This window comes from Squalius cephalus (assembly GCF_949319135.1).
Source record: "Squalius cephalus genome assembly, chromosome: 24".
Taxonomy (NCBI): Eukaryota; Metazoa; Chordata; class Actinopteri; order Cypriniformes; family Leuciscidae; genus Squalius; species Squalius cephalus.
The window spans coordinates 5,521,680-5,665,858 of NC_137145.1; the positions used below are offsets into that span (position 1 = coordinate 5,521,680).

The 144,179-nt window shown below is 36.9% G+C and overlaps 4 protein-coding genes and 1 long non-coding RNA gene across 7 annotated transcripts in view; 4 read left to right on the forward strand and 1 right to left on the reverse strand.

Moving 5' to 3' along the window:
* The first annotated feature begins 7,351 nt into the window (after window positions 1-7,351).
* On the forward strand, window positions 7,352-10,825 carry cetn3 (centrin 3). The gene is made up of 5 exons (XM_079861720.1): window positions 7,352-7,512; window positions 7,930-8,065; window positions 9,467-9,581; window positions 9,731-9,922; window positions 10,249-10,825. Exons 1-5 carry the CDS (start codon window positions 7,496-7,498, stop codon window positions 10,290-10,292), a joined length of 504 nt encoding a protein of 167 aa, XP_079717846.1. The 5' UTR covers window positions 7,352-7,495; the 3' UTR covers window positions 10,293-10,825.
* Window positions 10,826-40,526: 29,701 nt separating this feature from the next.
* On the forward strand, window positions 40,527-84,723 carry mef2ca (myocyte enhancer factor 2ca). Of its 2 annotated transcripts, XM_079860485.1 has the most exons (11): window positions 40,527-40,766; window positions 45,731-45,847; window positions 60,172-60,367; window positions 64,893-65,096; window positions 74,454-74,594; window positions 74,755-74,938; window positions 77,032-77,079; window positions 79,469-79,641; window positions 80,224-80,353; window positions 82,331-82,454; window positions 83,463-84,723. In XM_079860485.1, the coding sequence occupies exons 3-11, from the start codon at window positions 60,314-60,316 to the stop codon at window positions 83,827-83,829; spliced, it is 1,425 nt and encodes a 474-aa protein (XP_079716611.1). In that variant the 5' UTR covers window positions 40,527-40,766; window positions 45,731-45,847; window positions 60,172-60,313; the 3' UTR covers window positions 83,830-84,723. The 2 variants fall into 2 exon arrangements, with proteins under 2 accessions (XP_079716611.1, XP_079716612.1); XM_079860486.1 differs by lacking the exons at window positions 40,527-40,766; window positions 45,731-45,847 and adding an exon at window positions 46,201-46,604.
* A 3,863-nt stretch (window positions 84,724-88,586) lies between these two features.
* Window positions 88,587-105,875, forward strand: LOC307152917. The gene is made up of 3 exons (XR_013820089.1): window positions 88,587-88,830; window positions 95,518-95,575; window positions 105,844-105,875. It is a non-coding gene; the product is annotated as an uncharacterized lncRNA (long non-coding RNA).
* A 19,107-nt stretch (window positions 105,876-124,982) lies between these two features.
* On the reverse strand, window positions 124,983-137,863 carry rasa1b (RAS p21 protein activator (GTPase activating protein) 1b). The gene is made up of 26 exons (XM_079861930.1): window positions 137,766-137,863; window positions 136,691-137,356; window positions 136,424-136,576; window positions 136,101-136,236; window positions 135,933-136,003; window positions 135,203-135,320; window positions 135,068-135,099; window positions 134,911-134,963; window positions 134,682-134,832; window positions 134,508-134,586; window positions 134,297-134,420; window positions 134,056-134,212; window positions 133,886-133,973; window positions 132,321-132,401; window positions 132,077-132,234; window positions 131,920-131,996; window positions 131,661-131,833; window positions 130,533-130,692; window positions 130,317-130,459; window positions 127,579-127,694; window positions 127,384-127,470; window positions 127,125-127,192; window positions 126,903-126,991; window positions 126,726-126,803; window positions 125,884-126,018; window positions 124,983-125,812 (listed from the first exon to the last, which is right to left on the reverse strand). Exons 2-26 carry the CDS (start codon window positions 137,173-137,175, stop codon window positions 125,729-125,731), a joined length of 3,096 nt encoding a protein of 1,031 aa, XP_079718056.1. The 5' UTR covers window positions 137,176-137,356; window positions 137,766-137,863; the 3' UTR covers window positions 124,983-125,728.
* Window positions 137,864-138,753: 890 nt separating this feature from the next.
* The window catches only part of edil3b (EGF-like repeats and discoidin I-like domains 3b), a 30,465-nt gene continuing 25,039 nt past the window's right edge, over window positions 138,754-144,179 (forward strand). The window contains exons 1-4 of one of the 2 annotated variants that reach the window (XM_079860488.1): window positions 138,754-138,996; window positions 141,218-141,292; window positions 142,326-142,355; window positions 142,793-142,921. In XM_079860488.1, coding sequence (XP_079716614.1) covers window positions 138,930-138,996; window positions 141,218-141,292; window positions 142,326-142,355; window positions 142,793-142,921 — 301 coding nt within the window. In that variant the 5' untranslated portion in view covers window positions 138,754-138,929. The remainder of the gene's footprint in view (window positions 138,997-141,217; window positions 141,293-142,325; window positions 142,356-142,792; window positions 142,922-144,179) is intronic. The other variant, XM_079860489.1, reaches the window with a different exon arrangement.

Genomic DNA, 144,179 nt, shown 5'->3' on the forward strand with positions numbered 1-144,179 from the left:
CAAAAGAATAGCAGTAAATGGAGAAATGTGGAAAGAAAAAAAATGGAAAATGGATGATATGGATAACAAACTCAATTGAATTGAGTTGAAAAACAGCAATGTATTGTGACTAAATAAAAATTGCAAACAACATATACAGTGTTGTGATTCAACTGGTTGGTTTGGTTAGACTATTTTGAAATGTGATACATGTTGCCTTTTGTCTGAGATCATCACAAAATCATGTAATGTAAGTTCCCATTAAACACAGGTCACACAATTACTTTACTGTCGATTGAGGGCTGCTATACTGCAGATTTATTAAAGGTCTGATTTGTCTCAATCAAGAGTGTGAATCATGAGGCCGTGAGGGCAGCTTGTGGTTGTGGATTTGATGCCAGAGCGGGCGATAATCTTCAAATGCCAATCTCTGATTTGATGCTGCAATAATCTCCTGGAGATGTTAATGTTTTCTCAAAAACAGCTCTGCATGAAGTACAGAAGGTGTTAAAGATGCCGTAAGAGATGTAAGCCATACAAACGCAACCACACAGACGTCAGCAAAACCAACTTGGTTTTTTTGCTGTTTACAGAGTCTAGTGCAGTGTTATTTTAGTATCATTGAGATACTATTATAGTTTTTCTTAATATTTTTTTAATTGTTTTAGTTAAAGACATCAATTTTCATGCACAATTTGGATTTTCTTTCATTTTTCATGCAAGATCCCAGTATTTTGAGGCTAATAAATTGTCTAACCACTGGCTGACTGTATATTATCCCATACACAACTTGCTCCTTTTTAACAACAATAAATCTAGACATGCATTTTTCTATCGTATACCTTCATATGAACCAGATGCCTTGAACCGGCTACCCGCACTGCTGATCTCAGCGCTTACAGACATTACAAACAAACAAGCAGCAACAGAAAGTGAAAGCTGTTGTTCCTCTTTTGCAGCAGGAGTAATCAAGAGAACATCTTGTACACTTGTCGAGTGGCGGGCAGGTGTTACGTGCTCAGAGCAATGCGGGATGGGGGGAGGAGGGTATGACTTCACACCTGTGTGAACGACACAAGGCAGAAGAGGTTCATTTCAGGGCGAAAAACAAACTGGCTTTAACCAGATATCCTATCGGCGAGCATCAGCTCCTTTCTCACATCACAAAGAATCTGTGTATGCTCCTCTCACAGGATAGCATCTTCTTCAATCAGATTACATCAGAGATTTTTGAAAGTCATTTTTTATACAGAACATGTTGGTATTGATGGTATAATTTGTAACCTTTAAGCAAATCTTTTGCAATCACATGCATCATGCGTAAAACCCCTGATTGTCACTCTTTTGAGGTCAAGTTAGTCCGTCCTTTTATGGGATGACCTTTTTGTACCAGTTACTGAGCGCCTCTGAACTGTTTGTCTAAACCCTTCCGTTCTCATCCAAATCAGCTTTACTTCTTCCTTAATCACTCATTAATAACCCTCTGATAAGCATCCAGATGAATCCAAAACATTTTGACCTAATTGGCAGATTTTACTAAACTATTCAGAGCAAAGTTGCTATTCATTGTGATAAAGTGAACATGAATTCGTATTCACAAACCCATTTTTGAATAAGTGAAAATGTAGGACTTTATGTATATCTGCTATTGCCTGGATATTTAAAAATGGGTGTCACAAACCATAGCAAAAACATATTGGGCATTTAATATGAAGAAGGTCATGTAAACATGTGGAAGGTACAGAATCAAAATTTAAAGTCATACTTCACCTCATCATCATTTACCCATCCTCAGGTCACTTGAAAATTTTGTGCCGCCGTTCTTCATGTGGAACACAAAAGAAAAATGTTGCGAAATGTCCAGCTTTTCTGTGGTTCAGCCGCAATTCTTGGTTTATTAAAACTGCATATTTAGCCTGGATTTGAACCCCGGAACAGTGTTGGGGTAATACATTACAAGTAATGTGTATTACGTAATCAGATTACTTATTTGATGTAACGAGTAAAGTGTACATTACAAGTAATGTGCATTACATAATCAGGTTACTTTTTAAAGTAACGCATTACAAGTAATGTGTATTGCGTAATCAGATTACTTTTTTGATGTAAAAAGTAATGCATTACAAGTAATGTGTATTACATAATCAGATTACTTTTTGTATGTAACGAGTAACGCATCACAAGTAATGTGTATTACATAATCAGGTTACTTTTTAAAGTAACGCATTACAAGTAATGTGTATTGTGTAATCAGATTACTTTTTTGATGTAAAAAGTAATGCATTACAAGTAATGTGCATTACGTAATCTGATTACTTTTTCTATGTAACGAGTAACGCATTACAAGTTATGTGCATTATGTAATCAGATTACTTTTTTGATGTAACAAGTAAAGTGTACATTACAAGTAATGTGCATTACATAATCAGGTTACTTTTTAAAGTAACGCATTACAAGTAATGCGTATTACATAATCAGATTACTTTTTGTATGTAACGAGTAAAGCATCACAAGTAATGTGTATTACATAATCAGATTACTTTTTAGATGTAACAAGTAATGTGTATTATGTAATCAGATTACTTTTTGATGTAACGAGTAAAGTAACGCATTACTTCATAAATTATTTTATTTACACATTAATATTTGAGTTACTTTTTTGAAAGGATACTTTTCATTTGAATTAATTTGCTTAAACATTTTTTTTAACTCCTGAATTAAAATGAAATCTCTCTTCTCAATAACGTCGTCGCTTAGACATTTTGTGTTCACAGCGCTGAATTTTTCACTCAATTTCTCCTTCTCTGTCCAGGGCCCTTAGAATCGACCTAATCTCCTCACTGTGGACCTGAATGCAATTTTAACTTTACATCATGCATCATATCATCGCAGACAGAAGATTGGTCAGCCGGCCCCAGAATAACTGGTCTGTTTTTCTTGGCTTTGGGAGAGATTGGCTGGATCCCAGGATCTCCTGTGGCGGCATGATTTGGAATTGTGTACACACAACATCTGCCTTTCCTTCTTTCTCAGCGAGAAAGCAAGCGAGAAACCACATGAGCGCATGTGGTCTTTAACCTTCTGCCACAAGAAAAAACATCTCCACATGATTACCACTGCAACAGCCCTGCAGAGTCACGCGTCCCTCTGATGTCTAGATAAATATGGCTACTGAAGGAGCTTTTATGTGGCCTCACATAAAGTCTTAGCTTATTAAAAATGGTTTATCTGCTAAAATGTTTGTTTAAATTAGCTATGAGACAGAAAATATCTCATGAGCTGCACAGACCATCACCTGTTGCATCACAAATTGTCTACTTCATCCAGTGAGAATGCAGAAACAATGAGGGGGCGTGTCTATAACATCACGCCACCACTGAGCTGAAAGAACAGGTATTTGGGGAGGAGCTCAAGGAGTGGTAAGGACTATAAGATGTACTGTACTTATTGTAACTCATTGTTTTCCCTCAATGAAATTTCCCATAATGAGTCAGTAAGCTATTCTAATGATGCTAATAATTGATGTGACTTTTTTCACAATGTTCATGGCATCTGCATCTGTTTATCGCTTATGTCATAACAGTCAATAGAACAAATGCAAAAATTAACAAAACATTGCCTGGAGGGAAAATGATGTTCAACTTAAGTATACTTGACACCTATAAATTACCCTACCTTACATTTATCAACAAATATTAAATATTATAACAATATCATACATGTTGGAATTAAAAAAACAAGCATGACCTAATTTACAGTGAATTTATCATAAAAGTAAACATGTTGTAACAAATTATAGGCTGTACATATACATATATATGATAAAGTATCTTTGGATTAAAGCATCTTCCGAATTACAAATGATTACATTTTAATGTAATCATCAATCATACAATTCAGTAACAACAGTTTAATATAAGAACAAGTGTGTGTGTGTGTGTGTGTGTGTGTGTGTGTGTCTCTCTATCTATCTATCTATCTATCTATCTATCTATCTATCTATCTATCTATCTATCTATCTATCTATCTATCTATCTATCTATCTATCTATCTATTTATAATAAATATAAATATTCATATTGTATATATGATTCCTTTGGTTAAAAGCTTCTTCCAAATGATTATATTTTTACATTAATATAATTATTATTGTTTTATTCTGTTTAAATCTAATAACAAACATGATCTTTAATCTGTATCTACACACTTTCATAACCTTTAAAAAGCAGTCAGAGTTTTGACTTCCTCCATCTCAGGGCTTTACATACTATAATTACCTCTTACAATAGTAAGTATGAAACCTCTGAAGACTGCCTTGTCTTCCCTAAATTAATCACACAGATGACAATAAAAAAAAAAAAAAACCCACAGCAAAGAACCCTTCAGTGTGTAAGCCGGCAGCACCCAGCTACCGGTCTGAACTAGATCTCTCCAGCCTCGACAGCATCACAGTAGTTCCTCATCTGCTTTTGTTCAGCAGGAGCCAGTCATAGCTAGTCAAACCTCCCCCACGGATGCATTACTAACTGGCACACAACAACATCACTCTATAAAACAGGGTTAAGCTGCGTAAACCATAATAGTGAGCTTAAAATGACAGGTAATTGTGTGTTAAATTAATTTATATTCAGAAGATACTTTAAAATGATTATATAGTTATTTTATTTAACACCACAACAGTCTAGCGAAACACAAACAAGTCCAGATGGTCCAGGCATTTGAGGGTCTTTATGACCAAGACTGCGCCGTGACTGTCACAAGTAGGCTAATGAAATGAATGGACAGTCACGTGACCAGCTCCGTCCAATAGACACAGACTTGCTTCATGGGATCCACAAACTCTGTTCTTCAAAACTCATAGCCAGTGATCTGTACTATCAGAACCACGCTTGCTCTTCCGAGATTGTCATCATGGACTTTATGAAACCCTGTCACTGTAAGATCAGCTTACGTGGAAATTGTACAAAAGCAGAATGGCCAGGAACCGTTCACACCTCATATGAGTAATGATTAGCGAGTGTGTGAACAGTCCTGTTGTTTCTCAATATGACACCTAAGAAATGTCAGCGTTTGCCAAGAGGTAATCTTTGTTGTCACGGTAACAGACTTTTCTGGTTCCAAGTGCTCTAAATCAAGTTCAGTCAAAACATGAAAACATGCAGACTGTGCACTTAAAAAGAACAGCCATTCCATGTTAAAGGCCCACTGAAGTGCCTTGAAACTCACAGCATTACTCAATGTGTTGACGTGATTTCCACTGAAACAGGAAGACAGGGCGGGACATATCGATCAGCTCCTCCCTCTTTTTAAAATAGCCAATAGCGGTTAGTTTATGTCACGGCTCGGCCAGAGCCGTTGAGCTCGGTAGAGCCGCAGTTTCTTCCTAATATATAAAACCGTTTCTCCTCCTAATCTCCTCCATATCGCTTTAAAATATAGCATTCTGTGTAGAATTAAAATGGGTCCAATACGTTTTGTGGTCTGCGCCGACTCGCGCATATGATCCGCTCTGTGCTATCGTGTCTGTGAACCGACCGTGTGCGCGTTGTGACACTGATGTGAAACCAGACATCATTCACCTATTTACATTGTCGGAATCGTTCCCTATCCCCTATTTAGTGCACTATATGCCATTTACCATGTAGCAAATAGTAGTTGTATGAACAAGTGACCAATTTTAGCTGCAGCTTCAGTGTCTATTTATAGTGCAGGGGGCGGGACGCTTTAGATTCTAGGGAGCACTTGATTGGACAGATAAGCTGAATTGCTGAGTGATGTCATCAAAATCATTGATCCATTTTGGCGGAAGTGAGAGGCTGTAAATTTTGAATGCTTGTATCTTCTTAATCCAAATTTAGTCATTGTTTTAGAGCACACTAGCTTATAGATAGCCTAACAGCAATGCTAACATATTCACACTAAAAGCCAAAAAAAAAAAAAAAAAAAAAATTCAATTTTGATTTCATGGGGACTTTAATGATATTTTTTTTTTTTTTTTGCACAGGCACTAATACAAGTAAACCTGGCTAAATTGGTGCATTTGTTTGTGCTGGTTTACACTTTACCCTTATTCTTTAACATTGATCAGAACAGCCAATGCACCTCACAGGGTCAATCTGTTTACTTTTCTCCAGGCCTGAGCCTAGGGTGTGGTTTTGTGACCTTAAGACCTTTCATGCTTGAACCCACAACAGCCTCGCGAGACCAAAGGCACATTTTGTGCTCATCAGAGGAAGTGGTTTGGGAGCCACCCATTTAACTCCCCTAAATGTGCTGTAAAGATATTGCCACCATCTTAATTTTACAACAAGAGAATACTATTATACTATGATATTAAATTAATTTACACAAACATTTTTTTTGTCCAAAGTCTTAAAAGAGTTTCTTGTATTTCCTGTTGCAGTTTAAGCTGAATTTAGAAAGAATACATGTCAGTGTTGTCATGGTGTAGGGCGTCCTCTATTGGTGGTTAACTGCAATTACTAAATTGAGGAGTAAAAACTTATTTTAATGTGTTAAATAAATTGTTGTTAAATATTATCAATAATAATTATGTTTATGAACAGCAACAGAAATAAAAAATGAAACAAAAGGCACCATTTAGTATCTAATTATTTAAAGGGATAGTCACCCAAAAATGATTTACTCATCCTCAAGTTCTTCCAAACCTGTATGAATTTCTTTCTTCTGCTGAACACAAAAGAAGATATTTTGAAGAATGTCAGAAACAAACAATCTCCCCCGAACTATGGAATCAACTGTTTGGTTAACAATATTCTTCTAAATATCTTCTTTTGTGTTTATCAAAATAAAGAAATTCATACAGGTTTGGAACAACTTTGAGGGCGAGTAAATTATGATAGAATTTTCATTTTTGGGTGAACTATCCTTTTAAATATTTAAACAATTCCTATTTTATTGACATTTATACATTAAATATTATCATAAAACATAAAATAATAATATTACAGCAACAATTATATATAATATTTCATTAAATATACTCGTGTATAATCACTTAATTTGAATCAGTATTGCTTATATTATAACAATTTATGTTTGGTAACAACAGTACACTTCAGTATCTAAACTATTACTATTACCCTGTATGATATTACATCATGTCAGATATAGAAATACGTGTTAATTAGTTACCGATTCATTATAAACACAATCTAATAATCTAAATGTGTCCAATATTACCACACATTTAAATTTTCATGAATGCGCCGCCGTCTTGACCGCCATCATTAAGACCGCCCATGCCAGTCCCAGTCCGCCAATCAAACAGGCTCAAAGGCAAATCTGTTCCCAAACAACCAATCACAAGTATCGTCATCCTGACGCTCAGACAGCAGCAGCCAATCGGAAACGTTTCCTTGACAATCAACTAGCAACGCGCTGTGCTTGCCTTGGCGTCTGTGTTGGGGATTAGCAGGACTGTTGAAGCCGAACTCTAATCTTGTTGGACGGATTTGGGTTTCAATATCAGCGAATTTATTGCTAAACTGCAAAAATGAGTCTGTCTCTAAGGTAATTATGAGGTGTTTAGTCGCTAGCTGTTGGTTTAGAGACCAGCTACTGGTGTGTTGAGCATTGCTAGCCGGTGCATGCGAATCGCTGACACATTTTTATGTATTATTAATAGTAATAATAGTGATGAATAATAATAATAAAATGCCTATACGTATTAAACATGAGCAACAGCACACATGTTCTTCATTTTATTGCAATATGAATCACATATTCATACAGACAATCAAATCCTGATTACCTGCCTGTCAAGTCAGCAGTTTTGTACATTATTATATAATTTACATGTTCTATGAGACCTCAAAATACTGTCTAGTGAGTGAGGCAGGTAGCAAGTGTGTATTTGATTGAATGGTATCTAAAATAATGGAAGATCAGAGTAAATCACATGATTGATTTCCATATTTGTGCCCTTAGGACTGAACTAACTGCTGATAAGAGCAAAAAGAAGAAAAGGAGAGAACTTACAGAGGAGCAGAAGGATGAGATCAAGGAGGCGTTCGAGCTCTTTGACACAGACAAGGATAAAGAAATAGATTATCATGAGTTAAAGGTAAAGATCTCATTTCAAAAACGGCTATTCATTATATTCAGAATGGTCATCTATTTAAAAGTTAAAATCTTAATGTTGAGAAATACTAACTAGTCTTAACCAATTACCCTTGACAAATGGAGTGTTCTTTTTTTAATGTTAACAGTAATACAACACAATTTGCAAATAAAAAAGATATACCAATCAAAAAAGAATGTTATGTGAAATAACAAAAATAGTTCATATCAATATTTTGATTAACTCACACATATGTAAATTCTTATTTTTTTATGAAAAGTTTCTGATACAGTCACTAAATCCCACTTTTTATAGCAATTTTACAATTATTTATACATAACCATAAGACCAATTAAAGAGGATGATACATTTTGAATAACAGTTTCATTAATATATTAATTTGCGCACATAGCACAGGGCTGTAGTGGCCTTGGTATTCTGACTTGTTATAAGGTTGACTGTAAACTGTAAGATCTTATATTATTTTTGTTCAGCAAACACTTATACAAATACTCTTTGTATTAACCTGTGGTTAAAAAACAAAACTGCATGTATTTTGCAGAAGAACATTGTTTTGGTTGTGCTTTGACTGTGCGGATGAATATGGTTATGCTACTGCTCATAAAACATTCACTACTAGGCTTAAGAGATATAACCAGTTTAGATGGAAAGGGACCCAAGCCAACTAGCTGAAGACGTTACTGTAGCTTTACCCGTTAATAGACATGTAATTCCTTAAAAATAAATTCCCACACATCACTACAACAACCAAAATGAAATGTCCCTTCACAATACATACATATGGCGATATCTCTGTTCAATAAAGTACCTTACTCGCCTGTTGAGTAATACAAACTCAATCTCCACGTCACTTTTACAACATTTCAAATCCCTCAGTTCTCACTATCTCTGAAAAGCCAAGCCAGTGTTGATTCTTGTTTTATTACGAGCTCTGTCGCGCTCTGTTTTTTCCAGCAGACTCTCGTCTGTTCGGCATAAAAAAAAAAAAAAAAAAAACGGTGATTCACTGGAGGTTTGAGATTTAGTTGCTCCATGTCAAACTTTCTTCCTCAATGTGAAAACTAACTTATGCCACTCTCACGCCATACACGCGTCAATGTAGCTGGAAACACTTTTCTCTATTTACTGATATTTCGAGACACGCACGGATGGGACGAGTGACGTAAGGACGCAATTTCATGCGGAAAAACATCCCGCTCGATCTCAAATAGATTGTGATTGTGAATCAGGGTAAGACAAAAACACGTTTTGGAAGAAGGATTGATGGTGTATTTGACTCATTATGTAAATTTAGTTCATTTTGAACAAAAAATTACATAGTGCACCTTTAAACATCAACAATAGTAGCTCAAAAATTGCTGATATTTAAAACTTGTGTTCCAGGTAGCGATGAGAGCTCTGGGTTTTGAGGTGAAGAAAGTAGATGTGTTAAAGATCTTAAAAGACTATGACAGAGAAGGAACTGGGAAAATAACTTTCGAGGATTTCAAAGAAGTGGGTAAGTTGGCCTAGACTGCAAAATGATATTGCTGAAATCTGGAGCAGATAAATGTAACATTTATATATGTAACATAATCAATCTTCTGCTTGCTTTGTGTGAATACTTCACTAGCATTTATACTTCAAAGTAATGTCATTTTCTTAAAGTGACGGACATGATATTGGAGCGAGACCCAAAAGAAGAAATAATGAAGGCGTTTAAGCTGTTCGATGATGATGAAACCGGAAAGATAAGCCTGAGAAACCTGCGGCGAGTCGCTCGTGAACTGGGCGAAGACATGAGTGACGAAGACTTGCGAGCCATGATTGATGAATTTGACACCGATGGGGACGGAGAGAGTAAGTTGCTGGATTTTTATCTAGGGAGAGGGAAAAAGTGCTATTTTTATTGCCTCTGATGAATGGAAGTAATTACTGTGCTTTTCCCAGTGGGCCCAAAGTGCTTTTCTCAATTAAGACCCAGCAAATGAATGTGTTGCAGCCAACAAAAATGGGAACAGTGGAAGTGAAGGCTGCGTTGAAAGCTGTTTGTGTGTCCTTTGGCGTTGTGAAGAGTTATGATATGTAATTTAATCAGCAAAATATTAATTGTCCGTGCTGTTAATAAGTAGGTTAAAAGCAAAGTGAATTTAAGTGATCACATTTGTTCTTGTACTGTCTTTCAGTTAATCAAGAGGAGTTCATCTCCATCATGACCGGAGACTCGTGAGCAGCTGTGACTCAATGAAACCGTTTGGTGAAGATTTGCCTGCACATGTTCTGCAAAGATCCAATCCATCAGACAAACTGATCTTATGAACAGTAAACCACTTTTCAAATGTATGGAACGGTAGGTCCGATTGGTGCTAACATTTTGGACAGAAGCTTGAACTGAACTGGCCGTGAAGGACGAACAACATTTCGGGTCATGAATAGGTTGGTTTGATTTTTATAGGGATACTTTGTATTTTATCATTGCAGATGTGTCTTTAATATTAATAGTTTGTATTGTAGTTGTTCATTTTGCATTTGAAATAACATTCCAAAGTACTATTTATTGTAAATACACAGTAAAAACATCATTTTTCGCTCGTCTGTTTGACTAAAGGGCAGAATGGTCTTCACAGTCACATTGATAATCATATTATCCTATGATAGCATATTTATTTTGCAATCCTGTCTTTACATTGTTGATCCAATTTTAAACTGATTCCAGGCGATGCAGCTCAATTTTTCTGAAACTGCATAGGTTTGCTATTCTTTTCCACCTTTTTAAGGTAATTTGTTGCAAGATTATATTAAATATATATAATATTAAATATAAATAACATAATGTAATAATAGCATTAAATAGAAATAATTCCTCATAAAAGCCGAATTGTATAATGCTCATCCTGATCTTTTGTATAGTCATTTTAAAATTATGATTATGAATGTATTGAATCCATAATTTAATTATTGTGATGTATAATTGATTTTCTTTTTGTCCTTTGGTCCCTATTGTTTAGTTTAGTGGCGTGTTGATTTATAAGGTTTAAAAGGGGATTATTCAGTCTTGGCCAATAGAGGGAGACATTATTCATAGAAAAGCTGTTTTGCTGGGTTTTCAAAAAGAGAAATTTTTTTTTTTTCTTTTTTTTTTTTTTTTTCAAAAAGACCATAACTTTTAATGATATTCCATCAGAATCCATGCAAAGTCAAGGAAACCTATGAATACAACAAAATCGAATCTCAAATTGCATACTAGTTCACATCTGTGGCAGAATTTGTGTGTGAAGGAAACTTTTAGCTTCTCCGGTTCATTGGAAAAAGTTTGACATCTACAAAAGTTTTGTTCCTTGGCCAGATGTCTGCCTATGTGGGATCGATTCAGCTGTCAAAACGGCGTGACGGTGAGATGACAGGAAAGCTTTAAATGGCTGAATGTGTTGAGCATCACCTCTTACAACACTATCCAAAATTAAACATGTGACCGCAGCTCTACAGAGGCTGACAGCGATGACTCCATGCGTATCTGTGCCGCTGTGAGGATAATTTGGTCAGTGTGTCTCTGTCTGGAAGCGTGAGGTAAGGACAGTCCTACACAGAACATCAGCACGGAAACCGTTGTCATGGATACGGGCCAGCAGACCAAAGATGGATATAAGCCGTGTGTGTGTGTGTGTGTGTTTTTTTTTTTTTTTGTCTGCTACATCTAAACAACAAATCAGGCCAAAAAGAATTTAGCAAGATGATTTGATTAATGCCTGTCAAAATGGATCAAATAAGCAAGCCCCCCCCCCACATGACAGTATTATCTATATTAAAGAATACATTTTTACTTTTTATTTTTTTTTACATTTACAGAACATTTTAATGAGATTAAAATTAATAAAGTGAATCCTTATTTTAATTAAGAGACAATGGAGACATTTTAGAAATTAAAGGAGTAGTTCACCCTGAAAAATGTACAGTATGACTTTCTTCTATGTAACTAGGAGCATTATAATTCTTAAAATATTTAAGAGCATTATAATTCTTAAAATATTTAAGATTTAAGTCCTGTATTTGTGCATATTACATTTTTCAACTACACAATTATTTATGAGAAGCAAGAACCAATGCAAGTCTGAAAACCTGGAATATTACCCACAATTTGTTTGGACAATTTTGAGATGAAATATTTTATTATAATTATATGGAATTATAATAAAATAATTAATAGTGTGTGTGTGTGTGTGTGTGTGTGTGTGTGTGTGTGTGTATAGCTTTCAAATTGATCAATCACATCTAACATATATTTGTGTTTATATAATGTGTGTGTGTGTGTGTATATATATATATATATATATATGTATATAATGTGTGTATATGTGTGTGTGTGTGTACACATAAATAAATGTGTATACGTACACACACACACACACATATATATACACACACACTGTATATCTACATCTACATATAAATGTATAGATGTAGATATACAGTGTGTATATATGTGTGTGTGTATTATATATATATATATATATATATATATATATATATATATATATATATATATATATATATATACATATATGTGCATGTATGTGCTAGGTGCAATTATATATATATATATATATATATATATATATATATATATATATATATATATATATATATATATATATATATATATATATATATATATATATATATATATGTATATATATATAGTATATAGCAATTATATGTATAGTATTGTATATGTATTTTTTTCTGTTTTCACATTAGTGACTGGTTCCTGAAATCATACATAGGAAAAACACTGAGAAAATTCTGAGCTTTTGAGATATTTTTAGACAAGGGTTTATTAATAGAACTGAAAACAGCAACAATTTAATCTGCTGAAATCATCTGATGGCGAAATGTGGTTAAATGTCGTAATACGATATTCTGAAAATCACTGGCGTGCCTTAGATGAGGGAAACCTGAGGTTAAAGGTCATCCTGTCATTACCATCAGGCCACAGTGGCAGTAATGGCTTCCTTCTCAGCTGTCAGAAGAGTCTCCAGGGACAGCATCCTCCGTCAGATCAATGTTTCGCCTTAGAAACCAACCAAAAACCTTGAATGGACCGCAGACGGACATCAAAGCTCTGTTGTGACGAGACTCCTGGTTGATTCTAGAGTAGGTGCCATCACGAAACATCATCTGAATCACAGCACAATGCGCTCAGATGGTTTAGATCAGATGGATTAGTTTGCTTTGCTAATTATACAGAGCAGCCATTCAATAAAGAAGTCAATAGTACCGCCTGGGCGTTCGCCCTTTAATTTTGGCTTTGAGGGTCTCGTAACGACTGTAATTTGGAGCATATTTAACTTTGGTGTATCTTAAGTCGTAGCCACACGATCATGGCCTACTCGTACAAATTTCAAAACCTTCTAAGACATTTCCCTCACACACGGTAATTTAAACTTGGAGGGAAACATTTGTTAAAAAGACTGGCGTATCCATCCATTTTAAGTTTATTTTTAGAGTGTATACGATCCAATTACTATCGCTCAAACACAAGCTCATCCGTTTTAGAAACGCATATGAACTGTTCCGAGCCACAAATTTCCCCAGGAGAAAAAAAAATGCATTTTTGAGGGTGACATGTTGGCCTGGAGATGTCCGTCTTCCTCGTTACACGTTGTCCAAGAACAGTTTTATGTGTTCTGCTGAGTAAGTAAATCTGGACCTCTCAGGGAGAGGTTTTCCATGACCTCCAGCATGGGATTTCTTTTGCTCGGATTGGTCCACAAAGGGTCAGCTGACTGCTGGAAGCAGCTCATCATGTCTAACTGACTGTAGGTCAGGATAAGTGATGTCTTCTGTCCCTGAGCTCTATGGGAAGAGATGCCGGGATCTGTCACCTCAGCGGTTCCCACGAACCAGGGCTTGCCCACGGGGGTTTTTTTTGGGAATTTGTGAGACTGTCAAAGCTGCGTCTTCATTTTTGTTGGTTGGTTTGGTTGTTGAGTGAATGCAGTCTTGCAAGAGTTGAAACCCAAGGTGCGCTGCTCATTAGCACCTATGATAGGCTACTGAAAAGTAGATGAGATAATAAACAACCAGGTTGACCATATTAAATAATGACCATAGACTCGTTTGCAGGTCTCTGAGTCTAGTGTAAGCTGATGATTTGAATCCGATATCCAAAATGGTTATGTAGAATTTTATTATTTTATAATGACTTGTTTTTATTTTAACTTAATTCAGATGTTCAAAATAGCATAATCTCATGTTTGAATATTTAAGATCATGTGCATGCTACTATTTTAAGTCATCTAATGTTAGCCTACCACAGAGTTCCTTTTTTTGGTCCTTTTTTTTAGCACTTGGTTCAATGAAAACTACTAGGGGTTAATCAGAGTGTGTGTGTGAAATTAGCTCTTTTTTTAAATAATAAAAATGGTACACAATAATGTTTTTAATATAAAATGTAATTTATTTCTGTGATCAAAGCTGAATTTTCAGCGTTAACATTAACACTCAAGTCTTCAGTGTCACATGATCCTTCAGAAATCATTCTAATATGCAGATTTGCTGCTCAAGAACAATTTCTGATTGTTATCAATGTTGAAAACAGTTGTGCTGCTTCATATTTTTGATTAATTCTTTGATGAATAGAAAGTTAAAAAGTTTTAAGAATTTATTTGTAACATTAAATGTCTTAATTGTCACTTTTTATCAATTTAATGCATCCTCGCTGAAAAAAAGAAAATAAATAAAAAATATATATATAATTTTTTTTTATATATATATATATATATATATATATATATATATATATATATATATATATATATATATATATACAATTATTTTTTATTTTTTTAAATCTTACTGACCCCAAACTTTCGAAAGGTAGTGTACATGATACATTTCAATATATCTACTTGAAAGTGCATCTCCATATGATCCTAGATTGACTGCCCACATGGCTGTGTTTTATGGGAAAATGTTTGTCTATATTCCCACTCAGATAAATCATTTCTTTATTTGTAGTTGAGTCACCAAGTATGCTGATTGGAAATATTTCAACTTTTTCCTCCTTAATTGTTGTCCATGTCACATTTGCAATCCAGATGATGCTTCAGATCTCAGTGAATAACATATTCCATATACATGGTGTGTTGCTTTCTACGTAGAGGGTCAAGTCTAAAATAATGATGGATTTGGAGGGCCTGACATGTTGCATTTGTGAGATTAAATGTGAATAACACACACTATCATTCTAGTAGTTGCATCTTAATTGATCGTATTTGCAAGTTTATTTCTAGTATGATACAGAAAACAACGTACACGACTAGTACTTTCACTAATGTTTGTCTTTAGCTAGCTTTCAAATCTTACTGACCCCAAACGTTCAAAAGGTAGTGTACATAAGAAAGATCTTAAAAGTGCATCTCCGTCAAGTCCTAGATTGACTGCCCTCGTGTCAATTTGGTACGAATGTTTTGTAAATGTATACTCCCACTTAGACCAATCATTACTTCGTTTGTAGTTTAGTCGACAAGCATGCAAAAAATAAAAAATTTCAGTTTAGATGTTTTTAATACTTTGAAATAGTCCTCATACTATAAGTACTTTATACATCCTTAATGATACTACTATTAATGTAGATTTGTTTCGCTTTGCAGTGCTTGTTTGTATTTGGCCCACTGTCTTCTATAATAGGGACATCGAATGTGTGTTTCAACTCCAGTGAAGCAGAGAGCCGCCTACTTATACTTAATCTCTCTCTCTCTTCCATGCCCGGCCTCGTACCCATCCACTAATGTGTCTGGCCGTTTCTAAACCTGCTCAAGGTCAGATCCAATGTTGATTGTAAAACGCTGCATCTGATGATTACAGGGGGATTAAACGCAGGAGAAAATAGGCAGATGACGAGCGTTGCGATTGAGACGGGGGTAAAGCGGAGCGGGTGGGCAGCGCACAAGTTATATGCCTTTGGAGCTGGCACATGCTCAGCTGTTGGAGACTGAACTGGTTTTGCAGCCAACTTGTGAGTCATTCGGTAGAGATGCACCAGAAATAAACAGCCGCCCTGTTCTTCCTGGTTACAGGCCGGTCCCGCTCCCTCAAGTGGTTTCTCTTCGGGGTGCTGGTGGTCTGAAGGGGGAAGTCTTGATGTGAAAAACAGGAGCACTGCGACATTTTGGGGTTTGAAAGATGTCATATTTAGGCAGGGCAGCTGACCCATTTTAATATCATGCGTTTGGCCTGGTGAATTGAAAGTGTTTGCCGCCATTTTGAGGCCAAGAAATGTGTATTAAAGCCAGAAATAGTGCACACCAGAGTATGCTAAAAGTCAGCATGAAACTGAAATTGACCTTGTTTACTGTCTTAATACACACTCCTGGTCTTGTTGTAAATGATTATGCATGTTTTTTTCCAAAGAAAAAAGTTTGTCTTCATAATCTTTCACTTGCTCCCCCTCTAAAAACAACTTTCCTTGTTGGCTGACTCCATTTTGGTACGCCCACTTTTCTCTGTGAAATTTATGGTTAAAAAAAGGCAGATGTGGTTGCCAGAACTTTATCATACTGTAGAAAATATGGTAGCAATGTTTAAGTTTTACAGATTTACTGTAAAATACTATATTAACTGAAATAATGTTAATAAACCAAATTACTCAAATATATCACACACGGACAACCACTTTAAAAACACGGGTGGTAAAGAGAAAAGCCAATTTTCCACAAGCTGAAGTAAATACTAAAATAAAGAAGGCGTACGGTGTCATACAAACACAAAACCATCAACACAATGAATTTTTAGACAGATTTGTTACTTTTAAAGAAAGAATGGCCTCTGATTAGCATGCTATTTCATTATATGCTAAGCTAACTAGCATATTAACAGGCACAGTTAACTCTGGAGAGGTGTATATATATATATATATATATATATATATATATATATATATATATATATATTATTATTATTATTATTATTATTATTATTATTATTATTATTATTATTATATATATATATATATATATATATATATATATATATATATATATATATATATATATATATATATATATTTTTTTTTTTTTTTTTTTTTTTGAGTTTTTAGCATAAAAAGATTGTAAAACCCGGATATAGTTTTATCATAAATTTTCTTGCCATGAAAATGTCCACAGAAGACCCAAGCATGGTGTAAAAAAAATCATAAAAAAAAAAACTCAATATGGCGGACAGGCACATTGATGGAAAATTACAAATGAGATGTCGTCGGAATCGGCATAAAACAAGCAAACCAGTGAAAGAGAAAACAACTTTTGGACAGGTTTGCAAATTTCTTCCAAAAAAGATTATATGTCTGGAACACCATGTGGCGCTGTGTTCAAACCTCTCATGTTCCTTCAGCACATGCTGTCAATGAACCCTACCAAATTTTGGGATTATATGTCAAATCGTTTAAAAGATATTGCAATTTTTGGCCAATTTCAAAATGGTGTCAGAATAACTGGCGGTTGGTCCAATCCTGGCAAAATCGGTATCCACGGATTCGGTTTAACCCAAGGAAGCCATAGACATCAAGATCATAATTCTGACAAACTGTTCAAAAGTTATAAGTAAAAATAGCCATTTTTCAGATCTCAAAAAAGTTGGTCACTATTCATTACATAATCACTACAAGTGTGCCAATTTTCAGCATTTTTCATTTTTCTATATTCCGTTCATAGGGCTGCCATAGGGACTCCCATTGGGAGGAAGAATAATAAGAAAACTAACAATTACAATAAGGTGTAATTTTTATTTCTAATTAAGATGACTTCCAAAAATTTGTACATTTAACAATATTTTATTGTAAAATTACATGAAATGTCCCATTTGACCTATTACAGTTTTTCACCGTATAGAGTAAGAGATCTGACCATTAACCACTTAACAGGTTTTTACCATAGGATCTTTAGTCTTTTAGCATTATTTTTAGAAATACGTCAAATAATGTGCTCTGAGTGTTTCATGTTGACTTTAAGAGACTGACCAGTCATGTATAAAAGATTCTCAACTTCTTCCTTTCCGTCACTTTTGGGGAACCAATTGTCCACCTTGAAATGTCACTTTGAGAAAGAAGAAATGATTTCGTAATAGATTATTGCTCAGGTTCACCATCCAGACACCCGTGGGCGCTGTTCTCGAGCGGCACAAGCGTGGAAGCTGTCCACGGGGTTGTGGCGCCACTGCGTGACTGTGGTTAGACAGCCTGACCGCTCTGATTTCTCTGAGCCAGGATAACAATATTTCATATATATACTTACCATCGCGGTGGCACCCTTTAAAAAGCCGTATTGTCTTGAGAACAATCGCCGCCCATTATAGACTGCTGTCTTGCTGTGAGGAACCAAAGGAGCGGGCACCGTTTCACAAACTTTTCAGCTACAGAAACGGCTCCCATCGGCTGAATAACAACTCTCCCACTGGGGCTTTTAGAGTGCATTAACTCATACAAACCCTGCCATGCTATTGTCTGCCAATTTAAAATGGCCAACATGGAATCTGTTCCATGATATCTACGTTTTTTTTTTATGATGGAAATTTGGCTACTCCCAAATGGGTGTTTTACAGTAGATCAGAACTATTTTGTTTTGCACTAGAAGACTAGATGACCTGGTGAATTTAATGTGCACTCAATGACCCCTCAAGTGTGTAGACAAGTACACTATTGTTAAAGTTTGGAGTTGGTAAGATTTTAAAAATGTTTTGGAAAGAAGTCTCTTCTGCTCACCAAGGCTGCACTTTAGAGGAACTTTTTGACCTGTTGCTCAAAAATGGTAAATAGAAGTAAAGTTATAGTTTTCAGAAAAGCATTTCTTTGCAGATGGATTTGATTTGAGATTTCTAATGCAATGACATTTATATATTTTGTGGCTTAAGTGTCCAGATACTTTATGGGGTCACTGTGTATCACTCCAGTTGTGACCTTTGACCTTACATAGTTGGGTGATGTCAGTCATGTTTCTCTTTCAGTAGAGGTCACCCTTTATTCAGATCGTCCCTTTGCTCACGATCATGTGACCTGCAGAACAAGGCTTCCACGATGTGAAGCTTTTTCACGTATGTGCCAGGGCTGTGGTTTGCGGCTACGTAAAGATTTACAGATAAGACTAGGAATGCAAAGATCAACTGACGCAACACTGGGAAAAAAATCACCATTGCCCGAGGCTGTACATAAATTTTACATTTGCTACACTGTTCTCACAACACTAGTCGCATTCAGTTATAAACAAAGGAGTAACTAACTTGCCCCATTAAATTGGTCATAATTCTCTTCACACTCATATGGCTGAACTGGTCATCCGGGGAGCAACTAAGTCTTAAGTGCTCTCTGTTTTGAGCTACATGAACTTTAAAAGGTCACAGACAGATTAAAAAGAAGCATAAAGACCCATTAGTTACTTAGTTGGTGTATAATCTCAATTTTATGGATTCAATTTAAGAATCACATTTGTTTAGAGTGATTACAAACAGCACTTGTGAATATGTTGTAGGTGGTTGCTAAGGTATATTGGATGATAGCATGATATTTATATTACATGTCAAACATTTAATAATTTGTGTGCATATATATAATACAGAGATTTTATGTAGTATTTTTTTCTCTAAATTATTATTTTTTTAAATAATTAATATAGAATTTTATGACATTTTACCGATGCGTAATATATGTATGTATGTATATATGTGTGTGTGTGTGTGTATATATATATATGTGTGTGTGTGTGTGTGTGTGTGTGTGTATATATATATATATATATATATATATATATATATATATATGTGTGTGTGTGTGTGTGTGTGTGTATATAAATAAACTTTAACATAAAAAAAATTAAAAAAATTTTTTTTATATATATATACATTTGGTTGTAATTGTAATATATTCTACATTAACAACAGGTTAAATAAAGAAAATATAAATTTACACATATATTGACATGTATCAATACAATCTTTTATTTGATTACCAAAATTACAGCCATCATTCCTCCTTCACCTCCTTCATCAAGTGTATGCAATTTGAAATCTTGAAAGACAAATACATTAATAAATATAAAATATATAAATAAATGAAACTTCTCTCAGTTGGATGATATCCCTCATTAAATTGTGCTCTCGGAGGGAACAAGACCTCTTCCCAAATTAACCAGCGCAGTCTGGAGCTGATGGGAAAACCCATTATGCGACACAAACGGCATATAAAATGGCGAGTTTCAATGTTCTTTGTAGCTCGGTAAAAAACATTGCATTCCAAGAAATAATTATGCGAAATGGCTCAATTTAGAGGATAATTACTTCTTCTTTGACTTCCAATTTTAGAGCGGAACATTCAAAACAAAAGAAAATACTGTATATCAGGCAAAATGAAAATGTTCCATCTCAAATGAAAGCCTTACTATGTCCTTCTCCCTTCATTTACGTGTACTGTACAAATGCATTTGAATTATTCAAATCTTGCCCTTACCGTGACAGAGATTGAAATAGTTAACAGTTAAATAGAAAACAAATATTGCATGCTGATGACAAAAAACGAATTCAGGGCCAAGCTGATGATGATACAAGCTGATTATGAAATGGTCAGGCTTACTAAAACCAAATAAAGCTGTTCTTATAGCGTATTCAAATAGTCTCATATGTTGAAAAACGTCCCTGCGATTGTACTGAATCTCTGTCGAGCTTATCTGTATGAAGCAGTCTATTTGTTAACAATCTCAAGATGTGTCCAGGCTTTCTATCAGAACACTATGAGCGTCTGATGGCTGTCACTGAAGGCAGGCTTTTCCCCAAACCTTATCTATCATAAACACTCAATACAGATAAGGTCCATTGTAAGCTGTCTGCTTCAAATCTGTGTGCTAACTTTCTCACACTGTCAGATCCGTGAAGGATTTCCCACAGGTCTGTTAGCTTTTGCTACAATTGAGATGATATGCCTCAGATAACAACACTGTAAAACAAAAAAAAAAGCTGACCTAACTTGAATTTTACAGTCAATTTGTGAAGTTAACTCAACTAATGACTGAAAATTCTTGTCAAGGCAAATAATGATTGTTTAACCTTTCAGGTAAATATATTAAACCGAGTTGCGATTAGATACACCAATCTCAAATCTCTAAATTCAGTAAAAATATGAACAGTAGTAGCATAAATGAAGACACTAAGATGTAAAGCAATGATAATTTTTAAATAATAGTGACCACATAAATATTTCAAGCTGCAATGCATGCTGGGAATTTGCAAACTTGAGGTTTAACTATTTAAACAGTCCCATGGTGCTTATTCAACTTTGATGTGCAACTCATCCTGTACGTTTGTGCTACATGGACATGAATGGTTTGTACACTTTAAAAAATGATTTCTTTAAAGTTGTAAATTATAAATGTAAATTTAGCCATTTCTGGGTGAAAAGTGATCCAAAGTAAATATACACCAAACAATTTTTCAGTGTACATTTATGTTTTCTGTAGTTCACGTAATTGCAGACTTTCTGATTGTGTCGTTTAAATCTACAAGTTCTTTTGGAATAAAGAAAACCCTGTTTATATTGTGGGTGAGATATCAAATGTGAACAGAGGAGTAAGTAGGCCATTGTGCAACATTAATGGCCTAATTGTATGTTTACAGGTTTCTGGATGTGTGTTTACAGAGCGCTGGTCCGTGCTTGTGTTGTCCTGGAGGCAGGGTCACTTTAATGCCCTTGCTGAGGCCTGTCAGCCATTAGTTCAGCTATGTGACCATATGTGAACACTTGGCCCTTTGACATGCCAATGACTGTCGTCTGCTCTCCAAAGATGTCCGGAGCGGTTTCCACTCTCAAGTTCCACATTTTAAAGACGCCAAACCATATCTGTGGAAATATCAGGTGCTATTGTGCGGGAACAGTGGTTTGCTTATGTCAATATTGTTATTGCTTATACTTAGATTTTGCTAATACTTATGTCACTATTGTTATTGCTTATACTTAGATTTTGCTAATACTTATGTCTCTATTCTTATTGCTTATACTTAGGGATTTTTCAAAACCTTTGACCCCACATATTTTATGTCACATTATAAACCAGGCCAACAACATGGTGGTGAGCAAAGGAGACTTTTTATAGTTAGCAAGTTTTTATTTACTTATCATATATATATATATATATATATATATATATATATAAATAAAATAAACATTAACTAATATTAAAAATGCAAAAGTAAAAATACGTAATTTATATTAGTTGCAACGTTTATTTAGTTTAATAAAATCATAAACCCGGTACCTGGTTCAGAATTGCATTATAATGATCGTCCTTTAATATTTAAAAGTCCTGATGGAACATTAACAGTCAAATTTGGTATATTTAGCTTGATGTGAGATAAAAATAGTTCACCTAATCATTTACTCACTCTCATGTCGTTCAAAACCTGTATGACTGACTTTTGTCTGTGGACAGATATTTTGAAGATCGTTGAGGTCCAAACACACATTGACTTTTTATTGTGTGGACAAAAAAAACAACAACAAAAAAAAAAACAGATATTTAAAAAAAATTATAATATTGAAAACTAAAATAAAAATGAATAAAAAAAATGCAGACAATAAAAAAAAAAAAAGGTAACACTTTTAAGTAAGGTTTCATTTGATAACATTAGTTAGCTACACTTCCCAAAAAAAAAAAAGAAATTTGGATTTCAATAGGCGAATGCTTAAGAGTCTATGACTGGATCATTATTTCAGTGATTAATGTTTCTATCATGTTATATGTTTGGCAACAGTTCTTCTAACCCTCATTGATGGAGTGTGTAGCTTTTCATTTATTAAACAACCATGTATGAGACACATCATGGCCATATTTCAGGATGACAATGTCAAGATTCATCAGGCTCAGATTGTGAAATAATGGTTGTGAGGATCATGAAGAATCATTTTCACACATGAATCTTCTCCTCTGAGTCCAGATCTTAAACTCATTGAGAGTCTTTGGGATGTGCTGGAGGAGACTTTACACAGTGCTGGACTCTTGCACTGACAATACAAGATCTTGACCAAAAATGTATGCACCTCTTGATGGAAAGCTCAAACAGTCTCTTTCCTGTAGCTCAAACAGTAGAGCGTTGGTGCTTGCAACGCCAAGGTCATGGGTTCAATTCCCAGGGAAAGCAAGAACTGATAAGAATGTAAAATGTGTACCTTGAAATTCAATGTAAGTCGCTTTGGATAAAAGCGTCTGACAAATGCATAAATGTAAAATGTAAATGTAAATAAATGTTGTGATGTTATTAACATCAAAAGGTTCATCAATTTATTCCAATCCAATGATAGACTCTTAAGCATTTGCCTATTGAAATCCAAACAGCGACTTTATTTTTAGGCCGTGCGGTGTACATTAGTTAACATAAACTAACTAGTTAATGTTAATTCCTACATTTTCTAATTTGTTATGTTGTATCTGTTAGCATTAGTTAATGCACTGTGAACAAACAATGAATAATTGTTTACATTAACAAAGATGAATAAATGCTGGAAAATATAATGCTCATAGCTGGTTCATGTTAACTAATGCATTAACTGAAAATATCCATCCAAAATATCCAGCAGATTAACATGCTTATGTTTTTTTTTAACAGGTCAAAAGTTATCGATCACATCGATCCAGTCCTTGAGCGGAAACATTTCCTGTGGCCACCAGCACGTATTGGTTCCCTCATGACCGGACCACCTGTTTCTGAGGTTTGTTACTGCCGTACCTGTTGTTTATGTTGACCCAGGCTGACACTTCAAAGTCCCGCTACACATTGCTGACATGCTAGCCTGTTCTTCCAAGCATTCCTACATGAATATGTTGCAGACAGCTGAGGCCAGTAAACTTCATAATGGATTGAGGATGACATTAGCAAGTCTTACTGTGAATGAAGTTTGACAAATGCTAGCTGACAAAATACAATGGAAAATGTCTGTCATATGTTATCCTTTATTACATGGTACTCTGGAATACTTGATCGTGATTGGTCAATCGCAGGATTGTGTATTCAGAAAATGTTGTATAATAACAGCTAAACTCTAATATCAATCTCCACCCTTTTTCTTCTCACATAATAGAATAATTTCAATTCAGATTTATATTTTTTATATATACTTGTGGTACTTTCTTTTAAATAACACAAAATATTAAAAATATTTTTTTGTTTTGAAAGTGGTCTCACCAAAAGATGCATTTATGTAATCAATAATACAATAAAAAACAGTAATATTGAGAAATATTGTCTATTTTCATATAGTTTCAAAGCTGAATTTTCAGCATCATTACTCATTCAGCATACAGAAATCATTCAAAATTGATGATTTGATGCTCAAGAAACATTTCTTATTTATATCAACGTTGAAAACAGTTGTGCTGCCTAATATTTTTGTGGAAATTGTGATATTTTGTAATATTATCATCACTTTGAATCAATTTAATGCATCTTTGCTGAATGAATTTATTAATTTCTTTTCAAAAAAAGTCTTACTGACCCCAAACTTTTAATTGTACCTCCATTATTTGAATCTGATAAACATAACTAGTACAGTATGTATATTCTATCCCACCACTATCGCATTAATATGTATTTTTAACGGTATTGATAGTGCAAGTTTTCCCATTATTTCTTCTGTGGGACGAATCTAGCGCAGGCCCAGATCTCACGAAACGTCTGTGCTGAGAACTAAAGTGGAAACTGGCGAGCACAGAGCCGTTGAGGAAGCCATCTGTTCTCTGTAAGAGGAAATCAAGCCGTCTGATGATAAACAGTTGGAGCGTGTCGGGAGGCTTGTTCATCTGTACTATCAGAGAACGAGATGGGACAAAAAACCAGCACCTGTCACTCACTCTGATAGCGTCTATCTCACTGGAGAAGTGTCTGGAGCCCTGTGTGGTCTTCCTAATGGACCGCATTGTCCTGTGTGACACTAACCAGTCTTTTCTGTGTCTCCGTCTCTTTGCCAACAGTTGGTCTGAACTGGAAGCAGAGGTTTGGTGGAGGAACCAAATGACAACTTCTTCTTGGATGATCTGAAAAAGAACAACTTTCTGTGGCTTGTATGATGTTGGTTTTAGTTTTTGTGTCCTCAGTAGGGTTATTGATACTAAAATATGAATGATAATACTAAATTATAGGAGTTAAAAGTACGGATGCACAACATATCGGTACCATATTGGTTGTCAGATTTTGTAATTCATATCAGTAACCTATTGGTCGATATTAGATACTTGATTGTTAATTTATTTCCGGCATTTTTTATATTTAGATTAACTTTAAGTGTGTGTTAAATGGTACCAAAGGTAATCTTTAAAAACACTATTAATTTAATACACTGTTAAATTTATTCTTTAGCAAATCTTAAAATGACTATTCATCCATATAATTCTAAAAAAAAAATAAAAAAAAATAAAAATAAAATAAATTGCATAAATTTTAATATTGACTATTTATCAACTATGAAAATAATTATCGGCTTATCAGTATTGGCCAGAATTTTTATTTCAATGGCATAGTAATCCATTATATTTAATATAATATTTTATATATATATATATATATATATATATATATATATATATATATATATATATATATATATATATATATATATATATATATATATATTTTATATATATTTTATATAGGCTATATTGTATTAATATATATATATATATGTAGTATATATACATAGTATCTATCTATCTATCTATCTATCTATCTATCTATCTATCTATCTATCTATATATATATATATATTATAAAAAATATATACTTTATATACTAAAGTGGATATATATACAGTATATATATGTAATGTCAACAACAACAATTTTAATTATTGCAAATAATTGTTTTCAAACATGTTTCCAGGAACACTCTCCATTTTTATTGGTAAGTATTTTAATTTAATGTGTTAATATTTAATATTAATAATATTAATTAATTATTATTTTTATTATTATTATTATTTTTTTATTATTAAAGTGTGCTAAAACAGAATAATGAAATTTCTGTTATCATTTACTCATTTCTCATTGTTGTTTTTGTCCATAGACTGAAAGTCAGTGTGTGTTTGGACCTCAACAGTCTTCAAAATATCATCTTTTGTGTTCCACAGAAGAAAAAAGTCACAGGTTTGGAACGACATGAGGCGAGTAAATGACTGGGTGAACTATCCCTTTAATATGCCCTATTATTTTTGATTACTGAAAGTTTGCTATCGAGATGGCACTAGCGCTCAGTATACTGTGGATGGTAGAATAGGAAATGTTCTGCTCAGGCTTTGTCACCATTAGATTGCATCAGTCACACAGTTGGAAAATTCTGTCACCGTATCCTGAGAAGTGTGAGTCGTTTTCATGTGCTCGACTGTCACATGACAGTCATGATGGAGATAAATAAGGCAAACTGTAATCTTAGAGTCTGTGGGAAAACCACTGTGCATTTGTTATAGATGTCTGGATTGCGACCTGTCCAGAGCCCAGGCGTTTCAATGTGAAAGTAGGGCAGATTGTGATGCATTTCGGAGTGGTCTGCGGTGGGAGCCCTTCATTAGAGAGACTCAGCTGCTGCAAATATCCACGTCCATGACTTTGGCTGTGTGGTTTCTGAATTTCGGATGATTCCAGTCTCAGGTGACACAGATCAGGCACTATTAAAGGATTCTTCCGACCACAGTTTTCTTTGGCGGAGGCCCTGACGTGAAGCATGAGGCTGGACATGCGTCTTTTCCACACCGTGGCACGGCTCCATTCGTTTGTGTGCTGTTTCTTTGGATTGTGGTGGAAAAAATCCTTCCTCTTTTGAAACTGAGACTCATACATATGAGGAGACGAGCCAGAGTTACCTTATGTGATGTGCTCTAGTATATAATGCCAGTGAAATGGGGGTTTCTTTGTTCTCTGAAGCAAATTTACACTTTACAATAAGGTTCCATTTGTTAAAATTATATTAGTTAACATGAGCTAACAATGATTTATCTCAGTATAAATACCTCTACTGCATTTATTAATATTAGTCAATGTTAATTTCAACATTTACTTATACATTTTGAAAATCAAAAGTTAACACATGAACAAACAATGAACAATTATATTTCTACGTGACCACGATGTACTAAAAACGGAAACGTTTTTCCTTTTTGTTTTTCGCGCACAGACGACAACTTTGTCAAATCGATCCCAGTTTACACGGATCTGAGAAAACGATTAAAAACGCTGTATTCTGCTGCCAGGCCAGTAGTTGGCGATGTTTGTAAAGAAACACTGCTCGTCTATAGCGTGAACATGTAATACGCATACGCATGACGCCACAGTTTTCACAAATTTGTGTTTTTGTAGTTTACACGGAGACAATAACAGTGTCGTTTTCAAAAACTAGCATTTTCAGGCCCCCAAAACGCTGTTGTCGTGTAAATGAACGATCAAAATGCATAAAAAGTTTTCCTTTTTAGTTTAGAGCGGGGTCGTGTAAACATCTATATTAATCCAGATGCATTTGAAAAAAAGTGTTTTCATTTCAAACCTCTCTCCATCCACATAGCGTTTCAAGTGTTTTCCAAAAGTTTCTCATCCTCACTGAATGGTGCTTAAATGGTCTTCCTGCACTCACATTAAATTTACTAAAAGCTTACTGAGATGATACTGAGAGACCAGACATAATAAAATTCATACTTTTCTTCTGGCATGATCATTTTATTTGCAAAATATCTCACCGGTCACCCTCAATAGCCATTTTAAGGTCAAAAGTGAAATAGCCCTCATGTTTTGCCAAAGGACAGCAATTGAGAGTACATTTTTTGTCTTTTTTCAAGAAATGTAATATGAAGATTGTACAAAGTAACAGCGTTTTTAATTTACCCACTTGGGAGAGTCTTCAATGGACAAAATCGCCATCTCAGTGTGGACAAAAGACCAAAATGTAGAGGAAAAAGATGCGTTGGTTGCACTGTACGTGCACTTGCGTGTTCTTACTGTTTAATATAAGGTAACTACATGGGTTAAGGTTAGGTTTAGGGGTAGGTACAGGATTAATACCTAGTCATTACCCAGTTACTGTAGTTACTATAATAAATACATGTATGTGGAACAGGACTGTAAAATATAGTGCTACCGATGCGTTTCCAAATGTATCTGTATTAGTGTACATACAGGTGAAACTAGAAAAATTTGAATATCATGCAAAAGTTCATTTATTTCAGTAATTCAACTTAAAAGGTGAAACTAATATATTATATAGAAAATTACATGCAAAGTGAGATATTTCAAGCCTTTATTAGTTATAATTTTGATGATTATGGCTTACAGCTTATGAACATTTTCAAAATTTCTGAGATTTTTAATTTGGGGTTTTCATAAGCTGTAAGCCAAAATCATAAAAATTATAACAAATAAAGGCTTGAAATATCTCACTTTGCATGTAATGAGTCTATATAATATATTAGTTTCACCTTTTAAGTTGAATTACTGAAATAAATGAACTTTTGCACGATATTCACATTTTTCGAGTTTCCCCTGTATGTAGACATTAACAAGTATTAACAAATGCTTTGAAAAAGGAATTGCTCATTGTTAGTTCCTGTTAGCTAATGCATTAACTAATGAGACCTTATTGTAAAGTGTTACCAAATCAACAGATGTTATGGAGACATAGTTTACATTTCAAGCTTAAACATTCAGATCATTTGGATAGGATTTGTGGCGTGTTTCATCGCATATCTCCGATATGTAGAAAACTTTGTTGGATAGAGGCTGAATGTTGTCTGGGAAATGCTGGCGAGCTGTGGTAAAGTCTCCAGGGCATCTTAGCGCAGCAGGTGAAGCCCTCTCACACCAGATAAGGAATCTCAGAAACATGCGACGGACTCCAGGCATGCGCGGCAGCTCCACAGCAGGAGATTACTTTACACTCCATCATGCCTTTCACAGTAACTCAATCCACTGAGCAGCTCAGACAAGCTCCTAAGTGCACAGATATTAGTGCCTGAAAGTTCCCATCATGCACCGTTATCACCGATTCTGTGCAGAGCTGCATGTTGGGAATTAGCACTCGTTGTAATTGTTGACCGAAATCAGCTTTTGACAATCAAATGAAAGATTATAAAAGATAAAACTAGTTTTTAACTTAAAAAAGCTACTTGATCCGGGCTGGAGATCATGTTGAACGCTTTATCTCAGTAACCCTCCACTGTCCTGATACTTTTGGTTGGCGAATAAATTGATGTTTAAATTGATAATAAATTCTCATATTGACTGTAAAAGTGATGATATACTGTATAAACCTGTTAATTGGTTAATGGTCAGTTCTCTTTATATGGTGAAAAACTGCAATAGATTTTATGGGACATTTAATTTAATTTTACAGTTTACTGTTAAATGTATGGAAGTGATAAAGAACAAGGCATCTTATAATTTACAGTGAGAAACCGTAAATTGATGTCTCACCTCTGATGTTTTTTCCATTTGATTTCATTGAAATGATGTACATTAAGGTTTATGTTACATCTTATGTTGTTAAATTAATGTTTATTGCATTATTTTAGTGTCATGTGTGTTACCATGATGGTGATGAACTTAGGTTAATCATGTGGTTTTCTCTTTACCACCTGTGTTATTAAGGTAGTTGTCAGTATATTATCATATAGTCAAAAACTTTTCAGTATACTAACATTATTTCATTGAATATGAAATATATGATGTGTTTTTTTTAACATAATATTGCAAGCATATTTTTTTCCAGTAAAGTCCCGACGACCACAGCGTTTTGTTTTTTACCATAATTTTCAAAGATTTTAATTTTTTGGATATTTCTACAGCGCGTTTTGTTGCTGCATTCATGTGAAACGTCAACTAAAAATAACTTACACATCTAAACAGGAAGGAAAGCACAAGTACGGGGCCCCTAAAGGGACATGGTGGTGGAAACAAAATCAAACCCTTTTACGTTCCCCCGAGAAACTTTGTGTTCGTTCGGAAAACCTTTTGAGCTCTTTGCGCGCGAACTCAAATTCTCGGGGGAATGCAAAAGCATTGACAATTTTTTCCTTTAAAAATGTCCCTTTAGGGGCTCCGTACACAAGTAAAAGTCCTTATTTTATGATTAATCTTCACGTTGTTAATTAACTGAATTTGCATTAGTTTAGTTAATTTGTTTGGTCAATCTAATTTATTTGTTAATATATGACTATTTATGTTCAATAACTCTCTATTTTCCTAATTTTTATGATTAAATTTCTTCTTTGAATCAGATTTTTGAAGGTTTGCAAGTGTAAAAACTATTTTATTTGTGTTTTAAAGGTAAATGTAATATAAGATTTGCTTTATGCTAAAATACAATCTCTTAACCCAGTTTATTTTTTTACTTATTTTTCATATTTTTTACAGCCATGATGATACTCTCAGTGCACACACATGTTTGGGCAGATATCTTGCAGTCGCTTTTCATGCTAAAACTCAAGAATCTCCTTGGTGGTCATGTTGGGTGATGGTATAGGTCAGGGAAACTTCTCATTTCAAGTGCGAGTTGTTTTCATTTATGTATGATTGTCCACCATTACTTAAAGGAATGCTTTTGACTGAAAATTGTATTATTTTCTTTTTTCATTGGAACAGTGAATGGTGAAATTCTGAAGAAAATCCTGGCTGCTCATCTCTGTAAGTATGGACCACTTTTAGGATACTTTTATGGTTCTTTATGCCATTTTAGGGTGTGTTCACACTTGGCATGGTTTGTTCGATTTAAACGAACACTGGTGAGATTGCTCTGTTAGTGTGGTTTATATGTGAACGCTGCCATCCGAACCCTGGTGCGCACCAAACAAATGGTCTGAGACCGCTGAAAAGATGGGTCTCGATCCGCTTCCAAACGAACTCTGGTGGGGTTTGACTGAAATATGAACGCAGCACGGACCAAAAACGAACCAAAAACAGGACATGATGTCTTAAGATGAGACCCTAAAAAGGACTGAATGCTCAAGCATACCTGTTTTTTCTAGTCATAGTTGCGATGTTGTCCATCACAGATCAGTACAGGTCCAGAACCGCGTCTCCTCACGGCAGATCTTCGTTTGTGTGTGACAGGGATTCCTGCCGCTGTTTTAACTCCTTTACACATTTATAAGCTCGTCACGAGTCCCCAGCTTGTCAAAATACCATCATATGTAGGCTACTCACATACAACGAGCGCATTTAGCCCAGAACACAGCATTGTTTTGGATGTTCGACAAGTTCAGTCGCGAAAATATGCGTCATAAAAGACGTTTCTCTTGTTTTGTATCTTTAGGTTCCTTGTTAAAAATGACAGTGTGAACACTAAGCGAACCAGGACTATGTATAATTTTCTTTTTTGGTTCAGACCAAAAGAACCGAGCAAACCGAACTTTTCATTTACTGTAATTTCCATGAAAAAGAAGTCATCATAAATGTGAAAATTCCCTTTTTTGTTGTTGTTCTACGGTAGAAAGAATGTCATACAGGTTTGAAAGTGATGACAGAATTTTTATTTACCATGGCACTGTTCCTTTTACGCTTTTAGTCAGCGGTTCATTTCTTCCCGTCAGATAATTGAACCGTTAATTGTGGGCTGGAGATAAGGACTCTAATCAGAACCACATTAGCTAGTGCTTCCTGCTGTCATGTGTCCTCGTGGATGGAGTCCTGCCCATCATCCAAGGGTCATCAGGGGCCACGACCCCTAGCTGTGATCCCTCAGGCCCTAAATAATGGCTCCACTGCAGGATCTCCAGACATCATGTATGTCCCACACCCCCCGATTTCTCAGTGCAACGTCAATCCACACTGATTTCCCAAAACTTAAGACCAATAGAAAATTATTTTCCCTGTATTATATCTTAAAAACAATCAACAAATTTGTAAATTTGATTGAAAGTTTACAATTTTTCCTTCGTTTCAAGATTTTCCACACTGGCCTCCATGAGGCGGAAAAGATAAGGCTCTGTTTGTTAAAGAAAATGGCGTATTTGCTTTGATTAACTGGTGGGTTCTCTCGGTGGACTTACTTGAGGCCAGTTAACTCCGCGTGGAAGAAAGAATTGTGTGTGTTTCATATGATGTACACTGTCCAGATGTTTAAGATCCTGTCAAAACCACTTGGTGGAAAAGTGACGGGAAAGAGCGCGTGTTTACTTTGCACTTTCTGGAGGATGCCATTAGAAAAATTTAATTCGAATCAAATTACGATCTGGCACGTATATTCTTTCAGCACGGTTGTATTTAGCATATTAGTAGAGAGCCGCTTTTATAAATGACACAGTAAATGTACCGTGAAAAACCCATGAAATCCAGGACATGTGATGCAATCGGAATACTCACAAAGTACCTCAGGAACGCACACATCCTGTTAGTGGCGGTTCCATAATTTCAGGCTGTGCAAACACATAGAAAGGAAAGAAAAGCATAAGTTGTCTGGGCTCTGAAAATGATGGTCCGAACTGACAGTGCATCATTTTATACCATGAATATGAGTATTCAGCTGATGTCTCCAAATGAACTGTGAACAAAAAGCTATTGAGAACCAGGAATGAGGCTCTTCTAGGTAAATGTAGACTCTCTCAATGCTTGTGCCCTGAACTCCCTTTTATTTGTTGGAGTTTATTTGTTCACCACATTGGTTGCATCTTGCATGTCAGCAACAAGAAATGGATCATTGTATGAATCGGCCGTCTTGTCCAGTTTAGAGATTTGAAGCATTCTGTAATGTGCTGAATTGTAAAGTTTTTAAAGCTAAATTATTACATTAATACGTGAAAGAGTTGATAGCTTTCCAGTTTGATGTGATAAAAACTGTAAAAAGAGGAGACTTAACTTGAAAAGTTTACTTTTTGAAAACATTTTCCCCCATGTAATTGTAATAGGTTTGACGCATAACCTGAGAGAACTTAAATATTCTTTATTTTATTTAATTTTTTATTTAATTAAAAAAATTATAATAATTAGATATAATATATATATGTATATATATGTATGTATAAAACTGCATGTATATATATCTCACATCTAACATAAGTTTGTAAATATATTTGTGTGTATATATACACAGTATATACTGTACACACACACACTCTGTAAAAAGTGATCAGCTGACTTAACTTAAAATTAAGTAAATAAACTACATGCATAATTGGAAAAATTAAGTTATGTGGAATTTTCAAGTTCACATAACTTAATTTTCAATTGCGCATGAAATTTATTTACTTAAAGGGGTGGTTGATTATGATTTCACTTTTTTAACTTTAGTTAGTGTGTAATGTTAGTGACATCATGAACCCTAAAATGTACATAAACCCCACCCACGGGGACACGCTTTATAGATTATCAAGACAGAATATGCTAATCTTTTTAAGATTTTAAGGCAACGGGTTTCCTGTCAACAGTCAATTGATCACTTTTTACAGTGTATATGTGTTTACACTGTAAATGTGTATACACCACTACCCAAGAGAGGAGACCTCACCCTAATGAACAACTACAGAGGGATCAGCTTGATGTCGGTCACCGCCAAAGTATACAACAAGGTCCTTCTTTACCGAATAAGAGACCCGATCGACAAGATTCTACGCGCCAATCAAGCTGGCTTTTGAAGAGGGAGAGGATGTACAGAACAAGTCCACATCCTGCGTAGAATAATCGAAGGCTTCCAAGACAAGAAACTCGATTATTACATCACCTTTGTAGATTTCAAGAAAGCATTTGATTCCATCAAGAGATCAACCATGTTCGACATATTAAGACATTATGGGATCCCAGACAAAACAGTAAGAGTGATCTGCACAATTAACAACAAGTCAAAGAGTCACGTTCTAGTAGAAGGGAAGCTGTCAGACCACTTCGACACTACAACAGGCGTCCTACAAGGCGATACCCTAGCTCCCTTCCTATTCATAATCGTCATAGACTATGTATTAACTCGAGCTGAAGAAGGGCATGCAAAGAACACATTATCGTGCGGAATCGTAACACATTTAAAAGAATCCAGCAGAAATCCAGAAGTATCACTATTTGACATGGATTTCGCCGACGACATCGCCCTATTTGAAAACACCCTGGACAGAGCACAGGAACAACTCACAACAACAGCAAAGTGGGCCAGGAGAGTAGGCCTTTAAGTCAACATAGCTAAAACAGAAGCACTGAGTAACCAAGAATATGCCGGTCTGGACATGGCAATGCACAATCATCAGCACACAGAGCTAGATGGACAGACCATTGAATGGACCAAGAACTTCAAATATCTTGGCTCCCACATCGCCTCTAGCGAATCCGACGTCAGAATACGAAAAGGCCAAGCATGGGGGGCCTTCTGGAAGATGAAGATGAAAACGTATTTCAGAAAAGAAGTCTTCCAATTAGACTCAAGATCAACATATTCGAAGCTGCGTGTGTCTCAATCCTGCTCTATGGTTGCGAGAGCTGGATCCTAACAGCAAACTCAGAGACCAACTCAACAGTTTTGCCATCAACTGCTACAGAATCATGCTTGGCATAAAGCGTCTGGACAAGAAAAGCAATAAAGAGATTTATGAAAGAGTCTGCCGCAACCAACTCGTTCTTCAAGTACAACAGAGGCAGCTAAGATTTGTAAGACACTGCCTAAGAAGACATGAGAGCGACTTGATCAACAAGTATGTCTTGTACGCGCCACAACAGCGGCATGGCACAAGAAGTCGAGGCAGAGCGTGAAAGCTATACCATCAATATATCGGCGAACTCATCAATAAGGACGTACCAGCAACAGCGAGTGAACTACGAGAAGTTGCCACAAATCGCAAGGAATGGAGAAAATTGTTCTACCAACCTACCATGTTCGCAGCCGATTGATGATGATGATATGTGTAGATGTGTAGATATATATATATATATAGCAACATTTCAAAAAATATCTATTTCAAATGTTGTGTTAGAATGATTTTTTTCAGCTTTATCATCACAGGAATAAATTACATTTTAAAATATTTTCGAACAGAAAACAGTTCTTTTAAATTGTAATAATATTTCACAATATTAGTTTTTACTGTTGTTTTTTAAATCAAATAAATGCAGCGTTAGTGAGCATAAAATACTTCTTTATATATCTTGCATTTTGTACATTTTACCTTTTTTTTTTATTGCCACCTGTTTTATAGAATGACTCAAATGTCAAAACCACTTTATTGACTCCAAACAGTAGAGGAAGCAGGTGAGCTCTTGAGACTAATATTTATATTGAATGAAGTTTCTGCATTAATGTCTCATTGATCTGCCCTCAGATATCATCACTTCATCCTCTAGAGGAAGGAGCTGAGAGGTCAATCCTCAGAACACTTCCCAAGAGCCTGACTTGACTAAGTGTCGGGAACATTAGCATTTTCAGCCGGGCCGCTGGGATATGCTTGGAAGGGCACCGTAGGAGAGGTGCAGGGCGAAGAAAAATAAGCTATGGCACTACCAATAAGTCGCCCTTGAAAAGAACCAGATGTGTGCGCAAAGATCTTCTGAAAATATTATCTTTGGAGGAAGAACTTCTCAGAACGCTGTTTCTTCTCCCAACCCCCTGCAAACCGACACTTGTTCGCCACACACTTTTCCTGCTCTATTCTTTTTGTTTCTTACCGTGTCTCAGGGATTTTTTTTATTAACACTATCACTATCACTGTTAACACTATCTTCAATTGCATTTACATCATTTTTGAGGGCCACGGTGCTCATTGTTTCTGCTTTGCTTCACAGCGTCTGGTCTTAAAACACACAGTGAGACCTTGTGTGACGGCTCAGGGCCTGACAGGCTGAAGTCAGCTCACGCCACAGTGTGTTGGGGAAACGGCACGGTTGTTCTCCTACACAGAGGCACCTCTATGGAAAGCCAAAAACCTTGTAGCCACAAACCTCAGGGCTTTTTGAATAAAACTAGGCAGAGTCTCTTATACAACCTTTTTTTTCTGTGGCGACTAGAGCAGAAACACACATGCAAATCTGTCAGCCAACTCGTTAGGATAATAGCTCGAACATGTGGATTTTTTTCCCCCCATGCCGTAACAAAACAAAAAGCCTTTGAGCGATAAGTCGGCGGTGCATCAGACACACAGGGGTGAAATATCGACTGCCGACACCGCCGTCGAAGCTCGATTGCGCCGCCAACAACAAAAACAACAAAAGTTTTGTGTTGGGAACGGCTTCCCTATAAATGTGTCACAATGTTGGAGCCCCTCCTGGGTGTGCCGGACATGGTGTTCCCACAAGATCTCTCTGGCGCGAGTGCTCTGTCATTAGGCCTTGCCACCGGTGCCACACGCCACTCCTAGTGCTGAGCGGAGCACAAGGCCAACGAGACACAGGTTTTGTTGCCAGAGCGCATGACCAACCCCCACACTGCAAAAAATGATTTTCTTACTCAGTATTCTTGTCTTGTTTATATCTAAACGTTCTTTTTTAGATAGAAGATTTTAGAAGGAGCTTTTTTACATTTTCAACTTTCTTTAGTGCGTGATGTTGCTGTTTGAGCATTTAAAAGGTCTGCAAAGTTACAAAGTCACTCCAAAGGGAGTTATTCTCTATATCATTGTCGCTGTTTCTGAACTCCCTGAAACGCCTCCATCGTAGTCTTGAGTTTTCTTCAGGGAACAAATACATCACAATTTTCCTCATTTAAATAACTCCCGCGCAAGGCGTAGCCTACGCAAAACAAGGGGTGAGGCCTGGTTGAGTTGGGTTAGTAGTGTGTTAAAGGCCCTGTTTACACCTGGTATTAAAATGCGTTTTGGTCGATCGGATCACAAGTGGACGACTCAAATGTTTTGAGCTTGTCCACTTTCAACCACTTCCAGAGGTAGTCGAAAACGCATTCGACTGGATTGCTTTCATAGTGTAAACGCTCATGTGGTCGAATGTGTTCAAACAGTTGCAAAAGACGCCTACTCTCCGTCTACTGACCTCACGTAAACAGGAAAGCACGCTAGCCGGGATTTAAACTTTGGTTTGGTTTGAAGAGGAAAAATGTACCAAGCACAATGTTCTCTCACCATTCCTGATTTTGATCCTGTTCGTCTTGTCTTGCGGACTTGATGCGAGAGTGCGGGACTTGTTTTGTCTATCAGAAATTGATTGGATCATTGGATGGTTGTGGTTTGCTATTGGTGGATCTCATGTGAGTGATTACAGATTACGAGGGCACATTCATACTGCAATATTCCATTAAAAAAGAATTGTCAATTTTGATTTCATGGTGAGCATAAGCTTCACGGTCACACTTTAGTTTAGGATCCAGTTCTCACTATTAACTAACCATTTACGATGGCTTTTGCCACAATAAGTTCCTAATTACTGCTTATTAGTTAGTAAGGTGTTGAGTTTAGGTATTGGGTGGATTAAGGGATGTAGAATATGTTCATGCAGAATAAGGCATTAATATTGCTTTATAAGTACTAATGAACAGCCAATATCCTAGTAATATGCATGTTAATAAGAAACTAGTTAATAGTGAGAAATGGACCATAAACTAAAGTATTACCAAATTTGATAAATATTTCAGAAAACAAAACTTAATTCCTTAAGTAATTTGTGTCTCAAGTTGATGTTGATTTAAGAATGTTTTATTTGCACTGGAAAAAAAGTCAAAAGAGTGGAAAAATCCTTTTCAACCGCTTCAGACACATTTTACTGGAACTTCTGCTGTGGAGACAGATAATTGACTTTCTCTTTATTCCATGCAAGTTTGTTTAAATTGTCTCTCTGTAAACACAGGTTGTGAGCAGTCCAAATCCAATCCATCCTGAAATCAAGTCTTGGACAATTGCACGGCGCTTGCTGCTTGATGTTTTCAGATTAGGATTGGCCTATCGTCTTTGTCGAATTGGACAATTCCGGTAAAGTTTTATGCCACTGTCATTTCCCAAAAGCAAAGCCCAAAAGTTATACGTTTTCACCCATCCATGTTAAGACGGCCACTGCGTGGGCAAATGTTTGTTATCTTTGGTTTCTACTGGAGGTTCGGTGTCTCTCTGGGACTGGTCGACATGCATACCAGGACAGACCAGCAGGGCCCTCCCATTACCACATGGTGACCAGGGATATGTTCCAGAAGAGTCATGTGACCGCTAGTGTCCTCTTTCTCAGAGTATCCCATTGCAAAAGATGCATGTGAATGCAAACTTTACATTATGACTGTATGTTCAGAACAATGCTACAGAAATAATGCATACTATTTTCAGTCATTCAACAGTACTGGATGAATCAGATAAATTAATGTTTGGATGGATCTCTCGAAACCTGTCATATTTCACCACACAATCAAAAAATATATTTTTTTATTTAATAATATTTTTATGGTAACACCTTAGGTTTCATTTGTTAGTTAATGCATTAACTAACATGAACTAACATTTGAGCAATATATTTTCATAGCATGTTTAACCTTTGTTAATAATAAAAAATAAAATAAAATAAAGAATTTGTTCAAAGTTCATCTTAGTTCACAGTGCATTAACGTTAACAGATACATCTTTTGACTTGTAAATTGTAAAATGTATTAGTAGATGTTGAAATTAACTTTAAATAAATTATAATTAAATAATGTTAATTTAGTTGAAATTAACATGGATTAATATTAATAAAAGATGCAGAAGTATTGGTCATTGTTAGTTTGTAACTAATGTAGTTATATGGTGTATATATAGTTACACTTTATTTTAAGGTGACGTATTACATTGTACTTACTCAAATAAGTACTGAGTAATATGAATTAACTACATGTACTTACTATAGAGTTACAGTTAGGGTTTGTTTTAGAGCTAGTTACTTGTAACTATGCACAATTTACTGTTTACATAATTTGCATAATTTATAGTAAGTACATGTAGGAACATGTAACTTTCACTCTAAAATAAAGTGTTACTATATATACAGTGCAATGCATAAGTGAATACACCCATGCTAAAGTTGACTAAAAAGAGGAATAAAAAATCATATTTTGGAAATTGAACTTAATGCCTTAATTTAAAAAATTAGGAAAAATCCAACCTTTAAGGACACCAATTTTCTTTGTGAATGAATAATGTATCGTAAATAAATAAATGTTCTTCCTTAAAATACATGGTGCATAAGTGAGTACACCCCTATGTTAAATTCCCATAGAGGCAGGCAGATTTTTATTTTAAAGTATTTTTTTACATTTTTTTTTTTAGGATACTATGCATCCTGATAAAGTTCCCTTGGCCTTTAGAATTAAAATAGCCCCACATCATCACATAGCCTTCACCATACCTAGAGATTGGCATGGGGTACTTTCCATAAGATCATCTCTCAATGCAAATCAAACTAGCTTTTAGGCTAACTGAAATAAAACCATGCCAATCTCTAGGTATGGTGAAGGCTATGTGATGATGTGGGGCTATTTTAATTCCAAAGGCCAAGGGAACTTTATCAGGATGCATAGTATCCTAAACATTTTTTAAAAAAAATACTTAAAAATAAAAATCTGCCTGCCTCTATGGGAATTTAACATAGGGGTGTACTCACTTATGCACCATGTATTTTAAGGAAGAACATTTATTTATTTACGATACATTATTCATTCACAAAGAAAATTGGTGTCCTTAAAGGTTGGATTTTTCCTAATTTTTTAAATTAAGGCATTCAGTTCAATTTCCAAAATATGATTTTTTATTCCTCTTTTTAGTCAACTTTAGCATGGGTGTATTCACTTATAAAAAAAAAAATATATATATATAGTAACACTTTATTTTATGGTGAAAGTTACACGTTACTACATGTACTTACTATAGTTAAAACTATTTTATATATATATATATATATATAATAACTAAAACCATAAATAACATTTTCATTAATTGAAATATATATATATATATATATATATATATATATATATATATATATATATATATAAATATTTCTAAATTATTTTGCCAAGGTAACATTTCTGAAGTTGAAGAACTAAAATAACTCAAACTAAATATATAAAAGACAATACAGTGTATGTATATATATATATATATATATATATATATATATATATATATATATATATAAAACCTGACACAAACACATACTTAAATTGCTAAAACTTTCAAATGAAATTGAAAACAGACAGTAAAAATAAAATAGAATACAAAATATTAACTTAAACTATGATAGTAATGAAACTAAAATAATGTTGCTTTCCAAAGAACAGCATGCTCTTGTCCTGTCAAATACAAATTGAATGTAATCTAAATTAAATGAATCTGCATGAAAAGCTGCAATATCTTCTTGAAGGGGCAATAATCCTGGGCACTTGTGCCAAGGCCAACAGAGGCCTGCATGTCAGTGATACTTTCATCTAAATATACACTAGACTGACGGGAACAGGTGAGAGAGGCCCTGCCAGACACTGAACCATCACGCATACATGTGCTTATGTGTGTGTGAGTGTGTATGTCCTTGTTGGGTGCGGTTGGGGTGAGGATGCCATCTCCCCTTCACTGTGGATCGAGATCTGAACTAAACACAACCCAATTTTGGGTTTCTCTTCAAAGCCAGCTGGTCTGGCTTTATTACTTTTTCCGTAGCCTTTTTATTTTTTTGACAAATAAACAATCTTTTTACTTTTACTTTTCTACAAAGACTGACCCACAGCAGGTGCTGGAGGGTTGACCTTCCTGGAGAAGAACCTTATCGGACTGGTAAGTGACCAAAAAGTATCCAAAATGTTTGATGTTGGCGAAAAAAATGACGTGTCTGTGGGGAACGTAAGTCAATAAAGTGCGTGTGCTAGTGTGACACGGTGTTTCAACACGTCTCGTTTGGGGAATGCGGACCTGAGAATAGAAATAGAGAGATACAAATTTAGAGAGGTCGGCTTTTTTTCTGGACATGGTTTGCCTTCGTAAATAGATATGTTTGTCTAGGAGATGAATGCAGGGAACGGGCCACCGTTTACTAATATTGAGTCAAGCTTATTTACGGCTCCTTTTATGACAAAAGGAGCTTTGACGTCGACTGTGGCTTTCTTTGTCGGACAGTTTGAGGACTTAATCAAGCCAGTGATTTTGTTGTGTGTGTTGGAATTAGGATTAAATAAGTGTGCACAGGTTCTGAGGATAAAGGCCCGTTCACATGAAGGACAATAACTATGATAACGATAAAGATATAAAAATCTAAATGCAAAAGAAAAAGTCCACACTACAACTTTTGGGGGCTTTTGCACCGGAAGAACCTTTTCATAGTTCCTATAGAACTAATGGTGGAATTACCCACTTTTTGGTGCGTTCGCACTGCAGGAACTGGGAACGAATTTAGTTCTAGGAACGCATTTTGGGGGAGCTAAATTAGCTCCTACTTCAGAATAGGGTTTAACCATAGACTGTAAAAAAATATGGATGTAGTGTCTGTGACGTCACCCGTAGATTTCTGAAGAGCATTTTTGAAGCCCAAAGTGGGCGGAGCCGGCCGTCGCCATCTTGGCAGCGCGTCACTCACGGATAACCGAAAATGGGCAAAAAGGCGGGATTAGCTGAGGTGACGTGACGGCTAACAGACAGCAAACAAATGGCTAGTAGTGACAGCAGCCGCAATCCACCTGTCACTCAAGTGGCCACGCCCTTAATTATGCCGAACTTTAAGGCTTGATATAATTTAAACGGATGAGTTATAAAAAAAATTCACTCCACTCACAGTTGTCATGAAGGGAAAAATGTGCTATATAGACCAAAACTGATTTTTGTACCAGGCTGTGAACAACTTGGGGAGTCAATGAATTGCAGTTTAAGTCACTTCCGTGTTGGATTCAAGAGAGAGACCGGAAAGTTGGCGCTTGGGTTTAACGCAGCACAATAGGAACTAGTGACGTAAGAGTACATTGATTGATCAAAAGCATTGCTAAACGAAACAGCACCCACCATTTTAAAAAAGACACAAACAAACAAACGAACAAACAAACTTCACGATGGAAAATAGGGATTAATGGACTGACTCCGAAGTCCAGGCACTGCTTAACCTTTACGCCACAGAGAAAAGCCAACGTGATTTTGAAGGGACCAAGCCCTTCTTTTTGCTCTTTCCATCGCATAACTTCCATCTCCGTTATCACAAATCCCTCGAAACAACAACAACAAAAAAAAACCTGCAAAAACACACCTCCTCCATTCTCCAGTTGCTGACGTTGGTTAATGCCACGCTTAAATGACATCGCTGTCGGCTGTTTTGCATCACTTCAAAGTTCCTAGTGGCGATACGAATGCAACCAGGAAAATGGCCCTATAGGGGAACAATCATTTTTTCGGGGAACAGCCCTGGTGGCTAGTTCCTATAACTGAGTTACTATAACTACCCAGTGCTAAAGCCCCTTATAAAGATAACGGTACAGAGAATCGATATTGTAGGAATCACTTTCAGAACGATTTTTTTTACAGCTTATGAATGATAAAAACATTAACCAGCCAATCAGAATCCATCCAGCTAAAAAGCACAAAACTGCGCCGCTACAAAACTGAATAAGAATAAACGGAACGATATCGTCTGCTGGTGTGGACGCTAATATGCAATAGTTTGTTATAGTTATCTTTATAGTTATTGTTCTTGGTGTGAACGGGCCTTAAAGATAACGATAAAGATATAGTTTTAAAAATCGAGTCCGCAACTGTAACGATAACGCACCAAGAAACGATATCATTGGAAGCTAAATGACAGCCAATCAGAATCCATTCTGCTTTTATGTCGTCTGCTGCTTTAAATGCGCGAGCTCTTTAAAGCAGGATTGATTCTGATTGGCTGTCAATGTTTTTATCGTTCATCAGCTGGAAAAAAATAGTTCTGAAAGTGATTCCAACGATATCGTTTCTCTGTGCCGTTATAGTTGTGGTGTGAACTCTGCTTTTCTTTTATATTTAGAATGATTTTAGAACTACGTCTTTATCGTTATAGTTATCGTCCTTGGTGTGAACTGGCATTAATGCTCATCGCTGGTGCTTGATCCCCTAGGGATTTCTTTCTCTAGGCCACAGCTGTAGGGAATCCATCAAGAGTGTTTGAGATAATGAAAGGCACATCAAGGGCATTTGAGGTGCCCACAAAACCACCAATTCCTGCCCACAACCACTGCAGCCTTCTCTTCTTACAGCTTCAGTTTCAAAACAAGACGCCGTGATAATGCTATCCTTATGTAGCGAGTGTGAGCGTTTGTGCCATTGTTTATACAGTTTAGACTCTCTGGCTGTCCTGATGCTCTAAAAAAGCTGGATGTTTTGGAGAAGGAAGCGCAAACTGACCCACTTTGGATGTTGAATGTCAATGCAGCAAGATTTGCATGTTCAGCTGCACCATGCTCAGTTTTTGCCACATAAGTTTGTATTTTGAGTATATATTAGAGCGTTTATCCAGCTTGGTTGTTTAATATTGTGTTCTGGTAGAAGGCGCAATTCCATATTTGTTGAAACACTTTGGATAAAAGTGTCTGCTAAATTAATAATTATAAAGATGATAATAAAAAAATTATATATAAATGCATCATGGGTTTTTAATGGCCAAAGCAGATATATATTTATATATTTATTTAAGGATACATAAAATATTTGAAAACAAATTAAATATATATATATGTGTGTGTGTGTGTGTGTTATAATGTTATATTTATTATATTTAATATATAAAATATATTTCTTAAGGAAAAGTCATGTTTGTAATATGTCTTTTTCTAAATAATATGATAAACATGAAAAAATGCTGTATTGCTTATGATTCTTCAAATAGTGTTTTTCTTTAATATAAATGTGATTAGGTAGTTAGGTAAAGTTGTAAATTTGATTTTTATACATTTTTCTTTTTTGTTTGATGCTGTAGTATTTGTACTTCTGCACATGGGTTTTCATGCAACATCATAATGTAAATTTTTTGGCATAATGTAGTGTAATATGAGATATATTTATCCAAAGTACCTGTAAGCATAAGGTATCAGGTTATGTAACACTCAGAGATGACATGCCTTAAAGGCAGCTTTAGAGACATCATTGCCTGAGAACTTGTCAGGTGAGCCACATAATGCGGCATGATTTGAAGCGAGTTTTGCACGCTAGGACTTCCCCAGTGAAACCAGAGTATGAGCTATAACAATAGAAAGCATGTTTTCTGTAATCAGGCTTATATGTTGAGGATTACAGGTGTCTAGTTGGGAGCTCAGTCACAAATGCAAACTACTAAAAAGCCCTCTGTGTTAGTCACGAATAGCCTGCGGATTCTTACTAACAAGTCCTTTGTAATTGTGTTAAATAATTTTGCAGGACAGTTGCTGTAACATGTAGCTGTAAAGATGAGATTCTGTCATTATTTACTCAGTTCATTCCAAACCTGTATGAGTTTTTCCTTTATTCTGCTATTGCACTGTTATATTTTAACCAATTAACACAGAAAGACATCCTCAAAAATATCCGCCTTGTCCAAAAAGGTTTAAAGATATTAAAAAAAAACTGTAAATTGCTTCTGAAAGAAAAGCTGTGCTTGAAGACAGACTGTTTATTTTATCTTTTGACTAACTCTAACTGCTTTCAGAGAGAGAGAGAGAGAGAGAGAGAGAGAGAGAGAGAGAGAGAGAGAGAGAGAGAGAGAGAGAGAGAGAATGAAATGGAAGTTGCGACAGTCTTTTCCTTCCCTATCGTGGCATACATCTCGTTTCTGGAACCAGATAAAATGTAGAACGGGACTTGATTTTATCCATGGGGAATTGATTGAATGGTTGTGGTTTGCTATTGGTGGATCTCTTGTGAGTGACAGGTTGCCCCGCCCTCACGCCAGTAAACACATCATCAGAGAAGAGAAATGTCGCAGCAAGTGGGAAGATATTCTGATTAAAGACTACTCACATGAATTAAAGAAAAATAATGATGTGCACAGGTGAATAATTTATAATAAACACTGTAATATTCCATAAAAAACAGAACTGTCAGTTTTGATTTCATGGTGGCTGTTCTATTACTGATTTTCATCTTGATATAAATTTATCAAGCATATCATGGAAATACACGGATCTTAGAAAATACAAACAATTGCAAAATCCAAATAATGACCACCAAAGCTTCACAGACACTTAAGATTAAGCTCAAAGTATTGCTAAACTTCACATGGAGGTTTTACCCTTACCCGCACTTGGCAGCTCTGGGGGAAATTGTTCAATGAAAAACATGGCCCCTGAGAGCGTCCATGTTCCTCTGTGAGTGTCAGCATTAGTGCCCTGCTGCCAGGAAAAGTGTTGGAGAGGTAAAGGGTTGTCAGTGTTCTGTGTCTATTAAAACACGCACATAGCTTTTCTTGGACAAGAGTGGATGAACTCTGTTTCCGCTCTCTCCCTAATGCTCAGTTATCGAGATAAACTAAACTTTAAAAAAAAAAAATCTTTAACAGACTCGGTCTCAGCTGAATGAACAAATACATAAGCCCTCTGATCGGGGTGTTATGGTTATTGAAGGATATATGGTAAGTGTGTATTGAGGTGTAATGCACAAACCCGCCACTAGTGTGCGGTAATGAGTCACGTGTGTTTCTGCCGCCAGTCTCTAAACTTCACTGATGAGTTTTAATGTGCGTTTCTGTTCTTCACTGATTGTCCCCCAGACTAATAACTAATTCATACAATTTGATTAATATTTCATTTTTCTAGGTGCCAAACGAAGTGCCTGAAAGCCTCAAAACCCCATTTGATGGAGACACAAAAGCAGTGAAGATTCAGAGGGAGAAGATAGTGAAGTTGAAACTAAAGGTTATGAGCAAGTGATTGGTAAGAATGATATTCCCTTATTGTCTTTACACAAATTTAAGTTACTTTTTTACAGTTTACATCTTCATATTTATTTTATTTTAGAGAAAAAATAAAGATAAAGTCACAGAGAAAAAAGTCATTTCTGTACACTAGTAGCCTATGCATTCAAATGACAAAATGAAAACCGATGTCCACTTAAGTGGAATAATTGAAAACGTTTATCCGCTTGAGCTCTCACGTCTGTAGCCTACACTCGACGCGACGCGTGGTGATTAAATTAAGAGCGCTCTAGTAGGACGCGTCGCGTCACGCGCGTGCACTGTAGACTGGTGTGAGTTACTGTACGCGTTAGTCCCGCCCTCTTTACAGAAAGAGAGAGAGAGAGAGAGAGAGAGAGAGAGAGAGAGAGAGAGAGAGAGAGAGAGAGAGAGAGAGAGAATGATTCCCTCTCCTGTGTGACGAACAGACGCTCGTGAGGATCTTGTCAGTAAACTAGAGGAGATCTCAAACACCACTGATCTATCCAGGATAACTCTGGACATCTTCAGTTGTTGTTTTTTCCTGCTATTGAAAGGACGCTTTCCATCGCTGCATGTGTCAAAGCCAATGAGAGACGCGGAGTTCTGTGATCATTCTCACATTGACGCGCACATGAAGCGCTTTGACGCGGTTCTGGATTTGGAGAGCGCGTGAGGAGTTGTGGACCGGTGCGTGTCTGACCATTAAAACCAGCGCGCGCACGTTCTCTGGACCTGACACACTCATGCATTACAAAGTAAGTTGAACTGTCACAACTAGATGCTTTTGTTTACTATTATTATTGTGGTTTTGTTTAAATTATGTTTGATTAATAAAATAGAATAGTACAATTAGTTATAGTATTGAATAGAATAGTATAGTTTAATATGCAGAACTAGTGCATAAGTAATGCAATAGTGCACATCAGAATAGAATAGTTTTACAAGTAATACTAATGAAGTACAGAATGGTCTATATAATATTATATGTTAGAATAGTTAGAAAAGTAATAGAATATAAATAACACACTCTTAAAAAAGAGGTTCCAAAAGTTTTTTTCTTCCACAACAACGCCATAGAGAAAACGTTTTGGGTTCTCCAAAGAACCTTTCAGTGCACAGTTCTAAAAATAACCATTTTTTCCCTTAGTTTGAAGAACATAATAATCCAAAGAACCATTATCCACTATAAAGAATCTTTTGTGGAATGCAAAGGTTCCATGGATGTTAAAGGTTCTTCATGGAACCATAACGAACCTTTATTTTTTAGAGTGTACAATACACTGGAATAGTACAACGAGTAATAAAACAGAATAAACACGATTGAAATATTCCTTATAATTCGGAGTTGTGCATTGGATGTACTTTTTTAATGCACAATTTAAAATGATGTCTGGAGTGGTTTAGGTAACACTAAACAAACATCTTTTTCCAAAATGGTGTAATTATGTGAATAGCATCTCTATTTATACCCCGCTGTGGTAATTGGAGAACTGTAAACAAGTTATTTTATATGGCAGCGCTTACTGAAACGAATGGCTTTACAGTTAACCCGGAATATCCAGGACGGGGTTCCCTGGGTGAAACGCAGCAGTTTAGATGAGAGAGAAGTGCTTTCCACTGGTGCTTGTACAATAATAATGGCCAAAGGGCAAATTGTGATCCAGGAAAGCCTAATGCTCCTCCCTGTACTTAATAAGATTCATTGTGCCCTTTTTGTGAAAGTGTTTAAGCATGTTGTTAGTGTGGGAAGTGCTGCAAGAATGAGCGAATGCACATCATTCTTGATGCTTTAGAAAAGAGGTGAAATACTTGTAGACAAACAGGAAACGTGTGCCATGCACTGAGACTCTGCAATGTGCCTCTCAAAGAATGGCACACACTTCAACTGTTTATTGCCATCAGGAAACTATAAACCTGACGTGCGATCGCATTAGTTACTGGTGAGGGATGACAACTTCACAGCAATAAATTATGACAACAGCCGATGTGTTTCATTAACATAAGCTGTGCGAGGAATCACTTGATGGTGAGAAGGCAATTAATAAATATTGTAACGGTGATGTATTTTAAAAAGGTAACCATCCAAAAACCCCAGTGTTATTAGAGGCCCGTAGGAACTTCATGGGTTGTCATGTTAAGGAATAACCAGCAGTTTCATAAAGGGCTTGATGGGATGAAGTTGTAATTGTGGTATTAAAAGCTAGTAGCAGCACATATGGGGACGAGCGCACCCAGTATATGAGTTGTGTAGGTTATCCTGCTGGGTGGTCTGGGTGCTGGTCAGACCTCCATGGCACTTTCCTTGGTTTTCTTCATTAGCCACTGAGAGAAATGCAGCAAAACCTCAAAAGTATATCACCATCATCGTTCCTGAAAAACAGCTGGGCTGATTATAACTGCTGAATGAAGACATTTGAAAAAAAAAAAGTTCTGTCATTATATAAAAGACTGAATATTTTAAAAAGAATATTTTCACGATAAATTTCTTATACTTGCATACATACAAAAAATTATGCTAAAAATACATATATTTATATATAATATACAAGTTCGGGGTCAGCAATATCTTTTTTAAATGAAATTAATACTTTTAGTGTTTTTTAAACTAAATGCTGATTTTAAGAATGCTATTCAATTCATCAAAAACAATCGTGTTTAATCATGGTTTCAAATCAGCATATTCGACTGATTTCTGAAGGATCATGTGACACTGAAGACTGGAGTAATGATGCTGAAAATTCAGTTTGCATCACAGGAGTAAATAACATTTTAAAATATATTCAAATAGAAAACAGTTATATTTAATTGCAATTATATTTCATAATATTGCTGTTTTTACTGTATTTTTACAGTAAATCAAATAAATGCAGCCTTGGTATGCAGAAGAGACTTCTTTTAAAAACCTTAAAAATCTTCCCCAAATTCTAAATGGTAGTGTATATTTTATATATATTCGATGCATCTCTAATATATATATATATATATATATATATATATATATATATATATATATATTATGGATTCATGAAGGTAAATGAAGGATAAATGATGAATGGTCATTAATTTGCACTATGCATGCTCAACCTTGTTTTACCACTATAGACAAATGTAAAATGTATAAATGAAATCTAAGCTCTCCTGGTCTGTGGTTTTGCTGATCTTGCTCTCAAAGCAGTTTTTTGGCACAACTTGATTTTGCCCCACAAAAAAAAAAAAAAAAATTCCCCTGTCACGTAATCTATCTTTGTCACTGGTGTAAAATGCTCAATTCACTGTTGCATCCTCCAGTGAGTAGGTTTCGCACAGAGAACTCTTTGTACGGTGGGCCGTATATAGCGTTAATCAGCGAGCCCCCACTCGACGCGTGCGTTGGGGGATATTTTTAGTGGATCATGTGTTCATAGTTTAGAGTGAGGTTAGTTAAAGTATTTAAAATGTGACTTGTCGGCTCTTGAGGTAACAGATACTGCATCCACTGTAACACGCCACTGGAATCCTGTCCAGTTATTCCCATTAACAGGATAGTCAGCAGGTTTCTTGAGCTCCTGCTTCAGTCTGTTCAGCTTTTCTACTTAGTTGTTATGACATCTGTACACAGACAGGTTTTTCAAACGGTGTCTCCAAGCCAGGTGTCTTCCAAAGGACAAATGGACATTCTTGACCTCCTGAGGTCTTACAGAAGCCCAGCTGATCAAGGACAGTTACCGACCAGCCTTGACAGCGGAAGTTTAAGCCATTCTTTGTAGGTCTATAAACTGCATAGTTTCATTTCGGGAGGCCAATTGGTCTTTACAACGTCATGTTAAAATACAATATTGCACCAGCTATGAAGTGAAACACCTGTTTACCAGCTAGCATGCAAGTATTAACCTTAGTTTATGAGGTTACCCATGTCAGGGACTATTGTCTGAGTGCTAATTACTAAACTGGCTTAATAAAATACTAATTTATAGTAACTGTTAAAAAACAGTGGATAGTCCAAACCTGTATGTCTTTCTTTATTCTGTGGAACACAACATACAATGAAAGTCAATGGTGTCACATGTTGTTTGGAACTCATTGTGTTCCTCAGAAGAATACGTCAGACAGGTTATGACCAACATGAGGGTGAGTAAATGCTAAATGTTCTTGAGTAAATGCTGACAAATTTGAAGTAAATGCTGACAGAATTCAGATTTTTTGGTGAACTATCCCTTTAAGACACTCAAGGATGTGCTATACGGTGAATATCTCATGCTATCTTGTTTAAATATAGCACAGAGTGTAGCCAAAACCCTCAAATTTTCTCCATCCTCAAAATTACAGAGGTGCAATCCATTTCGGTTGTCGCAAACTTGCATGTTTGTGGCCTTTTTTAGGCCTTACCATGTTGCTCGACTCATGTCAGTTTGTTCTTTGATTATGTGTCCGATTTTTTTCGCCAATTCCCACAGGTTTGAGGTTGAGGTTTACTTTCAAAATGAGCGTCTACAGATGAAATGACTGGCGTCTCTATTCTGCATTTGAAGTCACAGAACGCGATCTGCGTATAGAGCTGTAAATTCAATTAAATATTGTTCTTTTTGAAGTCACAAATCCCACAACACCCCAGATTTGTCTCTCGTAATGTAAACAGCGTTTGATTCAGTTGTGATGAGCTATCACGCTTTGTTTGAGGTAAAAAGTTCATAATTTTATTTTTGGTTCTGCTGCATTTGCACGTGCAGTATATTTGGAAGAGGAAGTCTGTGAGGGGGGGTTTGAGGTGGCTGCTGTCATCCTGGTTCGGTTTACAATGCTCCCGAGCTTCCACGTCACTTCCTCCCCGTGAGATGGTTCCCATGCGGCTGTAAACACCCACACCCAGACCTCCAGCCCGCCACTGCCAGATCAAATACAGTTCTTATGACGCAGACTCTGTGTGAGATAAATGCTAGTGAAGCACATGTAGCTTTCTCAAGAATTCAAACTTTCCTAAAGAATTTCTTTAGAACATTATTAAGAAAATGTTTTTGGGAAAGCAAAATATTCATTGGAAAATAAGAAGAAGAAAAATAGCAGTTGCTTCTTAAAGGCCCACTGAAGTGCCTTGGATCTTTGTATGATGGGTTGACGTAATTTCCACTGAAACAGGAAGCTAAGGCGGGATGTATTGAATGGCTCCTCCCCCTTTTCAAATAGCCAATAGCCAATTAGTTTACCTCACAGACTGCAAGTCGTACTTGACTGCGCCGTGGAAGCGAATCCGAGCGCTGATGATACGTTGGATTTAATAGTAGAGGTGAGAATAAATTCTAGACATTTCATTCGTTTCATTCTTCAAAACGGAATAAAACTCGAGCATTTGAGCAACCGAACTCACATCTCCAACCCATATTTCCCCGTGACGTGTCAACGGTCGCTTTGGCCAGGTGATATAGCATAGGGGGCGGGACGCTTAAGATTCTAGAGAGCATTTGATTGGACAGAAGATGTGATGAGAAGCTGAAGTCCGCGGTGATGTCATAAAAATCCGTGATCCATTTTAGCGGAAGTGAGAGACTGTATGTTTTGGGAACGCGCAACTTATTCATAACCTTAAGGCTAACATATTCATACTAAAAGCTAAAAAACTTAAGTTTGGATTTCAGGGGGGCTTTAAGAATCTTAACCTCCCTTTCAACATACAACATCTCAATCCATTAGAAAAACCTCTTATTAGAGTCTTGCGTGATTACTGTTGCTTATACTTAAGGTTAAGGATTTGAACAAACCACCAAAATCAAGTATTAAACTTCAGGGTGTAGTTGAAAGTATCAGCGGTAGAAATGGCCACCTGCTTTCTTCAGGTCAGTCATCTGCTGCGTGAGAGCTCGGTCCCGCACACACACTGCCAGAGGCTCAGAGTGCCAAGAGCGGACAGATCCTGAGACTTACTCTGATGTCAGAGCCAACCGGCTGGCAAGATCTCTTCTCCACGTCGGGCAGCCTGACAAAAACTCTTACGGATATCGATCACAGGTCCGTGTCTAAGCCATGAACCGCTAACTGCAGGGCAAGAGTGCAATTACTCTTGGCAAACAATATCAACTTTGGCGTCATATCATGTTTCTTAATGTTTTAAGTGTTTAGATTTTGCTGCATAAAATTTGGGGATTTAAAGATAGTTTTTAAGTCTTTGAAAGAAGTCGTCACTTATGCTCACCAAATATTGTGAAATATTATTACAATTTAAAATTACTTTTTATACTTTTTATTATTTACTCGCATTAAATTCCATTGCATTGCTCACATCCTTCAGAAATCCTTCTAATATGCTGATTTGGTGCTCAAGAAATAGTTATATATTATTATTATTATTATGATTAATGTTAAAACAGTTGTGCTTCTTAATATTTTGTGAAAACCATGATTTTTTTTTGTTTCAAGATTCTTTGATAAATAGAAAGAACAACATTTATTTGAAATAAAAATTGTTTGTAACATTAGATTATTTACTGTCCCTTTTGATTAGTAGTACATAATTTGATAACATCTAAATTGTCTTTCTAGAGTACTTGATTCTGATTGGTTAGATACAGATTTATCTGTGGACAAATATTTATGCTTAACGACCTTAAACTGTATAATTGTATTAATTTCCTACATATCTGGAGCAGTTTTGTGCCTCATATCATTCCTCACTCTTTTTATTCTTACAAAGTAAAATGATTTAAACCCAAGTTATTATTTCATATTTATTTATGTGAAAACTGGTAAAAGTCTTGTTCAAATCAAAGAAAGTATACATGTTATTAAATAAATCTTTCCTTAGTTACACTTATGAAAATAAATGTATGGGTCAGGTAAATGTGCTTGTTATGCTATCAACTGCGCGATTTCATTTTTAACTGTAGGCTATATTGCGGTGTAAAAAAGTAAAGATCAAAAATGTATTTTAGCTAAGGTGTACATTTAAATGAGCATGTATCTACACCACAGTCTTTAATGTCATGAATTTAGAGCATTTCAAATAATGTAACAGAAAAGAGAAGTGATATCTTAGCATGTGGCTACGAATGGCCACAGAGTTTCAGTTGGCAGTGGGTATCGGTTAGCGGTGAAGCGCAAACGCGACGCACACACACAGAGAACACAGCTGTGTGACACACATCTCCACAGCAAAAGGAAGCCATGCAAATGCGCGCACAACTATGAGCACAGTGCTAAAATGCCTTGTGCTCTCGCTGTCATAGTTTTGAGAGTTATTTGCCGGAATATTAACCGGATTGTTGCTAATAGCTTGATTAGCTGCTAGCTTAGCTTTTGTAATTAGGTCGCTTAAAAGTCCTGCAAAAAACTGGGACATAATTTAAGATTTTCCATTGATTTGGGTATATAAGGAAGTGTAGCATACCAGGCTAAACTTATTTTTAGAGAAAACATCTTAGATTATTAGATTATTTTACCACATTAGTTTGTTTTCCCTGTTTTAAGCATAGCCTAAATGTAATCTAATTGTGTGAGATTTATACTTAAAACACTTTATTTGTGCAAATAAGTTTAATTTTCAATTTCTGTCTCATCACATTTTGTGAAATTGATTTTGTTTTAAGACAAGACATTGCAGGGAATTTTTTTTTAAAGTATTTATTGTACTACAATTCATCTTTTGTGTCAGTAGATTTCAATTACAATACATAGCCTATCTTAAAAGGCAATTTTTCAAAATTAATTTTTTCTCATGCGTTGTTACAGAAATTTCCACTTCAGCAACACTTACACCAAACATTACATGTGTGTGTGTGTATATATATATATATTAGGGCTGTGAAAAGATTAATCGCGATTGATCGCATCCAAAATAAAAGTTTGTGTTTAAATAATATATGTGTATGTACCTAGAGATTGGCATGGAGTACTTTCCATAAGATCATCTCTCAATGCAAATCAAACTAGCTATTAGGCTAACTGAAATAAAACCATGCCAATCTCTAGGTATGGTGAAGGCTATGTGATGATGTGGGGCTATTTTAATTCCAAAGGCCAAGGGAACTTTATCAGGATGCATAGTATCCTAAAAAAAAATAAAAAAAAATACTTAAAAATAAAAATCTGCCTGCCTCTATGGGAATTTAACATAGGGGTGTACTCACTGTATTTTAAGGAAGAACATTTATTTATTTACGATACATTATTCATTCACAAAGAAAATTGGTGTCCTTAAAGGTTGGATTTTTCCTCATTTTTTAAATTAAGGCATTAAGTTCAATTTCCAAAATATGATTTTTTATTCCTCTTTTTAGTCAACTTTAGCATGGGTGTATTCACTTATGCATAGCACTGTATATACATATATATATATATATATATATATATATATACATATATATGTTTATGTATATGTATATGTATATATATATATATATATATATATATATATATATATATATACATATATATGTTTATGTATATGTATATGTATATATATATATATATATATATATATATATACATATATATGTTTATGTATATGTATATGTATATATATATATATATATACACACATTATACATTTACAAATGTTTACGTTAGATGCGATTAATCGCAATTAATGACAATTAATCGATTTGACAGCAATGTATTTAACATTTTATATATTTATATATTTCACATTTTATTCCTAAAAACATGCTGGCTGTTGACCGTATTTTCTGATGTATGGAGTGATAAAAAAGAGATATCCAAAATACTCTCTTTAAAAAAAACTCTTAAATGTCAACAAAATGAAACCAGAATTTTGAACCCTGCTCCAATGTTCAGATTTCTGTGGAGGACGTTTATGCAAATGTGTGCATATTTAATTAGATCATTCCTAATTTGCGTATTTAAACATAGAATTTCTGCAAACTTGTAATAGAAGACCATTGCAATGTGAGCCAAAGCCAGATCTCTCTAATCTGGCGCTAAGCGGACAGCATCATCCTGGACTCACATGGCCCACGGCTGTTCACGCACTGTGCTCCGTGAGGAACCGTGGGTTCAGGATATGGGAATGTAGCGGGGCGTCTGGGAGCTGGTCTCGTTCCGTGGTACGACTAACCTCCACAGCTCGTGTGCTCTCATTGAGAAAGACAGACGCTGTCTCCTCTTTGTCCTTGGGAAGTTTTGAGGCGAGCCGTAAGGGTGGGGTGGAGAGTGACTTGTCCCCATTCCGGCACTGATTGATACAGTCTCTTGGCGGCCACTGCTCTGAGCCACAAGTTCCCTTGATAGACACCAAAGAGATGCAGGAGTCCTTTCCATGAGATACAGCTGGGGGGAAAGCTGGCAGAACGTATGTTCTTGAACATTTTGAGCATGTTTTGAAGGCCACTGGGGATGAGGTTAGTTGATTGGCAGTGTTTGCTAAAGCAAATATCACTATTACTATTGCTCATACTTGAATAAAACCCTAACCTTAAATGGTTAGTTCACCCAAAAATGAAAATTCTGTCAGTAATTACTCACCCTTATGTCTTTCTAAACCTTTAAGTCTTTCATTCATCTTCAGAACACAAATTAAGATCTTTTAGATTAAATCTGAGAGCTTTCTGAACCACCCATACACAACTGACTTTGACGCTTCAAAAAGTTCATAAAGAGATCATAAAAACTAATCCATATGAATTGAGTGGTTTAGTCCAAATTTTCTGAAGAGTCTCAATATGAACAGATTTAATTTAGTCTTTTATTCAAGATCTTGACCAAAAATGTTTGCACCTCTTGAAGTAAATTACATCACAACATTTATTTCCATCAAGAGGTGCATCAATTTTTGGTCAAGATCTTGAATTGTCAATGCAAGAGTCCAGCACTGTGTAAAGTCTCCTCCAGCACATCCCAAAGACTTTCAATGAATTTAAGCTCTGGACTCAGAGGAGAAGATTCATGTGTGAAAATGATTCTTCATGATCCTCACAACCATTCTTTCACAATCTGAGCCTGATGAATCTTGACATTGTCATCCTGGAATATGGCCATGATGTGTCTCATACATGGTTGTTTAAGAAATGAAAAGCTACACACTCCATCAATGAGGGTTAGAAGAACTGTTGCCAAGCATATAACATGCTAGAAACATTAATCACTGAAATAATGATCCAATCATTGACTCTTAAGCATTCGCCTATTGAAATCCAAACAGCGACTTTGTTGTTGTTGTTTTTGGCCGGGCAGTGTATCATGCTTTTGAAATGTGATATATAAGAGGTGGTGGTTTGCTATCAAACCCTGATAGTAATGGTATAACTTGCATTTTATCACAGCAAACCTACTCAGCCACTTCAGAACGTTGATATTAGTTGGTACTTCCCATTTTCATTGCATTGTGAAGCGGTTTATGGGAAGAGGCATCTTTTATTGTTTCTACTCAGTGATGTCACTTCCTTATGAGGCAGTCTGCAAAGTTTTCCTGTCATTATGTCCATTTGTGCGAGCTGCTGGGGGTTGTTTGCGAAGAGCCTCTTCCTTCTTCGAGTCAGAGTCAGCTGTCTGACACTACTGGTCTGCCAAGAGCTCGGAGGATGTGCTTCGACGTGCTCCAACAAGTTCCTCTGCTGCCTGGCACATCTTCAGGCTTTCAGATGCCCTGAAAGATGGTGATAATGAAGTTGTACTGGCTCCAATCTCAATCGTGTTAACTGACATTAGCCAAGATACGCCAGAGGCTGCATTTTAAATGCTAGTTTGAGGATTTTCTTTTGTTTATTTCTGCCTTTTTAATGTCTTTATTAGTGGCGCTTGCTAAGGCAAGCTTCACTATTACAATTGCTCATACTTTTGATATCCCCTAACAACTTTAAGTACAATACTTTAAGCTCATTTCACATTGCTGCACCTCAAATCATGCAACTTCATTAGAAAAGGTGTGCAATGAGCTGTGTTTAAGGCCTGTTCACACCAAGAACGATATCTATAAAGATAACTATATGCATAAACAATATTGTTCTGTTTATTAGAAGCGCACACTGCAGTTTTGTCGTCTTCTGCTTTAAATGCTCAAGCTCTTTAAATCAAGATGGATTCTGATTGGCTGTCAATGTTTTTAGCATTCATCAGCTGGAAAAAAACCCATGATGATTCCAATGATTGTTCCTCTCTGTCGTTCTCATTATAGTCGTGGACTTCCCTATTCTCATTCATTGTAGTTATTGTTTTAGTTTTTGTACTTGGTTTGAACAGGCCTTTAGGGATCAAAATATCATGAAAACTTTTTAAAACTACCAAAGAGAGTAAAGTATGATCTAGAACACTCTAATAACCACTTAGCAACATGCTAAAAAAGTAAAAACACATTAGCATTGTGAAAGTGAGTTATGAATGTGCAAGCACCAGTCACTTTTTCTTCAGATAATGTAAAAATCTTGTTGATTGGTGTTCTAGTGATGGAATTAATGTAAAATGTGATTTTGAGTCTGCGAGGTTTGCGATGCATTGGGGTGAGCGCGTGCGCTAACCGCTAATCTGCTGCTCTGAGGCCTTTTTTAATAACACATTTTCATTGACTGTACAGTTACATACAGGATTGGTTGCCCTTTTACCACAGCTAATTTGCAAAGGCTTTGCTAGGAGGCCTTTCTGCCCTTCTCTGGAAGTTGTCCTGGGTCTAATGGCCCCTCAGGAGACTGTCTCAGTCATATCTAGGCGTTATCTCAGCGCTGTTTTATTTCGGTGGCACCATGCCGCTCTTCACAGGGTGAGGAGATATCTGTCCTCCCCTGCTACCCTCGGGAGAAGCAGAGAGCAGATTAACAAAGTGACTTAATGTTGCACATTACTCTCTGGAGATCCCTGCTCCTGGTTTCGTGGCACTGGGCCGCCCCCCCTCCTACTCAAGTAACACAGCAGCTCCTCCTACGCCTGTCTCTCTCTCTCTCCGTCTTTATCTTTCCATCACATGGGTAAACACACTAGCATCTCTGACCTCTAAGCCATTTTGCCTCGACATGTCCAGTTCCTGTGGGGTTTTTTCCCAGTGCGTGTTCACAATTTCACCATGTTTACCTGGCAATTACCTCTTTAAAAAAATCATCTTTCAGCTTTCGTCCGATATTGGAATCAGAATATGTTATTTTTTTCATCATTTCATTTCCTTTCATTATTTCATTTTATTACATTTGACATTTTCTTTAAAAAATGTAAGATTTTTCAATATTGATATCCATCTGATTAATTATTGCCATTGGTCTGATACTGGAAGCAGATTATGTTAGGAATATTTATTATTATATATATATTTTTATATTATATATACATTATATCTAATACAACTATTTTAAATACACTTATTTTATTCATTAGATTTATTTATTTAGTCAACTCCATTTTTTATAATTGTAGTTTACAAATCTGGTTATTGGCCATAGTTTAAAAATAACTTGGATACTTGATTGTGATTGATTATTTGCTCAAATATGGCTACTTAACTGCATAAAAGACTTCAAACAAGTCAAACAAGACACAATGTATAATGTATAAGACGCTGATCTTGAAATGAAACCGCTACGCATAAGCAGACTGATCAGTTAGTTGGACATCAGCGGCCCTGTGGCTAAAGGGAAATCTTTGAGTCCGGGTTTAATGGATTACATGTCCTGAAAAGCTTAGTTACGTAAGGTGTTGCTCACTGAGTGACCGTCCATCATGCTGTAAGCTAAATTGGATAAGGTAGATGTAGATCTTGAGTACAATGGTGTTTTTGCACAAATCCATAAAAGTCCAAATGAAATAGTGTTTTATTGGACTTTGAATGCAGTTTTTACCTCTGCCAAAAGACACTCAGTATTTGATCTCGCTGTCTTGAATTTACTGTAAGTTTCCATTTTTGTTGGCGTACTCTCTTGTCTGAGCGGAGCTTGCCGAGGCTTTTATCGTTTGGTATGCTTTTCAAATTCAAATGAAAAGCTGTCACAACATTCCTGTAACTTCCTCTTCTGATGTATCATCTGATTTTTCCATCTCTCCTCCACAAATCCTTCACATCTCTCTGGCTTTTATCAGTCGACTTGAAGCATAATCAAAAGGTCACATATTGAAGCATGCATTGCCAAGTTGTTGACCATGTTTAAGTCATGAGAAGCAGATCTCTGCTTCTGATTTTCAGTTTCGATGCCGGCCACGTGTTTTTCCGTCCCTCTTGTTGTGAGTGTGTTTTCCGTCCCTCTCCCTCCCCAAAGCTCACTGCTTTATCTCATTTGCATTGTGGGTTGCCCTTGAGTTTTATTTCCTCTTGTACAAGTTGCTCTGGTCTTCAACCAGGCACTTGTGCTCTCTGAGGTCAGAGGACATTGCAGGGCTCATGCCAATCTGTATCAGTGATGAAAACCTATGCTATTTATAAGTAATGGTGCTTCCTAAACTACTTATTATTGCACATACACTTTTCTAAGAGACCATAATACATTTATCAAGTAAACCACCTAGAAACAACCCAGAACACCCCAGAAACCACATGGCAACACCATAGCAACTACCTACTTTCTCTGTCATTATGGCAGCGAGTTTTGCACATGCGAACATCACTTAAATTTATTATGTAGTTACTTAAAAAAAAAAAAAAATCAACTAAATGTGAAAATCCTCTCAAATTATGTTTAAGCAATATTTTAATACATTTTAATGTATATCTAAGCAAAAACATCACTAAATTGTTTAAAACAATATGAAAAATGATATGCCAATGGTATGAACAAAACTCAAGATGTAATCTCTGAAACCAAATCTTATTATTTAAAAATTTTTTAGTTCCTAAGTACATTTGCTTAAAATATAATAACATGTAATCAATTTAAAATATTTCATATTTTATTATTTAATAAAATAATATTTATTATTTGGACACTCATATTTGCTCAATTTTGTTCAGACCAAATAAAAACAGCTATTTATTATTATTTCATTTGCATGAAAGCAAAACATCATTACATTTTTCCTTAAAACAATATGGCAAAACAATATGCCAATGGTGTAAGAAAAAACTTTCTGAAGTACATTTATTTATACAGTCAAAAGTTTGGAAACCTTACTATTTTTAATGTTTTTAAAAGAAGTCTCATATGCTCATCAAGCCTGCATTTATTTGATCAAAAAAATACAGAAAAAGTGAAATATTATTACATTTTGAAAGAATGGTTTTCTATTTCAATATACTTTAAAACATCATTTATTTCTGTGATACGAACCTGAATTTTTATCAGCTATTACTTCAGTCTTCAGTGTCACATGATGAATATATACAGTATATATACCAAAAATTTGTTTCGTTTCTTCCCCCATGCGAGCACTGAATGATATCAACGTCTGTCTGATCAAATCTGTATCTCTTTCTCTACCTTGTCTGTTCAGGAACGGATGCCGGAGTCTTTGAAATAAGAGGAACAAGCGAAGAGGAAAGACTGCGTTGAGGATCGGACAGAGACAGTGAGAGAGGAAGGAAGACAAGTGTGTACAATACTTTTGGAATAGGAAGGAATACCAGGCCGAAATAATGGGGAGGAAAAAGATTCAGATTGCACGGATAATGGACGAACGCAACAGACAGGTAAAAGAGATGTTATCTGGAAGGAAAGAATGGAGATGTGACGCTCATTTCACAGAAATGCAATAAATCTGTAGTTCATGCTCTCTCACACAGACACACACACACACACACACACACACACACACTCAAGGAAGTGCCAGCAGCTTCTGATGACGGCGTCACAAGACACTCACAAACTGGATTCTCACCTCGGACTGCATGGCTGCTGTAGTTTTCCCCATGTGTGTTGCGTGTGTGTGTGTGAATGTGAAATATAATTGTCCTAAATCATCATAATTGCCGTTTTTAATGCTTCTTTAATTGCCGTTTTAAATGCATTGCTCTTGCATTAGATGATAAGATGTGTAGAGTGTGAATAATTGAGGTTTGTAATGGAGTGGAGGAAACCGTGCCTCCACCACGGGTGTATCATTCACCACAACGAGAGTTTCCAGCTTATTACTCACCCGGGCAATTAGACAGGATCTGTAGCCACATCTGACAACACTTATGAAGCACACCAACCTCTTACCTTCCTGATTCAACCAGTATGTCTTGTCTTGATGGAATAGGGGTTTTGACTTTGGGTTCACGTGCTTTATTTCACTCAGAACTTCATAAATAAGGTTTTTAGTATTACTTTTTTTTGTATATATCCCAACCGCATAAAAGCTGGGCATGTGTTGTGGATGAACTCTAGCGCAGGGCCAACCGTGAGATCATGATTTGGAGCGGGAACTATTCAATTTCATGGCTAACACTGATAGCTGCAGGTCATACCAGCAGAGCGCTAGCTCTTAATGAGCTAATAACCGTCAGAATTGAAGTGTGAACTTAGTTAAACTCAAGTTGGATTTTGAATGGGAATGGCAGGAAGATTCAATACAGAAATTCAATACAGGTTCAAGTTCTTGAATCTTTCTAAACTTTTATCCTCACAAACAAGGCTTTGTCTAGCCAGCATTCAGAGTTTGTCTTGAAGATTTGCTTTTTGAGTTAAAAATATACATTTTCTGCATCCTGTTTGCTACCTCAATCCAGACTTTAATTCAAAAGGCAATCTCAATTTAATACAGAATGGCTATATTAGGTAAAAGCTTTGAACCGATCAACTCAGATCTACACTCACTACCGTTCAAAAGCTTGGGGTTGGTAAGATTATAAAAAGATTTTGAAAGTCTTTAATGCTCACCAAAGCTGCATTTATTTGATCAAAAATAATGTTATAGTGATGCAAAAGATTTCTATATCAAACAAATGCTGTTCTTTTGAATGTTTTATTCATAAAATAAAAAATCCTGGAAAAAATAGATCAGTTTCCTCAAAAATATTGAGCAGCACAACTGTTTTCAACATTGATAATCATACGAAATGTTTCTTGATCAGCAAACCAGGAATTTTTCAGGATTCAGGATTTTTGAGGAAACTGTGATAACATTTTTTATTTTGTAGAAAAAAAAGAAACCAAAATTCTGACCTGAAGGACCTATAATGTAACGTCAAAAACTTTAGCCAACTCAGAAACTCAAAAATAAATAAAGAAATAAGAACATCCATTCAAGAACCGTTATTTTTAAGTGTCCATGACTGAATAAATTGTGTATTTTTCTCAGAGGTTTTATCAGTAGAGCGCTTTAATAATAATAATAAAAAAGGTTACGTGTTCAGCCTGTTGCTTTACTTGTTGTCCTTTGCTTCTGAACAATGCTTTAGTGTTCAAGTGGACAACAGCTCAGGGCTCAGGATAAATGGCTGTCATCTATACCCCCACCCCCTCCCCCCCCGTCTCCACCCCCTTCAGTGACCAGCATAAGGCCGGAAACCGAGGCAAAGCCATTGTGCAGGGGAAGCCATTGGACCCTTCCTGTTATGACAGGAAATGCACTCAAATGTGCTTCCTGACCCCAGTGCAGTGGCACGATTAGCCCCCTCCACGCCCACCCTTTCCCGTGTGGTGGAGCTCTGAGGGGATGTTCTGTGCGAGACGTCTTACCCCGCAGTAGATTCTACGAAATAAACCTGAATTATTCTTTACCAGGGCAGCATGTTCATATAAGGTTAGCTTCTGCCTCAAAGTGCACTTTACCAACAGAAAGCATGTAGGAAAATGTAAAAAAAACCAAGTCTTTGTGACTCAGACATCTAAGGTAAATCAAGACAGGCTGAACATGGCGCTGAATGCATGCAGCACGTGAAAGGCGAGCGTATGTGTGTGTGGGGGCGTCTCAGTGAGCATGTGTAAGACATCTGTCGCTCCCGGTGCATGTGCATGTGTGTGTGAGAGAGCGTAATCTAAATCATGTGGAGGTGAGAGCATCAGCGTGCTGAGCTGTAGGAGTGAGAAGATCACCCTGCTGGAGTTTGTTTGTGACAGGGCGCATGACGTCCGAACTCACGCACAGGGATCAGGAACACACAAACACACCACCATCACCATGTGGATTAGGGCCTTCTCTCTTTGACAGAAATTAGATTAAATGGAGAACAAATAGTGTCCTGCTTCTCAGATTTGTTAGAAAAAGACCCCAGCTATCTCACACATGTCTCATGTAGAGTTTAGGCAAATGACCTGAGCTATTTAATCATTGTGGATTTTTTTGTATTTATACTTTGTGTCTATTTGGTATTTCTATTTCTCTTGAGGAATTTTGAAAGAAACATTTTAGACAAATAGCTCTGGCTCAACCTGTAAAGCATGGTGCTAGCAACACCAAATTCATGGGTTTGATTCCCGGGGAATACATGAACTGATAAAGTGTATTCCTATGCAAAGTAAGTAGTAATTTGGATAAAAGGCATATGCCAAAAAATGCATCTAAATGAGACAAGGTTGATACCTAAATGAGACATAATTGCATAATTGGGAATTCCAATGAGCCATTTGAGTCATAAAAGAGAATCCTCTGAGAAATGCATTTATCTGTGTCCTATTTAGTTTTAAGAGAAGAAAATTGATACTTCCTTGAGACATAATTGAGAACCTCTTGAGATATTAAAAAGAGCAGTCTCTGAGCAGTACACTATTACTGTATGTCAGCAATTGTCTAATTTGATTCTTCATTCATTCTTCCTCAGGAGAATCTGCTACTTATGAGAGACATAAATGAGAACTCCATTAAGGTTCCTAAGCTTTCAAAGAGCCAACTCTTAGCAATAACATTTCCTTTCTATCTTGTTTTGATGCCAGAATTTAATAATCCAGAGTTTGAATATTTCAGTCAGATGCCCAAGAGAGTTCTTTTGAGTTTTGTGCGGCTGTTTCTCGCTGAATTTCATTCTCATCACAGATGGAGAGTTTGTTCTGTGAGGGTTTAAATGGTGTCTTTGGGAAATTGTCCTTTCCAAATGGAATGTGTGCAACGCTGCCGGCGTGCCTAGGTGATGCTGGGTCATCATTAGCCAAAGCAATCCGATGAACCCTGCCACCCAGGGGCTGTCAATTTGTGAAGCGTGCTGGGCAGAATTTCACCTTGAACTCCCCAGTCTAAATTTAGCATGGCACGTAGAGCTCTGATAGCTCTCTAACCAGAGTACCCTGTCAAACAGTTTGGTTTTGGATGGATGGGACCCTGTACACTCAAGCAATAAGTTTCACTTTGATGGGGCCTTTTACGCAAGTCATACAAATGTTAATGAAATGAATTGCAAATACAAGTCAATGAAGTTCATATTTTATTCAGGGCTTTCGATTTAACTCATTAATTACATTAATTAGTCAAGGGGGAAAATAACGCGTTAAAATTATTAGCGCATTTATATCCTCCCCTCTCCGGACATATGTAGTTCATCTTACATTTCATACAGTTTATTGGTGACGAGTTGAAGCAGGGCAACAACTCACTGCGTGATGGAGCCTATAGAATGAATGCCCCTAAAATTCAAGATGTCAGGGCAAAAATACCCCTGTACTAGTTTTTGTCTCATATTTATCATGATATATTTAAGCAATATCACACGGGTGCTGTTTTTGTCCCGAATAGAAAATATTACCTATGTCTCCGAGCAACACACAAAGGTGTTTGATTTCTGAATGAATCCGCGTTTTGAGCGAATCAATCAAATTAACTAATGATTCATAAAGAGAGCCATTTACTTCATTCCTGAAAGAATCAAATGACTCAATGACTTACTCATTTCGAAATTTACCGCCACCTACTGCCAGTTTTAATTTCTTATTTAAAGTATATTTTCATTTGAAAATTTTAAACGCTTGACAGCCCTAATTTTATTGTATCGGTTCACAAGTTGTGGGGAAGTAAGTGTTTGAAAGTTATGAGCATTGCTTGGACGGAAATGCTAATTACTTTGCTGCTGAAAAGATCTGCTGTCTGGTGAATCTGATGAGGGATAAGCTAGTTAATAAGTCTGTTGAGGACTTCATGCTGGTAACAATCTCTGTTGGTTGACATCAAACTGTCTATCAAGGTTGTAAACCATTATGCAATCATTGCCGAACAAGTAGACTAATACGTCATGTCTATGTCATTGAACGAGAGGTATCAAATCTATCCCAGTGTAACCCTCTCCTTGTTCTTTTGTTTATCAGGTTACGTTTACAAAGAGGAAGTTTGGACTTATGAAGAAGGCCTACGAGCTGAGCGTTCTGTGCGACTGTGAGATCGCCCTCATCATCTTCAACAGCACTAATAAACTGTTCCAGTACGCCAGCACCGACATGGACAAAGTTCTGCTTAAATACACTGAGTACAATGAGCCCCATGAGAGTCGGACGAATTCGGACATCGTGGAGGTGAGTTCCCCTTGGCAGCATGCACAATTTAGACATCCCAATCAAGTGTTTGCCAAATAAATTCAGTATTATTTGAATCATCAAGCATCAAGAAAGTTTGCTCTGTTTTCGACCGGCAGTTATTTTCTGAAGAGTGAGCAAGTGATGGGATTTGACACCTGGCCCGTGTTTTGCTGGTGATTTGTTAGGGAACATGTTGTAATAGTCCTTGCAAAAGATGTTTGGCACATGCCGTTGCAGTCTGTAAGAACAGATCAGGCTGAGCTAAAGGACAGGGACGAGGACTTTACTGTATCTCGTCAGGACCACGTTACGCAACAGGTTTAGGAGGACACGGCAGGTGCCACTGGCCAAACCAGGTGCTCTATGCAGAGACTTAAGATCTTGCTTGCTCATCACCGCCACATTTTGTGACACGTGAGCTCCTGAAAAGGTCACGGGGCACACGTGGGGTTGCTTTAGGTAAGGGTTTCCTTGTCCACCAATTTAAGACTTCAGCGTCTTCTGCTGAAATCATGACTGAAAGACCAAAGAGCAACTGTGAAACTGCTCTCAGCTCTTCCAAAACCACCTGTCAAGCCTGAGTTTGGGAAGAGAGAACTTGAAGGTTCCCACCCCACATGCATGAAAGGCCATGGCGCTCCCAGTGGGAACAGTGGGAAAAATATTTCCCCTGGAAAAGTCCCTTTTCCAGTAAAAACACCCGATTGATTTGCGTAGAGCCCTGGTGGTGCCACACAAACAAACTCTTCTCTTACTAAGTACGGGATGAAGAAAAACCCGCTGTAAGGATGAGGAATAACAGTATAGATGCTGAAAGGGGCGTTTATAAGAGCTCAATTGCAGTGAAGGATCTCTTTATCTCTGTGCGTTCGAGCATGAGCCGGTTATTGTTTCACAACTCACTTCACTTGCACATAACAAGCTGCAAATTCAAACTCTATTATTATACTTTGACTGTTCAGTCTAGTGTAACATTGTTCGACGGGCCATTTGCAACTTTGACACATGCATTACAAGCAAGGCCCTGGGGTCAGACTTAGCTGGGATTCTGCTGGTTTTTTATGAGGCTGAGAGGGAAAACAGCATGGCTTGCCTCATGAGAGGAGAAACATCACGTCTCCACGAGGCAAATCTCATGGACACCCTGCCAAGCCAGTAAGGAGCCAGGATAATCCCATTTCCTCGATTAGTGTAATCTGAAAATGCTCCTTTTAATCCTAAAAACTGACAGCGTGCACTATAACCCCATGTCGTCCCCCGCGAAACGCATGTTTTCCAGACCCCACACCTTAGAGTTCGCGCTCTGCTGAGAATTGTCAATGAGACCGTTGGCGCAAGGAAGGAAAATGTTAATTATTTCCAAAGGTCGTGCTGTTAATGGCTACATGGCCGGCTAATGAGATTGAGCAAAGCTCTGTGCGTATGGTAGTTGACCTCTTGTGTTTGGTCTTGTGCTAGAAGGCATTGGAGGTGACAACCTTCCCCTCCTCCAATTTCACCCACACAAACCTCAGAGAAAACACGCCTCCAGCGCTTGGCACATCAATGACTTTAAATGTAACGAAGAAAACATAGTCAACCTACTTTTATAAACTGGCTCCATTTCAGGCACATTTGCCTCCAACATTTTTCTACTCTCCTAATTTAGATAATTTGTCTTCATGTAGTTGCATGCCAATGCATTCTTAAGCACTGCTTTTTTGCATGCTCGGTTCACTCACTGTTCTCCAGGTGAAAAGGATTGTCTAAAGTCATTGCTGCACAATCTAGTGTGCAATCTTTGATCAAATGATGATTAGAGGTGTTTTTATGTGATTGCTTGCTGCAGCAATGGTTCTCTGGTGTATTTAGAGTTGTTGGTTGCATGCACGCACGATGGCTCTTGATCTTCGGTTGAACCTTGATGACGATTGACAGATTAAATCCGTGAATCAGATTTGAAAGGCTTATACTACTCTGTATTAACACTGTCACATTGCAGTCACAACATCAAGAGGATGCCAGGAACTAGAGCTTACCTGCCATTGCAGCCCATTTCTGATCAACAATTTGATTAAATATGCATGTGTATATATTTATAGAATTATTGAATTATTATAAATATGAATAGTATTACAAATAAAAGTAATGATAAAAATGTATATAAATCTGTGCCACACTCCATCCCTTTAGGAATTTTTCCAAAAGAGAGACATCTTTGTTTTGCATTCCTTCACCCCTCCTTTTTCACAAACGGTTTAACATGAGTATACTGCTTCACTTAGTAACAGCGTGTTGTATTTTGCGCTTTTGGCCTGAGACTCGTGGTTATTTATAAGATGGAGGACTTTCGCATTCTTTACCCCGCTGCCCCTTTTCCGTCCTCTGTCCTGGGCAGAAAGAGGCTAAAGTTCTCATAGCGTTGGAAATAAGGAGCAGACGCCCAACTTGTGTGCCAGACCTCCTCCCCATTCCAACCCTTTGTGTTTTTACATGGTCCTTCCCCATTAAATGCCTGAAAACCGGTAGTTACCTAAAAATAGAAAGCAGCACAGCTAAAAATAGCTCCGGCCCGGCAGTCGTGCCAAGGAAAATGGAGAAGAATAGGAGTGGAGTGCCGGAGAGAGAGAGGACAACCACGCTTGTTTTTCCCCCCACTCAATTTTCTCTCTGAGAAAAACTGACCACAGACAGATGCGTACTTCACTAACGCTTACATCAAACTTGTTAGGGTGGGATTTTCATACTTTTAAGAGAGGAAATGAAGAGTTCATTTGATTACGTGACTTGTCGTGGTATGCTCCTCTACACTTCCCAGACGCTTTCTGTCGGCTCATATCTGCCATCTGTTCAGCTATGTAAACTTGAAAACACGGTGTGAAATTCGAGCGTGCAGTGAACTCAGCCCACATTTGGGTCATTGTTCTGATCCGCTCATGCTTAGAGTTTGAAATGCAGTATTTACTGCCCTGTTTTCTTCATCCTCGATTGAACGACATCAGAGGGCGGTTTTACATTCCACGATTAATCTGAACCTTGTTGCGTGAGTCAGGTTTTCCAAGACCCAACGGCGAGCCAGCGCAGCACAAAACAGTTTGCTTTTACCAGGACTCTATTCTTTCTGAGAGTGCTAATTGTTAGCCGGCAACAATAATGTTTTTGAAGCCTATTTCCAGATTTGCTGCCCTCGATAAGGAGTTCATAAAGACAAAAGCTGTTAATTGATGGTGAGAGAGGAATGCTTTATTTCTTTATGGTATTGCAACCGATTGTAGATGCCGTGGCAAGTCGAGTCGGGCCATTATCGTGGCATGCTACATGTCAAATACAGTTCAGTTTGGTGACTATGAATGATTGGGGCCCACAAGAGCCCATTATTGGGCTACAGTAAAGGGCTTTGTGTTCTAAAGGGCTTGATCAGTCATAATTTAACATGAATAACCATACTGTCCTCTATAGATGCGGCAATGGAAAAAGCTTGCTGAGTGGTCACATGACAAGGAATGTAAAGTGATGACATGCTTGTGTGTGATTATTTACAGAAAGGCCAAAGAGGGAATTCTTTCAAATTCATAAATGTGGGCCTGCTTTGGCCCGGTTCTCCCAGGAATGATCCTGGTGAGGAATTCTTGCCCCGCGTCAGCTGCGAAGCATGAGAAGTCGGGAGGTGTCGTTTCCGAAGCCACCCAAGAACACCAGGGAGAATAGGACGTTCCCTTTTTTTTCAAGCCCAACTCGGTTTCGGGACACTCTTCCGCTTCCTTGCGGTTGGATTGGATATCCATTGGGTCGGTCACTGTCGTAATTATGCTCTCGAGTGCGTTTAATACCAAACACACGGCGCTCAACTCGTGGCAGTGAAAGAGAGGGCCTTTGATTCGTTATTATAGGGTACTGAGAGCATCAAAGGAGGTAAATTACCCAGAAGTCCCCAGTGTGGCATTTTCCAAACGTTGCCCAGCTGCTGTGGTCGGAGCAGCTGGTGGAAAGAGCGCTGGAGGAGGGCCAGACAGTGCCACGCATTGGCCATGCGACCTGCCGCAGGAACGGGGGCGTCCCTACTGGCAAACTTGTACGTCTCTAATAGGATTCCACTTCTTTTACGGTCGGAATCAGTACGGCTTTCGTTTTTCCACACAGATCCATCTGCTTTCAATAAACCAAGCTTGATCTACCAGTGTTTCGGCAACACAAATCCAGTCTTATTTGGATACTTTCTGTGCCTTTCGTACTGACAATTTGCCATTTCCTTTCGCTTCAACATGCTTTTGTGTTACAGTAACTGCGGCTGCACTTGTCTGTGCAGTGTTGTGCTGCCAGTTTGTGAGTCACTGCGTAAATCAACAACTTTCCACACAGGCAAACATGACACACACACACATGCTCATCTGAAGAGGTGGAATAAGTTCTTAGTCGAATATCCCTTCTGACACACGAGACAATAAGACATTTCCTTGAACCGAGCTGCCTTTTTGTGGTCACATGCTCTCAGTTTGATTGCTTTTTTCTGGGCGTCTTGGATGTGGTCTGTGTTTATGTAGACGGGCAAAATGCAGTGCCACCTTGGTGTGTGTGCATGTTCCTTAAAGGGAAGACAAGTCACACATGAGGTCTCTTCAATGTTTCGATTGTTTCTCCTAGACAGCAACGTGGCTAGAGATTTTCCTACTTCTCATGTCGTTCAGCTCTATACTCTTACTGTTTTTTAACGAATCTCACTTGTTTAAATTTGTAATACTCCTAAAGAAACATCTGATACTTAAATGAGACCTGACAACTTATGAGCAATACACTCTTTGTCAAGAATTCTCTCATTTGTCTCTACACAGTAAAAAATTATATATGATCAATAGGTTATGACAACATATTGTTTTACATTGCTTTAACTCATCAAAATAAGTTAAGCAATTTTCAACTTTCTTTATGTTAAAAGTCAGTTTAATGTAATTTCATTTGAAATTATTTAAACATCCAATTTGATTGTACTCAAAAATGTAAGGCAGTAATTTTGTTTTTTTATTTCTCCTTAGGCATTTTAGGAGAAAAATCTGATTCTTAAATGAGACACAAGAACTCCTGAACTAAGAAACAATAACCTCCAGTATGAGTGATACACTCTGACTTTGCCAAGAATCATTTCATTTGTAAAAAATATATATTTTAAAATATTTTAAATACTTTTATATTTTTATGTGTATTATATATACATTACAAATATACATTATATTTGAATATATCATATACAATTTTATAAGAAACATCTGAGACAATGTTAATAACAAAGTACACGTACTGGGATTATTAACGTTAGATTAAACTGGGAAGGGACATGGCACTTGCATATTGTTGTCCTATTGTTAGTTTAACTGCTTCTATTGTTCTCATTTGTAAGTCGCTTTGGATAAAAGCATCTGCTAAATGAATAAATGTAATTTTCTTATTTATCTTTAGGCATTTGAGGAGATACATCTGAGATGAAGTTGATGCTTAAATGAAACATAATTGAGAAAGCCATAGTCTCCTGAGTTATGAAGGAGCAACCTCTGAACAAAACACTCTTAAGTTGTTTCATTTGTTTATATTTTAATATATATCCTATACAGTTTTATAAGAAACATCTGAGACAATTAATAACATAATTAAGAACTCCTGTGCTATAAAAGAGCAACCGATGAGAAATATGTCAACAATATGTTAACAATTTTCTCATTCGTGTGTATTTTTATTTCTCGTGCATTCGAGGAGAAACATCAGCAGCAAAGCTGAGAGGAAATGTGAATGAGAACCCCATAAAGTCTCCCGAGCAATGATTGAGCAACCTATGAGTAATATAATTGTCCTCTGGGTTGGTGTGTGTGCCGTTTGACTCCCGTTCCTCAGACTTTGCCCTTGTTTAACGAGTCTCCTGACACAGTGGATTGTAATGAGCCTGGTTTGAGGTGAAGGGAGACCACCCATGTGGACCTCAGAAGAGGGTACACGGTGACAGTCAGTCAGTCGGTTCGTCAGCTGCTGGCAAACAAACAGCATCGGTCAGCTGTCTCCACACGTTACCACCTGCTAGTGCACGTACAACATCATTTCTCCGCTGAAGGTTACCGGATCGCTCGCTATATAGGACGCCGTGTCTACGTGCGGACGGACTGGGGCTGTGGATGCCGTGTGGGAGAGGGATGCAGCGCTGGTTTAATTAGGAGCAAGTCTCCATAGAGTTGAGAGGACTAGGAGCAGAAGGAGGCGCTGATGGCTGTGTCTCTCCTTTCTTCTCCTCTCTGCCCTCATGACAGCACGCTTCAACTTAAGGCATAGCTGAATTCATTTTTTCTTTACTTTACTTGAAGCGAATTAATCAACAAACATTTATAAAGGCAGGAGACATCAATCTGGCTGTTTGCTTTCAAAGCTCAGGAGGTTTTTCAGGAGAAGTTTTATTTACATTGCATTGAAATGCAACAAAATGCCAGCATTTACATTCACATACAGACTCATTTTGGGTCTAAGAATCAATCAACTCTCAGATGTTTTTCCTTATAAGTCCTTTGGAAAAATTAAAATGGATATAAATTAGACTTTTTTTTTATGGCAATGGAATGCTGCTGTAATTCTGTTATGAATCTCACTTGGGGCATTTCGTAACACAACTAAATGCAAAAGTATATGAGTTTATATGCTCACTTAAGTCATGTTTTGGGTAACTTTGTCTCAGATGTTTCTCCTAAAGTTATTTTAAAGTTAAATTATGCATAAATGAGTGATGAGTTGGCATTCACTAAAATATAGAGATATAAAATTAATCTGGATGGTATATGCCAGATAATATGGTCTTGGGAGAAATTTATGACAAATTGATGAGTTCATATTGAGACTTGACTTATTTTGACAAAGCGCCATTTGAGTCGTTGCGGAGATCTTTTTGAGGAAACAGATGTGGTATTTTTCTGCAAAATCTGACTTAAAGGCATAGTTCACCCAAAAAACTCTGCGTCATGTCGTTCCAAAATGACATATTTAAATGTTAAATGTTCATGCCTTAAAATAGCTTGAATGTAATTCTACACCCTTGCCTCATTTAGTATACACGGTTCTATGAATATGCAAATTAGCCCCGCCTCCACTCACTCACTCACTCCAGCTCACACGTTGACGTGATTGGTTACAAGGTAGTTTGTGACGTCAGAAACACCAGCGATTTCAAAGACTTTTTGAGACTTGGTTTTTGAGTCTTTGGTTCACTGCAGTTTTAGAGGGAAAATACTCAGCGATGGTGTTGATTTATGAATTTGCACATGGTTTGTCTTAAAGCATATTAAAAACACCACATATAGACATATGAACAACATTAAATGCTTGATTTTCACCACAGGAGGACTTTTAACTAAAACTATTTAAAAAAATGAACTTGGCAATTAACTGATAAGTTTATCCACTAAAATTACTTACCGAATTACTAAATAAAAACTAAAACTGAACTAAAACTAACACTGAAAAATAAATATTTTATTTATTAATATAATTAAAAAACTATATTTAAAATACAAAAAGTAATAAAAATGTCAACAAAAAAAAAATAACTAAAATTAAAATGAAAGAAAAAAAACGAATTCAAAATACTAATAGAAACCGTATTAGTATATTAATAATATACACTGAAAGTCAATGGGGACCAATTGCTTTTTGGTTTTCAGTGTTCTTCAAATTATCTTTTGTGACATAAAATGTGTGTACATTTTCTTTTGTTGGGTGAACAACTATTTTAAGCAAATATCTTCACTTGTTCGTCATTTAATCTATAAAAAAATCGAGACATTAAAGTTCTGTCCCGCTCTCGTCGTTGTCCTGTCTTTGGTGTGTAATGAGCTAAACAGGAATGCTCGGCTGAACACGACCCTCCCCCTGTTGGTCTGGAGCGGTTCGTGCCAGTCTGAATGTTTAGTCTGCTGATGTCAGGCTTTGGGATCCAGCCGTGCTTCTAAAAGCACTGAGCTGGGTCGGACTGTGAGCTGGAGGTGTCAGCGACCCGCAGACGGCTGGTGTAGGGTTTCTGGGATGCTGCTGCTGGGTGGTACTAGGGCAAAAAATAGCCTTCTACGGCCATCCCCGGGGTTTGAGGCCGTGATTGGCTGCGGCCCCGGACCCTCCCCCTCCCCTTGAGCTGAGGAGATTTGTTGGACAGGTGCAAAGGCCCTGACAGGTGGAGATGTCTTGAATGAGTGGAATTGTTGTGGTCCAGCGATGTGGCCGCTTGCCGCTGAGACCCAGCAGAAAGATTAGCCAAGCCGCTCTATGTCACTTTAGATCAGTTTTTACCCTGAATCTAACTCACAAAAACACAGACGAAACACTCTGGAGGCTTCTTATTCTGACATGTGAAACATTTAAACCTAAAATCAAACATTCAGCTTCTGGCATGAGTAATAATAATAATAGAGTTGTTTTGCGTAACAAGCACCGCTAATGACAGCAAAGCTACTGTAATGTTTCATTCCATTTTAAGTCAAAGTTTGCTCAAACTAGACTCTCAGAGGCTTCAGATGAAAGGATCAGGCTCTTCAGAGGAATCAAAGGCTCGTGTTTCACAAGCAGGAAAAGCTTGATTTGTTTTCAAATGTAGCCCTCGTGTGGTCAAACAGGAAAATGCTCCATAATCATAAAGTGATATTCGGGATTGAATACAAGTTAAGCTCATTTAACAGCATCTGTGGAATGGTTACGTTTAATTATATATATATATTAGAGGTGTAACAATACCCACGTCACGATTCGATACATATCACGATACTGAACTCACAATGTGATATTATCGCGATACTCCAAGACATATGGCAAAAGGTTAACAAAAAATGTTCTGTTGATTAAATTTGGTATTACATTGTGGGTGTAAATGAATAGGCTTGGACTTGGTGCTTGTAACCCAATGCACGGGACAATGGTGACACCAGAATAAAAATATTCATGATTCTGAAAGTGAAAATACAGAATTATTTTCGATGAATATGCTTGCACTCTGTATACTATATACAGTATATTTAAAATAATCTACGCCACTTTTTACTTTTAACATAAGACATTTGGCATTATCAGGACTCACAAATATTCCCCCATTGCATTATTATACATTATATTCAACATAGCAGTTTAATGTAGTACTGACACTAAAACACTGAAACCTGAATTTTTTTTCTCACACCGTAATTTTAATACATATTGTCACTATCCACGATGCATATTATTGCATTTTTGTATTGCGATATTTTGTGACACAATATATTGTTACACCCCTAATATATATATAGTAATTTTCTGTGCACAGTATGCTTAATATATATCTTCACACGTTGACTGTAGCGTTTAAGTATTTTTGTGTATTTGTTTCAGACTCTGAGGAAGAAGGGTCTAAACGGCTGTGACAGTCCTGATATTGATGCTGAAGATTCAGGCCACAGTCCAGAATCTGAGGACAAATATCGCAAAATCAACGAGGACATTGACCTGATGATCAGCAGGCAGAGACTGTGTGTAAGTGCAGTAAATGTTTCAGATGTCCCATTTGGAATCTCAAAACAGCCAAACATTGGCAGATTAATCAACCTGTCTGATAATTCTCTAATTATGAATGAATGTAATGAATGTAAACATTTTACAAAATTGAATGATTTCCATGCATTTTGGTTTATAGGCCATCCCCCAGTCTAATTACGACATGCCCGTCTCAATCCCGGTGAGCAACCACAACAGCCTGATCTACAGCCACCCAGGAGCGTCCCTGAACCCCAACCTGCTGCCGCTGGCCCACCCCTCCCTCCAGAGGAACAGCATGTCCCCTGGAGTGACCCACCGGCCCCCGAGTGCAGGCAACACAGGTACTGACCCCGCACCGGGCTCTCCACTTTGCCAGGGACTCCGGACCGGAGTACAGTTTCAAATAATGTTCATTTACACATCATTAGAAAGCAGCTCTGCTGAGGACCACCAACAGCTCCACTGAGGCTATGAAAACACACCTCGCATGTATTCAAACACCGCATACAGATCATTACATACGCTCAAATATTTCTTTCAGCCATACTCAGCTGTGCCGGGCCGGGCCTATAATATAAACACTGTGTACTCAGCAGAACTCCTGAGGTTGTCCCAGAGCCCCCAAAAAAGTGTATGTCTCTATGGGAGTTTTGGCTGCTTATATAAAGGAACTCCCGGTTTTCTAGGGGCAAATAAAGATGACCATATTTTCCTTTTAACTCCCGTTCTTCCTTTTGAAAAGTTTGCGTTTGTGGCCTGGGTTTCATCAAGAGGAAGCTTGGTCAGTTTAGGATTTATCAAAACACATTATCCGTACTCTGAGCACATGTGTATGGGTGTTTCTTCAACTGTCGCAGGGATTGATTATTAAAAAAACATACTGATTTTAGATCTGAGGTAAATTTAGATCTTTGCATGAAAGAAAATGATTTGTTTTACCAGACCCAGACTATTAATATGAAAATGTGAAAATCCATCAATTTTTTTTTATTAAATTAAAATCTATATAAAAAAAATTCAAATGAGAAAAATATATTTTATTGGTTATATATATTTGTAATACATATTAGTGCTGTCAAATGTATTAATCGCGATTAATCGCATATATATAATATATAATCGTATATATATGTAGGCTATATAATATATATATATATATATATATATATATATATATATATATATATATATATATATATATATATATATAATGTGTATATATATATATATATATAACTATATATATATATATATAACTATATATATATATATATATATATATATATATAACTGTGCACACACACACACACACAGTATATATGCATGTGATTAAAATAGATGCAATTAATCAATTTGACAGTGTTAATATATATGTATATACCGGTATTTGTATATTTATGTAGTTTTAAATATATTTTCAAATCATATATTTTATTTTTAACTTAAAAACGAGTGAACTATAAAACTATTAAAATATAATAAAAAATATAATTTATTAAGTTAGTTCAATTATTTGAAACATATATGTCTATAATAACCTTAACAAAAAGTGTAACAAAATAAAAAAGATTTATAGTGATTTTTATACAAATATATATTGCATGTGTGTATATATATATGGAACACCCCCATCCCCTCCCCCCCCCCCCCTACCAAAAAAAAAAAAAAAAAAATATATATATATATATAGCCTATATATTTTATTTGTATTTTTTTCCATAAAATGTTTAATTTCTACTACTTTCATTTCCACCACGGACTGATTTAATATGTGGTGAAAATGACATTTGCTTCAGACACAAAAAAATTCTGAATTCTCCTGTGATGCACTTTATGTGCCATTGGATATTGTTAGTAGAAAAGTGCGACAGTGTGAAAAGTCTAATTTCTAAAGCGCCAAAAGAAACATCCAGATCTGTGCGTTCAGAATGTATATAGAAAGACAGAGAGGAAGCAATGGGAAGAAAAATGAACAAAGTGGTGGAGAAAGACAGTCTGTGGTGGCATACGTGTGGGAAGTGTAATCCTTCTGTGGGCTTGTTATTATTGTCTAAAAGATCTATTTTGTGCTCTGGTCAGAGTCCTTCAGACCGCAGCGTCTGTCCTGTCATTATCCTTGGCTCTCCTGGAACAATTTGCTTCGTATTACAGGAGCAAAACTAAATATGAGTCTTGGCATGGACCGCGACGTCTGAAACCGCGCAGACTTTTCAAAGGTTTTTCTTGGACGGTGACATCTTCTCCATAGGGCCGAACAGGGGTTTGTGGGTTCGGATAGACTTACAGACGGGAGGGTTTTTTTTTTTTTCATGCTGGCTTTCATGCATGTATCTTAATGAACGCTGGAATGTGTAACGGTCCGTCTGGAGGAGGCGGCAGTCAGGCGTGTTTGGAGTGTCAGTCTTGTTTAATGTCTTCTCTGTCCTATCCTCAGGTGGCCTTATGGGTCCAGACCTCAGCAGCGGAGTGGGCACCAGTGCAGGTAAGAGCGATGTACAGTATATTTACCATACGTGTATGTTTGCTGTCTCAATAGACAGACAGAGCCACTCGGTTTGATTCAAAGCTTCCTTGTGCTTGGCTAGTTCCTCCCCGGATATTTACCCAGCGCACCGCTGTAGGATGTTGCGGCGAAGCGCCTTAAATAGTATATTTAAAGAACCGTTTCATTAAAAAAAAACCGTCAACACCTCAGTTTGGAAACATAACGTGTTATATTCATAGAATGTCAAGATTTGAGGCTGCGATTCCACCACAAAGGGTCTAAAAAAGCCTAAATTATGTACCGTTTGTAGTTTCAAAGTCTGTGAACGCAGTTCATTCATGAGAAAGATTACAAGCCGCTAACGTTTGAGCCAATGCGTGCATGAAAGAGTGTTAGTGAAGCTCGAAGAAAATGGACTTTGCACATTGTCACGGTAGCGGGTTTAAACTCACTGGCTGTCAACACCATCACTGCTTTGGTGCAGAAGACTCAAACGGGAGCATAATGAAATGCAAATGTTGAAAGTGTGGATGACAGGAGGACAACATGATGAGTAGAAGTCTAAATTGACTTTTGAAGGTGGTTAACACCTCCAAATGTTCCTGGAAATGTAGGTCTTTAGGAGGAAATAACAAAGATATGATTATAAAACATCGGAGAAAATGTCAAAAAAGTAGCCTAAAGATGGCGGTGCTCTACATTTGACGACGTTTGCAATTTCTTTCTTCCATATAGGCCTATTCCATTTTTCCCATAGTTCTGTGGCGTTATTGTGACAGATGGCAACAATTTAGTGACAGCGTCTTCAAAAAGACCACAGAACTAATATTGTAGCTGACTTCTTAGAGAGCATGTGGAAACATAAAATATCCATGAAAAGACTTTTTTTATTTTAGACAGATTTATCAAAAACTGTGACAGCCGTCAGATTCACCTATTTATTTTAAGGTTCAGCTGACCTCTTCAAACAAGTAGCTCATAAGTTTTTTCAGACTATTTTTAAAGATTTTTTAATCTTTTTTTTCCCAAGTAGGGGAAACTTGGATATAGAAAGGATAATCCACAGCTAGCTGTGCTTTAAACTAATGTAATGCATGACTTGGGAGGCAGAGAACCACCCGACGAGAAGCGTTAAAGCTGTCACTGATGTTTGCAGTGCTAAATTTGATTGGAAGTGTTAAAATGATGTTAGATCTAGCATTCTGCCCACTTTGAATCAGACACAGAGATAAAGTAGTGCAGTAAGGTTACATTTATTTGATTGGATTATAACATTTTAATGAATTAGCCTATCGAGAGAGAGAGAGAGATGTGTGTGACTTACCTGTGTCTCTCTGTCTCTCTACTAGCAGTGAAGCTGTGAGTTGAATTACTTAAAAAAACAGCGACAATGCTGAGTAATATAATGCAGCGTTTCAGTAGCGAAGCGAGTTTATTAATAAAAGTCGTGGGCCAGTGTTGACAACAACTCTCTGTGTGCGCAGTGCAATCTCCGATCTCTTTGTGCGCGTGTGTGTGTTGCTTGAATGAAATATAGAACGGTGATTAAACTGACTTGGAACTACCTGTGCTAAAACGGTTTTAATGCACTCCTTCCAACCAATCAGAATCGAGAGTTCAGACAGACCATGGTATATCTCGTCAATGCAGGCAAACGACCATGCACAAAGTAATATAAACGAAAATCAGTATGAAAGAAACAATAGGTCATTTTTAGAGCTATATTTTATTAGATTTAAAGATATTGTCGCAATTATGAGTTATGATATCCAACTGAGAAAAGAAGTCAGAATTGTGAGAAGTCGCAATTACCTTTTTTATGTTTTAATAAAGCTTCCATAAACATCACAAAAATGGCACCTTCAAAAATAAAATTATAATAAAAATGTTTTACATTTATTGTATAAGATTATTATTAATATAAAATAATCCAGATAATTAGTAAACAATGCAGAAAAAGGTTGTAACTGTTATAATAATATTAATAATTATTTTTATTATTAGTAGTAGTAGTAATTATTACTTAAGTATTGTTGATGTTATTATAAATTAAGTTGATTATAAATTACTTAGACAAAATGATCTTTGAAATGTACATTTATGTGATTAAATGATCAATTATGCAAATGTGGGGACACACAGTCATAATTTCTAGCCATTTAAAGCTTTATTTATTAAAAAAAAAAATTCTATGGTATAATTGATGAAAAAGAAATCCAGGGCATCTCCATCAATCTCCATCAGTGTTTTGATAATACTTCTATATTGTATTTGTGACGTGAAATTGCTCTAGCATGTTTCGCAGTTGCTGTCTATGATAGTATTGTGAAAGTGTGTGTATGGTCATTGGTGTTAGACTGACTCGTCCTCTTTCACTGTCCCATAGGAAATGGGTATGGAAACCACCGCAACTCCCCTGGTCTGCTGGTCTCTCCGGGGAACATGAGTAAGAACATGCAGGCCAAGTCTCCTCCGTCCATGAGCATGAGCATGAGCAACCGCAAGCCGGACCTGCGTGTCCTGATCCCCCCCGGATCCAAGAACACCATGCCCTCCATCGTAAGTTCACATCACCATTGCCACACGCCAAAATATGATCACTGGCCGTCAAGTTCAGTTGCACTGAGGATTTAATGCTAAACACACCAGCTTTGCCCATATAAAACCAGTTCAGACCATCAAATATATGCCATAAAGACGTTTCTTCAGTTTTACTAGAACTAATTAGAGCTGTATTCTTTTAACTGCTCACCAGTCGGAGGATGTTGACATGTTGCTGGTAAGTAGCATCATTGCACACCTTCAGTGAAACACGATTAACCATCAAACAGAGTACAGAAACAGACAAACAAACAGAAAGTTTGGTCAAATGCACACTGAAACAAAACAGTCTCATTCCTCTGTTGCCAAGGGGACTGCGTTAGTGGTTCCCATAGCAACAGTGAAACTCCGGCGGTGATGGCTGGATGTGAGATGATTGCAGGGTGATTACCTGTTATTGGTCACATGTATCTATAAATATCAATATATCTATTAAGCAGTTAGACAGAGCAGATATGATGCCACCTGCACATTAACTGTTAGTCCTGCGCAATTGAATTCTGTCGCGGTTGTTTTAAATATCATATTTCTTTCCCACAGAACCAGAGAATAAACAACTCTCAGTCCGCCCAGTCCCTGAGCACACCAGTGGTGTCTGTAGCCACACCCACTCTACCAGGACAGGGAATGGGCGGTTACCCATCAGCCCTCTCTACCTCATACGGTACAGGTGAGTGCTGCTCAAATAATATAATATAATATAAGATAAGATAAGATAAGATAAGATATTGAAATATAATATAAACAACATTATATTATATTATTGTTTATATAAAATGATATAACAAAACATTATTATATATTATTTTATAATATATTATATTGATTGTTTTATAATATAATATATAATATAATGTTGATGAGATTACATTATTATATTATATTATATTATATTATATTATATTATATTATATTATATTATATTATGTATTATATAATTTATCATAATTATATATATCTGCAAGAAATCTTACTGAACTCAAACTTTTTAATGGTAGCGTATATATGTAAACACTCACCTAAAGGATTATTAGGAACACCTGTTCAATTTCTCATTAATGCAATTATCTAATCAACCAATCACATGGCAGTTGCTTCAATGCATTTAGGGGTGTGGTCCTGGTCAAGACAATCTCCTGAACTCCAAACTGAATGTCAGAATGGGAAAGAAAGGTGATTTAAGCAATTTTGAGCGTGGCATGGTTGTTGGTGCCAGACGGGCCGGTCTGAGTATTTCAGTTACTGGGATTTTCACGCACAACCATTTCTAGGGTTTACAAAGAATGGTGTGAAAAGGGAAAAACATCCAGTATGCGGCAGTCCTGTGGGCGAAAATGCCTTGTTGATGCTAGAGGTCAGAGGAGAATGGGCCGACTGATTCAAGCTGATAGAAGAGCAACTTTGACTGAAATAACCACTCGTTACAACCGAGGTATGCAGCAAAGCATTTGTGAAGCCACAACACGCACAACCTTGAGGCGGATGGGCTACAACAGCAGAAGACCCCACCGGGTACCACTCATCTCCACTACAAATAGGAAAAAGAGGCTACAATTTGCACAAGCTCACCAAAATTGGACAGTTGAAGACTGGAAAAATGTTGCCTGGTCTGATGAGTCTCGATTTCTGTTGAGACATTCAGATGGTAGAGTCAGAATTTGGCGTAAACAGAATGAGAACATGGATGCATCATGCCTTGTTTCCACTGTGCAGGCTGGTGGTGGTGGTGTAATGGTGTGGGGGATGTTTTCTTGGCACACTTTAGGCCCCTTAGTGCCAATTGGGCATCGTTTAAATGCCACGGCCTACCTGAGCATTGTTTCTGACCATGTCCATCCCTTTATGACCACCATGTACACATCCTCTGATAGCTACTTCCAGCAGGATAATCCACCATGTCACAAAGCTCGAATCATTTCAAATTGGTTTCTTGAACATGACAATGAGTTCACTGTACTAAAATGGCCCCCACAGTCACCAGATCTCAACCCAATAGAGCATCTTTGGGATGTGGTGGAACGGGAGCTTCGTGCCCTGGATGTGCATCCCACAAATCTCCATCAACTGCAAGATGCTATCCTATCAATATGGGCCAACATTTCTAAAGAATGCTTTCAGCACCTTGTTGAATCAATGCCACGTAGAATTAAGGCAGTTCTGAAGGCGAAAGGGGGTCAAACACAGTATTAGTATGGAGTTCCTAATAATCCTTTAGGTGAGTGTATATACTGTATTACACACTACCATTAAAAAGTTTGATTTCAGTAAGATTTCTTGCAGTCTAAATATTTTTGAAAGAAGTCTCTTGAGATCACCAAATCTGTGTTTATTTGATTTTAATAGAGTAATGTTGTGAAATGTCACTTTTGATCAATGTAATTCATCCTTGCTGAATAAAATTAATTTCTTTAAAAAAATCTTACTGACCCCATATTTTTGAACGATAGTGTATATTCAAATTATTTTAAATGTGCACACTATGCACATTTATGGTTTTCTCAGTGAATCTGAACTGTTTGAAGAGTCTTAATTACACCACCAGGTGGCGTCATTGACTCAATATTCTTTCAGCCTCTTCCTGGAGACTGGAGATTCAGTCCAGTCTATATGCAGTGTGTTGAATAGAGATCTTTCTCTTCCCTTCTAGAATATTCTCTCAGCAGTGCAGACCTGTCCTCTCTGACCGGTTTTAACAGCTCAACTTCTCTTCATCTGGGCTCGATGACCGGCTGGCAGCAGAACATGCAGCATTCTGGCCTAGGACATCTCGGGTGAGCATCTTCACCCCTGACCTGTGCACCCAAAACACACTGAAGATCAGCTGTAATACTCACTATAACGACAGGCAAATCACTGTGGGCATGTGCAGTGTTATGTCATAATGTAAGGGCTAGAAATACAGTGGGATCCAAAAAGTTTTGATTTTCTTTTTTAATTAAAATTCAACATTTTAAATTACAAATGTGAATATAATATATACTTAAATTGTATAATAATATACTTTTTAGGAATCGGAATTGTATTTTTATTGGAATTCAAAATTTTAAATTAAAATATCAAAATGCATTATAATATAATATAATATAATATAATACATTTTGAAATTCACGATTTTTTTGTTCAGTTAAATTTTTCACTTAAATTATTTAGCTGGGAATCTGGGATTTTATATTGAATATAATATTTATATTAAATATAATATTTAATATAATATACATTTATTTATTTTTTTACTTTTTCAGTTACAATTTTTACTTAGCCTTTTTCCTTGGAATCTGTATTTTATTTTTATTGGAATTATACATTAATACATTTTGATATTCATGTTTTTTTGTTCAGTTAAATTTTTCACTTAAATTTAGCTGGGAATCTGGGATTTATATTTAATATAATATTTAATATAGTAAATAAATGAATATAATATAATAAAATATACATTCTAAAATTTGTATATTATATTGTATTACATTATATTAAAAAGTACTATATATAACTAATTTTAACTTGAATTGTTTTGATGATAATATAGTGTCATAAAAATGTAACTAGCTTTCTCAGATTTTTGGACTCTACAATTTTAAAAGTGCCGAGGATGCATTAAAACATCAGTCTTAGAAAAGTGATAATCTGCATTAATCTCTCAAAAATTGTGGTCAATTCATAATTTTCACCACTTATATCCTCATACGGTCCCAACCTGTATCGTGACTATATCTATTTCCCAGCACTGTAACATCAGCGAGTCGTCACGTTTTTCCTCGGCCTCTCTCTCCCCACAGGAACTGCGGCAGCACACAGTTATGTCAGAGCTCCACCCTCTCGCTGCCGTCCAATCAGAGCCTGCACATCAAGTCGGAACCCGTGTCTCCTCCCCGGGACCGCGCGGGAGGCACCCCGGGGGGCTACGCTCAGCCCCTGCCCCCTCCCCTGGCCCAGCAGGCGTCCCAGCAGGGTCACCTGCGGCAGGACTCGGGACGCTCCCCGGTGGACAGCCTGAGCAGCTGCGGCAGCTCGTACGACGGCAGCGACCGCGAGGAACACCGCTCCGACTTCCACTCGCCCATGGGACTGCTGAGACCCTCTCAGGACGAGCGGCAGAGCCCCTCCGTCAAGCGCATGCGTCTGTCCGAGGGCTGGGCCTCGTGATCCCGCTTCTCAGTCTGGAGATTTCACTTTAGTATTATTATATTTGTTTCTGCGGAGTGTGAGTGCTACATCAAGTATTAAAATTGATATATATATAAGATAAACAGGGGAGGGAGGGCGTGTTTGTGATTTGGGGTTGGGGGCAAGGGACATGCATCGCTTGTGCCACGTGTGGGGAAAACGACAAAAAAAAAAAATATATACATGTAATTTTACATACGTGTGTATGTATGTATACAAGCATACAGGATTAAAAAGAGAAGTCTGGTACTCTTGTTTGGTAAAGCTACTTTTTAGTTTCAGTAATATATTATGCATAATTAAACTATTAAAGGAGGCATTGACGTGTCTCAGGGCTTGTACAAGTAATATTCGGGGCCTTTACGCTCACGTCAATGCGCACTAACTTGCAAATGTATGTTATCACAGACGTTGTTGTGTTGCAGGTTCAACGTATTTATGTAAATAGAGAACGATGAGGCTTTTGGGTAAACGGACCTGCCAGGATTTGCAGGTTTATTCGCGATTAACGGAGCGATAGAGAAAGCCATCACGCACCATTTTAAGACTACACGGGCCCAGGGCTGAGGAATGGACGCCATTTTTACAATTCTAAACGGGATCGGGAAGTGTTCCAAATTCACAAATTCTCTTGTAAATGTTGTTGATATTTCAGAGCCGTGTTAACAACGTTAAAGTTCTCTGGGCCATGTATTGCCTGTCCCCGGTGGAAGAGATGTACAATACATTTTGCTTATATTTTCATAAAAATGCAGAGCATTTGTTGCTACCTGTTGACCACATGAGTCAGAATGTGATTTCAAGCTTTGCCGATGTTGAACAGAGAGGTAAAGCTGTGTGAGCTCCAAAAATAAAGCCATATAAACAATTTCACTTTTTTTTTTTTTTTTTTTGCTTGCTCGTTTCTTTAATTCATCAGGTTATTGCATGGATTTTGATCAGTATGAATCAAATGTTTCTTCATGATGCAAAACTAGACCAGAATTTGTCTTTTTTTGGTAGGCTGTATATTTAAAATTCTTAAAAACTCATCAAAACACAATATTTTACAGACACATTTCTCACTGTAAAAAAGTTGCTGCCTTAAATTAAGTACAATCAACTTGAATATTTAAGTTAACTAAAAAATGTGTTTAATCTTGTATAACTTTAAAAAAATATATATGTTTAGGTTGCATATGTTGGATATGCATATGTTGTCATAATTTATTAATCAAATGTTTTTTTACAGAGTACACTGTGAAAAATAGTTGGTTTAACTTAAAAAGGTAAGTCACATGGTTGCCTTAATTTAGTTCATTGAAATAAAAAAATTGAGTTAATACAATGAAGGAGATTGGTTTGATCAACAGAAACTCAAAATATTGTGCTATCTGAAGTTGATTTGACAAAATTTTTTTTTTTTTGATAAATCATGAAATTTTCTGGAGTTCCAGTGCCAAAACTAAAAGACATCGTGATTTAAACCATCATGGCTCAAATATGATTCCTCAGACCACTGTGAGTTCATTCTCATTTCACAGCCTAAACTGAGAACTTCAGCTTCATATTTAAAACATAAGTCTACAGTAAACCGCTTATGAAATATTTACAGAAAACACTTATGAAATTAGTGTAAGGTTCTGGTAAGCTGCATGTGATTCTCCTTGTTTGTCTTTTAGGGATTGTTTGATGGAGCAATTCATGCCTTTATTTATAGCAAAATATGTATACTTTAAAATCATTTTGCAAGGTCATTGTCTGTCTAGTATGCTCACGTTTTACTAGACTGGACTGATAATCATCTTTATAGTCGTAAGGCTGGAAATGACATCCAACACCTTTAATGATTTAATGTGTCGTGATAAGCAATTCATCATAAGAGCAGAAAATATGAAAAGAGCAGGGCAGAATTTCTGATTAAATCCATTAGAATTCTTGCAGGAATGTTTGATTCTAAATAGTTGAGACTTGTCAAATGAAGAGATGTTTGTTGCATTTAAAGCAGTAAAATATCGCGTTTGTTTGAATTATAATAGCTGCTGAATCCTACTCTTTCCTTATGTTACAAATTGCAGTCGCGTTTAGAAATATATCGACATCTCAGAGGAGAATACACCCAGACAAACCTTCCGTGAAATTAAAGTCGACGGAATTAGTTATCACACACACTGTACGTGTGAGCTGAAATATTGAAAACCATATCGACAGGACGAGGATATTTTTTAATAAGGCTATTAGTATTAATTAAGCGCAAACACGTTCGTGCCTTTAAAGATTATTATTTATTCCATTACAACTGTCATCAAAAACAACAAACCAAACTATAATTCCTTAAACACGCAGTAAAACATATTTCTGACCATACGTAAATTTACAGTCAGTAGGCTAATTGCTTCTATAATCTTTATTTTGAGAATATCAGATACGTATAAAGTACAAAACCATAAATTAGATTTAAAGCGTTAAAAAGCATTAGATCGATAGACAGACAGATAGATAGATAGATAGATAGATAGATGATAGATAGATAGATAGATAGATAGATAGATAGATAGATAGATAGATAGATAGATAGATAGATAGATAGATAGATAGATAGATAGATAGATAGATAGATAGATAGATAGATAGATAGATAGATAGATAATTTGTTTTTCAGCTGGTGCAAAATCTTCAGTTTATTAATGTCTAAAGAACTGAAGCTTAAAATATTATTCAACTGCTCTTTAATTTATGGTGAAAATTAAGCTTTTATCTGTCTGATAACTGTGCTAAATGAAAGAACTGCATCATTGTATAGGACCGATCATATAGATGGAAAAAATGTTTCTGAACTCCCCTGATGTTAAGCTGCTGTTTGACTGTCGCCAGGTGGCGCTGTAGTGCAATAACACACACGTTCATGGACAACACTGTCGAAACATACAAGCTCAAGTCTGGGATAATGTATAATAACATACTGTGAAATGCAAGAACTAGTAATAAATACATATAAAAATATAGGCTACTATATCTTAAATAAATAAAAGCTAATAAGCACACTGAGATTTCACATCCACAATTATTCCATTGTGATTTCTTCGAGTATAAATGACTACAAATATATTTATCACTGGAAATAGAAGATATAATCACAGTCTACGTTTTAAAGAGGACATTTGCTCTGTAATTGCTGGTTTTAATATGAACAAAGCCATTGTGAGTGTGTGTAGGCTGCGTATGTGAGTGAGTGTGTGTGTGTGTGTGTGAGAGTGTTGTTCTGCTATTTCCTTCCCTTTTATCTCCATGAACGTAAAAAAAAAAAAAGGATCCAACCTACCAATCTACCAATCTTTTTTAGATAGATATGGTTTAGGCTACATATTTATATCCTTTGTATATTTTATTTTAAATGCATTCTTAAAAGCAGTATTTCCTTTGAGACAATAAAAACAAGTTTTGATCAATAATGCCCATTTTGCAGGGTTTGTTTGTTTTAGGAAAATATAGGCTTCATACAAGATGTTTGCGATTTTCTCTCGTCTTCCCGTGAACAAACTGAGACACGCGAATGAGAAGTGAACATAAGAACCAGCATGAACTCAAGACATCAGACTGAAACACACATCTGACCTGGAGCTGCTGCTGGAATCATGGCCATTCGACGCGATAGCTTTTCAAAGAAAATGTAAGTTTGGGATTTATGTTAGTTAGTTACCTCGTGCGTTTAAACCATTTGATTCCTTTAGTCTTAATGATTACAAACAAATGATTTGGTTGCAATGAACCGTCAGCATCGAATATGCACAAAACTCGGCTGTTCTCTTAAAAAATAAACTAGCCTATACAATCCAGACAAAAATTCTCTTTCATTTGAATTGACATGAATAAAAAAAAAAAAAAATCTGAATGTTTAATATTGTAGCCTATATATTAAACAGCTAATTCAAAAAACTCACCTGATGAAGAAAGAAAGAAAGAAAAAACAACAACTTTGAGGTGCTTTGAAATTCTCAAAGAATAAGAGCTTCTGTTGAGCAAGTGCAGTTCTGCGTGACAAACACAAAGACATCGAGCAGCTGATTATTATTACAGGCGATAATTTCTCACGTGCTCCCATTTCCTTCCTCCAACGACATTAACATCCAGAATATCTGCTTGCTTAAGAAATAAACTCGTAGATCAAGATCCCACCATTTTATTTTAGCACGAGACATTGTTTCGCCTCTGTGGTGTAGTCATTATGGCTTGATTTGCATATTGAGCATCACTAATTTCCTCGGTGTATCCAAATATGGCTGCGCGTAACAAACAAGACGACGTCATTGAACGTGACCCCCTCCAGTCCTGCATAAAATGACTGTCAAAATAATACAGATATTAAAGACTGATAATAATAGAATAAAAAAAAGAATAAAAATGAGAAGAAGAAGGCACTCTTAAAGAAAGGGAAATTATCCAAAATGTAGAAAATATCAATGGGTACACGCGTTAAAGACAACATTTGAGGATGAAGACATGTTGGAAACCCCTTCCCACCCATGAGGATTCAGGTAAGTCACACCTGGTCACGTCACTTAGACATTTTCTACCTCGTGCAGCATAAAGCCACACAGCGAAATCTGAGGAAATTTGGGCAATTGAATAAAATCTAAATTTCATCGCACGTATAATGCAGAGGTAGAAGGGGTGGGTCATAAATTGCCCCCCCCCCCCACCCCTCTCGAGCCCACCCAAAGTTGCAGGGCTCGCGCTGCACTTTCCATTCGCTCTCGCGCGCAGGAAGCCATGTGATGAAGTTCTGCTCTTCCCTCACACCTTCTCATCCTGAGGATGGAATAAGATCGTGTCAGACGACGGCGCCTCGTGCTTCTCTAGCAAACTGCTCGTAGAAGGATTTCGAGGATGTGATTTCTAATCGAGGATGTTCGTTTATCCGCATTTCACATCCAGATGACCGCTTTTTTTTTTTTTTTTTTTTTTTTTTTTTTTTGGTGCCATGGGGAGTTCAAGGAGAATGTAAGTAGCCTACTTTATGCTTTAAAACAGGCCACGTGAAATCTGTAGCTTTAATAGCTATTGTGTGGAATTATTGCATTATTCATAAAAGGAAAAAGCAATAGGCCTATTTTTAAATGTGTGGCCAGTGTTTTCTTAATTGTCCTTGTAAGAAAAAGCAAAATTGTTGATAAATTGAAAAATGCTAAATGTTCGATTATTTTCTAATGTAATGAAATATTGTTTAGAAACGATTTGCTTATGAAATATATGCGTAATATATATATATATATATATATATATATATATATATATATATATATATATATATATATGCGCAATTAGGTATCATATGTTAACATTAATGTAAAACTAACACGAACTAACGAGTTATGAGCAATACATTTGTTAGTATTTATTAATCTTTGTTAATGTCAGTTAATAAAAATCCAGCTGTTCATTGTTTGTTCATGTTAGTTCACAACTAATGTTAACAAATGCAACTTTTGATTTTAATAATGTATTAGTAAATGTTGAAATGAACATGTACTAAGATTAATAAATGCTGTAGTATTGTTCATCCTCAGTTCATGTTAACTAAATTAGTTAGTACCCATATTGTAAAGTGTTGTAAAGTCTTCACACACACTTTGACCTGCACGTCACTGTCTGTTGAGCAGATAAATAAGTGTTAATTGTCCTCACAGTGTGACGTCACGCTGGACACTCGAAGTGGTTAATTGCTTCAGGGTGGTTAAATTAAGAGCTACTGTTAAAGATCAGATAAAATGTCATTTTGCTTTAGAATTATATTTGCTAAATATTTCATTAGTTTTAAGAATATACCCTCTGACTGATCTGAGTAATTTTGAAGCCTTTAAAATCAAGCAAACCTTTGTTCTACTGAGAGAGAATAGATGCTGTCATGTTCTTCATTCAGCTGCTTTATTTTCTCTCATTTACATGTTTGAGGTAATCTTTACAAATGCATTTGTGCTTGAAAAAAGCAAAACATATGTGTGTTTGTATGTCAGTTGTGCTCGCGCTAAAATGACTAAATAAATATGTACCGGTTATAATGTATCTCGAAATATTTACATGCATCGTTTCAGTTAGTGGTGGAATAACGGTTAGATAATTTTGTGCATCCTTCCAGTGATAATATTTTAGGGTTATTTAATGTTAGCCTATATATTATATGGGATCATAGTCTCAATTCATAGAAACGAATTGAAGAGCGCACATTTCGTTGAAAAGTTCATGTTAATATTTGTATCATGTTGATCTGTTTACAGGCCTGTTTACGGATCTAAAGCAGATCTAAAATGTAAAAGACACTTATTCCACTCACAATTATTAATTATAATTCATAATTGCAGTGCATGCCTTAAAAAAAAGAAAAGTCGCGCGAGCAGTTTCTGAGGCAAACTGAGTTTCACTCTTGCAACTAAACCTAAACCACTGACATCTTGCAAAACGGAAAGGATGAGGGTCTACAACAGTACCAGAAATTAAGACCAGGGTGATTTTCATTGGCATTTTTACTTTTATGCATGCAAATATTTATTTATTAATAAAATAATATATTAGAACGTCCTAGAAATGGATCAAATGTTAGAAAAGCTGAGGAATTAGGCAGCCCTAAGCCCTGGTTAATTTCTGACTGTGGTGTATATTCATAATTGCACACTTCAGAAATGGTGCAAACCGGTGCGCGTCGCCGCGTGCGTCTCCAACTGGACATTTAAATTCGCCGTGACCTCGAGACCTCTGACCTCACGAGGTTTGTGCGCATTTTGGGCTCTAGAGATGAGTGCGTCAGTCCTGTCATCCGTGAGCACGTCATCCGTGTGCCATAAGCACGTCACGATGTTACCCTGAGCAAGAGGAGCGAAAATGCCTCCGGATCAAACCTGCGCGCATTTTACGCATGTTACGAGAGTGATATTTGCAGCCCAAACCCAAGTACGCATGTGTTTTACTCTACAGCTCTCGCTCTGTGCCCCGATGCTGCCTTTATGCCTTGCGTTTTTTGCTGCGTGCCCGTTTATTCTCTTGCATGGATACGCAGGATTTCATGCGTACCGCACTGTAAATCCAGCCGAGCCGAGCTCCGCTTGGAATAAAAGCATCCTCGCTGCTATGGATGGACGTAGCAGGCTCGCGTCCTGTAGATTTATCTTCATCGTTCGAGTCAAGAATTAAGAAGTTCTACAATTACGCGCGGGAGCCAAGTTGGATTGGATCGACCTCATTTGGAAAGACAGCAGGCAGGCTGCGAGGAACTTTCTCGGGTTTTCTTTTTTTTTTTTTTTTTTTTGCATGAAACTAATCACTCGCATCTGGTGACTAGTAACTGGGGCAAATGGGCTTTTTGCACTTGTTGTGGTGCGGCGCATCATATGTTGGAGGCGTGTTGTTATCTTTGGTTATCTAGCTGTATGAGTGTGCTGGTCGTCATAAAGCTAGATAACCGAAAGTAAGGACCGCTTCTATCAGCATCTCAGCGTGGAGGAGCGTGAAATACATATCCGTTACTTTAGCTGTGTGCAATGAAGAAATATAGGCGTTCGGTGTGTTTTTGCTCGTGCAGACCATTCAGGGTGATTTGTTGATCATGCACATCATATAGGAATATTTATAAAGCTTTTGGATTTATGGATGAATGCAAAGCACATAGGAGACAAGCAAGACAAAGGCGTAAGTTTGTTGTGGTTGTCAGCTCAATGGAACCCACGTGCGTCCCAGTATCGTTGACTCTGGACTTATTCAAGCTCCTCAAATGAAATAATTGGGACATAATGGGATGGAGGAAGGAATGGGGATGGATTGGCATAGAAACTCATCCTTAATTGATGCGGTCGAGCGCACGTGGGGGAGATGATGTGAACGCCCGTGGACCCCCATTCCCACGCTCGAGGGCAAGTGGGCAATGTCTTGTCTGGGGCAGAATATGACAGACAGCCCTGTGAGGGGAGGGGGTCCAAGTGCACCCTGCTCATCTGCATCTCTGTGGAGGGTGGAACAGCGGAGTGGAGTGAATGGAGGATGCTGGAGAGCCTGTGTGTGACGGGAATGTGGAACGGGATGCTGTACTTAGACATACACACACCAATCAACTCGTAAACTATCCACGACTAGGCCGACATAGAGGCCCCGAGAGCTGACAACTGATTTAGAGTCAGACACACACACACACACACACACACACACACACACACACACACACACACACACACACACACATTAAGCAGCTGGCTTGTTACCATGTTTTTCTTCACTTTAGATTGACTTCTTTTGTTTTTATGAGCGAAATATATTTTCTGAATTCAAAACCTAACCTTAACCTTATACAAACCCTGCATTTTTATATTAATTCAATATCTTTAAATTTAATATCATTTATTACCTTTATTGGCGTATGTATACTGTAAAAATTGTTAGTAATTTTGATCTAAAATGTAATCAAAAACGTGTATATATATATATAGTTAACTCAAATAAGACAAAAATATGCTATTTTTAAAATTAAAAAGTATGAATGACTTTATTTAACAAAGCAATACAACATTTTTTTTAAACAATCTTTTTTAGTACAATTACTAAAGTAGCATTTACATAATTTCCTGTGCAACCTATCACATTTGTTTGGATTTTATTAAAAAAGTTATTTTTAAATATTTGTGCTAGTTTTTTAGTATTTGTTTACTGCATAATAAAATTACTAAGGCAACAATATTAATTAAAAACGTTATTTTATTAGACAAATTCATTATGTGCCAGTGTCACCCTTCTCTCTGCTATAACATACAGCCCTTGCTGTTTACAGGTGCAAGTGTTTTATGTCAAATATGTTACTGTATTGTGTATTTTGGCATATGGAATCAGTTTTGATGGTGGGAATGAACTTGAATTTGACCCAAAAGCACGTGCTGAACCTTGAACTCTGAAACTTAGAGACAGAGGGCATGAAAGGTCAGACAGGTCAGGGGTCAGACTGAACGCTGGAGCTCAGAAAGAAGATATAAAATATTACAATTATTCAAATGTATTTTACACCCTCTTACTCATAGTAAAAACATTAGCCTGAACAAAATATACAATTTTAAAGAGATATTGCATTTTGAAAGTAAATTAAATTGATCCCATATTTTAGGTCATTATTATTATTTATATAATTTTGGGGTGGGGAGGATATAAAATGACATTTGTTATATAATATCCAAATGAAATAATGTAAAATAAACACAGAAAAATTGATTTAGTAGTGAGAGAGAGAGAGAAAAAAAAATCTGCTAATCAACCTGCAGTTATGATGTTTCCGCCCACTTTTGGCAGATCTGTCATGTGTGATGAGCTCTTGAGCTGATTGGAGTTTCCATGGAGATGATGAGGCGCCAGTGTGTCTATAGCTGCAATAACTGTAATGAGAATCACCAATAGTGTTGCCATGCTTTAGTCACAGAAAACCGGTGTTCATTACACTGATATTTCTATCTTAGATCTTCCGAGAGCAATTTATAATAAGAATATAATCTGTCATCAAGACTAAAGGATATTAATACTGAACCATATCAGTTATTAATAATCATAAGCTGCATAGGTGATCAGGCTAAAACAAGCTGATTATGTGGAATAAATGAATGGGCTACACAAATATACTAGAACTAGATTTCCAATACCGGTATCCTGTAATTGTGTTTCCATCCCCTAATCTTTTTCGACAACAGCTGCAAATGACTTTGTACTTCATAAATGCTGAGCCGGCTCATTAATATAACGCGGATGCTAATTTGCTGTGAGGCTTTGATGGAGAGGCATGAGGAGCCGCATGCATGCATTGATAGCAAGACAAAATAAAACAGAATCGACTAGTGAATTGTTGCTAGCTTTTGACTGTTCTTTAAAAAAAAAGACAATATTTCTGGATTCTGACAAAACCAAGAATCAATAGGGAATCAAATATAATTGCTTCTGCTTTGGAAAGCACTGATTTACATGATGTTGAATGAAATCGGAGAAAATATATGATATGCAACCCTTGTGATTAACCGTCAGCGGTTCATGGGCATCTCCAAACGTCATTGTCCACCGTGGAATCGATGCCTCCTGTTTGCCACCATCTTATGACTTTGGCAGTGGAGACTGAGAGGGCAATCCCAAAATGTCTGCTGGCACACACACACACGTCACGCGCTTTGCATATGTCACATCACAATAGCTGCCCGTTACCATGAATACCAATTTTCTAATTAGCACCATTTTCATTGGTTTAGCACCCTGAGCTCCAGCGTATGATTGGTGGTAATCACACCGCATGGAGATCCTCAGGAGAATCAACGCTTGGCATCTTGTGTTTTGATTCGGCGTTGCATGTATAAACTACTTAAGACCATATGGATGAAGACGTGCAGTGATAACAAATATGACTTCTTTAGCTTTGTATTTCAAGCTAAATGCATTTTAAGTGCATAAAAATAATAATTAATTCTCCGTGCACACATTTCAAACATGCTCAATGTTTCATTGTACAAATATACCAAAGAGAGGAATTTTGATCACTTTTAGAGAGTCATATTAGTGGCATGCATGCAATATAAGCAGAAGAAGAATAGATAGCATGCATGAGGAACGCTGTTAATTATTCATTCACATTTAAGATATTCATGCAACATACGTGCCGCTGATACTCGTACACTTGTGGATTGCGTGAACGCATTTTGCTAGTGGCCTTTATCCTTTCTTTTCGACTACAACCAAATACTGTCCATTAAAAGTTAATGCATAAAATAAAAAGTTTTCTGCTTTACTCTTATAAAGGTTCTGTATTGGCATTGATGGTTCCATGAAGAACCTTTAAAATCCATGGAACCTTTCCATTGCACAAAAGGAAAAAAAAAAACTTTATTTTTAAGAGTGTATGGTGTAAATATATCTCAAACAATAGAATGTGGCACTAACAAAGTGGAGGTTATGGGTTCGATTCCCAGGGAATGCATTTGGCTAGAAATGTCTGGCAAATGTAGATTTTTTTTTTTTTAAATGCTCGGATGGTCACACTACACTTTCCATTTTATTGACTTCCAATATGTGAATGCTGGAAAGCGGAAATGCAGTTTTGAATTTTTGAAAGTTTTGAATTTCGCCCCATTCTAAAGTTTAGTGAACTCTGACCTGCGAATTCATATCACATGAAGACGTGTGAGCAATAGAAGATCAGCATGTCACAGCATGACCTCTCGGCTGGATGAACGCACATAACGAAAGAATGCAGTAAAGTGGAATAGAGTGTGTATTTTTGACTTTTTTGAGTCATTATTATGTGTTATATGTTGAATTTATGTTTATAAAAACAGATGCCGCAGAGTGTGACATAATATCACGAGCGTTGTCGTTTCACATGCTCAAAGTCTAGTGACCAAAATGGTTCTTTTAATCACTGAGAGACTCTTTGGGGAACCAAAAATGGTGCGAAAAACCCCTGTAAATGTAGCTCAAACAGTAGAACGTGGCACTAACAAAGTGAAGGTTTTGGGTTCGGTTCCCAGGGAATGCGTAAATTAATATGTGTATTTTGAATAAATGTTGGTTGCTTTGGATAAAAATGATCTCCGTTATCTGTGAGACATTCCGCCTTATATAGTAAAGCTTAGACACAATGATGTGTCTTTATGTAACGTGAAATCTGTGTTTCTCTGTGTGTGTTAGAGGCAGCTGGAGCTCGGAGTCGCCTGCAGGAGGAAGTGTGAGGCTGATGCAACATGAGGTGAGTGAGAGCCAGAGGCCAGAAGAAGGGATGTGAACATCCTCTGCGGACCCTTCAGAGACACATGCGCATGTGCGGGTTTGCAAAACATGCTTGTAGCACGTTTGAGATTTGTTTTCCCATTGCACACAAATCCAAAGAACAAAGATATGCATGCAAATGACCAAGACGGACTAGCTTTAAGAGAAAGACAGGCGAAAACAATTATATTGGTTGAAAGCATGGTTAAAGACACAACCTTACTGGATGTAAATATTGTTTTTGATAATAATAATAACTTTGTTGCATTATGCAAGAATTACCCAGTTAACAGGGAACGTTCTGGCAAAGTTATGAACAAACCTTCTTCCAGTATCGTTAATTGAATGTTTGTTCAAAGTTATCTGTTCTTCAATGATGTTCTCGAAATGTTAACACAAACACATTCTTTATATTTTTGTTTCTGAAACTTTATTTTAGTTTGGACTTAAATGTTACTACTTGTTTCAGAACATTCAGAGAACATTCAAAAGTAACGTTCCCATAATGTTGGCGAAATTATAAAAATAGAATGTTCCCTTAAAGGGATAGTTCACCCAAAAATGAAAATTCTGTCATCATTTACTCACCCTCAAGTTGTTCCAAACCTGTATGAATTTCTTTCTTCTGCTGAACACGAAAGAAGATATTTTGAAGAATATAATATTTTGGACCCCACTGACTTCCATTGTATGGGGAAAAATTACTATGGAAAACAGCATCAACTGTTTGGTTTCTGACATTCTTCAAAATATCTTCTTTTTTGTTCAGCAGAAGAAAGAAATTCATACAGGTTAAGTAAATCATGACAGAATTGTAATTTTTTGAGTGAACTATCCCTTTAACATTCGTAAAAAAACATTTTAAAAACTGGACGTTTTGAAAAATTCGGAAATAAAGTATTTAGACTATATTTTTGTTAGCTGAGTATTTTAGTCAGAAGATGTTTATCGAGCCAGAAGACTCAATCACGGTGTGTGTGTGTGTGTGTGTGTGTGTGTGTGTGTGTGTGTGTGTGTGTGTGTGTGTGTGTCTGAATCAGGGTGGTTTAAAAAAGCAGGCCGAAGGCAACATTAAACCCCTGACCTATTTCTTCAAATCAGGTCGGTCGTATTGGACCGTTACATTAGACTCCTATTGAAGTTCTCTGTGATAGCAGACGCTAATGATGTGATATTTCGATTGTAATTATGAAACGGCGAGTCTGCGTGAAGCTGAAAGCGTTTTGTGTGCGTGTCTGCACAGAAATAAGGCTAATAATAGAATAAAACAGCATGCAAATATCAATAAGTAACAACAAAACAGTTCCATATTAAATATATTCATATTTTTTTCTGCAGTTAATTTGTTGATTGTTGCTAAACAAGCACCGCTGTGCAAATATGAACAGCTCAGCTTTCATCAAAATCTTCATGTTGTCCAAACGTAAATGTGTAGTTTTGTGTGCGAGGTGGATTTGCACGGGCTCCGTCTCTCTCCTTTTTTTTTTTTTTTTTCATGGTTCCCACCCAGGGAACAAAAGGCATGTGCATAATAAAATCATGCAAATGCATGCAAATTTCAAAGCCAAAATAGGGGTAGGGACTTGGTGCTTTCCTTTGTGATGCAATCATCCCCCTCACTGTGTGCTTAAAGTGCTGGGTTAAGCAGGAGACAAAATGCTTTGAATGGAGCAGAAAAGAGAACAAAAAACGAAAAACAGGTGTCTTTTCCTGTGCGCTAATGTTTTTATGTAAATATACATAAAAAAGCAATGTTAATTATTGCTATTTTTAAAAAAAAATAATGCATGCTTAGACGCTGTACAAGAAAATGTATATATGTGTATATTTATACACTCTTAAAAATAAAGTTTCCAAAAGGAGTTTTTACAGTGATGCCATAGAAGAACAATTTTTGGTTCCCCAAAGATTTTTTCATTGAACAGTTCTTGAAAGAATGATTTTTTTTTTCTTCTTGGTGTGAAGAACATTTTAAGAACCTTTTGTGTGTTGGAAAGGTTCTATGAATGTTAAAGGTCCGATGATACCAGTAAAGAACATTTATAAGAGCGTATTTATATAAGTCACATTTTTAAAATAAATATTACATTCTCAGATCAGATTTATGTTTGACTTTTAGTAGTAGGGATAAAAAAAAGCACAAAATGCTTTCCACATGTAAACATTTATAGATGTACAAACACAAAGTGGGTCTTCTTTCTTCAGACGAGAGAGGCTTCCCTCTCAGACACAATATGGTGAGATGTGCGAAGGCCCAGCGTGCAGACAGACGCCTCACAAGCTTCTTATAATGCGTGTCGACATTAACATTCTTGCATGTCTAATGCCGGGCTCGCAGCAGACACACAGTGTCCGGAGAGCGTGTGAATGGGGCCGTTATAGACAGCGCGGTCTTAATGATTTATTAATCTGCGCGGGCCTCATCTGAATATCGGAGCCTGGATGCTGAGCATCTCTGCTGGGCAGATGGGCCGACTGCAGACGTTCAGTGTGTGTGTGTGTGTGTGTGTGTGTGTGTGCATGTCGCAGTGCTGACGGCCATGCATGACCACAGAAACACACACACTGCAGAGCTGCATGCTATTTCAATTCATGTAATGGGTGTTGTTTGTTAATCAATTGACGCATTCATGAATTTTAGTGTCATTTTGAATAAATTAATAAACTGATATTATTCGGATATAGAGCGATATGCATTAGAAATTAAACTGAAAGGGTAAAGCTGGGATGCAAAAAAATCTTTATTGACTGCATTTTAGAAGATGCATTGAGTTTTTAGCCCATGTTTTCTTTCCGTCTGTGTTAAAATGGGCTTCTATTCCAGTGTGTGAAACTGGACTTAGATTTACATGCTCTATAATACCAGGATAGCTTTAAACCCTTTTTACCCAGGGATTTAATCTGAAATGTGTTAATAAAACATGGCTGCATGAATTATATGTGCCAGTGTTAGTGAACGGAAACCATTTTGTGTATGTTCTGGTACATGCAGCCCTTGGATTTGAATAATACATTTATTTCCATTGCTATAATGTATGCTGTGGGATACACACTCTACAGTTCAAAAGTTGGGTCAGTAGAAAAAAGAAAAGAAATTGAAACTTAAGGACACATTAAAATGATCAAAAGTGACAGTAAAGACATTTATAATGTTACAAAAGATTTCTATTTGAATTTTTTTTTTTTTTTTTTTAGCTTTCTGTCATTTATGATCAGCATATTCAAATGATTTCTGAAGGATCATGTGACACTGAAGACTGGGGTAATGATGCTGAAAATTCAGCTTTGCATCAGGAATAAATTACATTTTAAAATATATTTGATAGATAATACTTATTTTAAATTGTAATATTTTGCACAATATTTTTACTGTATTTTTGATCATATATATATATATATCATATATATAATGTTATTGGGAAAAAAAGGCTTTTATGCACACCTAGGTTATATATATATATAGCCTAGGTGTGCATAAAAGCCTTTTTTTCCCAATAACATTAAAAAATCTTACAGACCCCAAACTTTTGAATTGTATTCTTTTGAATGATTTATATAGCAGTGTAACATATCTTTTGCATTGGCAAATGGCAGTTCTACGAGGTTAAACGAGCGGTGAAAGAGCCTGAACATTGTGAATTATAAACTATATTTAATGCATGAGGACGTAGTCACACTTTTGTTAAATCGATGGATACTGTACTTCCTTTTACTCATATTAGCAAGAATATTGATGACATTTGAGCATACCAATGCATATTTATCATTGTGTTGGTATGTATATGTGTAAAAGTTGACAAAAAAAAGTAATATGACAACGTGCAAACACACACAAATCCAAATGTGACAGGAAAATCCATTTTCAGCTTTTAAACACTCTGCTAAACTTATATTAGATTACTTAAAAGCATTTCAGAAAACCTTTTACACTCGACAAATAAAATATGTACAGAGGATGTTTCAAACCAACGTTTTGAAGCACAAATTATTTTAGTCGCAATTTTAATGCTTAAATCATTTTTTGGGATACTTTTTACAATACTGAAGTTGGAGTCCCTACGGGTCTTTTTTCCAGACTTCTGTTAACGTCTCTCTGTTGAAGTGAGTGGCGATTAAGCAGCGATATTTCAGCCCTATGAGAGACGCTGCTCTCTCTCGGGTCCCATGATGGAGTTCTGTGTTAAGAGTGGCGATGGAGAGAAAAAGTGAAGGAGGGGAGGACAAATTGGAGGGGGCTTACGGTGGCCCAGTCAAAGGATCCATTGTGCTGGGGCGAGGAGCAGAGTTAATCAGGAGACCCAACAGTAATCAACGGTAGAGTTTGGGTCGGACAACTGCTTGGGTAAACATCCATTGTTCTTGGGCTGAGGTACCAAACAATGCCAGCATTGTCCCCGGGTCTCTCATTAGGGTGTGCTGGGGGTTACGAGCTCTCGGCTCGGGCTGTTAAGAGCTTCGGAAGCGGATGGGAACCAGAGGGGTAAAGCCGAGTGGAGGGGGACAGGAACAGGCCTCTCACAGTCCCTTCGCCACAAAACCTTTTGGCCATGGGCCGCACAAGCCGCAGGAAAGAGAGAAAGGCCAAGCTTGTCATGACATCTTCACGTCAAAAATCTCACGGAAGGCTCTCGTTCGAGAGGGGGGGTGGGGTGGAAGTTCACAACAGGAGAGGATGACATGAAAATCAATTAGAGAAAGGAAGTTATGGCCATCTATAACTAATATTAATAAAATACAGACCGTCTTAACTAAATATATCCCATTTTCAATTTGTTGGTGTTGAAAATATGTCCATAAAATCAATACATCATGTGAGGCTCTTTAAACTTTTAAAAATAACCAAAAAATCAAAAGCCATTCTATTAATCAATCTTCAAATGTAACCTATTAATAATAAAAACCTCAATAAACTGCCAAGTAGGCCTTAAACTGTTAAAGCTTCTCTGTTTTTGTTTTGTTTTTGTTTTGTTAAAAGCCAACAAATGTCCTTAAATAGAGAGTACACTAAAAATCTTTCTTTCAAAACGTGTTTTTTGCTTCCCCCGATTCATAGTGGTAAGCCTATAATATTCATTTAGAGACGTCGGGCGGATTTGCCGGGAATTTGCATATTCGTCCGTTCGTCATTTACGTCATGTCCATATTGTTATGTAAATAAAGAAAAAAGATCTGGTTGTAGCGCATGTATGGTACGGTGGTGTGGAAGGTGGAGGATTTTAATGTCGCACACATACAGTAATTACCAAAACAATTTTCCTCCACAAGTAACTTGTAGTTGTATGGTTCAACCACTAGAGGAGTGTTACAGGTAACGTTACATAAATTTGCATTAACATAGAATGTTGTGTCGGGATCTACATATAGCGGCTTCGACTTCGAACATGGTTTTTAAATTTCTATTTATTTAACATGATAGTTTAATAAAGGTGGTGCAAAAGAAAAGCTGTAAAAGTACAGGGGGGAAATCATGGTCAGTGAAATCAAGGTAAAGATGTGATTTCTCCATATAGTTTTCGTGTGCGTATGATAGCAGTGTTTCCAACATAACTGTCAAAACAATTTTTACTGTTTTTTACTCTTATTACTTGCAGCATTTTGAGAGCACATTTTTCATAACTCGAGACACTTCATATTTTTTCATATAATGAAGGTCCATTGAAGGGCTACAGAATGATGACTAACAAAACCGTTAGTGCTTAAATTGTGTGGAAACGTCCCAGATAGCATAAATTCGACTATAGGTATATTCACCATCCAAAGCATGTGACAGAATCCTATTATTTCATTCTCTTAATTTGTTTTTTACTTGCACATGAGGTTTTTTAATAGTGATTCCTATGTGTGTGTGTGTGTGTGTGTGTGTGTGTGTGTGTGTGTGTGTGTGTGTGTGTGTGTGTGTGTGTGTGTGTGTGTGTGTGTGTGTTTCACCACCTGATTTATGGACATTCTGAATTATGGATTCATCCTTTTGGATGGACAAATCCGGGTGCCAGCTGCACATTTACAGTAGATCCCATTCTAACCTCTCGACAGAGAGAGAGAGAGAGAGAGAGAGAGAGAGAGAGAGAGAGGAGAGAGGGGGGGTTCATGTAACACTGTTTCATGAAGAAAGCATGTTACTATAATTAGACAACGGGCGAGTTTGGTGCAAGGATAATTTCCCCCCCCCCCCCCCCCCCCCCCCAAACCCTTTCATCTTCTAGTTCTCTCCCCTACCTAATTTTACATAATAGTAAGACATGGTAGGCATAAAATCTCTCCTTAAGTTGTGACATGGCCTCTATATGTGTGCTTAATGAGTATGTATGTGCTGAAAATGGGGGTCTTTTGTTCGTTTTAGAATCTGGGAAATTTCTGAGCACTGTGAACCATTTATCTACTATTTTGTGTGTGAGAAAATGGACGTACTTTCGTTCCATTGCTTCAGCTGGTGGTATCTCTGTTATCTCAGAAAGCACATTAGGTCGAAAACTCATCGTTCTTGTGGGGATAAAATTCGACTAGTGTGTGAAATGGGAAAAAGGAACTAGTGTCCGCCAAACCCCGAGCCATTAAACCAGGACAGTGCTCAGAGAAAGGGAACTCGATGCTCTGGTTTGTGATTAGCTGGTTTTTTGGAGATATTTTAAGGTTCGTTGGTCTCAGATAATGTTCCCTAATGAGTTCACACAAGCCTAGCTGAAGGTTATAGAGGTCTCACCAAATCCTGCATAATACATTGTAAATGACTACATAAGGCCCAGTAAGTGTCATCAAACCAAAGACATTAATTTCAAAGCTGTCGTATTTGATTGGACTGTGAAAAGTTCTTGTGAGATTACAGTTTTTCTCAATTCTCGAATTAACAATAAGTTCAGATCACTGAACAATTAGCTTCTTGTTCACATCAGATTTGAATTTCTTATTGATTTAAGTGCGTTTTGGCACATGTGTGCAAAAGAAATGGTATTAAGTCATCTACAATTTGCATAATAACTAAATGCATATGGTTTGTTGATCAAAACGGATGGGTTGATTCTCAGTGAAATTGTCAAGCTTTTCACAACTTGAAATGATCCAGTTATCAAAATCGGTCAGACATGCATGTATATTTTATAAATATCTGACATGCAATGTTTGTAATATTAGCTAAACTGGCAAATGGCTTACTATTGTAATGAAATAGGAATCACAATCTTATCGATCAACCAATCAAGTTTGGAGGCATAAGGAGTTTGCCCATCAGCACAATCACTATTTTTGAACATGGAGGAACGTCATAACCTTAAACATCAGTCTCTACATCAGTAGCACATTTATTTTTTTTAGAAATGGGCTACATAAACTGATAATCCACAGTTGCTTGTTGAGGAAGAGCACTAGGAAGATATGAGCAACTGTGAATTTTCAGTTTACATGTTACACATTTCTACACAAATAAATGTACTGTATAAATACAAATGTTCATTTTCTTTTTGTGTATACTACAGTATTGACTTTTCCTAGTAAATGTTTACCTACTGTTGAAGTCTGTTTCTAAAAATCTCAGTGTGATACACAAGAGCATTAAGCCAGAGAACAGTTTAGAGAATGTTGCGAAACATATGCCAGAGCCAGGGCTGTACAGAGCGACATGTAATGTTGCACGTGCTATGAAAATATCTGTCTGTGCGATGAATAAATGCATCACGCGTGCAATGCGCATGTGCTACAAAACTTTCAACCTCTGTAGAACCAGTGCTATGTGCAAAAAAAGTTAACGTACAGCCCTGGCCAAAGCGATTGAGGAAAACTGTATTGGTTCATTTGATTTTGTCCGCCTTGGTTAAATCAGCAGGAAAGCTGTCAGAGGCAGAACAAATATTTAAGTTTGATGAAAAATTATGAAATCTTGAATAATGTGCACTGATGAATCACTTAATTTTAAAATCAGTATGTTTAGTCTTTGTTTTCATAACCTAAAAACACTGATTTTAAAACTAAGTGATTCGTAATGTGTGTTTTTGAATAATCACTATTTTTCCCTTCTTTTGAATGATTAACTGATTAAGTTATTCAAAATAACTGTGAATAAAATATAAATGTAAAAATTATGAATTACAAAAAGTACTAAAATAAAATTCATTATAAAATGCATGCACTTCGTAATTATTTAGATAATCTTATAATGTCGATAAAATAATGTAACATTACCTAAATACCTATTATTTTTACATATATTATTTTTTCATGTATATAATATTACAAACCTCTCATTTCACAGGAAGACGTTAGAAGCGATTAAATATTACAACTTGTTTATATATAAAATATATAATGTAATGAAATATATATATATATACACTTTCTGTTGGGCATGAGTCGTGAGATAAACATTAATTATGACATCACTTTCTCAAGCTGGCTCTGTTTTGACTGCATGTATACATTCAGACTTGAGAAAATGACATAAGCTAGCAAAGCACAATGAAAGGTGTGTGTGTGTGTGTGTGTGTGTCGTCGGAGGAGGGGTGGTGGTGTTACACTACACCAGTGTTGTATGCGTTATGCTGGATTAGAGTGGACAAAAGTATGCAAATATTGTTGCTCAGTTCTTCCAGGCTTTGTGAGACAGTCTGACAGAGAGTAAAAGGGGATGAGATGCATGTGAGGTTTTGTTGCCATCTGTGATGCTAACCTTGGGAAACTGTACCCTAATTAGCATAAGAATAATTGATACATTAAATTAGTCTTACAATGTCAAGGTTGTGTAAGGGTGGTGTACAGATGCAAACAAAGACAAACGAAAGAAAGTAAAACACTCATTGTGAACTACGATCAGTTAAATACATAAATCACAAAGGCTATTCATTTTAAAACAATACGAGAATAAAAGAACCAGTGAAACGAACTAAAAACACTAAGGCCTGGTTTCACAGACAGGGTTTAGATTAAAGCCAGGATTGGGCCTTAGTTCAGTTAGATAGAATTGAATATTGTAGAAGATTTATCTCTAAAAAGATTACATAAACGGCACTTTTTCTTTGTACAGTTAGGCATCAGACAAGTATGTGATGATCTGAGAATAAGCAAGAGACCATTAGCACTTTATATTCATAATGTTTGAGATATTTGTGACTCAACTGCACCAAGTAGACACACACACACACCTCGCTCAGTGAAAGGATTGCGGTTGTTAGGTGTGAAATCACGATGTGTTAACAAGACTGACTCCTTCTGTGAGCAGCACACACACTCAGATTCATAACCCTTAAAATAGCATTTGTACCTGTAAAAGCTTCTCACGTTGGCTTCAGCTAAGCAATGTATTTCTCCAATCCAGAGGCATTTCATTCTTCTGACACAACACAGGGTGCGTTGAAATGAAAAAGCATGCAACATTAAGTATTTTGATATATATATCCTGACCATAATGAAAGTGAGAATTAAAAGTGATCGCTTTCCCTCGTCATGATCAATGAAGGTCTAATTTCACTCAGAGATGAATATTTCCGCATCTCATTCCCACGTCTAATGTAATGGCTGAACATGGCAAGTTCACCATAGCCAAAGGCCAAATGGACACAATTTTTCAGCAGAGAAATCATTTTAAAATAAGGCAAACGTCAAGGGATAGTACTAGAAAATGAGTTTCTGCTGATCTGTCAAGCTCATATTTGTCTTCTGTGGAAGTGGATAGCAGTACATCAGGAAATCAGTTTCCTCCTCCTGAGTTAATCACAGTGTGTTCATCAATTATATGGAGCTGGATTTGAACATCATACAGTCTTTAACTAGAGCCACCACATGATGTTTCAGAGAAGACAGAGAGTGGGATCCAATTACAAAAGTTTATTAAGAAAATAACAAAAGGTAAAGGGAGACGTAGGTAAAAAGTTCAGGAAAAGCAGAACTGACAACAACACTTACACTAAATCCACAACGGGCAACATCAGACACTGAAACACTAGGGAGAAAATACACAGGATAACGAGAGGCTAATGAGGAACAGGTGAGGGTAATCAATCACTATGGCAACAAACAAGGGTAACTATAGAAACAAATTAAAACAGGAACTTTGGGATGGATGTGAACAATGGGAAAATAGGAGCAGAAAATACACTTCAAAATTAAAGACCAAACAGCAGAAAACAAGAAACACAAATCAGGGAGCATGTAGAAGAAAATGTCATTGCAAAAAATCAGGTGGCATGCATATACTTTGACTCTGAAACTGTTTACGTTGCATTTATAGCACTTTTTTTTTTTTTTTTTTTTTGGTCTTTCTAGGGTTGGCAGATAAATGAAGGATGATAAAGGAAGTAACATCAGTCAGAGCTCACAGATCATCTTATGAAGATGCTTCAACCACAAGGGGTAAAATATATAATATAAATAAAAATTCTACATATAATGTGTATTTTATATATGTATATATGTCTGTAAAAATATTTTTTTAAATAAAAACTGATATTTGATCAAAATATGTTCGTTTCCTTCTTTATGCCATTCTTCGGGTGTGTGTGTGTGTGTGTGTGTGTGTGTGTGTGTGTGTGTGTGTGTGTGTGATGGCCCAAATATCACAGATCATAAGAGCATGTCAGTTTTCATGAATGAATGATATGAATGTAGCCTTCATACTTCAGTACACATAATATGTTATGAAACTGAATGAATCAAAAGCTTTAAGTTTGCATTATAAGCAGGGAAAAACTGCTTGGAGGTCTACATTCTGACTGAAATATGTTGGAAAACCATTAAAAGCTATTCAAAATACTGACATTAAAACGGAAAAGACAAAAATAGGCCCTATAATTACCATAAGATTATGAATTATTAAGCAATCCCAGCATCATTGAGTTGAGAGGGGTGCTCATGCTCTAGTATCTGGCCAGTGAGTGGACACTGGTCCTCATGTTAACAGCCTCCTCTCTTCCTCTCAGGAGACTCTTGTTAGACGAGATGCCACTGAAATTAATTAGCGTGATTCACAATCTACTCCACAGCCTGGAGGTGAGGAGGACTGTCATGTCTCTTTGTAAAGACTGTGCCTGTCCGTTGGAGCTTTTATTTATTCTCATTAAACACTAAACAAGCCCAATGGTGTTTAAATAACCAGCAGATGTTAACCATGCACTTCCAGTAATTAGTTTACATCTCTTACAACTGGAGAAACCAGTGGGCAGCGCATTAGATGTCTCAGGACAATTCAGTGCATGTCTTGTCTTTCTGCACTATTGCAATAATTATGTTTTTGAACATGTTTATCTGGTTAAAGTGCCCCTATTGTGCTTTTTGGGATATTACCTTTCATGCAGTGTGTAATATAGCTGTTTGTGAATGTAAAATGTCTGCAAAGTTTCAAAGATGAAAGTGAATGATAAAATGGGGTTATTTTCTCTCAAAAGAAGCAACAGATTTTGAACAGCCTGAAATGAGTCGTCAGTAATTCCACTCTTACTTCCTGCACAAACCTACGAAATGTTTGTAACAAATTTGCATAATGCCTGGGATCTTCATTAGCTGCCCGCAAACAATGTCTAATTTGACCCTCAAACGCTGTAGTTGTAGCTGAGACTGGAAGAGTTTGGTTTGTGTTGTCGACATGTTGAGACGTCGCTGTTTTCTGTGCTGGGAAAGTAAATCCACTACATGTAATTCCAGAGGATGAGGACTCGCTCGAACTGATACAGTAAAACCGACGCCATCGTTACTGTTTGTATCACTGTGCATCAATTAGACCAGAGTAGACCAATCACAACAGACTGAGCCATCTGACCAATCAGAGCAGAGTAGACCAATCACAACAGACTGAGCCATCTGACCAATCAGAGCAGAGTAGACCAATCACAACAGACTGAGCCATCTGACCAATCAGAGCAGAGTAGACCAATCACAACAGACTGGGCCATCTGACCCATAGACAGTATATAAACTGGACACAGCGACCCCATAGGTTTCAACGGAGAAAAGTGAAGCAAATTAGAAGCTCTCACTTCCTGATGGTCGAGTGTACTGTGCAGACTCAAACTGAGCTTGACGACGTAGATGTGACGTGAGCAACCCGTCTGTCTTCTAGTAGCTGTGCCAAGAGAAATCTGAATCATTCCCTTCCGAAACTTGCAGAGACGGAGAGTGTGAGTAGGAGGTGTCCATGAGCTAGGAGCAGGAGAAACTTTTGCTAAGTATTCTGATTAATTATTTTGTCATTTTGCCTCCACGTCCCCCCGATTGCCCGCGAGCTTCTCCTCCTGTCCATACGGTAATCTCTCTACTGTGCGACAGAGAGTCGCGTGGTTATGATGCAATCGTTAGCCTATTTTTACAAAAAACGCTTCTACGGGGCCATAACGTAAGATACAAGGTAATGGAGCCTTTTATATATTTTCGTGTTTCTTTAGAAATAAATAATGGACAAATGGAGTCTTTAAACGCCTCAGATGTAAAGTTATTCGCTGTCAAAGTGACGCCAAAATGAATGGGAGTCAATGGAATGCTAACAGCAGGTGGGGGTCCGCTAATCAATGGCGGCGCCCGGGGAAGCTTCAAATTTTTACGAAACATTGGCCCCCTGATCTGACCAATCAGCTGAGTAGACCAATCTCAACAGACTGAGCCATCTGACCAATCAGAGCAGAATAGACCAATCACAACAGTCTGTGTCATCTGACCAATCAGAGCAGAATAGGCTCTGTGAAAGGCGGGGTTTAGAGAGACCGAATTCTTTATCAAACCGTTTCAGACACTGTTAGAAAAGAGCTGATGCTGCAGTGTATATTATGAGAAAAGTTTTTTTACCTTGGATGCATGTACACTTACTGCGGGAGACTCACAACAAATCAGGAACCTTTAAAATAGCATAATAGGGGCACATTAAACGTTCTAAAAGTTTTAGTGTGTGAGGCAAAGTCCAAGCATTCTGCTTATTTATATTGGCTTGCTGTAAAATCTGACTACATGAACTGTCCAAACGTTCTCCACACATGACCCTTACATGTATATGTCAAGGGTCATGAAACCCTTCTATGTTGACACCGAACATTTACACTTCCAGTTTAAAAAAGGTTCAAGAAATGTTATTGTCACAGGACAAAATACACTGATGATTTTTATACTGTCAGCCTGCCCATTACCCAGCATGCAAAGTATGTGAAACAAGTTTGGGGGAGAATTTATTTATAAGTGTCCTGGGAATTTGCTGTTATCCTGGATGTTTGAATGTATGGTTGTGTTTTCATGTTTTATGGGGACTTTCCATAGACATAATGATTTTTATACTGTACAACCTGTATATTCTATCCCCTTACACTAACCCTACCCCTAAAAAAAAGCAAAACTAGGGTGATTGCAACAGATTTAAATAAACATTCGCTATTTAAAATAAACAAAAAAGAGATTTTTGCCATGAATGTGTGTATTAGCTATAATAGGAATAAAAATGCACATGATACGTTAAATTGGCAAGTGTATATCTATACAAAAACTACAGAACCTGTCATATTTTCCCATAAGCTTTGAGGAAGTTAAGCTATGGCTTAACATATCCAGAGAACATTAAAGTTGGACATCTCAATGGACCGAGGGTGGGACGGGCTGTCTGGTTGTGTGCAGAGACTCCGTCACGGTCTCAAAACCCCACTTGAGTCTCTCCTCCGTTCTCAGAGTCAGACAAGGCTAAGAGGTTTCCACATTCACATCCACCTCATCTCGCTCCCCACTTCACCGCAGTAATGCATGATACCGGCTCACTTCAGCCCGGAGGAGGAGGCCAGACTGCAGCTGCCCGTCTGGGGCCGCATGAAAGAACGGGCTGTTTTTCGGTTGGGGCGGAGAGGGAAGCTGTGAATGCCCTCCCAAAGAGAGATGAGGCATATTGAAAACTATATTAAATTACCCTGATTAACAATTTAGCCACGAACAGGAGAGGCAGGGAGGGATTCCATTGGCAGAGCCAAAGCCTATTCACCGGCAGAGCTGTGGGGTCGAAAGGTCCCCCAAGTTCACAGGCTCTGCGGCTTTGTTATGCTAACTCACAATCTCAAATCAGCAGCCAAGTGGAGTGTGAAATAGAAATGATTCCTTGAGAACTTTCAGCGAGTTTGTCGTCCACACCAGCACCCCCTCCCCCAGTGCCAGAGGTCCGTCTGCTCCAACGCCTGTTAAAAACTACTACGTCCATCCATGGGACAGAAAACAACTGCAAAATGTCATAGATTAGTTTTTTAAATAGCTTTTTGTCACAAATTATATTTGCATGCTGTATTCATGACGAACAATTGTAAAAGGTTGTTTAACTTCAGAAAGTAACAGATTTCATTGTTTTCTATTTGATATATGGTCACATTAAAACTGTCTTGGAAACTGAAACCTTCATCATTTCACTTCCTACTTTTAAAATGATATTTTTTTTTTTTTTTTTTTTTTTTGGTATAGATCTTATTGTTTTTCTCTTATTCCCAAAACACATACCGTCAATCAGCATGATTTTTTTTTTTTTTTTTTTTTTTTTTACATTTAATTTAATTTTTAATCATCTAAACAAAAGGTTCACTCGTCATAAACCATTTCATTATTTTGGTGTGTGTCTGAAAATTGAATCACAAATTATGACTGGCTCTCAGTTGTGACATCATTTCAATCACTGTCAGCAATTGTACTGCTAATAAAGTTTTTTCAAGCGTTCAAAAGCGGTTATCAAGTAAACAACGGTGTCAGTGAAGAGCAGGCTTGAGAAACGATTCAAGGTAAATATCGCTAATATTTGAATCAAGCTGCAGTTTTAACGAATTCTGACAAAATCATGAACATTGTTCACTTTTGTTCTAATTTGGATACATAAAATGCTAGCCACAAAATTAGCTTTAAGAAGAAAAAGGTGTCAGTAATTTTATCTAAAAAAAAATTAGACTGTTATTTTCACCACAAAATGTTGGGTGTGTATTTGAGATGTGGGAAATGTTGATGACAAAAATGACATACCTAACCCTACACACACACACACACACTTAGACATTGTGGAGACACAATACATCAACTAAAAGTGTGTTTAAAAGGAGTTTATTTTCCACAGTTTATTTTTCCATGTAGTTGAAGAGATACCCACAAATTATGTTTAAATATTTATAAATTATAATAATTTTTAAGAGCGGATGTCAAGCAGATGAAATTTTAATGCTGAATGTTCAAGGATTCTCTGTCCACTGGGAACCGTTTTGCGTCCTTGGGGAACCATAGAGCCGCTCCACACTTCAAGTAAACGATGGGTCAGCCATTGTTTAAATACAGGTCAACATGGCTCGCCCTCATAGGTGATAATCAATGACCCTCTATGATCTTTAGTGGATTATGACTCTCTTGGGTCTCATTGTGAGGCATTAATTGATAGCAGAAGGTGGATGTCAGTGTCAGCTATGGATCAAGGAGATGGACATCCACTGGCAACAATCCAGTCTGGGATATTAGTCATATTTAGAACAGAACTGCTGAATATTTGCAAATGTATCTTTAACATTAGCATTTTTCTGTGATTATTATTATGCCTTTTTTTTTTTTTTTTAGTTTTGAGATTTTTTGGGTGGATTAGCATTTGAATTTGGGCAATCTTGCTGAGCGGTTGTTGCTTGGGCACTTTCCCATTGAAAATGGGCAATACATTTATATCTGGATAATTTAGATGGGCCCTGTGTCTCATCTGGTTGCCTGTTGACGGCAACATTGCCCAGCAACATTGCCCAAAAAGTTGCCCTGTGTATCATCACCTTTAATGTTCGTTCACACCATGAACGATACCTATAACGATAAAGATAAGTGTGGACTTTGCTATTCTTTTATATTTAGAATGATTTTTAGAACTATAATGTATAACGATAAGTAAAGATAATGGCAGAGAGGAACAATATCATTGGAATCACTTTCATAACAATTTTTTCCCAGCTGATGAATGATAGAACATTGACAGCCAATCAGAATACATCCTGCTTTAAAGAGCTCCAGCATTTAAAGTGACAGATGACATAAACTGCAGGGTGCGCTTATAATAAACAAAACAATATTGTCAGCTGGTATGAACACTAATATAGTTATCGTTATAGTTATCTATAATTATCATTCTGGTTTGATCAGGCCTTAAAGGATTAGTTCACCCCAGAGTTAAAATGTCCTAATAATTCACTCACCCCCATGTCATCCAATGTTCATGTCTTTCTTTCTTCAGTCGAAAATAAATTAAGGTTTTTGAGGAAAACATTCCAGGATTGTTCTCCATATAGTGGACTTCAACGGAGACCAGTGGGTTGAAGCTCCACATTGCAGTTTCAATACAGCTTCAGAGGGCTCTACACGATCCCAGCCGAGGAATAAGGGTCTTATCTAGCGAAACCATCGGTCATTTTCAAAAATAAATAAATATATATACACTTTTTAACCAAAAATGCTCGTCTTGCACTAGCTCTGCGATACTCGTCCATGACTTAACGCATTACGTCATGTTGGAAAGGTCACGCGTGACATCATCTAGAAAGATTATTTAAATCAGTAGGTCATTTTTTATGTAACTGCAAAAAGTAATTTAATAATTAAAATAAATTGGTTAGAATGGGAGTGCCCTAGTATTGTTTCGTGTTGCTCGTTTACAGTGTAGACAGGGTGTTAGTTTACCCCCCTTTTCCTTCTTACTTTCTCCTCTCTCTCTTTTTGGGGATAATTGCCAGAGAAAATTGCGCAGCAATTTCAGATTTATGTAGCACTTTGAATACATCCTCCCCCTCTCAAGTCTGATTGGTATCCAACCGCCTGTTACCATGGTAATGACAAGATCATTTTCCTGTAGCTCTTTGTGAGGTGGCCTTTCTCAGATGACAGGTTAAGCAGACGTGCTTGACCTGTGGGGGCAGATCTATTGCCACCCTTACATTATTTTATCTTGCCAAGGAGACGAAATAAAGAGAACAAAATTACATCAAAAGTTCAAGAATTTACTCGTGATTTAGATTAAATGAAATATGCAGTGACAGTTCCTCTTAGATGTACAATAGCAATACCATGGTACAGGAATGGTATCGGCTGGCAATACTGTGGTATATCTTATATATATATATATATATATATATATATATATGCTATTGTAGCTACTCCAAGTTCAAAGAATAACATGGTACATGCCTAAAAAATATGGTACTACCATTTTTGTCAGTGTTGTGTGCAGTGTTATTTAAATATTACTTAATATACTGTTATAGCAATTATTAATATTTAGATTTTTACATTTTCAGTTTTAATTTTAATTTTAGTTTTAGTTTAAGTTTTAGTTGTGTGTGTTGTTGTACTGATACAGTGCATATCCTTTACAAAAATGTACCATAATAGAGTTCTAAAATTATAAACCATTGTAAAACCATAAATTAATATTGGATAAGTGTCAAAAGCTTTCAGAATGTTTTGTCTTGTATTTTTGTTACTGGTGGCTAATCCCATGATACTATAGTTTTACTGTGGTGGAAACTATGGGTATCATGGTAATTTTTGTCATAGCTTGTGGTAAATAATCTATCATGCAACATGCATTAACAATATTACTCATGATCAGTGTTGGGGGTACACATTACAAGTAACACAAGTTACATAATCAGATTACTTTTGTAACTTGTAAAGTAATGCATTACTTTTAAATTTACAACAAAATACTGACAAAATAGCTACTGTTACAAATTAGTAACTCAAGTTATTTTCCCTTTTATTGTCCCCATGTCGAGAGAAATCGAGAGTAAGTGCAGAGGTGTTGTGCATGTGAAAACAGGATGGTTATTGTAGGTCTGACTACATGTGAGCATTTACTCATCTCACTTGCAAAAAAAAAAAAAAAAAAAACCCCACAGATTCAGTATTCCTCAAAATTAATATAAACAGTGAAATGCAAATTCAGAATATTACGCAAACCTGCAATAATTAAATATGTTTAATAACACAAATATGCTTTATGTATTTAATCTAATTTTATTAACCAATGTTTTTGCTGCTTACCTTTGATGATCCAATTCAACTACTAATAAGCAAAAATGTCTTTAGATAAACATAACATTTGTGTTTCATTTTGTTGTTTTTATTGCTGAAGTGGGCTGTGTCTGAAATTACCCCCTTAGGGCACTATTTGAGGGATCAGCTATTTGTAGTGGTGTCCGAAACCACAGTGAACGTTATCGAGTTCACTCATTCAATCCCATAATGCACCGGAATAACGAGTGTACAACCAATGTACACTCAACAGCTAGAGAATACCCATAATGCACTGCTGTGAAGGTCGACCTGAATGAATTCATGCGTCTCGCCAGAAGATGGCGTCGCAGCTGAATCATCCATCCATCCATCCATTTTCCAAACAACAGGTCCAATGTGGGTACAATGTAAGTCATACAGGTATTAATTGCTTTTTGATTGATTATTAAATTGTTCAACTAAGGTTTATACATGCTAGTTTCCACGACAGAGTTCAAGATAAATATTTTCATAACTACTGGAGCTGCCAGTTTGCTAAGTTTCAAATGATTATTAAACTGCAAGCACAAACTATGCTAATAATAGGACTAATGTAGGGAATAGTGAATGAGGGCCTTTACATTTGCCAAAAATAGAACTTTTGTTGCTTTTTTGTTATTAAAAATCAAACAAGCAAGCCCAGCCCAGGTAAGAAAAAGTAACACAAATGTAACGTAACATTACTTTCCATAAAAAGTAACTAATTAATGCAATTAGTTACTTTTTGCGAGTAACACAATATTGTAATGCATTACTTTTAAAAGTAACTTTCCCCCAACATTCATGATGCTGGCTTAAAGGTATAGCGGAGGATTTTCCCGAATTTTAGAAAAGAACCGCCCTCTCCACTTTTTGAAAAAATGCACATGCGCAACACTCTACCTGCTCCTGAGAGGGAACGCCTATTAAACGTATTTACGAGCTAATCATAGCTTACATTAACTTAGCAGTGATTTTAAATGGATTTCTCCAAATAGCATGCCAAACTTTACCTGTCAAGTAGAAACTTCGCGACTGAGGCATCAGTGGGAAGCCCAACCTGTGTTTTGAGCGCACGCCATCGTGTGAATCGTGTGCACGAGCACGTACGACGGCCTTACGTAAACATATCACCAGAATGATTGACACTTAGGAGGACCAATAGTCTTGATGATCCACCCGGAAAAAGAAAATCCTCCGCTATACCTTTAATGTAACTCAATCTTTTGTTTATGTAAATGTAAATTATGTTTTATTTTTTTTCATGTTATATAACACAGCAGGTAACCATGGTTACTATGGTAAAAAAAAAAAAATAGCACATTACCATGAGTAAACAACATCATAAATAAGGTTGATCTTGTTTTAATAAGACATGTGGTCGGTTTAGCCATGCATGAGGAAAGTCACGGCTAGTCACCGTATGTGGTTTACAATCTCCGTAGCAACAACTGGATCTCTTACTGTTTAAAAGGGGCCCTTGGGCCCCCGCTGACTTAAACCCAAGCCTGGGGCCAATATAATGAGCCTGTGATCGGCTCGTCAAACAAGAGCTCCATGCCCCATGAGCTCAAGAACACTGCAGTGAATCTACAGCCGCTACACAATTAGAGCACATGCATCATGTTTTTCCAGTGGTTTAGCTGAAGCCAAACCAGTTGGGGACACATTAAAGAAAGAAAATGCAGCCTATTTGTACTTGTTCGATGTGATTTCTGAAAAGAATAACCCTCATTGATGTTCGTTGTATTCCAGCCAACCGGAATGGTTTGGAAATAAGCAACCGCTTACTGTGAGCAGTGTCACATGAGCATAATATCAGCACTCTTGGGATGTCTCTGGCCTGTCAAAGACAGATCTACATGATATGTTGTCAGACGAGCGAATGAGCGCTTGAAGAGGTGAGAGGTGACGTGTCTAAGAAATTTGCAGCCTTCAATTAGCCGTGAGTAGAGTCAAGTCGCTTAACTCCCCTAATGTATCGAGATGTTGCCATCACCTCGGGGATCTAGATCGCAACTAATGGACACTCGAGCATCTGAGGGTGCTTGACGCCTGGCGGAAGTGACATGCGCGATGACGGGCTATTTTTGGCGTTAGGAGAATTTAAAGACAAGAACAGAGGTTGTGATGGTGCAATCTCAGGGTTTTACCTTTTTGAAGTTTCAAAACCTGTTCAAAGGAAGAATTTGATCAAAAAAAGCATTTAAGATTCTAATGCAGTATGCGATCTTATACAATGTCTTCTTTCTGAAGGTTCGACTTTTTTAAAGGGATTTTGGTAGGAAATTTTCGGCGAGCAATCTGTTGAGATTTCCCTCGAGCCTCCCTTGGTGCTCCCAGTGCAGTTAGCTAAAGCTAATAACTTTTCCAGATTTTTTGTAATCTATTATAAAATGTAATTTAATAAAATGGTGAATAATTACATTAAGTTTCAGTGATCGTCCAGTGATAATCCTAACAAAAATAACGCTTGAACACTAGTACTTCAGGCGAAAGACATTGTTAATTGTGGTTGCTGGAAAATTTGAATTGTCAATATAGGCCTTGTTTCACAGACAGGGCTTAGATTAAAGGCATACTATGCAGTTTCCGTTTTTGTCAAGCAGCGACCCCTAGAGTCGCTGTGGAGTACTTGTGTTTAACGTTACTGTTGTAAATACCACTCACGCAGAGACGTCTCTGCACTCTTCCAAACCGCGCTTTCTTCGTGGACTCTGCCATGATTCACATCTGAAATGCGTGCTAGTGTCCTCCATAGAGGCTGCTTCATATGTTGTTGATGTATGTGACGTCGTGCCGTAAAGCAAGTCGTGATTCTCGCCAGATTTGTCGGGGCGCCACCTCTCAAACCTGCATTGCTGGTTTTGCCAGCGGCGTCCCCCCCCCCCCCCCCCCCCCGCTTTGCTGTCGGGATGATTCGCCCTATTACGAGTTCCTTTACCATCGAAATGACTTCGAAGCTGTTATATTAAGGTACAAATCTTGCATTGTGTGCCTTTAAAGTCTTAGTTCAGTAAGGACATTTAAGTAGCTTTTATAAATGTGCCTTTGGAAAAAAACATTACTGGTGTGCATCTGGAGACAAAACAATGGAACTGACATATTTTAAGATTTATCAGTGCAAGTTGCTTTCAGTTAACAGCTCAAACATGAATTATATAGGCTTAAAGCTCACCTATGAAACCAGGGGATAACGTTTTTTATAATTTGTTTTTCCTCTGAAGTGAAATAAGTTTGTGTGAGGAATTAGTCTCGCGTAGCCAGACCTTTAGACTAACGGCAGAAGGTCTGGACTCATAGCAGCTTTCATTGGCCAAGGACCGCCCAAGAGGACGTCTGACTGGCATGTAAAGCAACCAATCACAGTTTGTTTTGTTACGCGTCATGTTTAGGGGCGTGAAAATATAAAGTCGATATCCCTACGATAACAGACCAGAGTGTTTCTACTAAATTATTAATTTAAGAACGTTGTGCGCCGCAAACTTCACATGCTTTTGAAAATCCAGTGTTTAGTTGATCCTGATAAGCGCTCATTGTCACAGTTGTGAACACGACGACATTTTTCCATGAGGGGGTTTGGCGTCACTACCATATACATAATTCCTTATTAGCGGCCGTTTCTATGCGCCATTATACGTAATCCGTCCGCCATATTGGAATGGTAGAAGCCAGTCCGTGAACATTCGAGAGCAAGTTGGTGAGCATCTGAATCCGTAATTGGACGCATGTATGAATATCTATACATGCAATAGACTTCAGCAGACGTCTGGAGTGGTCGAATGTGGCATCTACGTATACATATCTACGATCACGGCGGCTTTGTTTCCAGGCAGACCGCTTAAGAGTGCGACACACACGTCTCCCAGAAATCCTGTAGAATTCAACCAATCAAGTGACGACTTCGAAACTCCTGAAGTGTTTCCCATTTTGTGTGCCATAAGCATCAGACATTCAGCCAACGGTCCGTGGGCGGCTTTGCTGCAGCACTCCTCAAATCTCATTCAAATATTCAAATTTGGTCTGTCTCGAACCATTTAAAAACTTTTAGTTGCAATGGAGGGGATTTTTTATTTTTAGCACATAATCACTTGGCTAATAATGTGTGATAAAAAGACTTCAAAGTAATTTGAAGTGTTATGGACTAGTTTATATGAAAATCCAACAGGCTTTAAACAACAATGATTTTAAGCATTGCTAAATAGTGCTAAACAATTCTGTATTATGACCAATGGAAAAACGCATCTATGCATTGCACTGTTTAAGAGATTCTTTCTGCAATCTTTGATTTCAGGTTTGATTTCCACAAATCTGTGTGCCACCGGTGTTACTGATCTCCCCGCGGGGGGTAACAGCCCTAGATCTGGAGGGCGGTTTCTGACAGCTTGTGCACATTCACTCAAAGTGCTGCTTCACAAAAGACCTCGGCAGCAGCTCCACAGACCTGATTGTTAAGAGCAGCCAGTCCTGAGAGCCCAGTAATTATCACTGTCCAGTGTTTCTGCAGCAAAATCAGCACTGCTTCTCAGCTCCTTTGGCTTTTCGGACATCAAGTGCTGACCCAACACGGCACTGAAATGTTTTCGTCGTACAAAAGTGAACAAATGTTATTCAAGTCAAACATTGCTATTTATTAATATTACTTTGAACTCTTCAGACCCAAGTATGCAAAATTACTGCATTTTTAGTTTCTAAATGTCTCTTGATTAATTGCTTCATGCTCTCAGCGGCCGATTAATTCACCGCACAAAACCCAGTGTGGTCGAAAAGTTAACCTGTGTTTAACTCTGTGTCAAACTCTGTGTCATATTCTGTTTTATTCATTGACTGCTGCAAAATACTGTAGCGTTTAATGAACACACAGCCTTTGGTGTCAACTACAAAAATATGTAATGTTTTCTTCTTCCTTTTAAAAGTTAATAAGTATAGTTATAGCCATCCTAATCATGTTTGATTAAATGGTTAGTTTGGACTTTTTACGATTTTGTTTTTTCCCTGCTGTCCGTGTTGAGAATCACTTATCTAAATCATTTACCATTACCATTCAAAAGTTTGGGGTCAGAAAATATATTTTTTAAAAGAAGCCTCTTATGCTCCCCAAGACTGCATTTATTTGATCAAAAATACAAGAAAATTTGTTATATTGTGGAATATTATTACAATTTAAAATAACTGCTTTCCACTTAAATATATTTTAAAATGGAATTTATTCCTGGGATGCAAAGCTGAATTTTCAGCATCATAATTTCTCCAGTCTTCAGCGTCACATGATCCTTCAGAAATCATTCTGATTTGCTGCTCAAGAAACATTTTGTATTATTATCAGTGTTGAACGTAGATGTGCTGCTTAATATTTCTGTGGGGAAAAAACATACATTTTTACAGGATTCTTTGATAAATAGAAGTTCAAAATAACAGCATTAATTTGAAACCGAAATGTTGTGTAATAAAACCTTTACTGTCACTTTTGATCAATTTAATGCATTCTTACTCAATTTTTTTTTTTAGAACAGTAGTGTAACATGACGCATATGCACAGATGAAAAAAAAAAAAAATCAGTATAAATCTATAGGATTACCAGATCTCGCTGCATTATAAAAGACAGAAAGATTGTGCCCCTTTAATCACGTCCCTCCAGCCGTGCAGAACCTAAAGGTTTTTTTGTGCATCGGAGACGGCTTTAAATACTACAGCCCGGGTGTTTTCGTCGAACACAATGCATGACTGTAAATTGTAACATCAGCAGCCATTCCGCTACATGGTGCGACTGTCATAATATATTACAAAACGAGCTGACGGCAGAGACAGATGAAAACTAGGCTGGAACTTTGCTAGAAAGGCCTGTCAGATTTATTTCAAACATCAAGGGCTCGATTATTTCATTTCACCCAGGCCTCATTCATCAGAGGCGCGTCTGAGCTCCAGGGAAAGGGGAGTCTGTAGCCGTTGACCCGCTGTCTCCGGGGACAGTTGCCAGGGTACGAGGGCCAAAACTATCTCTCCCGTCTGGCATCCCACAGTGTGACTCTTGGCATGATCTAGACAAGGTATGGGTGGAGGTATAAAGGCTGTCTTTGGAAATGAATGTACTGGCCTCTCGTCTCGCCGGCGAGGACAAAGAGCAGGAAAAAGCTCACGCAGTGGTATAACTGTACTAATGTGTGTACAAGAGAGCGCGCTACGCAGACTTCTAATGCATTAGCGAAATGCAAAGAGGCTTTAAAAAGGCTGAGGCCTCGTACATTAGACATTCACATCACACCGTGAATCACGGCCCTCCGCCCCGACGTGCACGCTAATTAGCGCTCGGCTAACAAGCTAGGTCCTCCATTAGCACCCGAGCCTGAGGGTGATTAGCATTATGGAGGTTCAGTGTTTTTCTTTCTTTCGCGCTGACTCTGATTAAAAGGAGTGTTTCCTGTCTGAGAGACTCCACTTCCGTCATTATGTTCTTGGAAAAGCTGACAGAGACGACTGGGAGTGGGAGAACGCTTTGCTCCCTCTCTTGGCCACGTCTCATTCAGATGTGTGAAACGTTGCAGGCAAAGACAGACCAAAAGAAAAGGGATGTGAATTTTGCGAGTATATTGAAATTTGGCCTTACTTTGCATCTTAATAAATGGGCATATTGGGCACATTATGATATGCATTATGGCTAAAATCATGGCAACAGTAGGCTATATATCAATAATATATATTTTTTTTGCTGGGAAAATTGTTCAAATTCATTTAATCTCATTCATGTTGTTTATTTTCTCTTATCTCAAAAATCTAAAGATAACATTATTCATAACAAATGCAAAAAAAATATCCATCCATTCAGCCATCCATCATTTTATGTCTATTGATTGATGGATCAATCGCTCGTTTGTTTGTTCATCCGATCCATCCGTCAATCCATCCATTGTTTGATCTATCGATTGATTGTTTATCTATCTATCTATCTATCTATCTATCTATCTATCTATCTATCTATCTATCTATCTATCTATCTACCTATCTATCGTTCATTCGTTCGTTCGTTCCATCCATCCATTGTTTGATTGATCAATCAATCGTTCGCTCCATCCATCCATCGAGCGATCTATCTATCTATCTATCTATCTATCTATCTATCTATCTATCGAGCGATCAGTCGTTCGTTCCATCCATCCATCCATCCATCCATCCATCCATCCATCATCCTTCCATCGTTTGATGTATCTATCTATCTATCTATCTATCTATCTATCTATCTATCTATCTATCTATCTATCTATCTATCTATCGTTCGTTCGTTCCATCCATCCATTGTTTGATTGATCAATCAATCGTTCGCTCCATCCATCCATCGTTTGATGTATCTATCTATCTATCTATCTATCTATCTATCTATCTATCTATCTATCTATCTATCTATCTTTTTACAAACTCCCGCTCTGAACTCCGTGTGTCGTTCCCTCTCACACAAACACTCCATTGAAAACTCCTCGGCTCCAGTCGTGTGTTCCAAAAAAACCCCTTACAGACTCAGCAGGCCGGAAAATTGGCCCACGCTGTCTCAGTTAGCTTAGCTGATCCTTATTATCCACGTTTCCAAGGGAGCTATTGGTGGGTTTTTATCTAACGTACCAGGGAGACGCACCGCGACCCAGTGGCCGACTGCAGCAGCCCAAAAGGGAAGGTTCAAACGTTAATGGCAGCTCTCGGCATGAGACAAAGAGCTTTACAACGCGTGGGAAAAAGTGGTCCATCAGCTTCCTGGTACTGGGAGAGTTTGCACTGACCCAAAAGGTCAGCCAGCGACAATGCTTCATCCCAACAGGGCCGTCTGAGACAAAGCCTTTCTTTTACAACTATATTCATCACTCAGGGGCCGTTTCTGTTGCTGTCTGGCGCACAGTCGCTAACACAAGAACATACACACGCACACAAACTATGGACATTTTTTTGATGATCGTGTTCAAAAATCTCGGGTGTTCAAATCCAAGTATATTCACTTCTGCCTTTCAGATTTCAAATATTAATGCAAGTCAACAAGGGCCTATAAATGTGTGTTGTCCACTTCCCCTCTGGCCCCAGGGACGCCTGGACAACACACTTTTTGGCATGTCCATATGGAGAGACAATGAAACAGGTTAAGTGAGTGCTGGTTAGTGTCTTCATTTTGTACCACAAAGTGAAGTGACCACTGCTCAAAGAGAGTCATTGAAATCCACTTGGTCAACTATTGGTTTGACCTGCTGACTCATGACCGCATGACAGACGTCGCACCACTGGTGCATAACCTCTTCTGTTAACCGCAATTGCTAAAAACAAATGACAAAAAGCATAAAATGATATGGCATTATAAATATTTTTAAAATATATTAGTCTATCAGAGATATATTTTGTGATCAAATGAAAGTTTAAAGCATTCCAAATGTGACAAAAAGATTTGTAAAATATTTGAAATATGTGCAATTTGATAAAGTAAACTAAGATTTTTTTAAAGCATTAAAAGAGTAAAAAATTCAACTGTTACATTTTAAAGAACTGTATTTGTTTCATGCAAAATGAAGTGCATGTGTAGCATGTGTAGTCCAGCTAAGGTAACAACATTTAAACATCAATTTACCAAATAGTATGTGGTACAGTATTTACCCAAAACATTTTTTTTTTACTTTTTTTTTATTATAGGCAATATGCTTTTTTTTTTTTTTAAATAATAATTTTTTTACAAAAACAATCTGTAACTTTTTTTTTATCAAAGCATTAAAAGAGTAATAAAATTGTTAAATTGTGAAGTTTTTTTTTTTTTTTCATGCATAATGAAATGCATGTGCAGTCCAGCTAAGGTAACAAAATTTAAACAAATCAATTTACCAAATAGTATTAAAATTTGTTAAATTAAAAAAATTGCATTTTTTATTATTATAATGTCCTTTTATTTTACAAAATAGACAAAAACATTTAAAATATTTATTTCATGCTAAATTAAATGCATGATTAATTAATGGCAAATGTTAGTTAAGGTAGAATTTAAAATTAAATAAAAATAACAAATATTTTGCCAAATAGCCTAGCTGCTTTTTTTTAAAAAATGTCTTTTTTTTTAAAATGTCAGCTAGAATCACAGACAATAAATGTGACTGAGACACAAGTGTCCCCCATGGCTGTCTCCCTAAAATGCAAATTTTAACATATTGTTAAAACCATCTGTGAGCAATAATTATGCATTGAGTGGCAATTGAATGGCTGACGTCAATTATGTTCCCAGAGTCCTAAAATCCTGCTTGTTCTAAGGTACGTCCAGCTCTTGTGGGAAGTGTGCTCAAAACATTAACCACAATGCACTGCTTTACCCAGAATAAAAAAAAATGTGCCCACCATTTAAAATGGTTAAATTGCCAACAAAAAAATGTTACCTAAAAATTGCTTGTATGTATTTTTAACTATTTAAAGTGTCAATATACTGAGATAATATGACATACTATTCAAAGGTGCTTTTTTTTTCCTTTCTTTTTTTGTGTGATAGAACAAATAGCCTGTAATTAAATCAGTGCTGTCCTCCTTTGTGAAACATGCAGGAACAGACAGCGGGATGTTGTAAACTCAGAACTCAATAACTAGTCCCCTGAAGTGGAGGGCAGGTCTGTTGGTTTTGACTTCAATGTGCGTGGACTGAGAGGGCAGCTGCTCGCGGGACTCCGGTCATTCAGAGCGTATGGATTACAAGGTGGTAGTAACGCTCGGCCCAGCGGTAGGCAGTCCGGCTGCCCTAAGGGAGGTCAGGGGGTTAAATGGTTTGTGTTAGAGGGGCCGAAACCCATAATTGAAAATAGACCTTGCCCTCCTTTAGCTCACAAAACCAGTAGAGTGGTTAAGGGCATGAGGTCTGCTCATGGGATGACATATGAAGTCCATAGGGCACGAGGTCATGGGCTAAAGATATTTATAGACGTTGCATTTCCACATTCCATCAATCATGATAGTTATTAATGGCAATTGTTTGTAGGCTATTTTTTGTGCTTATGATATTCCACAATCCATACGTGCAAACCTGCAGGTCCATTTCTGCCTGCTTAAGTTTTCATACTCCAACTGATAACACACAGGGGTGTAAATGCATCTACAACATATCGTCTGATCCTGTCCAATGGAAGTGATTTTCCACTTATAATGGATAATGTGTCCCGCTCATTTGTAATTTAAAACAGTATGTTGAAAACAACTCTATGCTCTTTTCATTTGATCTCGTGTTGATTTTGGTTGTGCTGACATTGATTTAATCATTGCTGGGAAAAGATAAAACGTTAATCTTTTGTTCACTGGCTGATAAGTTAGGAAGACGTTCTTTCAGGTCTCTTTACTCAAACCTGCTGGGCTCTATTTGGGCCCTTTGAAAGAGGCAAATAATGAGAAAACTGAGGTAGGAATAGGGGGCATAGAGTCCCTTCTGCTGGCCAACTGTGCTGTCGGTAGGTGCTTGTAATCTCTATTGTGCCTCGTCACAGGACAATTAAATCACTCCACCAGAGTCCTGCTGCTTCAACGCAGGGCCTGTGGGTTTGGACCGAACGAGATGTCGCGATAGAGTTATTACAAAATGAAAAATAAGGTCATAGGCGTGTGTGTGTGTGAATATATGCGTATATTATCTACTACACCTAACAATGCTTTCAAAACGTAATGTTCAGCCACGCTAAAACACCTAGACGACTAAAACTCGCGGCGCAGCTCTCATAGATGTTTATTATTAACCTTAACGCTCCGGGTCTATATCTTCTAGCGGAAGGATTGCACTTGTATAATTTGCTTTTCTATTACATTTAAATAATGTTCTTATATTTTATAGTAAACATTTTACAAAAACAGAATTCACAACATAATACAGCTTTGAATTCCTTGTAAGCCACAGAGAGGACTCAATTTCGACAGATCGATCCTGAGAATGAAGTGAAATGCTGCCATCTAGAGGTATAATTGTTTTCTCTCTCTCCCTCTCTCTCTTTTTAAACAAAAGAAAACCTAAAACTTATTTTGTAATCTCAAGGTTGGAATATACTATTCGACTTTTGCCCAATCACAGCCAGTCTACAGATTTTGGACAGTCGGAGTCGACAGACTTCACAGAATTGACGTTTTATATTTGAGGCAATTTCAGAACACGTTGGTTTCATTTGTCATGCATCTAGTGTTTAACAACTATTTACAGTGTCAGCAAGTGTATGATACCTCGTGTTTTAAAATCTGTTTTAGTCGCGTAGCGTATTCCAGCCTTTAATAAAACAAGAACTGACAAACCAACAACAAAAATACTTTTTTAAGGCTTATCTGAATTGTCACTGATTTACTCCTATGAGGGAAGGTCACCTTGTACATTTTAAAACACAGAATGAAAACTAAACTATAAATACAGAAATGGCATGAAATTCATAGAAATAAAACTGACAAACAAATGACAAATCCTATGATTTATTTGCATATATATTAGAAAACAATTATTGTATTTTTACAAGAATGTATTAAATGAGTGCATGCATACCTGATAGTGTAATGTCACCCACATCTTTATGCATATTGTCATGAAATCATTTTAAAACAATTCAAAAGCAAAATGCATTTTTTCTTCTTTTTTTTTAATTCCATGATTCCAAGTATGAAAATAGTTTTGATACAAAATAGCTTCTTTTGCACTTCTTGGTAGTTCCTATAGATATGTAAAATCAGATATAAAGAATGTTTTCTCTTGATGGTCTGCTTAAGCACAACACATAAAAGGAAAACAAACCAGTTCATAAAGCATATTTGGTCTTTCCAAGCATTTTTTCCACAGCATCAGTTAGATAAATGCTTTTTTTCTTATTTATCCACTTGTCAAGCATCCGACTTCTCAGTGAAATTTGATTTTTAGTTTGTTTTCGGAGCAAAAACTCTAATAGTGTTTAACATTGCAGAATGCAAACAGCAGTCATGAACACTTCTGTCACCTGGAAAAAACTGTCCTTTTTTATGACAGCTGTGGAAAGTTTCTCTTGCTTCATTTATTTTGATCTCTTTAAGAAAACATCCCGTGAATAAGGGTGCACAGATAAACAGAAACATTCACTCTGTTTCACTACCTCGTGACGTTTCTGATCAAAAGTGGTTTATAATGTCACAGAACAGACATGTAAAAGCTTTTAAAGTGTGTAGGACTGTCGTCTATCGGCTGCTGTTGGTCACTGCATACTGAGTTTGGGTCTGCTGCAGAAGTTCAGTGACTGCCAACAGTTTTTTCAAGATGTGCTGTGAGAGAAACACAACATGAGACACAAGTACTGGCTATCAGCATGAAATATGTCAAGTTCTAATGTTACCTGCTGCGTGCCCCTCTCATTGCTGAGTATCCTCAGTTCATTTAAGTGTGTGACGCAGAGCTGGTGTAAGGCGGCGAGGTCACGGGCCAGGTCCGTGTTAAAGTGCTCTGTGGGTTCGGGCAGCTCAGGGACGTTCTGAAAAGAGCAAACGTATGCAAATACTAAAGACACACTGGACATACTGCACAGGCCACGTGAATATGACTTTGTCGTTGTGCTGATCCACCTACTTTTATGCGAATATTGGGATATTGCATAAAAAAAAAGCTGGATGAAAGCGCCATGATGCACATTAATTCTAAAAATGTGCATAAAACAACATGTGCTCAATTGAGGCAGATCTTTTTTTATCCGATAAGACGACATGCGCATAAACTACGATGGAAATACATACTGAATAAACATGACAGCGTTTATTGCGTTTTTCGTCGTTATATATATAGAATAGAATTGATATATTCCAATTCTGTGCACAAGTGGAATGGAAACAGCTGTTGTGTATTTCAATGTTGATGAATATGGATCATGGAGGATGTGCGCCCCCTGGAGGAAGTTACTTTGTGTCTTAAAAGAAGAGACCACCACATTTTTTTCCCAAAGTTGTACATAAAACAAATATTATTTTAGCACGTTTGACAAGAAAGTACTATTTTAGGCTTTCTACTTAAAAATGTCATGTTTAATTCAATGTGCTACTTGCCGTTTCTCTGTAATTATTTGTGAAATTTACTAGCAATTTCTGAGTGAAAATCATTTCAAAGTAAATCCTACACCATTTTTTTTTTTTCAATGTACTAGCAACATTTGCAGCAAATTAAGCAGATTTAGAGATGCTGACAAACCCCAAGCTCGTCCAAAAACTTGATCATTCTGTGTTTGTTGCTCTTGATGAATGGATTCACTCCTTCCATGTATGGCTCCTGAGATGGGAAAAAAAATTAATTTGAAGAAAGAAACAATTATTGTGCCTGGAAAGTCTACAAAAACTATTGAAATCTAATTAAAGTTCTTGTGTTTACTTTGGCACCAAATTCCACCAGGTTGGCCAGATTCTGCACAGCTTTGGCCACTAAAGTGAGTGTCCGGGAAGCGATAGGGGAAGGAGGGTCTGCAGAAATAAACATGCAATTTCTTTTTTTACATTTAAAAGATTTATTAAAATACATCTCTTTAAAGCCTGCCAAAATTGTTGTTGACGCCTGTTTAATAAAAACAATTTGAATTGGTCATTCACAGCTCACCAGCAATGATGTTAAAAATTCTTGGGTTGACAATAGCAGGACAGATCAATCTGAGGAAGACAAATCCACTGAAAGAAACAGAAAAGAAAAAAAAAACATTACTTTTTAAATACATAAATACATAATTATATTATATTATACAGGTGTTGATATATTTATACCAATTCATACATTTTAGTATAATTGTGTTAAACACATTATTAAATTTAAATACATTTAAAAATGCAAAATGTCCTTAAACAAAAAGAAAATTCCATACCTTACAACTCTAGTTTTCATGGTTGTGTTTCTGGGCCACTTTTGCTGTACAGTTTTCTGTAAACATCCATAAATAAACCTGAGAGTTCTGCAACAAAAAAAGGCAACAATGATCATAAAACTCCATTCTCTCACATTATATCCTGATTTAAGTGTTTATTGGCTGAATTTCTTAAAAGTTATGACAGAGACTCACGGAGGCAGGATTTCAGCAGCCATGAATATTTTCTCCACTAGCTCAGACACGATGCTCAGGAGATTAGCGAGATTCACGTTCACATCCTCATTCTTCTCCAGTTTAGAGGGATTGAGCTAATTTATTGTGGAAACAAGGTTACAGAACATTTCTAATGACATTCACAAATGAACAAACTAGGACGCATCAGCTGCAAAAACGGTTCATTCATTTATTCATTCAAGGATATTAGTAGTGTCATTTGACAGTCATAAAACATAATAGATTATTTAAGTATAAAAGATCCTGTTTAATTCTAAGGGGTGAACTTGTCATTTAAAATAAATTACAAATAATTAAACTAAAATACAATATAGTCATAACTAATAAGTAAATTATTGTTTTTAATGCAAGAAACTTTGACTAACATTATTAGTAGACAACAGTGGAAAAAAATAAATAAAGTGCTACAAAAGGAGGATATGGGGCCTTTCATAATCATCATCTATTTGCTAGGACAATTAAAAATTCATTGAATTTAAAATAATAATCCACATTCGAATGCAAAAAAGGTGCATTTGAATATTAGGTGTAAAGCAACCTTAAGTGACACACGAGATGCAATGATGATGTAAGAGTTGTGTGTTTATTTTTTTGTTAGAATGATGTGGCACTGCTGGGTTCATTCAAAACTCAAGCTCAATGCGGAGAAGATCTTGGTTATGTCAAAACCGCAACCAAGCAATTCACACAGAATGCATTTTCTACACTGCTTTTCCATTGTGTTCTATGTAAACAAGTGCTAGACAGACATCTTTGGCCATTGCACTCGCATCTCACACAACTGTTTAGAAAGCCTTGTTAAGTTAAAAGTAGTTCAATTCTTTCCATTCCTCTGCATCTCATATTTTTAAATGCAAAAAGTACTCTACGTGATTGGAGCTTCAGCTCTTTGTATTCACCCTTGTATGGTGTTTGGGTCTGTTGGACCCGTTTTCATTTTTTATCAAAAGAAAAATGATACAATTAATTATTTTTTCAAACTGAGACTCATTGGCCTTGGCTCATTTTCTGTGAGAAATATATATCAGAACACATTTTCAATGAAAACACACTGTACACCCTTCCCTACACATTTATATTACACACAGGATGTTCGGGTCCACTGGACCCGGGGCTAATAAAAGTGTGGAAATTGTAGGTCCTGTGTACCTTTACTCTGTCCTCCTCCTGTCAGGGCCTGCTGTTAGTGTGTGTATGTTCTTGTATATGGTTTATGAGGACACAAATGTGTATAATGACATGGGTGTTACAACGTAAACATGGTTTATGACGACATCTGTGTCCTCATACTAAAACATACTAAATGGTGTTTTTTGAAATTCAAAAAATGCCAAAAGTTTTCTGTGATTGGTAGGTTTAGGGGTAGGGTTAGTGTAGGGAGATATATTATACAGTTTGTACATTAGAAAAAAACATTATGCCTATGGAGAGTGACCGTACACCACATATCCAAGTGAGTGTGTGTGTGTGTGTTGTGGGTGTGTGTATGTGTGTGCGTGTGAGAGAGAGATTGTGTGTAAGTGTGAAAGAGTGCAAGAGTGAGTTTTGTGCTTCTACTCCTGCCATTCCCACACGAGGATGCAATTCTTAAATGTGATCTAACAAAGGTAAAGAGAAAATATTAACCATATATGCTGTTTATATTGCTTGTAATTGGGATGAAGTAAACATCTGTTGAGTATTTTAACATAACATTTTTGATTGTGTTGAATTAAAAACCCAAAAATGCAGCGGGTCCACCAGACCCACGAACACTGGCTGAGTAACAAAAATATGAACACCACACAAGGGTTAAACTATGCATAAATACACTATGCTGTTTTGTTCATAATTGTTTATGCAATTTATGAAATTATATTTTATTTCTAAACATTATGGACTTTTTTCATGTTATTTCATTGATCTGAATAAACAATTTAATGCGGTGCAATAATATTTAGCTCATTACGTCCTCTTGCAGCCTCAGGAGACGATCCAAAAGCTTCTCTCCCTAACTGAAATTATGCCTTTTAAATTCAAATATTACTCATATTTAAAGGGTTAGTTCACCCAAAAATGAAAATTTGCCCATGATTTACTCACCCTGAAGTCATCCTAGGTGTATATGACATTCTTCTTTCAAACGAATACAATCAAGAGTTATATTAAAAAATGTCCTGGCTCTTCCAAGCCTTATAATGGGAGTCAATGGGTATATGTTTTTGGAAGTCCATCAAAGTGCATCAATCCATGATAAAAGTGCTCGATACGGCTCTGGCGGGATAATAAAGGCTTTCTGAAGCGAAGCGATATGTTCGTGTAAGAAAAATATCCATATTTTAAACTGTATCTACTAAAATAACTAGCTTCTGGCAGGCGGCCGTACGCACCGATTTACGGCGAATGAGTAACACTTCAAAAGGCCTTTATTAACCCGCCAGAGCCGTGTCGAGCACTTTTATCATGGATTGATAAGCTTTGATGGACTCCCCAAAAAAAAACAAAAAAACATTGACTCCCATTATAAAGCTTGGAAGAGCCAGGACATTTTTTAATAACACTGATTATATTTGTCTGAAAAAAGAATGTCATATACACTTAGGATGTCTTGAGGGTGAGTAAATCATGGGCTAATTTTTTTATCTTTGGGTGAACTTTAAGTATAAAATTGTGACAGCCCTACTATATGCCACTTTAGTTACCATAAAAACAAATACCTCACAGGACTGTCTAGACTCCATGATCTTCAGGATGGTGTCTTTAAGAGCGTGGTGAACAAATGGAGTGGCCGTGGCCTTCATGTACTGCTCCATCAGGGTACTGGCCAAAGTGGTGGCGCGAAAAAGAGTTGTAGCTTCATCTGGAAAAACAAACAACTCTGTGAAAAATTCTGAGAACCGAGCCATGCAACATAACAATAATAAAAGAAGCACCTTCAGCGCTGATCTCGCGGTCATTGAGCTCTCTTAGCAGCTGGGCCTCCAGGTTCTCATGTCTGAATATCCTGAGCAGAACGCTGGCCAGGAGAGTGCGGTTCTGTCCACAAACGTGGGCCAAAGCATTGATCACGTGCAACTCCTTCAGCAGAACCAGCTGGAAAGGATCAAATATCATATAAAACAGGTTGTTGTTAACAAACTATTTCTGTTAATTGAAATATACACTGTCGATTAAATGTTTGGAATAATAAACACATTTTAATGTTTTTGAAAGAAGCGTCTTCTGATCACATTCAGAAATCATTCTAAGATGCTGATTTGATGCTCAAGAAACAGTTCTTATGATTATCAATGTTGAAAACAGTTGTGCTGCTTCATATTTTTGTGGAAACCAAGATACACTACCATTTTAGTAAGATCTTTTTAAAAATAGAAATTATAAATTTTATTCAACAAGGACGCATTAAGTTGATTCAAAGTAAATACATTTATAATGTTACAAAACATTTCTATTTGAAATAAATGTTGCTCATTGAAATTTCTATTCATCAAAGAATCCTGAAAAAAATCTATCAGTTTCCACAAAAATTAAGCAGCAAAACAGTTTTCAACATTGTTAATAATAAAAAACATTATTTAAACATTAGAGCACCAATAATAACTAATAATAATTGAGCACTAAATCAGCATATTAATATTATTTATTAAATAAAAACTAAAACTGAACTACAATTAAAACTTAATTTAAAAATAAGCTAAATAGTAATAACAACAAAAAAGCACATAAAATTACCAAAAAATGAAATCAAATTAAAATACAAAAATAAAAAGCTAATTCAAAACATTAATAAAAACTATAATAGTATATATACTAAAAAAAACACTATCAAATTCCATGAATATTTCTCTATTACTCTGTATTTTCTAACATTTCATTAAAATGGTTATCATTTATCCATTATCTAATGGTTATCTTTCATCAGTAATGGTCAGACTAATGTTCTAACGCTGTAATTTAAATATGTTATATGATAATAATATGTTGTAATTTTCCAAATGGCCAGTAACTGATTTTATTTATAAGTGGACCCTGTATATATAACAACAAATGTATGTTCCCACCTCTTTTAACTCATTGTACACCTCCACAGGCATGATCTTCTCCACAGAGTAGCGCACTCTCAGGCGGAGTGAGCTGGGCACCACATTCTTCAGTGGCACGTGAGAGCTCAGGGGAAACCACTCGTCAATCATCTGACCCCTCTGAAGCCGACACAGCGGGCAGCACATGAACACTGCGGGAGAGAGCAAGAAGAGTACATTATTCCTTATACAAAACAGTATTGAAAGTCTGAGCATGACGTAATAAGGAGGAACATACAAATATCATTCTCTTTGCTTTTTTTCGTCTTGTTGCTCAGGCTGATCTCAAACCTGTTGATTTCACTGGACAGGTCACTGCAGGAATATTGAGAAACACATTAATAAAGATATTCAGCTTTATACAATTAATATCAACATCTGAGGTGGCGGCTTACTCAAAAATGAATTCCTCTGTCCACACAGGGTTCTGGCCCTCCCGCGGATGGGTCTTTGCTACCTGAATGCTGTTCAGGTAAATGTTGCAGTAAGCATTTGTGAAATGTTTACTGGGCAGATTGTGAGCCTCCTCAACATTCAGAAATAAACTGCTGACCTGTAAAGATACATGTGAGTAACACACAAGAGGTAGCACTGTGAAATTCATCAACATTAGACGTCAAGAAGCAACTGAGAGCTTACCTGACGGAGGCGTTTGTTTGAGCATGGCTGGCTGGGTTTCTTCAAATTACTGCAAAAGGTTTGCAGACATTTCATCCAGTCCTACACAGTTTAGAAAGAACAGATTAAGGGTGTAAGAAGAGAGCAAGAATACATTTAACAATCATATTCAGTTTTCTACAGAGCGACAGCGAGATGACAATTTAAACAGCCAAACAGATCATATATTATTTATCAATCTAATACAGAGGTTGGACAATGAAACAAACACCTGGTTTTAGACCACATTAACTTATTAGTGTGGGGTGTAGGACCTCCTTTTGGGGCCAAAACAACATTGGTTCATCTTGGGAATGACAGCTACAAGTCCTGCACAGTAGCCAGCGGGATTTGGAGCCATTCCTCTTGAGGAACTGTGGCCAGGTCACTATGTGATGCTGATGGAGGAAAGTGTTTCCAGACATGCTCCACCAAAACACCCCAAAGTGGCTCGATAATATTCAGATCTGGTGACTGCAAGCCATAGTAGAAGTTCAATTTCAACTTCATTTTTACATTGATTAAACCACTCTGTCTTGCAGTGTGTATTGTTGCATTATCATGCTGATACTCTGCACCCCCTTCAGGATTCAATGTTTGAAGAAATAGGTGCACATGGTCTCCAGATTGGTTCGGTAGTCCTTGGCAGTGACGTGCCCATCAAGCACAGTCACAATGCCATGATATTGCAGCCCAAACCATCACTGATCCATCCGTGTTTCACTCTGGGCAGCAACAGGGTGTTAAGACTCTTCTGGGCTTCTCCACAGTGAAGATGGACTCATCAGAGAACAATAAATGTTTCACATTGTCCACAGCCCAAGATTTCCACTGTTGGCACCAATGAAACTGACATCTGGCGTTGGCACGAGTGACCAAAGGCTTGGCTAAAGCAGCCCGACTGTGAATATTAACCATGTGGAGCTCCAGATGAACAGTTTTGGTGGAAAGATGAGTCAAGGTGCGTGTTTAATTCTGCAGTGAGTTGGGCAGCTGTGGTTTTATGTTTTTTTTTTTTATACAATCCGGGTTAGTAGTTGGACATCTCTTTCAGACAGCTTTCTCTCGCATCCACAGTTACTCCTGTTGGATGCGGTTCGTCCTATGTGATGGAATGCCGACATTAACCTGAATACCATAGCTTTCGATACGCCATAAAGACTTACTGTCCTGGTCACAGATGAGCCAGTGAGATGCGCACCAACAATTTGTCCCTTTTTTGAACTCTGATATGTCTCCCATTATGCTGTGTGGAGTTCAATATTTTATGTACAGCTGTGCTATTGCTCTGCTAATTCAACCTTCACACTCTGCTCTTACTGATGGAATGTGAAATCAGTGAAGGCCACGCATATTTAGGCATGAATCCTCCAACTATATTGGCCAGTGTTTCAGTGGTGAATGTGAGACTAACTAATGCATTATTTCTCATCCTAAACTCAAGAAAAAACTCTGATTAACATGGAAGATGTGTGATTAATCACTTGGAAACAGTATTACTCTAATGAAAGTGCATTAGCCAGCATTGCTAATGAAAGAATCGTTACCTGAGCTTGTTCTGGCGTCTCGCCTGCAAAGTAGAAGATACACTGCTCCTCGCTAAAGTGCTGCACAACTATCTGGAAACAGTTTGGCCTGCAAAAAAAAATACTTATTTGTAGTTCAAGTGAATTTTAAGTGTAACCACAATAAGCACATATTACAGCGAGAAACAAACCTGCCAAACATGCTGTCATGGACCTCATACACAGAACACACACTCAAATCAATTAAACCCTTTGGTTTAGTTGCTCGTTTCTCACTCTCGAAGTAGATCAGCTGGGAATCATTACCCTCAAGGATGAAATATAGATTTTTCCATCTTTTTCCTTTTCCTATAAAAGACATAAGACAATGTCTTAGTAAAATTATTTTGATAATGCCTTCAACGTAAATCTACTCTGAAGTGTTGGCGATACCTTTATTGAACAGGACATAACCTTTCTTCACAATGTTTTTATAGAATGCATCCTTGGTCTTTCGACGGATGGTGTTGTAGATTTCTTTGCCTTCAACGGTGTCTGTAAGCACCTGCTCCTGGTGCTGATGAAATAACACATTTTAAAACATTTGACACAATAAAAGCAAATTTTTTTTTTTTTGAGTTTTCCAAATGGTTGTTGCACGTACTTGGACAGATAGAGCATCTTTAAGGTTATGGCCCTCAACTATCTGTTCCTTCCTGTAGTGTGCAACGATGTCATCAATACTGTTCAAACATAGACAAGAAAACACAAGCAATTTGTGTCAGGAAACTCAATTTATACGTATCAAAAGCCTTGAAACACTTGCAAATTGCATTACTTGTTGTAGTAACGGCCTCCCATCATGAACTGGTTGCTGGGTGTGGGGCTGATTTTGAAGCGCTGAATGGTCTCAGTGGTGCGGAAGTACAGCGAATAGTCCCCAGGTGTGCTGTCGGACGGCCGCACTAAAAAACTGCCCACTTGCCCAACTAGGGAGAGCGATTACAGAAGTTTAGCAGGTGCTATTTATTTCTTTTAATTTTTTTATTAATTTTTTTCAGACAGACCTGTCATCAGTAGATTATAAGCCTCTTGCTTGTTGATCTTGCCATGAAACCAGCTAAAACAGACAGAAGATTTAAATATTCCTATTAATTTTATGTTTTATATAGTTTGCAATGCATTACTACTTCTCAACTAGAAATCAAAACAAATTAAACTCACGCTTTCCCCTCATGTGGGTCTTCCTCACGTCCCTATGAAAGTGTCAATACAAGGGCAACCTCTGTCAATATACTGTATCTTTTGATATTCTTCCAATAACACACATGATTTAAAATCGAAAGTGTTTCCACTCACCACTTCCTTCACTAGGTCCTCAACTATGAGTCCCTGCTCATCTGTTCGGACATTTGTCACCCACAACCAGCCATCCTCCAGTTCATTATGAACTATAAATGTGTCACCTTTGAAGAAACTGTGAGCAAAAGAAGTCAATTTAGGTAAACTTTAATCACAATGACATTTTTATTATTATTATTTTATATACATGCATATTTTATTATTTTAAAAAATCCACAATCACAAAAAATACTGACTGAATTAAAAAAAAAAAAAAAAAAAAAATGAAATAAAAATCATTTAACATAAATAGTAATAATAAAACACAATATAAACAAAATTACTAAAAAAATTACTAAAATTAAAACTTAAAATATAAATATAATACCTAAAAACAAAATATTAATACATTCTATAATAGTAGTAAATAAAAGTGTCAGTAAAGATTTTTCAGTATATATGTGAGTGTTTGTATGTGTATATATATATATATATATATATATATATATGAATACATTATTGAATATATTATTTTTGATACGTTGTTTTTTTTAACATTACATTGATACTTTGTCTTTGATGAATAGAAAGTTAAAAAAGCAGTTGTAATAATATAAATGTCTCTACTGTCACTTTTGACCAAAATAAAGTGTCCTTGCTAAATATGTTATTTTCAATAAACTCCAAACTTTTGAACGCTAGTGTATATATAGTATTAGAAAGAATACATTTAATAAAATCAAATGACCTGATCTCATCAGTTTCGGGCACTTTGGTGTATGGGAGAATTGCTCGGACCCTCCTGCGGTCTTCAACAGGCTTAGAAAACAAAATGTATAGTTTTTTATACATTATGGAAATGACAGTCAATTTTTCTGTTAATAAATTATACAAAACGTTAACATCACGTGTCTACCTCTGGAGGGGCGACTGGTGATATCAACGTCTCTCCTTTTAGCAGACAGGACACGTAACTGTAATAACCAATCAGATCTGACAGAGAGGAGAAACGACGGCCTCCAATGTAGTAATCGCCACACATGGCGATGATCCTGCAAACATTCATTACCCCGGTCACCACAGACACCATCTCATTATCAAGGCATAAAATCTTTTACATTAAAATGAAAGAAAACCGAAAAAAATTGTCATGATCATTAGTGATGGCTCAATATAAAGATGTGGTTTGATTAGACACTGATGCTGTGGAGAAAGATAAAGGGAATAAAAAGCAAACACCTGAAATGGCTGACTGTGTTGTTCATGTTAAGGAAAGATAACACAAATGAGCCTGGTCTGCGGTCACTCTCCCTGATGAGGTAGCTACCCGCCGCCCGGACCTGAAGCAAACGCTCCTCTGCAATCATCCGGTCCAGCTTCCCATGATACCACCTGTCGAGTTACAAACTGCATTATGTACTTGCCTAATGATCTTTTACTATTTTCATCACAGTTTTTAGAGTTATACACTCATAGGATGCAAAATGTCATATTACAGCGACTTACTGATTAGGAGGCGGTGCAGTGAGGGTTAAAACAACTTCCTCATCCTCTCCAATTTCCTGCACATCCAGAGCATCACCTTCTTCAACTGTACCCAGCAAGTGAAACGAAGGGGATGCCAGGCACACCTCGGGACTCAGGGATGTGGATGGCATTTGACCGACAGCACCTTCCTGTGTAGGATCTGACATCCCTCTCCCAACTCCTGAAAAAGACCCTGATATAACATGTCCAGCACTGATACCACCTCCCTTTGAGGCAAACATGACTGTTCCAGGTCTCGGATCCTTCCCAAAGACGGAATATGTGACCCCAGGAGGCTGTTTAGGTGGTAAAACCGCAGACAAAGTTGAGCTCAGGTCCGAGATCTGCATCCCCTGGCTGCAACAGGCTGGTAAATGGGTGGTACCGTCTCCTCCTGCCCCAGCCATCCGGGTCACCACCGAAAAGGGATCAGGCTCATCGCCGCCACCCTGGGTTGCCATCATTGTCACCCTGGGAAGTTGACAATGAAAGCTGACAAAGTTCAGGAGGGTTTCCCCTCCTGAAACCCACAACTACACCTTTATTCCCTTTTAGGAGACAGTTTCCCCCCTAGTTCAATGTGTTGGTTTAGGTCTAACACAAGACAGATAGCGTCAGGTCTTCAATGTTTGATTTTCTCCTTATCTGAAAATAGGAAAGGACACAGTAACTCAAAATACTGGAATACGACTTAGAAATATTATTTTTACACATGATGCTAGCACATTTTGCCTTTGTAATCACAACAAGATATCATTTATCTGGGAGTAAACATTAAAACTATCATGAGGAACTGTAAAACTGTATTTCAGCAAGAATAAGCCTAAAGAAAAACAGAATAAAATCAGATGTGCACACAAATGACGGCTATGTGCGTTAGCTCGTTAGCTTAACGTTAGTTTGGTTCTGGCCAAGATTGACACCACAAAAGTCCAGCGTTTGAGGTTAGTTAAGCGCTTAGGCTTATTAACAGTCAGGCAGGAGTGTTAAAGAGTGGGGAAGAGATGTTAAAAACGACGTTAAGGAAGTTTTTCGTTACTTTTGTATCACTCACTTTGGCTAGTTTCATGTTGAGAGTTGTGTTGTGAAGTCTCGCGCAGCCCTCGCGCCCCTCAAACACTCCCACCACGCGTGAGCCCGCCCGCCGCGCTCATGACGCGTGCCCGTGCCTTACCACCCTTCACAAAAAATAGCATGGTAACAATGGTTTCTGCCATACATAGTCAACTAAAACTAATATTAATACTGTAAATCCCAATAATACATTATGAATACAGTTGTTGTTGTTTACATTTTTATTAGCTAATTTATTTTTAAAGGCAGTGGTGGCAAGTAAAGTCATGTAGACTATCACATGTTTCTATTGTTTTATAGAAACTATTTTCTCAGTTTTATTACAACTTTATACGGTTTTAATAATTAAAGATGAGTATGATTATGGATAATCAGAATAGAGATTTTCTGTAAAATATGCATAGCCTACTTAATCGGGTTAAAATTATAAAATAATTCGAAGATTCTTGAACATTAAGCCTACTATGTCGAACGCTGTTACTTCCTATTGTTGACCTACAGAGGGCGGCAGACACACACACACACACACACACACACACACACACACAACTTTGAGGTTATCATTAAGCTATACTGTAAATGAATGTGCAATGAAGAACATAAATACATGTGCAATAAAACATGTCTTTAATCATAATGAGAACACACCATAAAACATGACTATCTTCGATGTCAGACGTGTTTTTATTTTCTTGTAAAACAGCCAATAAAGTAGGCTAAGATTAGACATTATAACATTTTACATTTGCACGAATTTTAAGTTGCACATCAGGGATACTGGAGAGTCAAATCAAGTACGTGTCCTTATTTTTTTTCTTTCATTTCTTTTTTTGTTTTGTATTTTGTTTTATAGTAGGCTAGCTACATTTAAATTCCCTGTATGCCATAGATATTAAAGTTTATTATTTTATGAACGGATGAATGGACCAGTGGGTGCGTCTTCACTGATGCTGTGTGTGAATCCTGCCAGTGTCGAGTCTCCATCATCATCTTCATCACTGCAGTAAGAAGCAGCAGCAGCAGCAGCATCACTGCTCGGAGTCACAGCATCTCTCTGACATTAGATCTGCATCATCACAGCTGAAACACGGGACGGATCGTGGCTTTACCGGAGAACCAGCGGACATACACAAGTTTCCTCGCGATGCTTCCTTTATTTTTGTTCCTGGTCGCCCGCATTGCCGCGTCCATCCCACATTCGACATCCACGGGTGAGTTCACTGAACACAACTCTCTGTGTTTAACATGCGACTCGCATTTTCACAAAACAAACCTAAATTAAGTTCATCACACACGCCAGAACTTCCAGACCACGTTTAATGCGTTTATTCACAGGTCGGATATAACAGCAGCATCACTTCGTTGTTTTATTCAATCGTCCTCAGACATAATTCATGAGGGAGATGATAATGAGATGCTGGGTTATTTCGGGCTTATGATCACTTGATCAGAGCCCTCTAAAAGACGTTTAATTAAATATGATATTAATCCAAGTAGCCTACATGCATCTGCTTGACACATAAAGATGGCAATGAATAGTAAAACGCCTGCTTGTGCATGTTTCATTGCTCATAACTGTTATGATCTGTGATATTTGTTTGATATTACTTTGAGGTGATCCAGAGGTCATCTGAACAATAAATAGGCATAAAAAGACTATCATCTGCAAGACTGAAACATCACCTTGATGTTTTAATGGCTGAACTCAGTGTGATTGTTGTTAAATGTCATGTGCATCTCTTGCTGACCTTTACGAATGACTCAGTAATGGACTGTCACTGAGATGTCATTAGAAATCAACTGGGTTAGTGTTGTTGTGATAGAGTTTTTGTGTAATATTACTTATTAGAGCTGTTTTAAACCTATTGTTTTTTCACACAATTTATTCAAATGAATATTATCATTGTAACACTTACAAAATGTGTACAATGTGCATAGTTTCAACAAAAATACCACATTTACTACAGTTTTTAGTTTACTTCAAACATTATATTCCTGCAACAAAAAAAAACATATATCATGTATTGAAATCTGTTTTGTTTTTAAACCTACAATTTCTTAAAATTATTATCACAGATGCTTACAAAAATGTACTTATGAGCCATAGTTTCCACCAAAATACCATGTTTTTTTTTACAGTAAAATATACAAACCATATAATCTACCGTGTAATAGGTTACAGTAAAAACAGTAATATTGTGAAATATTATTGCAATTTCAAAATATCAGTTTTCTATTTCAATATAGCCTACTTTAAAAATAATAAATATGTAATTTATTCCTGTGATTCAAAGCTGAATTTTCAGTATCATTACTCCAGTCTTCAGTGTCACATGATCCTTCAGAAATCATTCTATGCTGATTAGCTGCTCAAGAAACATTTCGAATTATTATTAATATTGACAACAGTTGTGCTGCTTAATATTTTTGTGGAAACTGTAATGTGTTTTTTTTCCCCAGGATTCCTCTTATTCATCAAAATAAATATCTTTTGTAACATTATAAATGTCTTTACTGTCACTTTTGATCAATTTAATGTATTCTTAAGAATTCATTTAGTAAAAAAATAAAAAATTAATTATATATAATAATAATAATAAATCATTTTTACTGACCCCAAACTTTTGGTAGTGCAGTGCTCTTCAAACCACATGTACAAAAACATGATGTTGGCATGGTACCTGTCCCAACAACTACATTATTACCATGATACCATAGTATTTTTTGTTAGTGAAGTTACAGTAGGCTACCACAGTTTTATCCCAGTAGTAATAACTAGGCTTACTTTTTGGTGGAAACTGTAATTAGGCCTACCTTGGTACATTTCGGTAGGGGTTTTGTTAAAATAGAACTGCTTTGAGGAATCATTCCTTTCCTTCCCTATTTACTGTTTTATACATAATCAAATTGCAGCAAGTTTTCAGTGCCAGTGTTTTTGTATCAATGCACATAACACAACAAATGTTCCTGGCAGTGTGAAATTCACTGTACCGTGTGGATCGTGCTACTATAATCCACTCTGAGCTCTATGCCCTCAGTTTGTGTCGGGTCATTGTGAACTAGACAGCGCCATCAGCCGTGTTTCTTTTTAAACACAAATTATTTTCTCCTATTTCCCATCTCACTTAACCTCACACATTTCTGAAGCACTGACATTTTGTCGTCACCAAACATCTTCGCTGCATCTTTAAGAGTCAGCAAGTGTATTCCAAAGTTTAGCCGACACGGACACCTGTGTAAACACAAAGTTCCACTCCAGATTCCTGTGGCTGAATAATTCAGGTGGAAATGACATGCAGCGTGGCTAAGGATAGCATCACAAACTGCATCAGTCTGCAACACACATTTCCAAGTTATAGAGTTGACTTGTCTTTGGAAAAGAAGATGTATTCATTTCCTGTGTATACAGTTACACGTTTACACGTTTTGTAGGTGAAGTATGTGAACCGGTTCCGTGTGAGAACGGTGCTGACTGTCCTACTACACCAGCTGAAGAAAATGTTTCCTGTGAGTTTTTAAGCCACTTTTAATGTGTCCTTTTGGATTCGAGAAGCCCCAATTTTTCTCTGTAAGACAACATTTATGGAGCGATATGTGCCTCTGAGTTGAGTTTTAAGTGTTTTCCTATTTATCATTATCTGACGACGTATCAAGATTTTTCACACGTTCACACGAAGAATGATAACTATAACGATAATGATAACTATATTAGCGTCCACTCCACACCAACACACAACATCGTTTTGTTTATTCTAAGCACGCACTGAAGTTTATCGCCTGGCCCTTTAAATGCTTGAGCTATTTAAAGCATGATGGATTCTGATTGGCTGCCAGTGTTTTTATCGTTCATCAGCTGGGAAAAAATCGTCCTGAAAGTGATTCCAACAATATCTTTTCTCTGTGCCTTTTTATCGTTAAAGTTGTGGTGTGGACTCCGCTATTCTTTAAAATTCTGAATGATTTTTACAGCTAAATCTTTATTGTTATCTTTATAGTTATCGTTCTTGGTGTGAACAGGCCTAAAGTGATGTTTTATTTCTCCAAACTCATACAAATAAAGCTTCTCCAAAGATTCTTAGATTCAGCAAAGAACCCTTTTCTTATCAAGAATCAGTTTTGGCTGTTCTTGAGTTGCTAGATGGTTCTTCAGATCAGAATTTTGGCTTACAAATGTAGAAAATAAAATTATTTATACAAAATATAATCATATGTGGTGTCAGGCAGAGACTTATGGGAATGTCCTTTTAGTGTTTTTCACTGTAAAATATTAAGTCAAAGTTTTTATTTGACAGTATTTTACAATACAATTACATATAATAAACATGTATAGTATGGTAAGGTAATTTAAGCAAGTGGTAAGTTAACCAAATAACTCTTTTTTACTGTAGCATTTTTACATTCTTTTCCTGTAAATGAATTAAAAGTTTGTAGTGGAACTTTAGAAGGATCTACTGTTTCATCTAATTGGAATCTTTATTTTTAATAGTGACAATAGAATATATCAGAATTTCACAAACTGTACATTCTGCTCTCTCAACAGCATCAGGCTGGGAAGAGCAATCTGAAATCGGTGAGTTTGTTTATTTGAAGTCTCCTTTAATGGTCTGTTCTCTTCATTTTAATAAAGGTTCAAAAGAGCTTCCTCATTGAGACTCCAGATATGAATGCCATATTAAGCAGATGGCTCATGTTCGGCTTATGAGCCGTGAACATAAATGATGTCAGCCTCGATTTCCATTCACTTGTTAATTCACATTTAAACATCTGCTTAACGTTCATTATGAAGTCACACTGTCTGGAATCGTCTTTTACAGCCAATGCAGTATTTAAAGTGTGATGTTCAGACTGAGCTGAAAAGCATGAAATAATAATCACCTTGTGGGAATAGTGCGTGTGATCAAGCACACTAAACATCAAGTTCACTTACACATGAACCTGCGAGTATGACTTTAAATACCACTTCAAATGAATCCTGCAGATTTCAGATACTGTGTTTTTCTGATGCAGGGCTCTGCCGCCCGAACCCGTGTCACAACGGAGGGGTGTGTGAACTCAGTGACACCTACCGCGGTGACACTTTTGTCGGATATTTGTGCAGATGTCCACTTGGCTTCGATGGTGTCCACTGCCAACACAGTAAGAAACATTGTCTTTTTTAGGCACATTATTATAGTTTCAGTAATAATATGAGGAAACTTTAATATGAGTGTACCTTATCAGCATATGTTTCCATCCTATATATATACAGTGTTGGGGTAAGTTACTATTAAAAGTAATGTGTTTAAAGGGGTGATGAACTGAGAAATCAAAGTTTCCTTGAGCTTTTGACATATAAGAGATCATCATACTATAATAATATCCTGTAAGTTTCAGAACTGAAAACTACCTTGTTAGTCCAATAAAAGCTTTTATAGACATCAGGCTCAGCAAACGACTCGTTTTTCAAAGTGGGGAACTATGACGTCAAAGAGGATAAAACACCGCCTCCACAAAAGAAGATCAACGCCTACTTCAACACGGCCTGTTTAGCCCCGCCCACCGATTCGCCCAAACATGCTAAATAACATAGGACGACATGATGATTGCTACCGGATCGAGCTACTTCCAAGCAATAAACATGCTGTTTACTAAATATTGTGCAGCGCCTGTTTGTGGAAGAAGACAGTCTGCATAAGCTTCCTTCGGATTCCAGCATGGTTAAACTTTATTAAATCAGTCAATCACAATTCCCCGACACGGATCTGCCAGCAACATGTAAGTAACCATGTGTATTCTTATGCCTGATCTGTGATCAGTGATTTCGGTGTAATTATTCAAGTTCAGATATTTCTCTTAAAATCGTTCAATACTGTTTATGCATCAGTGACTTAACGATCAACTTCACATAATTTCTCGTAGTATTATGAAAATAATATTTTTTTAAACTGTTATTAAATTATATAGCCTACAGAAAGCGATCAAAGAACGACCCCTTTCGCCCAAGCTGTCAATCAAACAGCACAGCGCGAGCCGCGAGAGCTTATCTGGACACTTACCAAACTCGTGATGAAATAATGACACTGTTACACTACACAACGAAGCTCTTACTGTGTACTCACATCGTGTTTGCATTGTGATTTGGTGTAAGCATTTGTGAGAGTGCAAAAATTGCGTTGCAATGATAAGATCTTTATTCACGCGATCAACAGACTGTCTGTCATCTGCTCAGTCAGTGCTCATCATGCTGCAACCTTTCATGTGATGGAATAGATTTAAATATAATGCTTTAAACGATACTTTTCACGATTTGTTAATCTCGATAGCTGTAATAGTAAAAACGTAGTAAAAGTTTTCGAGAGAGTTCCTGTAATACTAGCCATTTCATATGCAAGCATGTCAGCCAATCACAGCAGTG

What these genes read in the sequence shown, in the direction of transcription:
- cetn3 (XM_079861720.1), top strand. An exon ending in TAGATTATCATGAGTTAAAG is followed by an intron (nt 8,066 to 9,466) that starts GTAAAGATCTCA and finishes CTTGTGTTCCAG; the next exon opens with GTAGCGATGAGAGCTCTGGG. An exon ending in CACCGATGGGGACGGAGAGA is followed by an intron (nt 9,923 to 10,248) that starts GTAAGTTGCTGG and finishes ACTGTCTTTCAG; the next exon opens with TTAATCAAGAGGAGTTCATC.
- mef2ca (XM_079860485.1), top strand. Translation starts at nt 60,314, where the DNA reads ATGGGGAGGAAAAAGATTCAGATTGCACGGATAATGGACGAACGCAAC. An exon ending in CCCGAGTGCAGGCAACACAG is followed by an intron (nt 74,939 to 77,031) that starts GTACTGACCCCG and finishes TCCTATCCTCAG; the next exon opens with GTGGCCTTATGGGTCCAGAC. An exon ending in AGAACACCATGCCCTCCATC is followed by an intron (nt 79,642 to 80,223) that starts GTAAGTTCACAT and finishes TCTTTCCCACAG; the next exon opens with AACCAGAGAATAAACAACTC.
- rasa1b (XM_079861930.1), bottom strand. Translation starts at nt 137,175, where the DNA reads ATGATGGCAACCCAGGGTGGCGGCGATGAGCCTGATCCCTTTTCGGTG. An exon ending in TTATGTCCTGTTCAATAAAG is followed by an intron (nt 134,213 to 134,296) that starts GTATCGCCAACA and finishes TGTCTTTTATAG; the next exon opens with GAAAAGGAAAAAGATGGAAA. An exon ending in AGACGCCAGAACAAGCTCAG is followed by an intron (nt 132,402 to 133,885) that starts GTAACGATTCTT and finishes TAAACTGTGTAG; the next exon opens with GACTGGATGAAATGTCTGCA.